This window comes from Phyllopteryx taeniolatus, chromosome 16 (genome assembly GCF_024500385.1).
Source record: "Phyllopteryx taeniolatus isolate TA_2022b chromosome 16, UOR_Ptae_1.2, whole genome shotgun sequence".
Classification (NCBI taxonomy): domain Eukaryota; kingdom Metazoa; phylum Chordata; class Actinopteri; order Syngnathiformes; family Syngnathidae; genus Phyllopteryx; species Phyllopteryx taeniolatus.
The window spans coordinates 1,017,006-1,129,255 of NC_084517.1; the positions used below are offsets into that span (position 1 = coordinate 1,017,006).

The window sequence follows — 112,250 nt, forward strand, 5'->3', positions numbered from 1 at the left end:
GTGAATGTGAGTGTGAATGGTTGTTTGTTTCTATGTGCCCTGCGTTTGGCTGGCTGGCGACCTGTTCAGGGTGTACCCTGCCTCCCGCCCGAAGGTAGTTGGGAGAGGCTCCAGCAGCCCGCGACCCGAGTGAGGAGAAGCAGTGAAGAAAATGGATGGATGGATGGAGAAAAATCCTATATATCAAAACATTTAATTAGCATCTTCAGAAAACGTTGCAAATCATGAAACTTCATCTCGGACACATAACGGTAATGACATTTTGACAATAAAATTTGAAAAATATTCTTCAAGAATACTTTTTTTCTTAGAAAGAATTATGACCTTTCGATGGATAACAACTGCCAATAATTCAAATACTCACATCAGTAAAATTAATTGATTTTCAGAAGGAGATTCAATATACCATGTCTTTACCATTATTGATGGTACCATATGAAAATTACCAAATAGTAACTAACATGTGCGACTATTTAAGCAAGACTATGGTGCGTTTTTGGCAAATAGATGAGATCAGTCCACAGCAGAATTAAAATTATGAAAGACGATATTTTTTACATATCTGTATTATTTAAAATGATATATAGTTTATGTAATAATTGTCAGTCTTTTCTTGCTTCAAAAGATGCTAATTTTTCACGATGATGATGATGATGATTATCCATCCAGCCATCCATTTTCTGAGCTGCTTCTCCTCACGAGGGTCGCGGGCGTGCTGGAGCCTATCCCAGCTATCATCGGGCAGGAGGCGGGGTACACCCTGAACTGGTTGCCAGCCAATCGCAGGACACATACAAACAAACAAGCATTCGCACTCACATTCACACCTACGGGCAATTTAGAGTTGTCAATTAACCTACCATGCATGTTTTTGGGATGTGGGAGGAAACCGGAGTGCCCGGAGAAAAAACATGATGGTGATTATTATTATTATTATTATTATTATTATTATTATTATTGTGTATTGCATGCATTACACCACACATCGAAACGGACCACTGGATAAAAAGGTCATTTGAATGTACTTAATTCGAACATGATTTGTACATGATTAACATTTTTGTTAAACTAACATCAATTGTTTGGGTATTTCCCAGGAAAAGAGGGGAAATTAGGTCAGTGTACCGTTTTTTTAAATCGTGTGCAGTCGAATATTGAGTACTTTTTTTCAGCATGCATCCAGTGGAAATGATGCAGTACAGTACTCCAAATGTAAACAAAGGGCTATCTGCAACATATGTAATAAACGGATTGATGAAAAACGTATGAGCAGCTGAGGGAATTCGGTTTGTTCTCTCTCCACCGGCGGAAGGTTTTTCAAGATTCGTTGCGCTGGCAGAAAAGCTGTTAAATTCCCCACAACCTTAAGATTAAGGTTGTAAATGATTAATAAACATAAGATTTCTCAGTTAGTTTCAATTACTAATTTACCTACTTTAGCCCACAATTCACGTGCATTAAGGACTGATACGCTTTCACTCCAAATACTCCGCGTTATAATTAAACTCACCCAGTGATACTTTCATTTAAATTTTAAACAGAGCAGTTTTTCAACTGGGGGCAGTGAAACAAAAATTGAATATACATTCTTAATTTTAAAACGCAACATGATTTCTCATACAACACCATCTCAACTTCGATAAACATCAAATGATATATTAAAAAAGAATATTAACACATGCAGTGAATGCTTGGCGTCCGACTCCCGACAGATTACACACACGGGGCATTTATGTGAGTGATTATATTTCCATAAAACTGTTTGTCCTACGCTTTGATGGCCTACCATAAAAGGGAATGAATGCGCCACACGGACAAAATATGCTACTGATCATAAAGATCTAACATTAAAACAGTTTTGGTGAACAAAACGTGCAGTATCAATCACTTTTGATATTAAATAAAGACAAATTCTTCAACCCGAATAGAATTGCCTGTACAAGTGATGGGCAACATGTTTTTATGTGGCAATGAATGGACAACTCCTCACACATTACACTAACCGAATACATTTTTCCCTTTCCCCGTTCTAACGTTATGGTAAATTCTGACTAAACTATACAGCCTGTGGTTGCGCATAGGGGAACATTCTCAAGAGTTTTGAAAGGGATTCACTGACGTCTTCACATTCACAAGTCTCCCTTTAGCGCTTATTTATTGAACACAAAAAAATGATTGCAAAGAAGACAACAATCCTGTCTGCTGTTATTACTACACTACATGAATTATTATTATTATTATTATTATTTTGTAAAGGTGAAATTTCCCACCACAGTTCAGGAACGTTTTAAAGCTGCATTGCATGGAGCTGCAAGCATGTCGCGCCTTTTCCTGTTTTGATTCTCACCACTGAAGCATTCATCACTGGACTAATATTGTAACTACGGGCTCCTCGGATGAATCCGGTCTTTGCTTGATCAATATTAAAAGCCGTGAAACGTGTGGTGTCCGGACAATTAGTAAACACAAGCCACACAACCGAGAACCCTGGCAATAGACACAAAGGGCTAACACATTGCTTGAAGGCACTGCAGTTTACACAGGCTTGTGAAACGGGCGCGGAAACGTAAGTGAGCTTGTATACTGCTTTTTTTCTTTTTTTTTTTTTTTTTTCTTTTTTTTTTACCAACAGTGATGAATCATAGCCGCTGGGGCAACAGGGGAAAATGCTGTGTTTAGCTTTTATTATTATTTTTTGTGTGACTATAGTGAACATACTGTAAAATTATGGTGGTCATTTGCAATATTTTACCAAACCAAATAATATCAAAACAAAGTGTTTGCAGAAAGACTCACAATAAAGGTAGTGTGCCATCGTTCCTATAAATTAAAAAAGTACTTAATTTTCGGTTGCACATGATTAAACTGTGGTAACCTGAAGTAATGTCCCCTGTTTTCCTCAAAAATGATCAATTGATATACGTTCTTTCAACACATTTTAATCATGTGCAACCGATGCTCGAATTAAATAGATTGAAATGACTTTATTCAATGTGTTTGATAGAACGATTCAGTTCGGTTACAGCTCCGACGCTCCCCTTGACTTTTTCCACACAGAAAATGCACACATTGTGTGTGTGCTAAAACTGACCTAAAAGGGAACCTCATTTCTTTTTTTCTCTCTCCCTGTCGTCCTTCTCTCTCATGCAGGCAGCATGGCCCCCGTGTAGCTGAATAATTCAGAAAACCACAAGTAAGTCGTAAAATGGAAAATGCAGTAAAGGTTTAACCCAGGTCAGAGCCGCATGTCTAAAGAAAGTCTTTGAAGGTTGCTAATACACTAAAAAAAGCACTTAATATTCGATTGCATATGATTAAAATGTGGTAAACTGACGTAATAGTCCCCTCTTTTACACGAAAACAATCAAATAATATGTTACTTTAACACATTTTAATACTGTGAAACCGATATACACGTTCAAATTAAATAAATTAAAAGGACTTTTTCGCCAGTGTACTGACACTGAAAAAAGATTTCCTTTGAATTTACTTAACTGGAACTACATGCATCAGTTGCACACGATTAAAATGAGGTAAAATGATGTAATATTTCTAGGAGAAGTGGGGTAAATCTAGTCCGTTTATCCCTTTTTAATCATGTGCAACCGACTTGCATGTTCAAACTAAATATATGCACATGACTTTGTTTTCCAGAGTACTGTACCTCAAACAACTATTTCCCATCTGCTGGAGACGGGACTTTCTGATGAGGTTCACTTCTCCCTTCTCTGGTCTGCTCCCAACACACAAACAGACACACAGACACCCACACAAAGACACACAGACACACACACACACACACACACACACACACACACCCACACCATTCTTTCCATAGACTGCTTCCCTTCTCTGTGTTTGCCCAGCCAGCCCAGAATGGTTGGTGCAATTTAAACCCTGAAGTCATTCACAAGTTTCGGTGCTGGCAATAAAACCATAAACATGTCTATGTGTTCTGCTTTGAACACAGGAAGCCCCAATTACCTTAATTAAATAGTGAATTTCCAAGTTTTGTCCACTGTTTCCCATAAACTCTCAAATATTCTGCTCTCTCCTCCAGAGAAGGAGGTCATAGAGTTGCTCCTATCTACTTTATGAGAATGTTTCGAAACATCGAGAAAGAAAGTTCTCACCTTGCGGCCTCATCCAGGGAAACAGCTGCGTGGGTGAAGGACTCTGGTCGGTTCCCTCCGCGTCCTCGCTGCTGAGTCCCGGTGCGCCTCCCAGTTTACAGTCGCTGTATTGGACTAAATCTGCGTCCTGCGCCCCGAAGAGCGTCTGCCGTTGCAGGGCGTCATATCCATAGAAGTTGCCAGATTCGCCGTGGCACGTCACCGCACAAGGACTCTGCTGGTAGGGATTGCTGGGCAGTGTTGAGGCGCTGTGGTGATAGAAGTCCTGGATCTGAGGAGCGTGCTGGAAGGTGGCACCGGAGCCCGGACCGTACACTACAGTGGGCCGGCTACCGGCGAGGTCCTGCGCGAAGCCACACTCATAGTAATTTGGGCGTAACGAGTCCCCGCTTTTATATTTGGAGAAGAGTGAATTGACGAAATACGAACTCATCTTTCGCTCTTTTGTTTGCGCGTCGTTAGAGTCAGAGTCTAAGTGACCGGCGGCGCTCAGTTATGTTTGTCTGCTTCGGTTGTGTTTTCAGGCTAGAGAAAGAGCACCAGACGGAGAGAGACGGAGGGGAGGGAGAAAGTGAGCGAGAGTCTGTTGTGGTGTTCCCTCTCACGGCCACAACTGACGAGCTGAGCTCGGTGACGACAAGCAGCCAGAGCGGGAGCAGACAATGCCGCCACCACAAAAACAACAATTTTCACACTGATTCCATGAAATATCCAGCGATGGAGAAACCAGAGAAGGGGAAGCGGAGGAGGAAAGGCTGGTGCGCATCACAATTCCGGCGTTAGAGTTGAAAGCTGAAACCCTGTCGTGCTCTCAAACGGCTTTTCTGTGATTTACTCTTCTGCAAATGACTTGTTTCATATTCCCCCCCCCCCTCTCTCTCTCTCTCTCTCTCTCTCTCTCACACACACACACACACACGCTGGTGCGCACACACACGCACACACCCTCAGTCTCTCTCCATCCCCCCTCTCCCTATCTCCCTCTGTAGTGTGTGTGTTTCAGGATAATTTGCATCTATTATCAGCTCTTCGTCCCATTGGCTTCTCCGTGCACAAACAAACATGCACGAGCGTGCGCACACTCGCTGCAGTTCCCCGCTGGCGTCGGCTGACTCGCGTCTAATGCAAAGAGAGCGGGAGGATGGAGAGAAGCAAGAAGAGCGAATGAGGAGAATTGTGTGTGTGTGAATGTGTGCACTAAAAAAAAAAGGCCTTCGAATTTAGTTCATTCAAGTAGGTTGAACATAATTGAATGTGTTAAAATAGCCTATATTATTTGATTAAATTCGACGAAAAGAGGGTGGAATTACGTCAGTTTTGATCATGCGCCACCGACAATTAAGTCATTTGATGTGTGCGCGCGTTCATAAAGGTTTTAACCAATTGCGCACACATATACAATCTGAAACATATAATTGAAGGGAGATGAGCGGTTTTATTCTATGCATTACATCATTAACACCACTCCGTCCCCATTAATTGCCAAACACCTCTTTTCTCTCCCATGTGTCAGCAAGTGTGGCTTTTGCTTTGGAAACAAACGAGCTTCAGGGTCTGGACTTTGCATTCTGATCATTTTATAAATACAATCTTCATATACATGCGGGAAGGGGGGGGGGCTGGGTGGGTAATAAGCTATAGAAACGGCTGTAAACAGTTTAAGCAACTATAACGTCCCATAAAGCTGAGCGGGTAGTGTTTGCTTGTTTACGTCCTCACGTCAGAGAAGCACAAAGTGGGGTTATGAGCGCCCTTTGCGCGAGCGGAGGCCGTAAATGCCCTTAACCGAGCAAGAATACCACGGCTTTGAATGATCGTTTCGTCTTGCAGATGTCGTCCCCCCCTGTCCAGGTGTGAGCCGTGGTCGAAGGGATGCTTCCTAACGAGGGTGACGCTGTGAGATGCTTTTCGTTTCGATCATCTGACTTGATAGCAAGAGTCAAGTGCCCAATATTTAGCGTGGATTAAATTTATGATGGAAGACTTTGAATCGTTCATCAACATCTGAATGTAGTCCTCTTAGAGCATCCGTGTTCCCTACAATGTTCTGTTGATTGTCATTGTGACACTATATTGTGTTCATATCAGTCCAAATGGAAGTTTGAACATATGGATCTATCTACTGCAGATTATATAGCTCTGACGGGAAAAAAAAAAGGTCGCAAACACCCATTTGAAATCAGCGCTGTGTAAATCGCAATAGTATACGCTAGATTTCACAACACTGAAAAAAAATCATTTCAACTGACTTAATTTGAACATGTACAGCGGTTGCACAAAATGTGTTAGATTATTTTTCCGAAGAAAAGCGGGGTGATTAGGTCAGTTTGCCACATTTTTATCATGCGCAGCAAAAAAAAATGAAGTCCGCGGTTACCTCAAAGCATTCGGAGAAAATAGATTTTATGTTCGTTAGTTTGTTTCTTTAATATATTACAATTAAACACAACACATTACAACAAAACATCATAGACAATTTCACCACATTTGCTTTTCAGTTCCTCTCAGTTCCCCATTTATACTTAAAGAAAATATATATATTTTGCAGGGTTCTTTTTTGTGTCATACTAGTATACATGTATCCATGCACACTATTTACCACCCCCGGCTCCTCCTAAAAAAAAGAAGAAAAAAATATGATTTGTGTACATAAATGAAAGAAAGAGTATCGTGTGTTTGAACGTTCACAATAACCAACGTATGAATGTGGGAGGTATGGGTCTTTTCTTAATAATGGTACAAGAGCGCCATCAAGTGGCCGATTAATATTAGAGCCCTAAAGTCGGGTCCGTATCGAGCTTTAGTTCAATTCCACGCATCACGCGAACGACTCTAAAATAAAATAGTTTACTCCGATTGCAGGCGATAAGTAGCAGTGATTTGGGTCTCAAGAGAAAAAAGATGAATCAGTCAATTACATTAATGGTTGCTAATGTAATCAGTTCAATTAAAAGTGTAGTGTGAAGTTTAAATAATAATTAATAAGGTAGTAATCGAACAAATATGTATTATTATTATTATTATTATTAGTAGTAGTATTAGTAGTAGAAGTATTTAACATGCAAAAAGTTTGCCTTAATCCTGCAGATGATGCACTTCTGAAATGACGAGAAAAAGCCAAACTGATGCTTATGAAATACATAATTTAATGCAAGTAAATCCTAAACATTGAGAATGCATATAACTATTTATTTTAGTTTTTTTTGCTCATTATGCATATTAATAAAAATATTATATAATGTCAATATTTTGTTTCAAACACGAATTCATGTATCTTATCAATAATTATGAATTGCATGGATTTGATATAAAATTAGATAATCCATGAAATAAAAAAATATATAAATATCTCTTGCTAAACCTAATAATAACAAGAACAATATTACAATACTAATATTGCGTTATTCAAAGTATTGTTTAAAATTTATTTAGAAGATAGATTTAGCGTGGGAATAATAACAATATTAAGATGACAATCGAATTACATGTTTAAATTGACAATCAGAACTGTGCTTAATTCAAAATATGTCGCATTCGATTACCTTACGCGTGCATGTCTATACGCGTGCGCGCATGAATGCGTGTAGGTGCCAGTCTGTTAAATTATAGGCTGCAAACGGACTGTAAAAAGTAATTGTTACCATTATCTGAAGAGCCTGCAGTTTTCAGCCTTTGGAAATCTACGTCCTTGTCAGACGAGCACAGTGAAATCAGAGAGCACAAGAGCAGCACATAAAATAGCAAAAATACAAACATGTATTGGAAAGCCGACATGGCCTCTGACGTTTCCATGTTTTGCAGCAGCACCAGAATTTGCCCGGGGCCCGTCCTGTCCTCTGGGCCGGAAGGTGAGGGTCGTGTACAGCACAACCAGTGTTTCAGTCTTTCAGGGTTTGCTGTCTTGGCTGTTTTTCTTTGGGGGGTGTGTGAGGGGGGGGGGGGGGATTTTATGACCCGCGGTGTAAGGATGCAACTGTGGTAGACAAAGGGAGGTCGGACAGGAGACACAACACAGCAACTCGTACAGACACAAGCGGCCTGCAAAGATATCCCCACAGAGCCAAACGGCAGCAAAACCATAAAACTCCCAACTGAAAGCACGGGGAGAGGAGGAAGTCGATTCTCTTGCCCACATTCTGCTGCAACCCAAAGTTCAGCACAGAATTGGGCCATCGTTTTTTATTTGTATTTTTTCTAAAACAACAACAGCAACACACTGACTGCTTTACATATGGTTCATTTCATATCATTTGATCAGTAACAGTGAAGACATGGCCCGCGGAATTTCCTTTTGAAAATCAATACATTTTATTGAAAGACTATAGTATTTACCGTTATCTATCAAAAGGTAAATAATTGTTTCTAAGGAAAAATATTGAAAAGTAATATTTTTAAAACTTTAAATACCAAAATGTCTTTACCGTTAGGTGTCCAAAATGAAGTTGAAGATGTTTTCTGAAGATACTAATTCCATGTTTGAATATATAAATATTTTTATCCTATTGCTTGATATGCATTTTCCACAACAGAGTTCAGAGTTTCTTATTTTTGCTTCTTTCACAAACGGTCCTTTTTTTTGTTGTGGTCTTCACCATCAGTGCCGCTGGCGAGATTGTCATTATGTTGTTGCAATGCACCGGAGGGATCTGTGAACTGAAGTGCCAGGATGAGACAACCATTTTGTATTCACACAATAGCAGACAGCAATATAAACAGTGTTTCAGTGATAGGAATGAATATGTAGGAATTTATGAAAGTGTCACAACTATTGCAGGTCTTTACCGGCACACGATTGTATAAAGACAAGAGTGAAATGGCTTTAATGAGTAGTTAGGATCATTTATGCGCTTGTATCCACAATTTGAAGGGCAACACATGTAAATTCTGCAACTCACATGATTTTTATAAAGCTCTTTATGTCTTTACCGTTATGCACTTGTCTATGAAGAGAAGTGTATTTCAGTGGGTGGAATGTGTAGAATCTATATGACATGCTCAAGATTTTTGTTGTCTCCTCCCATCAATCTCATCACGGAAAAATTGATCAAGAAGGGGCTTTGCGTTCCGTCTAATACTTTCAGTTGATGTCTGTCTCCATACTGCCGCCTTCCCCTTTCTCTCGGCGTGTTTGCTTTACAGCCGTTTAGTTCTTAACCTTCAGAAATTTATACGCTATAAACTTTTATTGCCGTCATATCATTTTATTGCGGCACACCGCATTGAATTCCCTTTCTCTCTGCTCTCTTGCTCTTCTCTGCCATCTTCCTGTTTTTACGACAGTCGGCGGCGGCTTCTTCCAACCATCCAATGCTGCATCCCTCATCACCTTCATACCCCCCCCCCCCCCACCCCCCTTTTTCCCTTTTAGACCCCTGGTGCGTGCTGCACTTCCTTCTCCTCTCGTGCTGTTTGTTTCCGTGTTTGAAAATAGGAAGCGTGCAAAACAAGAGAAGAAGGAGGGGGACTAGAAATATGGCAGCGCTTTATGAGTCAGCGGAGATACATTGTAAAAAAACCACCACTAGTTTTTTTTTTAAACGCTTTCAAAAAAAAAAAAAAAACTTCTTTGAGTGTCTCATAGCCGGAATTTCATCTGTCTCAGATGCGTGCACGTGAGTGGGATTCATTTGACTCAAAAGCCCAATGTAGAACTCCGTGCCACTGTTCGTCATCAACAGAGACCTACTGTATGATTTATTAAACTCATAATCTTCTGCACAAGGAATAATCTCGAGATTCTCTTCCACAACTTTCCAAACGTGAAACGTCATGCGGTATTTGCTATACCGGGGCTGACCCTGTTCAGGGTCACGCGGTGAGTTGGAGCCCAGCAGGCGGACAACACACTGGTCGCCAGTCAATCTCAGGGCACATATACACTGGAAAAAAAAGTACTTAATTTTCGATTACACATGATTAAAATGTGGTAAACACATGTCATGTGTTTCCTCTTTTCAGAGGAAATAGCAAATAGCAATTGTTAGTTGAAGACATTTTAGTCATGTGTAACCAATATACATGTTCAAATTAAGTAATTTTATTTTTTCTTGCCCTGAAAAAAAATGTTTTTTTTTTTTGTTGCACATGAATGTGGGAAACTAACATAATTTCCCCCTCTTTTCCTCGAAAACAATATATGTAAGTTTAACACATTTTAATCATATGCAACCGACATGTTTGAATTAAGTAAAATTCAAGACTCACACTTACATACACACCGTCACTGAGTGGGAACTGAGCCCTGGACCGAAGTTAGGCGAGTGTAGCCTACCACTATACCATCAGTGATTAATAACGTATATTTTTTTCAAATCTACTGTCATTGAAATTTTAAAATTTTTATCATTTCAATGAATGGGACCAATACAGGGATAGAATTAGCAAAATCTCAAAACAGTAGTATCTCAATTATAATCGTTGTCCTTGTTATTAGTAGTAGCATTTGTAGTACACAAACAGAGTTCATCATATTGTCTTGTTTGTATTGTGTACATTTAATTATACGATAATATTATAATATAACATGGATATATCATTATTGTCATTGTACACGCACAATTTGAAATAAAAACACAAATACACTGCTGTCTACTTATTATATTAGTACAGTTGTATTCCACATGAATAAGTTTGTTAAGGTCACACTTTTCTTTGCTATGTGGGGGAGCTGGAATATGGGCTCGTAGTGTTTCTGTTTGACGGCATCCGACCCCTTCCTCCGTCCGTCTCACTACAGGTGTAACGTGCAAAGCAGCCAGCAGTGTTTGGTTTACGTAGTCCAGAATGGTGGACTTTTTACAGCCAATATTCTATATTTGTTGGATTATTGATGCTGAAGTGTAAAAAGAGTTTGGGGAGAAGAGGAAGAATTACACACCGCACACATTGGCTATCAGTAGACACACAGAGAGATTGATTTGGATTAATATGAAGACCTGTTAGAATCTCAAAATGATGATAAGCATGCTCCTGATACCAAACATGGTAGACATTACAGAAAAGGCAGCGTGTGCATGTTTGAGAGAAAGGCAGTTTTAGGGATTATATTAATATGGTGACTTCAATAACATATATTGCATCATGTTGTACTGTATGTCTTAAAAATCATAAACAAAACTAGTCCCTTAGTTGATCTGGGACCATGGACTGCTGTCTAGATTTTAGAATCAACAATGTGCGTATGGGTCATTTTCATATAATTTGATCAATAATAGTAAAGACACAATCTAATTGAGCAATTTTTTAAAGTTCCATTTTCAAAAAGTTATTGATGATTTAAAATTTTAGGCATGGTAAAGGCAATCCTTACTGACAAAGGAAATGGTGGTGCAGTATTGAAATATGCTTAATCTATAATGGTCAAGACAAAAGTGCATAACAGTAAAGACAAAAATCGTGTCAGTTGCACAATTTACATGTGTTGCCCTTCAAACTCTGCGGATACAAATGCATAAATGATCCTAACTACTCATTAAACCTATTACACTCTTGTCTTTATACAATTGTAATAACGGTAAAGACATGCAATAGGTCTGACACTTTCACAAATTGTCTGTCTGCTATTGTGTGATTGCAAAATGGCTGCCTCATCCTGGTACTTTAGCTCACAATTATTTGGACCTTCCCTCCCCTTGGATGCCCACAATGTATTTCTTATGCTTCTCGATGTGCTTTTATAACAACAACCTATTAATTCAAAATGGATGTGTATTGTTGTGAGAAGCTGAATTCTCTTAGATTTACTGTGCCATGTGTCAAAGTAAACCACCCACTCACACACACGGTGTGGGGTGAAGCAGCTTGCAGTCACTGTTCTGAGGCTGGAGGGAGGCCTGCAGCTGCAGAGTAAAGGCTTTCTGGATTTAATGAAACCCCAACCCTGCTATAGACCTCAGTGAAGTATCACAATCATCTGCTGTCCTGTGCACAGATGGTTTATGGGATAGCTTTGTTGGGACCGGAGCAAATCCGCTCAAAGGCTGCAGCTTGATTGGTTGAGCCTTACATTGTGGGGTTACATAGAGTCTGTTGTTCACCAACATTGTTATGCAACTTTGCAACACACACACACACACACACACACACACACACTCACACACACACGCATACACACACACAGACGACATGGGTCATTTTCAAATAATTTTACCAATAACGGTAAATTCTTATTTAGCATTTTTTTTAAGCCGACTTGGTTTTGTATGGGTAAATGTCTCCCATGCTTAAAGTCCCATTTTCAAAAAGTTATTGATGATTTAATTAATGGTAGGTTCTACATAGAACCACTAAGAATGGCTGCTAAATAGTACCCAAAAGCGGTTTCCCCAAGCCAAAGAACTGCATTTGGGTAGGCTACGATGCAGTACCTTTATATTTTAAAGTATTGAATTATTCAGAATAATCTATATTTATTTTTATCGAAACTAGCTTTACTGGACTTTGATTAGGGTGTGTTAATTTTTGCAAGACTGGAACAGTTAGAACTATTTCATGTTTTGTGTGTGCCCACTTTGGGGAAAGAAATCACATTTACAATGGCCCATAGTTGTGGAAATATTTTGTAGTAATTAATGTATGCCATAGAAAATATGATTCCGATTAAAATAACAACAATAACAAGATGTTATAACAAGTATGTTGGGCTGTGCACATTTAGGTTGAGCACTATATACAGTTTAAACCAGCGATGTCAAAACATTTGTTCCGAGGGTCGCATACAGAAAAATGGAAGTATGCAAGGGCTACTTTGAAATTCACCACTTTAAATTGATTAAATACGGTAAAATTCATCTACCAAGCAATTTCTATATTGTTTATAATTTGTAGTTATTTAAAAAAAAAACCTTCATTACAGCTTTCTGTTAAAGGTGATAAGGAAAATTTTGAGGTGACCAAATGTAGCCCTGTAACCTACTAGAATAGATACGCCCCTGCATTGTTTTTATGTCTACATTCAGAACCAACACAAGAGCAATCTATACTAAACTGACATTTAGGCATTAAGGATCATTAATTGGACCTTGAGAAGCAGTAAAAAGTGGAGGAAACAAATTTTGTTACTATTTTAGTGGTAAATAGTGCCTAATAGCAGAATAACCTGAGTTGTTTTCTATTTACTGCCACACCATCAATACAAAAAATACATATGTACTTGCTAAAAATAGTGTTTTCTTTATTTTTGTGTAGAATCTCAGTCATCCAGGTCATGGTAATCTGCAAAGGTTGAATCAAGGCAACTGGACTCTGCTGAATTTGTTGCTAAAATGGGCCATAGTTTGGACACCGCTGGTTTAAACAAACGTTTTTTTGTGTCCTGCCTGTCGACATTAGAGAGCTGGAGCCTTTAGGCTTCTTTATACTCGCGCATGCGGTGACGTCACTGCGGCTATCCCGCGCGCCTTTATACTCAAGTGCAAACCACATGCGCTGTTTTGAAAATGTGCTGCAGTTCTCCTCCAAGTTGGGGGGTGTCGCTATGGCTGGTATTGGCTAGGATACCACAGGGTGGAGTTTCCTCTGCATTTTATGGCCAATTCTGGTAGCCGTTTTTACTTTCCAGAAGAAGGAACAAAGCAACAACAATGGCGACTGTGGAACAGTGCCTGCTAGAACAAATGGACCGAGATGATCAGATGATGCGTTTAATTATATTGCAAAATCGATCAAGAAGACGTGCCATGTGTGCATCAAGTGTCGTATAGGGGCCGCACAGAGTCCGCACGGCCCAATGCGTCGGTCACGTAATGCAATGCGCGAGTGCGCGAGTATAAAGAGGCCGTTTCCCAGCTGACTTTGGGAAAATTTAAAGTCTTCAATTAACATAAGAAGCATGTTTTTATGGGATGTGGGAAGAAACAGCAAGCACAGGAAGCAAACCCATCTCTTGACTGATAGGCAGACGATCCCACTGTAGTCCAATGTGCTGCCCATATAAAATCATTTATATTCATTCATTCATCCATTTTCCATACTGCTTATCCTCACTAGGGTCACGGGCATGCGGGAGCTTATATTAGATCACTCTGGGTGAGAGGCGGGGAACACCCTGAACTGGTCGCCAGCCAATCACACCACTCGCACTCACATTCACACCTATGGGTAATTTAGAATCTTCAGTCAACCTACCATGCATGTTTTTGAGACGTGGGAGGGAACCAGAGTACCCGGAGAAAACCCACGCAGACACCAGGAGAAAATGCAAACTCCACACAGGCGAGGCCGGATTTGAACCTGGGTCCTCAGAAGTGTGAGGCAGACGTGCTAACCAGTCGTTCACCGTGCCTCCATGGCATTCAATTTTAATCATTTTACCAGCACTTGATGATGACACAAGATGATTTACAAGACTTAACAGAATCGAAAATGTATACTCATGCGCTTCCTCAAATAAAAAGTCACTATTTTTATATAAAATCTGAATTCCCCCCAAAATTAAATGTACATTTTTATTAACTTCATTGTTTTAATCCCTCAAGGAGAACATCTCTCCACACAGCACACGCTACACTAAGAATAAGAATAAGAATAAGAATAAGAATAAGAATATTCGCCCAGATTCATTGCAATACCTGCAATAATTTGGCAATGTGCAAGAAACTCACTGCTTGGGCCTTATCATTGCAAGTGATGAGGTCTTCCAAATTCAGTAGCCAAGATAGAGACAACCTCAGTCCTTCCACAAGCTCCCAGTGGAAGGGTGACGATGCCTCGAATGAATGCACCGATAATCTGCGTGTGGGGGTTGCTGCGTTTATGACAGTCTTTTCGTGTTGCAGCCAAACAGACGCCCCTCTCCTTTAAACTCTAGTGTGCAACCGAGGAGACATATTTTAAACACATGCTGGTTCATCCTCTCCTTCCCTCTTACTTGCGGTCGTTTACAGCCACGTCTTTCCACTCCCCCTCATTTCTTCCCACAGATAAGATACCAAATAAAACCTGATGAGGAATAGAAAATGGAGCAGCATTATTTTCATTGGCTGTTTCAATTTGCAACCAAGCAATTGTACGGTTTCTGAAATGTATATTTATAGCAACCCCCGGTTGTTAATAAACCTCACACTCAATCCATTCCCATTTCTTTTCAGCTACTGTATATTAAATTAGCTGTGTGCAAAGCAATCAAAGGAAACACTGCCGTAATTAAGTCTCTTCTTTAATAGAAATTCAGCATTAGAGAAACAAGTGACAACACTGAAAAAAGGAAAGACGATGACATTCATGAAGGGACTTGAAAACTAACTCCAAATTAAGCGGGACACTTGTCAACCGTAGATTACATTTGCCCCATTTAAAACTATAATGGCGAAATCCATATTTATCAAAAAGTGTAAACGTTGTCCTTCAATCATAACAGTTTAAATATGACTCATTGTTAAAGGGGAGAAAATAATTGAAAGTATACTTTATATTAAATAAATGTTTTATGTCAGTCAAACCGTCTTCTCAGTGTCCAAATTTCAATCACATCATGCAGAAGCATGACTGACTAGAGAACAGATAGTTTAGATTAAAAAAAAACAAAGAAAAAAGAAAAAAGAAAAAATCAATCTGACAATTTGAAGAGGAAATTAGGATTCGGTTTCTCAAGAGGACAAATTTAGACAATTTGACTCATTCTCAAAAAGAGAAGTTACTCACGTTATGTACAATAAATTAGAACAATCACATTCTTAAACAGTTTTAATATGGTAAATCTTTTGCAAGCATTTTCCTGTCGAATTTTCGCCACTTACAAAGAGTTGACGAGATATAAGAGCGATTTGAAGCATGCATAAACAACATAAACATTTAAACCTGAAATAGGATGTGACGCTGTGCATCAAGTGTCTGTATCGAGCGCTTGTCTTTGTAAAGACTTGTAATGGACAAGAGCCTTGTCTTCAACGCTGCAATGTCTTGTTTATGGTCCGCCCGTAAAACTGCCACCGAATGCCATTTAAATACGATGACACTTCAAATATCATAAAACAAGATGACCTTCTAACGTGGCCTTTTTCATCAGCTCTCAGATCAATAAAACTGGTGTAGATTTAGTTGAATGATGTTGACTTATACAGCCCCAAACATGACATTATCAGAAAAATAACATTGATAAGGCGATTGATAAATATACTTTAAAAGTATTGGCCCTTTCTTCAGTCTGATGTTGCATTTTGAAATTACTTGCATAGCAGATGTAACATATTTAGTGTATAAAAATAGAGCGCCTTTATTAAAATGCAACAGTGACATTGAATAAAGATTATTTCATTTATTTCAATGTGTGGTTCGCTTGTACTACAATGTGAAATCAGCATCTCCTTTTAAAGACAGGCCCCAAACATAACAGCCCTTGTATGTGGCCTGGGCAAACCAAAGACTGACACATTACCTCTGTGGCTCACAACAACGAGATTTTTTTAAATCTACATTTTCCAACAAATGAAACATCAATAATTTATAATTTATGTAAATGAGTGCCTGCCACAGCGACTCAAGAACGGGTCGATAAGATTACATTTGCAACAGCTTTTTAGCTGTCCATTTGTAAGATGATACAACACAAAATCTGTTCATTGCAAAGACTAAACTGAGAGTATGTATCAACGTGTGCCAACTGGTCCATTCTAATGGAATTATTAGAAAAAGAATAAGCCCATGCAAAAGATAAACACTCGCGTTAGTGAGTGTCATAGTCTGCATGTGTGTTATTGATGACCACGTGAAACCCTGGTTTCAGCACCTCATGCGCCTTGATGCGAGTGACACGACAGTAAATACTAAAAGTGCATGGACGTGTCATATTCTGTCCAAATCCAGATCTCTTTCCATGAGGATATACTGTACCCGTCAATTTTGAAGAAGATAATGATTCAAAATTTTCACAAGCTTTGCAGACTTGATATTCTGTAAGGCATAGCTAACAAAAATGATCATTGGTGGAAATGAAACAGAAAGGAATCAGCAGTCATGTTTTCTTATTTCCTTTGAGGTTGCGGGTCATGTTACACTCTAAAAACACTTGGGTTATTTCATTAAGCCAGTTCCTGGGTTGTTTGTGTTGGGTCGAATTTTTGGGTTATTTTTCTTGGAGTAACCAAATTGTTGGGAGAAATTAACCATTTATTGGGTAATACCGGCTAATCCTGTATGTTAACCCAATTCCTGGGTTATTTTGAGTAGGTCATATTGCTTGGGTTAAGTTTCAGAGAGTCAGCAAATTGATAGGTCGAATTAACCCATTGTTGAGTTTTTGAGTTACCTAATTGGATATTATCACGCATGCGCAACGCTGAAAAAGTTGTATGGTGGGCGACCATGACACACGTACACAGCACATACTGTCATACTGTTGTACAGCAGTCCAGTCGACAAAATAATTTTTCAATTTTAGGATTTATTTGGAAGCCATTTTTAAAATTGGTTGAGTCTAAATGGATGAAGTGCTTTAAAACTGTAATTGTCAGTGAAGGACCATTTCACCTCTTTTCAACAGATCTGTGTTCAATATTCTTTTTTTTCAGTAACCCTACATTGTAGTCAGTAAACTGTAACTAAACTTTTGGTAGTATACAGTATATTAAAGGATAATTTCACCACCTGTAAAATTTGGTCTGTACTGCAATGTCAGGTTATTTTAATTTATCCAATTTGGGTTTCTCATTTAAACCAAGACGTTGGGCCAAATGAATAACCCCGGTCAAAGTGACCGAAGTAGTAGTTGGTCGCTTTTTCCCCCAGTAATTGGGTTAAAATTCAACCAAATTGGGTTGTTTTTCACCCAACTGTTATTAGAGTGTACTAATCATACAACGTTGACTCTGCGTTCTCTTTAAGTGTGAGCGTGGACCAAGTCCGTCTGTACGGTAGTTTAAGTGCATGCACACGCTTGTGCAAATTATGTTAATCCTTGGGTTGATCCTTGCTCTGTTTCTTCATTTTCATCCTCCTGTTTTGGAACCAGATCTTCACCTGTCTCTCGGTCAGGTTAAGTGCTCTGGCCACTTCATGACGCCGGTCGCGCGTCAGGTACATGTTGAACAGGAATTCCTTCTCTAGCTCCAGCGTCTGATATTTGGTATACGGGCACCTCTTCTTCCTGGAGGAGCGCGCGTGTAACCAGTTGGCGGAGGGGTCGTCTGGAGGAATAACATGTATGCAAGGAATACAAGTCATTAGACTTATTCTGCATGTGTGCATTGAAAGAAAGCAGAAAGCTATCTTATCACCTTTAAGATAAAACAACAACAACATTGTTTTCCTCTACAACACATCATATTTACAATTGATTACTATTGTGTCAATGGGGCCACATTTCTGACAGAAGCATATCAGTGGCTGTTTTATTTGACACCACTAGAGGACCACTGCATTCAAACTGGAGCTTGAATGAAACACATAAGTCCCCGTGCTTTTTAATGCCTTCCTTTAGGTCTCTCACCCATTGCTTGATATTTGCAAGACACCAATTGTCTTTGTAGTGTAAAAGGAATTCTGAATTCAAACAAAGCAAGCAGAAAATTAAATCAACTATGTGCAGTGGTATAGAGCCATTGATAGCAGTCTTAAATCATACTTAAAGTGATATTTGTCTTTTATACACAAATGATAATGCAGACTGTGTTATTAGGGGCGTGTAGATTTCTGAAAATATTCCATATATTTTGGAAGCACACAGTTTCCAGTTAATACTGATATTAAACATATTCTGTGCCTAGTCAAAATAAAAATGCATCATACTTCATTTGCGATTGATAGATGACAATGTTAGATAATAATAATAATAATAATAATAATAATGGCGGCATGGTCGACAACTGGTTAGCACATCTGCCTCACAGTTCACATGTTCTCCCTGTGCCTGCGTGAGTCTTCTCTGAGTACTTCTGTTTCCTCCCACATCCCAAAACATCCATGGTAGGTTAATTGAAGACTCTAAATTGCCTGTAGGAGTGACTGTGAGTGCGAATGGTTGTTAGTTTATATGTGCCCTGCGATTGGCTGGTGACCAGTCCAGGCAATTATCCCTATAAAACATATATGTCAAACTCACGCCCTGGGGCCAAATTTGGCCCACAATGTAATTATATTTGGCCCGCAAGACCATATCAAATGTGTATTAGAGATGGCCCGCCAGTATATAGCACATGCGCCACTAATATTACAAATCCCAGAATGCTTTGCTAGTGTGTTGGCCCATCCCACCGGCGAGTGCCCCTTCCTTTTCTGTTGCAGTCGTTAGCAACTATGCTACCAGTCTCCTCGAGCAAATTTACACTTCCCCTTCCCAAAAATGTCCAAACAAAAGATGGAAAACGGTTAACTTACAAGACAGGTGGGAGGCAGAATGTCTGTTCACTAATGTAATAGACAGACTTGTTTGTCGTGTGCGGAGCAACGTGGCTGTAAATAAGAATATAACATAATTGAATTGCCCTTTATCAACTCCTAGGCAGGGACTGTTAATAGTTTGAAGTTTGGATTTTTATTGAAGAACATTCTCATTTTTTTGTGTTGTTTTGTTGTTGCCCTTTGAAAAAAGATTTACACCAAAAAGAAATGTAGCTGGAGATAGATAAATAGAAGCTGCAGAGACAGAATAATTTATGTTATCTATTTAAATACAAAAAAGAAATACCACTGATGTCGTCTATCGCAAATTTGATTTCTCGTGTTTATAATATTAAAGTTTGTTTATTCCAGATTCTGTATTTAAGCAAAATTGTATTTTTTTTGTCACATGATAAACTTTAACGCTACATTTCTGGAGAGAAGGGAAACATGCACATCGCAGTGATTTTTCATTAAATATTGAGTTTGGCCCGTGATGTTGTCCCACTGTGAATTTGAGTTTGACACCCCTGCTCTATAATAACTATGTGGTGGAAGATTAGTCAAGTAAATTAAAGTATTAGAGAATTTTGAAGGATCGATTCCTTACTGGCAAGATGCGTGTGGAAACAGCAAGGAAAAGAAAAAGAAATTATTGGTCAACTACACAACCTAACAGGAGAAGAGTGTATGGATTAAAAATGTTTTTAACAAATCAACATGCAATTTCATCACACTGTAGCGAAACATCTCAGAGAAGCCTCCTATCTCTGCTACTCTAAACCTTTCGGCAACAGTTAGTGGCCACAATCAGTTAATACGTCTGTAATACGGTGCGTAATCAATTTCCTCCGACATGGCGAAAACGTAAGTTATTGATTTTTTCTCGGGGAAAATAATGCCTGGTAGGGAGGTGACCAGAAGATAGATAACGAGACTGGGGGTGTGCAGTACTTGTGTCGCTCTGTAAAGTGTGTGCTTTCAGCCGTGTATAATCACTTCTAGAACAATCCATTACTGTGTAAACTGTGCCACAACTGTGGCTGTCACCCAGGATGACAGAACGGTCTTGAGAATGGTGTAGTTCTGAGGATGAGAGGACAGGAAATCTTTTGACAGGCAGACAGAGAGAATATGATGCTCTATTTGTGTCTTGAGGTTCTTGTAGCTAGTAAAGCCTATGTCCAGCTGAGATGGGGCATGGACGGACACATACAGTAGATAGAAGGACCGATACCGATCCCATAAACCAGCCTGTTATAGCCTGTGGCTGTGCAACATGAACAATTCAATTGCTGACCAATGTCTCTTTATCTGCATGTCTCCACCATGATGGATGCAGCTTGCATGGAAACAGTGACCAGATCGCATTAACATTGCATCCTATCTCTCGCCTCTTTTTCCCTCCACTTGCAATTTCACCCTAATAGTTCGAGAAACTGACCCCTCATATATCCCAAGGCATGTTATTACATTTCTCTGTCGTATTTTATCATGCTCCCTCTCCACCCCAACCCTTGTACATTTCACCCAACCACCAACGGCAGCACGCCAATTAATAGGGTTGGTCACCCTTTTATAACTTAATAAACTTCAGAGATAATAATTTTCCCAGCTCTGCCGGCAACAGTAACAGCAGCACAAAGATTGAAGTGGAATATTGGAGTTTATTCTTGATGGTTGCCCAGCACCAGTAAGATGAAAATAATCTGTTGCAAATTGTCAATTTAATTAGAGTGGTGTATTGAAAGGTAGCTCTTTGCTTATGGTCTGTTCTACTCATATAGTGTCCATTTTGAGAAGTGCTATACCTTTGGGGAAATCACCAAACCTAGAACGTTTCTATATAACACCGATGCTATGTTAAATCGGAACATTCTGCAGTCTCTCTCATGAGCCTACATCAACACAGTTGTGGAGTCATAATTTCAGTACACGTACATACAGTATATATATATCCATCCATTTTCTGTACCGCTTTATCCTCACAAGGTTCGCGGGCGTGTTGGAGCCTATCCCAGCTACCTTCGGGCGACAGGCAGGGTACACCCTGAACCGGTCGCCAGCCAATCGCAGGGCACATATAAACAAACAACCATTCGCACACACATTCACACCTACGGGCAATTTAGAGTCTTCAATCAACCTACCATGCATGTTTTTGGGATGCGGGGGGGTAACCGGAGTCCCCGGAGAAAACCCACGCAGACACGGGGAGAACATGCAAACTCCACACAGGCGGGGCCGGGATTGGAACTCCGGTCTTCAGAACTGTGTCGTTATATATTTATATATATGTATATATTTGTGTGTGTGTGTGTGTGTGTGTGTGTGTGTGTGTGTGTGCTCCAATTACCACCATAATGACCCACATTAAAATATAGTAGCGTAGCAGGTCTAAGTGTTCAACAAAATGAGACAGACGTTTTATTCCTAAAAAGAATATCTAATAATGTACGGCACTGTGCATTATTCGGTTTGAACATCACCACTGTGTTTAAATATAAAAATGTGAAAAACTGTACTTAAATAATGATTTATTTAAAATGCAAGGCACATAATGGTTGAATAAAAATTTTACTTAAAGGGGACATATTTTGTCAGACCAACTTTTTCTAGTATTTGGGATGTAATATTGTCTCTATGGTTCCTCAGTAATTAAAAACATCCCTGCATTCCTGAGTTCCAGACGCTTTTCTGACAAGAGGCCTGAAATCAGGTAATTGGAATTTATCGATCTTAGCTACGTCACTCCGCCTTCTTTTTCTTTTTTCTTTTTCAGAGCTAGCACTGTTAACATAACAAACGTGCGCTCTGACAAGTAGCTCTTCTACAGGGAAGCAACCAATCAGAGGAAAGGGGGTGGTCTTAGCCAAATATGGACAAAGCGCATACAAAACTGGGTCAAACAGAAGTAGCTGTCAGAGGTGCCTTTTCTGGACAAAACTAAGGTGTTTTTTTATTTTTTATTTTTTTATTTTTTAATGAAATTGACACTTATATGCTAGGGCCATGGTAGTCACTCTTTGAATGTCTAAATAGCCAAAATATGGGACCTTTAAATTTATCTGGGCGGCACGGTGGAGGACTGGTTAGAGCATCAGCCTCACAGTTCTGAGGACCCGGGTTCAATACCCGGCCCCGCCTGTGTGGAGTTTGCATGTTCTCCCTGTGCCTGCGTGGGTTTTCTTCGGGCACTCCGGTTTCCTCCCACATCCCCAAAACATGCATGAATTGGAGACTCTAAATTGCCCGTAGGTGTGAATGTGAGTGCGAATGCTTGTTTGTTTGTATGTGCCCTGCGATTGGCTGGCAACCAGTTCAGGGTGTACCCCGGCTCCTGCCCAATGATGGCTGGGATAGGCTCCAGCACACCCGCGACCCTAGTGAGGAGAAGTGGCTCGGAAAATGGATGGATGGATGGATAAATCTATCTGTAAAAACAAGCAGTTCTTAAAGGTTAAATGTAAATCAGTTTAACTTAAAAGTTAAATACATCCATCCTTCCAACCATTCGCACGCACATTCACACCTACGGGCAATTTAGAGTCCCCAATTAATGCATGTTTTTGAGATGTGGGAGAAAACTGGAGTGCCCGGAGAAAACAAGTTAAATACAACTGAAAGTAATTAGGCTGAGAATCTTTCATGTACGACTAGAGGGAGTGGACGAACCCCTAGTGTTACTCGTACCAAACTGAGAATCATTATTCTGGACTGATTATAAAATTATCAGATAAAAAAGAGTGACCAAACAAAACTTTACTGCTGTGATTAGACTGCACAATTGAGGGGCTGCAACGTAGTTCATTGCACACCATTGGTAACCACAAAACCTTAGAGGTTATTAGGTCATTATGGTATTATTTTTAACTTGTTTGTGTGGGAATGTTGGCATCCTTGTGGACAAGTGGCAGCGCATTTGCTTTAATTTATATTTTACTTTATGTAGAGCTCTTTGTGTAGCGCTTACAAATGAAGTTTGATGGACTGATTGATTGATGTAGACGTTAAAAAAAACACATCTGACCAAAGATGCACTTGTTACACATTTAAATTTCTTAACATTACAAAGGACTAAAACTATAATGTTCACAACAGTATGTATATCAATTATGTTTACTTTTGAATGCAGCCAAGCAATCCAGCTGGTGGCAATTGCTACTTACACGAGAGTAGTAGTGACTTTCTTATGATGCAAAAAGACAGATAATAAGCATCCTCTCCAAAATGTCAAACCATTCCACAGACCAGGGCAAAATAGCCACAAGTTGACCATATAGCTAGGCAGGATAGTTTGGGATGAATGTGGATGATTATATGGATATGAGCAACAGTACTTCTACATGCACATATACAGTATATCTACTGTACATATATAGAGAACTGTTATGAACATTTATATAAAAGTTAAAACTTGCACACAAAAAAATACAACATAACTGACATGCCCTTTGACACTGCGGAATGGGATGGTTAAGACGCTGCAGGACCCATACAGTGTATCATTCCAGGGGATAGGTCTTGATCCACCAATAATAATTACATTTTGTAGAATAATGCAGACTCTGTATCGGTCTATTGTGGAAAGAAGGAGCCGAGCCGAAAGGCAAAGCTCTCGATCTACGTTGCTAAGAAGAAAAAAACGGGCCTCAGTGTCAGAGCGGCTGCTCCTCGTTTGAGAGGAGTCAGATGACGTGGCTCAGGCATCTGGTTAGGTTGCCTCCTGGACACTTCCCTGGTGAGGTGTTCCCCAGAGATGACCCAGGACACGTTGTAGGAACTACGTTTCTCCGCTGGCCTGGAAACGTCTCGGGATGCCCCGGAAGAGCTGGATGAAGTGGCTGAGGAGAGCCAAGTCTGGGCCTCCCTGCTAAAGCGGCTGACCCCATGACGCGACCTTGGATAAGCGGAAGAAAATGGATGGCTGGGTGGATGGATGGATGGATGGATGGATGGATCATATGGATCAAATGGATGCTTGAAAATCATTTGGCCTTGAAGAAGTATAAAAAATAATCCATGACCTGACTGATCAACTTCCCAATATTCATCCATCCAATATTCAACCCTACCGCTTGTCCTCATTTGAGTCACGGGTGAGCTGGAGCCTACCCAAACTGACTTTGGACGAGAGGTTGTCAGTCAGTTGCAGGACACAAACAAGCATGGCCAATTGAAAAATAATATGTAGTTATACAATGTAGTTGGTTGCAATTACAAGTTACCCTGTTGAAAATATAATTGTAATTTCAATTACTTTCTCAAATTAATATAATTAATTACATGTGATTAAATTTTGGTGGCACGGTGCACAACTGGTTAGAGCATCTGCCTCACAGTTCTGAGGATCGGGGTTCAAATCCCAGCCCCACCTGTGTGGAGTTTGCATGTTCTCCCCGTGCCTGCATTGGTTTTCTCCGGGCACTCGAGTTTCCTCCCACATCCCAAAAACATGCAAACTGCACACAGGCGGGGCTGGGATTTGGACCCCGGTCCTCAGAACTGTGAGGCAGATGTGCTAACCAGTCGTCTTCCGTGCCACCATGTAAATACAGTATATAATAAAAAAAAATTGTGTGTGTTTGTTATATACATAAATATATACACATATTGTATATGTATATATATATATATATATATATATATATATATATATATATATATGCATGTTCTCCCTGTGCCAAGGTTGGTTTTCTCCGGGCACTCCGGTTTCTTCCCACATCCCAAAAACATCCATCGTAGGTTAATTAGAAACTCTAAATTGCCCGTAGGTATGAATGTGAGCGTGAACCGGTTCAAGGTGTACCCCGTCTCCCGCCCGAAGATAGCTGGGGAAGGCCCCAGCAGCCCACGACCCTAGTGAGGAGAAGCGGGGAAGAAAATGGATGGATGGATGGATGGATGGATGGATGGATGGATGGATGTTAAAAGATATAACCAAGAGTCCAATCTTTTCAAAATCTCAAACTAATAGCCTGCATCACAAACTGGTGCTTTGAGGTAATATTTGGAAAAATATGCCATGTTTGATACGACAGCAGAATGTCACGTGACCAGAGAGAGCCAAGTAGAAGCAACGGCTTTAGAAGGAGGAAGTGATTTGAAAAATAATATGAGCTTTTGCGACTATTATTCAAGTGTAACTAAAATTGTAATCATGGAAATTTACAAAAGCCACTTGCACATTTCCTCCCAGTAATGCAATGAATTACAACTACGTACATTTTCCAATTAAAATATTTAATCTTGTTGCATATAATTAGTTACTCCCCAACACTGACTACTACTACTACTGCTACTGCTACTATACTATACTACTGCTGCTACAATAACAACAACAATAACAACAAATTATAATATAACACTAACAATCGTTATAATACTAATCATAGTCATAATAATGGAAATATTTGAAAAAAAAAATTCGAACATTGACATTTTAAAGTTTTAAGGTTTCCATGGGCATTTCATTTTTTGCAATAATAGGCTGATTTTTTTTACAAAGTAAAATGCATATTTAAGATAAAAATAGTTTGTGATAAAGGAAAAAATATTGAGATTCTGTACAAACAGGATGAAGCTAAAAGACTATTTTGCGTTTTACCTGCTGTCTGTTCATTTCCTATGCCTACATTGTCAATGTCAGGTGACTTTGACGCAGGTACAGAACCTGGGTCAAGTTATGATGTATTAGGTTTAGTTTAAAAAAATATAATAATAATAATAATAATAATAATAATAATAATAATAATAAATATATCCAGGCTCCTAGTAATAATAATAATAATTTAAAAAATACCTTTAATTTACTTTTTTTCCCAAGAACTATGTAATGTTCCAGGGAGAGAATAAGAGAGAAGCAGAAAGACAGACAAGACACACACACAGACACATAAAACAGCGATAGAGCGAGCGATCGAATAATTCATTTGTAAGAATAATACATTTTAAATTTATCGTAGATTCTAGTTTGAGAAGTTTGGGCTCTCTGCGGGTGGATAATGTTGCACCTAATCATCACATGTAATGTTTTGTCGTGATTCTATAGGATAGAAGAAGTCCGTTCCACGCGACCAACTCCTGTAGCCATGAGCTGTGGGTAGCTGTAAACCTAAAGAGCACAAAGTGGCTTTGGCTCTTTGTTCTTGTTTTACAGCAGGATTAAAAGCATTTACAATCTCTCCCCCCAAACCCCGTGTGTCTTTCTACAAAGTGCTATTTCCTGCACTAATAACTTACTTTGATCTAGGCCCCCTTTGTCTTCGCTCCCTTCGCAAGAGTCGTTGTTTTCTCCGAAACCCGCACCGGGGATGGCGGCCGGTGGTGCCGTGGATCTGGACTCCAGGATGTATGTGGTGCTCTCCAGCTGCATTTTGGGTGGGGTTTCCACGCCTAGGTGGCTGATCTGGGGCTCCAGTTTGACATGGCCGCTCTGACCCTGCTGGCCCGGTAAGCCGTCGGAGCCTCGCGGTGCGGATTCCAGCCATGTGCGGAGGTAGCGATTGTCCGTGGAAGGGACGTGTTGCGTCTGTAGGTATGGGTGAAAGACCGTCGGAAGACCGCTCGCGCCATGGTGGTGCGGACTGAAGGGACTCCAGGGTGATGAGAAGACCGGAGGCTTTGGCTGGAAGCTGCAGGATGGATACGAGTCGGGGATCGGATGCTCCGACGGTGCTGCGGAGCCGGGCTGTCTTCCCCCCGCTACAGCAGCAGAGCTTGAGCCGGAATATTGGACGCTGGGAAAATGAGCTGGGGTCGGGAGTTCACCGCTGTCTTGACTTATGATGGAGTCCACGTAATAGTTGCTCAGAGTCCCAGAAATAGACATTCTCGGACATTATCTGTGAAACACGACGAGTTCACTAAATGGAGAACAAGGAGATAGACATTCGGAGATTTCTCTCTCCCTTCTTCTCCTCATCTGCCCTTTGCTACTTCGCCTCTCTCGTTGCCTCCCCCCCCCCCCCTTCTCTGCATCTCTCGCTCCCCCCCCCCTTTTTTTTCTAAGCAAGTTGCTCTCCAGTGAAACAAGTGTTGCAGCTTTCATTCTCAGAGAAACTGATTGGCCGATTCCGACAAAGGGTTAAAGCTTCCGTGGAGCGTAAATCAACCCCTCTCACACCCCCCTCGAATACATTGGGTTCTCGATGCCCACATAGATTTTCACGTTTATATCATGTAATATATAAAATATTTTGCCAGTTCGTCTTCAATATTTAGGTAAAATTAAGACTTTTTCACTGAGTACACTGAAAAAAGTCATATGAATTTACTTAGTTTGAACATGTGGGTTGTACATAAAATAAGTTAAACAAACATATTTTATTTGATTATTTTCGAGGGCAAGACAGGAAAATTACATCAGTTTACCACATTTTAATTACGTGCAACCGAAAATTAAGTACTTTTTTTTCCAGGATGACGGCGGATAATTGCGCAGTTGTTGTTTTTAAAAATCTACGGCCAATGTGTTTATTCATGATTTATTTAATTCATATCCAAATCAAAACAAATGCACTCACAGCATGCTCGAAATCAATCTCATTTGACATCAGAGTGGACTCGGAAGCATACAAGTTTTTTTCAAAACGACTTTTTTTACTACCCATGCACGGCAAAATACACGTATAAAAAGCATTTAAATTTCGGTTGCACGTCATTAAAATATGGTAAACTAACATAATTTCCTCTTCTTTTCCTTAAAAAATCTAATAATATACGTTAGATTAACTCATGTACAACCGATGAAAATGTTCGAATTAAGAAAATTCAAATATATATTTTTCTCCGTGATAGTTGTTTATCACCTTCTGCATTTCAAAAAATAAAAAATAAAAATTCCCGGACATTGTTTTATTGGCATATTAACAGTCATTTTTGTTAACGAGCACCATTAAACCAGGCCACGTGGTCATGCCCTTGCCTTTGCCGGCAACCCACTTCTTCAACTTTTTTTTTTTTTTTTTTTTTAAACCATAATAAAATTCATGGCGACTGCTTAAGGTTTTATAGTGCTGATATATGACTTGCACTAGTGCAGACTGTAAACACTAGTACTGGGATTGTTGCAGCCTTATTTCTGCTCGGGAAAAGGGCACATCTCACTCAGCGGTCAGGCTGCTACGTGTTAACACCTCTTGGGTGGGGGATCTCCGTGGAAGTCTTCGGGATATCATTTTTTTCCGTGGAAGGGAATAAAAGGCCCACGAACTCACGCTGACTGTCCGATTCAAGGGATACAATCTTTTTTTTTCTTTTTGGTGATGGTGCTGGTGCGGGGCAATAACATCGGACCAGTGGGCCCACTTGATTCTGGACTTGCTGCTGACCTCTTATCAAAGGAGAATGTTAAGTCTTGGTATTTTCTCAAATGATCGGTCTTGAATTATTGATCTTAACAGGCTGCTAATCTGTGCGGTAAATCTAATGTTGGCTTTCATTTACATCTGACGCCCTTAAATGTGAGCTCCGCATATCTCGTTGGACCATCGTGGTTATTTATTATGTATAAGGCTGAGGGTACTTTCAGATCTGCCGAGGGGAGATGATGGGAATGGAAGAGGGCACGCATGGCTTTGAGGAGGAGGAGTGGACATTGAACCCAACATGGCGCCCGAGTTAAACGTGAGTTGCGCTTCTGATTCCAAGCGTTTAGCTTTGATATTGAATTCGTTCCATGCATCTATCCTTCAGATTTAGTAGTCCCGTTTCCACCTCAAGTTGATACCTTCCGTTGGTAGGCAAGCTCAAAAGATATTCGAAGAAATTTACACTTTTGCCCTTGATATGTGGTAGGCTATGCATCTTGTCCATATGAGCGAGGAAGAATGGGTTTTGCGAGCTTAAGTCAACGAGGGGGGACAAGGGGGGGGGGGGGGGGGGGGGGGGGACACGTAGGTCAAAAATATACGAAATAATGACACATTTGTTTGCTGCAGTCTCCCAAAGAAAATTTTCTTTTTCGGGTCGACATTTAAATATGAGTGGCATCCTCCAAACCACATATAGGCCGGGCTGCGAATTCAAAATCTTACGAAACTAGGCGGTGGTGTATGGGGATTGAGTCAAGATATTTCTACTCCTGCTCCCTTGGTTACCTCGCATGTTTGATGAAAATATTTGACAATTAACAAAAGTAACTATATTATGTTTTCATATAATTATTTGTTTAAAAAAAAGAAAGGATGCATAATTAACACCCTTTTTTCTAAAGTTACTACGAAAAGTGATGTAATGTTCTGCAACCATTTTACATTTTCAGTCTGGCTAATAGGACTTCATGCTGGTAGTTTATAGGACACATAAACACACACACGCACGCACGCACGCACGCAAGTACGCGCGCACGTTGAGAGATGAAGAGAATGAGAGAAAGCGAAAGAGAGTAATCAGATAACTTATTAAAATACGATAGCAGGATGTTACTATTTTACGGTTTTAAAATCTCAATATCAGCTTATTAAAATTAAGACAACTGTGTTAAAATAGTCACATTTGAGTATTATCATGAATATTTGAATGTGACACGAACACTGTCACACAAGGGTCGCGGGAGTGCTGGAGCCTATCCCAGCTATCTTCGGGAAGGAGGCGGTTAACTGAAATAATTATCCCAATTTTCGTCCGCTTTTTATTTTAATTATGCGCGTGGCCGAATCTTTACAGTAGAATTAGTAGCTGAATCCATGGCTTAAGAACAAAGACGAAATTGAAAATATCAGGTAGGAAAAAGAAATAACCACCGTCAATTTATATTTGGGCCTTTTAAAACAACGGAGGTGATCGTGGTTTTTATTTCAACTTTGGAAAGTATTTTGAGAGTTGAGAGGAAATATATTTCGTTTTCGTAAGACCTGTAAAAAACACAGATTGGTCAAATATGCATGATTCCCTCAAATGTCTCCTTTAATGAAAATAGATGTCACAAGGACCCCCGTAAAAACAAACAAACAAAAAAACCAAACAAACAAATATAACCCTCAGATTCCCGACCCGCTCAAATGTCATCATAATTTTTCGGAGGTTTCACGTTTAACTTAAATGCTTTTCTCAAGCGGTACAATTGTATACTGTCGCGGTTTTGGTGTTTGGCATTATGACAATTATAATTATAAATAAGACATATTAACATACATAATAAGACATATTAAATGTGAACATGATGTAAAAAGGTAGCCTACAATATATTGTCATGTTGACAGAATAATTTCCAGGTCCCACTTTGTTAGGGCTAAAACACTATATACTAATAAATGTAATAGGCCTACTTATAGCATTGTTTCTCTGCAGCAAAATGTCCCTGTTTGTATCTGCCTTTATAGTTATCAACCTTGTCAAAAACAAGGCCCAAAGGCCAGAACTGGCCCGCCGCATCATTTTATGTGGCCGGCTACAGTTTATCATGTGCGTCTACTTCGCGTTTCTTCCCAAAAATGTGTACCAAAACTTTCAAACTGCCTAAACTTGTAAAAACGAGGTATTGCAAGCACTCTTTGTCACCAAATTGAAAAACCGAACAAACTATTTTCCTTGACTTCTGATTTCAAAACTAGCTCATTAGTTTGTTGTGTATATGTAATACTATGATTCAATGATTATATATTTACATGGTTTGCAGTCATAACGGCCATGTGAGGGGAAACCCTAACAACAATGACCTGCAGGAAAAATTAGTATATATCACACCCGCTTTGTTTGTATGTACAAATATTGAAGTGCTGATGAATAGTAAACCTATAATTTTATAATACGATGTTAATAAATAAATACATTAATTAATTAACTATCCATCCATCCATCCATTTTCTGAGCTGCTTCTCCTCACTAGGGTCGCGGGCGTGCTGGAGCCTATCCCAGCTGTCATCGGGCAGGAGGCGGGGTACACCCTGAACTGGTTGCCAGCCAATCGCAGGGCACATACAAACAAACAACCATTCACACTCACACCTACGGGCAATTTAGAGTCTCCAATGCATGCATGTTTTTGGGATGTGGGAGGAAACCGGAGTGCCCGGAGAAAACCCACGCAGGCACGGGGAGAACATGCAAACTCCACACAGGCGGGGCCGGGGATTGAACCCCACACCTCAGAACTGTGAGGCTGACGCTCTAACCAGTCGGCCACCGTGCCGCCTAATTAATTAACTATGTAAATGTAATTGATTATCATTACAAGTTACCATGTTCGAAATGTAATAGTATTGTAACTCTTTCAATTAGTTTGTCAAAGTAATACAACTAATTAAATTTGGATTACTTTTCTTCATCCATTTCCCATTGACCATTTCATTTTGAATTAATGCATCAACAGTACCCTTGGATGTTTCTTCGGGAAAAAAAGTGGAATAAAATCAAAGAAACTTTTTAAAAATCTCAGACAAACTAAAAGATTGCACCACAAGATGGCGCTTCAATGTCATACTTGGAAAAACTATGTCATGTTTGAGACGATGGTAGAATGGCACATATCACAAGCATCGGCTTTAGAAGGAGGAAGTGATATGAAAAAAAAATTGAGCTTTTGCGGCTATTTCTCAAACGTAACTAAAATTGTAATCATGGAAACTTCCAAAAGAAACTATATTTTAATTTCACATTTTCTTCCAGTAATGTAATGGATTACAATTACATACATCTTGTAATTCATCCATCCATCCATCCATTTTCTCCCACTTCGGGTCACGGGGGCAGCAACTTAAACAGGGAAGACTATACTTCCCTCTCCACAGCCACTTCGTCCCGCACTCTTCCTGGTGCCAAGGTGTTCCCAGGGCAGCCGGGAGATTTAGAGCCAATCCCAATTCTATCCCTTCCCCTTCGTCTTACCCCTTCCCCTTAGCCCTTCATTTGGAGGGACAAGATGAAGGGGTAACTAGCCTTATGAATTAGGACGACATGTCAACACTCCTTACCTCCTGCTGGCTGTATCGTAGGCAGATGCGACAATTGTTTACATTTCCAAGACGCCATCTTGTGTCAAATGAATGTAAATAAAATGTGTCTGTTTGACTGGTGACTAGTATTTTAAAATTGGTTAGAATAAATATTTCCTACCACATGACAAGTTGCATATATTTCTATATTTCATTTTTATCTACTCGAGAAAAATATTTTTGAGAGGAAAATATTTTGACAAACTGACTTTATGGCCTAATGTCGGCCAATAAATAACACCAACGAAAACCATCACAAAACACATATGGAGACATTTGTAAACACACACACAAAAGAGAAAATACCTCAACCAGAATAGAATAGGGCGGCACGATGACCGACTGGTTAGCACATCTGCCTCACAGCTCTGAGGGGTTCAAATCCCAGCCCCGCCTGTGTGGAGTTTGCATGTTTTCCGCGTGCTTGCGTGAGTTTTTTCCGGGTACTCCGGTTTCCACCCACATCCCAAACACATGCGTGGTAGGTTGACTAAAGACTCTAAATTGCCCGTAAGTGTGAATGTGAGCACAAATGGTTGTTTGTTTCTATGTGCCCTGCGATTGGCTGGCGACCAGTTCAGGATGTACTCTGCCTCTCGCCCGAAGATAGCTGGGATAGGCTCCAGCACGCCCTAGTGAGGATAAGCGGGACAGAAAATGGATGGATGGAAGAATAGAGTACAAAAAAAAACTTCATTGTCACTGGAACAATGATTATCAGTTAGGCAACTCATAATTTACGGTGTGGAGGTAAAACAGAAGCATGCAATTATCAAAAAGACACTTATTTACAGAACATACAGTTATTGACACTTGGGAGAATTTCCATATTATGAAATAATGTTAATAGTGTGATTATTTACTTCTAAGTATTGCAGATTTTTTTATTTGCAAAATTTAAAATATGTATATAGGAAATGTATCAAACAAATAAAAATATAGTTCATATATATGAAACAGAAATAATATAATTTACCACTACTAAACAGTATCTAGATTTTAACTGGAAAGCTGTAAAATATATATATATATATTTTTCAGTCTCATGCCGTTTTTGTTCATATTTTTCAAAAAGGAATTTTATAATTGCATTTTGTTACGGTGGTCATTTTGGCACTGGGCTTTTATTTCAGGAGGTTTGTGTGCTGTTGTAGAAAACGGTTGTATTGTAAGCAAGTGGGGGTGGAGTCCTATACCCCTCGCTTTCAAGTGAGCTCCCCGACCACACTTGGTTTCAAAGGCTTTACAGCATTTAGCCCTTTCCATAGGAATTGGGATACCCTTTCATTTACGCCCAAGCGCAAAACCAAGGGCTAAAATGAAGGGGAAGGGCTAAGGGGTAGAATTGGGATTGGCCCATATTCTCTAGAGTGTCCTGGGTCATCCTCAGGGCCTCCTCCCGGTGGGAAAATGCCCTGAACACCTCACCAGGGAGGCATCCAGGGGCCATATGCCTAAACCAGCTCATTTGGCTCCTCTCAATGCGGAGGAGCAGCGGCTCGACTGCCTTGGATTACCAAGCTTCTCACCCTATCTCTGAGGGAGACCCCGGACACCCTGCGGAGGAAACTAATTTCGGCCACTTGTATCTGCGATCTTGTTCTTTCGGTCACGACCCACAGCTCGTGACCATAAGGACTTGATAAGTAGCTTGCATTTGTTGAGGTATGGTCATGGGGATTGACAAGATGTACACACGTTGTTAGGATTCTCTCATAGTTTCTAGGCCGGACACGCTCCACTGCAACATGATTGGCTCCTGTGTCGAGGGAAGGGCAGGCTCCGCTGATGTAATGATATGACCATCCCAAACGTGTATCACATTTGTACAAAATAAAAACAACAAAGTTTTTTATGGTTAGGTTTAGGGCCAGGGTTGGGGTTTATGATGATCGGCTTTAATGTCATAATTTGCCGATCCGATCAATGACGTCGGCGGTGTGGGACAGACAACTCGTCTGAGACAGACAACACGTAATGCCCGAATCAGATACAAGACAAATTTGCTCTTTCACGATTGCACTATGTCAGACTACTACAATAAAATCTTATATTCCGATACCACCGCATCCCGTTTTTTTACGATCATTGGGCTTTATCTTGTCAAATGCGACCGGATACACTCGTTACCGTGGCGACGACAACAAGAGTGGATCGCGCCGACTGTATTATAAGGACAAAATGGGGAAAAACGTGTGTTGGTGGTCACCGGTGCTCAGGACAGGAGATGACGTTCGTTTAAGGCTTGCTCGAGGTATGTTCACGCACCTTTAATATGATACGGCTCATAAGCAAGCAACAAAACGTTATGTAGCCTAGCAACCTAGTAAACATGCCGCCGTTCTGTCGAATCATGCTCTAAAGTTTCAGTGTGGGTGAAGTAATTGAATTACAATAAAGTAATTTAATTACAGTAAGTTAGCACCCATTATTTCTGTCATGTTGTAATGTTGGTTTGATCTGACTGATTAGAATAAACGATCTGACTAGACCAGTGATTTTCCACATATTATGGAGCCAAGGAACATATTTTACAATTGAAAAATCTCACAGCACACCAACAAAAAAAAATGTCAAAAAAGTGGATACATTAATTGTGTGAATGCTCAAGAATTCACACATATGTTATTCTACCTTTATTTTTATCTTTTTTCTTTTTATTATTCTGCCGCGTTTTTTTGAAGGGCTTCTCCTTCGCCATTTTATATCCGATTCACTCTGTTCCAACTTCGACATGTTCGAAAAATTCACACGACACGTGCTATTACTCATCTAAGACGCAAACCTTTTCAGATTACCCACAATTCCACATTTTACACCCAAAAAATTCCCATTCATTCCAATGACACTTTCAACAAAATACTTTAACATCATTCTCTTTCACTTTTAAAACATTCAGCTCATTCAGAAATTCTTCAACACATATTCCCGTATTCCCCACATTCCCATATTACCCACATTCTACATTCTTCACCCACATATTACTATTTTAACACCCAAACTCTTCCCCATTCCACTCTATTCTGCCTTGTTCCCCCCTGCTTCCACATTTGTTCACCAATTCAAACCATTCCACTTACAACATGTTTTCCACATTCCCCATATTCCCCACATTCCCACACTACCGACATTCTACACTGTGCATCACTGAAATACTCGCATTTTAGCCACAATAAGACAAATTCTACATTTTTATACAGTTTCCTTATTTCTCAACCAATTTGCACCATTCCAACTTCTACATGTTCAGATCATTCAGCTCATTCAAACCAACCTGTGAACACCCATTCCTGAAATTTCACAAAATTTAAAAATAGAAGCCAGAAATTACTAATTTTTTACAAATTTTGCCATAATGTCCTTATTTCTCAACCGATTCCCACCGTTCCAACTTCTACGTGTTCAGCTAATTCAAGCGCATGATTGCAATCATTGCAGCATCATGCAATTTCTCCAGGAATTGCACCTTCTAGTTATTGTATGTACTTCCTGCCATTTAATAGAAGACCATTCATTTGTTCTGTCTGTCACTATGCCTCACTGGCATTAATAGATGAACAAAGATACATTATTTATTGTAAATATAATTTTTTTAGCAATTAATTACACAAGTATATACAGCAAAGGAACAGGTCATTTAAATAGACACATTGCTCCATGTTGTGATCAGATCGGTGATCGGTTATCATTTTTTTAAACACGCTGATCGGTGATTGGTGATCGGCCCCAAAAATCCTGATCGTGAAAAGCCTATTAATATTAAGATGTAAAAAGAACAATACGCTGCACACATTATTTTACAATCATTATTTTACTTCCAGATGAAGATAGCTTAATAAAAGGTGATTTACAATATATTTTTTAAACATTGTTACATGTAAAAATAAGGTAATCATTATAAAACATAACAAAAAAACATTTTAATTCTGCACATGCCTACGGTTTGACTAGAGTCTAAAAGTAACATGGTTTAATTTAAATGGATTTTAGTGGAGGACTGAATCAAATAATTGACACAGACAGCAATGTTGTTAACTTTGGTAAAATGCATTTAATTGCATTTCAATACAAAACAATAGAAAAACAAATGAAAAATATCCCGAGGCAAAATATTAATTCATTAAATCGATGTATCAATTCATATTCCTAAAATCCTACTGGGTCGATCAGTGCTCAGCAAGGTAGTCTTCCAAACAAAAATATATCGATTGAAATTATTTTTAAAAATGTAACTAATCAATTGTATCGATACTAGGAAATAACGCATTGGATTTACGCACGGAACAGTTTACATGAAGGTGTGTATTTGTTGTATTTCCAAGAAACATGGCTGTAATTCCTTTTACCTCGCTGTATTTTTCAGTTACCACACGACTATGAGGGGCCATTAGGGACATTATTCAGGATTAGCTCTCACACTTACTATTCAAATTCTTTCACACACACACAAACTACTGAAAGGCTCTCATAAGAACTACTCAAACACTCTCACAAACACGAGTCTTGCTCTCATTAACGCTTCTCAAATGCTCTCATATACACGACTCTTGCTCTCATTAACACTACTCAAATGCTCTGATTAACACTAATCAAACGCTCTCATCAACACTACTCAAATGCTCTCATACACACGAGTCTTACTCTCATACTTACTCAAATCCTCTATCTATTTATCCATCCATCCATCCATCTATCTATCTATCTATCTATCTATCTATCTATCTATCTATCTATCTATCTATCTATCTATCTATCTATCTATCTATCTATCTATCTATCTATCTATCTATCCATCCATCCATCCATCCATCCATCCATCCATCCATCCATCCATCTATCCATCTATCTATCTATCTATCTATCTATCTTAAAATAGATCTCCCAATATTTTTTTTGTCGTATACTTGTTGATTACTGTGTTAGAATAACGCTTTTATTCATTGATGTAAAATGGCTGCTTTTAATGTGTAAGTGCTGTAGGATAGGACGTAATGGTTGGCCCATCACAAGCCGTGATGTGATTGACGTGCTCGCGTGAACGCATTTGAGTAGTGTTAATGAGAGCAAGACTCGTGCGTATGAGAGCATTTGAGTAGTGTTAATGACAGCATTTGAGTAGTGTTAATGAAAGCAAGACTCATGAGTGTGAGAGTGTTTGAGTACTGTTAATGAGAGCATTTGATTAGTGTTAAGGAGAGCAAGACTCATGTGTATGAGAGCATTTGAGTAGTGATAATGAGAGCAAGACTTGTGCGTATGAGAGCATTTGAGTAGTGTTAATGAGAGCATTTGATTAGTGTTATTGAGAGCATTTGTGGAGTGTTAATGAGAGCAAGACTCGTGTGTATGACAGCATTTGAGTAGTGTTAATGAGAGCAAGACTCGTGCGTGTGAGAGTGTTTGAGTAGTGTTAGTGTGAGCATTTAAGTACTTTTAATGAGAGAAAGACTCGTGTGTATGAGAGCATTTGAGTAGTGTTAATGAGAGCAAGACTTGTGTGTATGAGAGTGTTTGAGTCGTGTTAACGAGAGCATTTGAGTCGTGTCAATGAGAGCAAGACTCTTGAGTATGAGAGCATTTGAGTAGTGGTAATGAGAGCAAGACTCGTGGGTAAGAGAGCATTTGAGTAGTGTTAATGAGAGCATTTGAGTACTTTTAATGAGAGCAAGACTCGTGCGTATGAGAGCATTTGAGTAGTGTTAATGAGAGCAAGACACGTGTGTATGAGAACATTTGAGTAGTGTTAATGAGAGTATTTGAGTAGTGTCAATGAGAGCATTTGCGTTGTGTTAATGGTAGCAAGACTCGTGCGAATCAGAGCATTTGAGTAGTTTTTGTGAGTGTGAAAGCATTGAATAGTAAGTGTGAGAGCCAATCCTGAATAATGTCCCTAACGGCCCCTCATTAGTTAGCATTGTCAAGGCTACTTTCTTCTTCCTTTTGATTTCTGTGCCACATATCTCGTCACTCCTTTCCATAGTGGTTGGACGAGACACCACAGTACGTGTGTGTGTGCGTGCGTATGTGTGTGCTTGCGCGCGCATGTGTGTGTGTGTGTGTTGCTTTCTAAGCACATTTATTGATGTTTAAGATGCCTGTCTGGTGGATGGCAGATGAGAAGAAGGCCAGTGAGGAATTATCAATAAGGATGGTGTGTGTGACTCGCGGCACTCAACCGTGCACGTTGAAGCTTTTAAAGCTGGTTAGCTCAGCTAAGCTCGCTAGCCGCAAACAGAGAAGGGATGCGTTTCAACACATCGTTCAGGAGCTAGTGGAAAGTGTTGTGAATGTGATTATCGTGTCAAAATATGTACAGTAGAAATGCTGAGAGCGTATCTGAATGCGCAACCAAGCGCGGCTGTCGAATAAATATTTGTAGCTTTTGAAAAAAACAATAACAAGCGTACAAGGAGGGAATGAGCGACAACGTCAACGACTGGATGCTGTTTCCAAGGCTCACGATTGTGCGACAAAGAGCAGGTATGTTGATTTATTTATTGCACAATGTATTATAAAAACTATTCCAAAAATATTTTCGTGAAAACCTCACAGTGCTTCCTTTCGAGCCATTAGTATTTGACTGTATAAAACAGGGATTCTCAAACTTTGGGTCCAGCTTGGGATTCTTTACAGTGGAGTAATTGTTGAAGTACACCCTCATAATTTTAATGGCAATTAAACATATCTTTTATCTTTTCGATGAAAAAACTGGCCGAACAAGTAAAACCATAGATGAAATAATGTAAATATCGCTAAGTTGCTGTTTTCCCCCTTTGTTTTATTGCAAAGCAACACAAGTAAATCAAAACTTTGTATTTTATTTTACATCCATCCATCCATTTTCTACCGCTTATCCGAGGTAGCAGTAGCTTAAACAGGGACGCCCAGACTTCCCTCTCCCCAGCCACTTCATCCAGCTCTTCCGGGGGGATCCTGAGGCATTCCCAGGCCAGCCGAGAGACGTAGTCTATCCAGCGTGTCCTGGGTTGTCCCGGGTTCTCCTCCCGGTGGGATGTGCCTGGAACACCTCAACAGGGAGGCGTCCGGGAGGCATCCTAATCAGATGCCCCAGCTACCTCATCTGGCTCCTCTCAATGTGGAGGAGTAGCGGCTCTACTCTTAGCTCCTAGGAAACGCCTTCTCCAAGTCCATAAAACACATGTAGACTGGTTGGGCTAACTCCCATGCACCCTCAAGGACCGTGCCGAGTGTAGAACTGATCCACTCTTCCACTGCCAGGACGAAAGCCACAATGCTCCTCCTGAATCTGCGATTCGACTTCCCGACGGACCCTTCTCTCCAGCACCCTGAATAGACCTTACCAGGGAGGCTGTGTGATCACCCTGTAGTTGGAACACCCTCCGGTCCCCGTTCTTAAAAAGGTGGCCCACCAACCCAGTCTGCCATTCCAGAGGCACTGTCCCCGAAATCCACGCGATGCTGCAGAGGCGTGTCAACCAGGACAGCCCCACAACATCCAGAGCCTTTAGGAATCTCATCCACCTCCAGGGCCTTGCCACTGAGGAGTTTTTTAACCACTTCGGTGACCTAAACCCCAGAGATATGAGAGCCCGCCTCAGAGAACACAGACTCTGCTTCCTCATGGGAAGGCGTGTTGGTGGAATTGAGGAGGTCTTCAAAGTATTCTCCCCACCGACTTACAACGTTCCGAGTCGAGGTGACCAGCGCCCCATCCCCACTATACATAGTGTGGATGGTGCACTGCTTCCCCCTCCTGAGACGCCAGATGGCGGACCAGAATTTCCTCAAAGCCGTCCGGAAGTCTTTCTCCATCGCCTCACCGAACTCCTCCCATGCCCGAGTTTTTGCTTCAGCGACCACCAAAGCTGCATTCCGCTTGGGCAGCCGGTACCCATAAGCTGCCTCAGGAGTCCCACAGGCCAAAAAGGCCCAATAGGACTCCTTCTTCAGCTTGACGGTATCCCTCACCGCTGGTGTTCACCAATGGGTTCGGGGATTGCCACCACGACAGGCACCGACCACCTTAGGGCCACAGCTCCGGTCGGAGGCGCGGAACATGGTCCACTCGGACTCAATGTCCCCCGCCTTTCCCGGAACATGATAAACCATAATTACATTTTACCTGATTCCCTTATAAGAAATAACAGGAATCTAGGAAATTTCACATGTACTGTCCAGTATGCAGGTATTTGTTTCACAGTCACACTGGAGTAATTTTTGTCGAAAAAGTTACTGAATCATTTTGGATCGTAGCGTTCTAAATGAACCAATGTCTTCCTTGAATCAAATTGGTAATAACGAATAATGATACAAATCGAATTCTCACTAAAATGAATCGTTACACCCCGAATATATACAGTGCTGTGAAAAAGTATTGGCCCCCTTCTCAAATTCTTATTTTTTTGCATATTTCCCCACTCTAATCTTTAAGATCATCAAACAAATGTAAATATCAGACAAACACAATCCAAGTCAACATAAAGTCTTCTTCTTTTCCTTTCGGCTTGTCCCGTTAGGGGTCGCCACAGCACGTCATCCTTTTCCATGTAAGCCTATCTCCTGCATCCTCCTCTCGAACACCAACTGCCATCATGTCTTCCCTCACGACATCCAACAACCTTCTCTTTGGTCTTCCTCTAGCTCGCTTGCCTGGCAGCTCCATCTTCATCATCCTTCTACCAATATACTCACTATTTCTCCTCTAGACGTGTCCAAACCATCGAAGTCTGCTCTCTCTAACTTTGTCTCCAAAACATCGAACCTTGGCTGTCCCTCTGATGAGCTCATTTCTAATTTTATCCAACCTGGTCACTCCGAGAGCGAACCTCAACATCTTCATTTCCGCCACCTCCAGCTCTGCTTCCTGTTGTCTCTTCAGTGCCACTGTCTCTAATCCATACATCATGGCTGGCCTCACCACTGTTTTATAAACTTTGCCCTTCATCCTAGCAGAGACTCTTCTGTCACAGAACACACCTGACACCTTCCTCCACCCATTCCAACCTGCTTGGACCCGTTTCTTCACTTCCTGACCACACTCACCATTGCTCTGGGTGGTTGACCCCAAGTATTTAAAGTCCTCCACCCTTGCTATCTCTTCTCCCTGTAGCCTCACTCTTTCCCCACCACCCCTCTCATTCATGCGCATATATTCTGTCTTACTTCGGCTAATCTTCATTCCTCTTCTTTCCAGTTCATGCCTCCATCTTTCTAACTGTTCCTCCAGCTGCTCCCTGCTTTCACTGCAGATCACAAAGTCATCTGCAAACATCATGGTCCACGGGGATTCCAGTCTAACCTCATCTGTCAGCCTATCCATCACCACTGCAAAAAGGAAGGGGCTCAGGGCTGATCCCTGATGCAGTCTCACCTCCACCTTAAATTCGTCTGTGACACCTACAGCACATCTCACCGCTGTTCTGCTGCCCTCGTACATGTCCTGTATTATTCTAACATACTTCTCTGCCACTCCTTACTTGGCATGCAGTGCCACAGTTCCTCTCTGGGTACTCTGTCATACGCTTTCTCTAGATCTACAAAGACACAATGTAGCTCCTTCTGACCTTCTCTGTACTTTTACATCAACATCCTCAAGGCAAATAATGCATCTGTGGTACTCATTCTAACTATGAAACCATACTGTTGCTCGCAAATACTCACTTCTGTCTTGAGTCTAGCCTCCACTACTCTTTCCCATAACGTCATTGTGTGGTTCATCAACTTTATTCCTCTATAGTTACCACAGTTCTGGACATCACCCTTGTTCTTAAAAATGGGCACCAGCACACTTTTCCTCCTTTCCTCAGGCATCTTCTCACGCGGTAGAATTCTATTGAACAAGCTGGTCAAAAACTCCACAGCCACCTCTCCTAGATGCTTCCATACCTCCACAGGAATGTCATCAGGACCAACTGCCTTTCCATTTTTCATCCTCTTTAATGCCTTTCTAACTTCCCCCTTACTAATTATTGCCACTTCCTGGTCCACCACACTTGCCTCTTCTACTCTCCATTCTCTCTCATTTTCTTCATTCATCAACTCCTCGAAGTATTCTTTCCATCTAGCTAGCACACTGTTGGCACCAGTCAACATATTTCCATCTCTATCCTTAATCACCCTAACCTGCATGACATCCTTCCCATCTCTATCCCTCTGTCTGGCCAGCCTGTATAAATCCTTTTCTCCTTCTTTAGTGTCCAACCTGCCATACATGTCATCATATGCCTCTTGTTTAGCCTTTGCCACCTCTACCTTTGCCCTGTGTCGCATCTCAATGTATTCCTTTCGGCTCTCCTCGGTCCTCTCAGTTTCCCACTTCTTCTTAGCTAACCTTTTTCCTTGTATGATTTCCTGTACTGTGGGGTTCCACCACCAAGTCTCCTTATCTCCTTTCCTGCCAGAAGATACACCAAGTACTCTCCTGCCTGCCTCTCTGATCACCTTGGCTGCAGTGGTCCAGTCACCAGTCAACATAAAGTGCAGTTTTTGAACAGTGATTTTATTCTGTAGGTAAAGAAATATTTAAAGTTAACTGGCCCTGGGTGAAAAAGTAATGGCCCCTTAAACCTATTAACTGGTTGGGCTGCCCTCAGAAGCAATAACTGAAATGAAGCATTTTCTATATTTTCAGTCCTTCATATTTCTCTATGAATCTTTCACATCTTTGTGAGATATTTTGGCTCACTCGTCCTTGCAGATTTTTTAAAATTCAGCAACACTGGAGGGTTTTCAAGCATTTAACACCCTTTTTAAAATCATGCCACAGGATTTCAATCAGATTAATTTTCAGAGTTTGACTAGACCACACTAAAACTTTATTATTATTATTTTTAAGAATATTTTTTAATCCATTAAAAAGTTGACTTGCTGGTGTGTTTTGGATCATCGTCCTGCTGCAGGACCCAAGTGTACTCCAGCTTGAGGTCACAAACTGATGGCCAAAAATTCTCCATCAGGATTTTCTGGTAAAGAGCATAATTCATGGTTCCATGAATCACAGCAAGTCGTCCAGTTACTGAAGGAGCAGACTACCACCCCCATGTTTGACAGTTGGCATGATGTTCTCTTTCTAAAATACTGTGTTACATTTATGCTCGCTGCTACGGGCAGACACCTTCCAAAAATTTCAATTTTCGTCTCGTCAGTCCATAGAATAGTCTCCCAAAAGTCTTTGGAATCATTCAGAGTTTTTTTTAAATTAAATTTAAGTAAGACGACCCTTTGTTCTTTTTGGTCAGCAGTGGTTTTGGCCTTGAAACTCTGCCATGGATGCCATTTTTGCCCTGTCTCTTCCTTTTTGTTGAGTCATGAATACTGACCTTAATTGAGGCAAGTTAGACCTGTAGTTCATTAGATGTTGTCCTGTGTTCCTTTGTGTCCTCCTGGATGAGTCGTTGCTGTGCTGTAATTTTTGTAGGCTGGCCAATACTGGAAAGGCGCACCACTGTTCCATGTTTTCTCCATTTGAGGATAATGGCTCTCACTGTGGTTCGCTGAAATTCTAAAGCTTTAGAAATGACTTTATTACCATTTCCGTACTGATAGATGTCAATTACTTTATTTCTCTCTTGAATTGCTCGAATTGCTTCAGATCATGCCATTGTAGTGTATATTGGTTTGGATAAAAATGGAATTAATTTAGGAGAAAAGAATAAGATGGAAGCGATGCTGGCCATGATTTTAAGTTTAAGCATGAAAATAAAATTATTTTATCACGAAAAGGGGCACCACGTCTCTTTTTAGATGTGTAAAACTTCAGGACAAAGTGACGAAAGACCTCTATGTCTCGTAATCTGAAGGTTGCTACAGGAATTAGATGAGTTCTCGATAACCAGAGGTCTTTTGTCGAACCCAAACACACACAAATGATACATCCATTTTCCGGGCCGCTTCTCCTCACTAGGGTCGCGGGCGTGCTGGAGCCTATCTCAGCTATCATCGGGCAGGAGGCGGGGTACACCCCGAACTGGTTGCCTGCCAATCGCAGGGTACATACAAACAAACAACCATTCTCACTCACAGTCACACCTACGGGCAATTTAGAGTCTCCAAATGATATAGATAGTGAATTTTTCGATAAAATGTAATGAGATCTAATAGGAAAATCTACAGGGGAACAATGCAGGGAAAAGCAAAACAAAGGACAGACAAACATTGGTAGAAGGAGGCTGAACTTGTGCTGTGAGGGTGGAGAGAGCCTGCGTGGTGACAATGCATAGAGCTGAGGATTCCTATTCTCGTTAATTTAAACCCAAACATGCACCAATCTGAACTTTTGTAGACCGCAAATTGGACTTACGTGTGTGGAACAAAATTTACGCAGGCTGGTCGATCTCCTGAATGTTTGGCCAGTCCGGTCCACAAGGGGAACAGGTGGATTTGGCGGAAAAAGGAGGAAGGAAAAAAGAAAAAGCTAAGTTGACTGGGGCTTTATGCCCCTGGCAGCGTCACCCATGGCAAACAGGTCCTAGGTGAGGGACCAGACAAAGCATGGCTCAAAGACCTGTTATGATGACAACAAACAATGGACTCAGTTTTCCCTTGCCCGGACGCAGGTCACCGGGGCCCCCCTCTGGAGCCAAAGTGAGGTGGCGCTCGAAGGCGAGCGCCTGGTGGTCGGACCTGCACCCATGGCGCTCGGCCGGGCACAGCCCGAAAGGGTAACGTGGGTACCCCTTCCCATGGGCTCACCACCTGTTGGAGGGGCCATAGGGGTCGGGTGCAGTGCGAGCTGGGCGGTGGCCGAAAGCGATCCGATCCCCGGCTACAGAACGCTCTAGGGACGTGGAATGTCACCTTTCTGGCAGGGAAGGAGCGCAAGCTGGTGTGTGAGGTTGAGAAGTTCTGACTAGATATAGTCGGACTCACCTCCACACACAGCTTGGGCTCTGGTACCAGTCTTCTTGAGAGAGGTTGGACTCTCTTCCACTCTGGAGTTGCCCACTGTGAGAGGCGCCAAGCACGTGAGGGTATACTTATTGCCCCCCGGCCCGGCGCCTGTACGTTGGGGTTCACCCCGGTGGACGAGAGGGTAGCCTTCCTCCGCCTTCGGGTGGGGGGACGGGTCCATACTGATGTTTGTGCCTATGCACCAAACAGCACTTCAGAGTACCCACCCTTTTTGGAGTCCTTGGAGGGGGTGCTGCAGTGTACTCCCGCTGGGGACTCAATCGTTCTGCTGGGGGCTTCAACGCTCATGTGGGCAATGACAGTGAGACCTGGAAGGGCGTAATTGGGAGGAACGGCCCCCCTGATCAAAACCCGAGCGGTGTTCTGTTATTGGACTTCTGTGCTCATCACGGATTGTCCATAACGAACACCCTGTTTTGGTGTCCATACATGCACTTGGCACCAGGACACTCTAGGTCGCAGTTCTTTGTGGTCATGTCCTCAGACTTGCGGCCGCATGTCTTGAACACTCGTGTGAAGAGAGGGGCGGAGCTGTCAACTGATCACCACCTGGTAGTGAGTTGGCTCCGATAGTGGGGAAGATGCCGGTCCGACGTGGCAGGACCAAACGTATTCTGTGGGTCTGCTGGGAACGTCTTGCAGAATCCCTGGTCAGAAGGAGTTTCAACTCCCACCTCCGACAGAACTTTGCTCACGTTCCGGGGGAGGCAGGGGACATCGAGTCCGAGTGGACCACGTTTCGCACCGCCATTGCTGAGGCAGCCGACCGGAGCTGTGGTCGTAAGGTGGTCGGTGCGGCAATCCCCGAGCGAGGGATGCCGTCAAGCTGAAGGAGTCTTATCGGCCTTTTTGGCCTGTGGGACTCCTGAGGCAGCTGATGGGTACCGGCTGGCCAAGCAGAATGCAGCTTTGGTGGTCACTGATCCAAAAACCCGGGTATGGGAGGGGTTCGGTGAGGCCTTGGAGAAAGACTTCCGGACGGCTTTGAGGAAATTCTGGTCCACCATCCGGCGTCTCACGAGGGGGAAGCAGTGCACCGCCAACACTGTGTATAGTGGGGATGGGGCGCTGCTGACCTCGACTCGGGACGTTGTGACTCGGTGGGGAGAATAATTCGAAGACCTCCTCAATTCCACCGACACACCTTCCCATGAGGAAGCAGAGTCTGGGTTCTCTGAGGCGGGCTCTCCTATCTCTTGGGTTGAGGTCACCGAGGTGTTTACAAAGCTCCTCGGTGGCAAGGCCCCAGGGGTAGATGAGATTCCCGCAGAGTACCTAAAGGCTCGGAATGCTGTGGGGCTTTCCTTGTTGACACACCTCTGCAAAATCGCGTGGACATCGGGGACAGTGCTTCTGGATTGGCAGACTGGGGTGGTGGTCCCCTTTTTAAGAAGGGTGTGTTCCAACTACAGGGGGATCACACCCCTCAGCCTCCCTGGTAAGGTCTATTCAGGGGTGCTGGAGAGGAGGGTCCGTCGGCAAGTCGATTCTCAGATCCAGGAGGAGCAATGTGGTTTTCGTCCTGGCTGTGGAACAGCTCTACACCCTCGGCAGGGTCCTCGAGGGTGCATGGGAGTTCGCCAATCCAGTCTACATGTGTTTTGTGGACTTGGAGAAGGCGTTTGACCATGTCCCTCAGGGAGTCCTGTGGGGGAGTATGGGGTATCGAACCCCCAGATACGGGCTGTTCGACCGGAGTCAGAGTTTGGTCCGCATATCCGGCAGTAACTCGGGCTCATTCCCGGTGAGGGTTGGACTCCGCCAAGGCTGCCCTTTGTCACCAATTCTGTTCATAACTTTTATGGACAGAATTTCAAGGCGCAGCCGAGGCGTAGAGGGGGTCCGGTTTGGTGGCCTCAGTATTGCATCTCTGCTTTTTGCAGATGATGTGGTTCTGTTGGCTTCATCAAGCCGTGATCTCCATCTCTCACTGGAGCAGTTCGCATCTGAGTGTGAAGCGGCTGGGATGAGAATCGGCACCTCCAAATCTGAGACCATGGTCCTCAATTGGAAAAGGGTGGCGTGCCCTTTCCGGGTCGGGGATGAAATCCTGCCCCAAGTGGAGGAGTTCAAGTATCTTGGGGTCTTGTTCATGAGTGAGGAAAGACTGGAACGGGAGATTGACAGGCGGATAGGTGCAGCGTCTGCAGTGATGCCGACTTTGTATCGGTCCGTTGTGGTAAAGAAGGAGCTAAGCCGAAAGACAAAGCTCTCAATTTACCGGTTGATCTACGTTCCTACCCTCACATATGGTCAGGAGCTGTGGGTCGTGACGGAAAGAACAAGATCCCGGATACAAGCGGCCGAAATGAGTTTCCGCCGCAGGGTGTCCGGGCTCTCCCTTAGAGATAGGGTGAGAAGCTCGGTCATCCGGGAGGATCGCAGAGTATAGCTGCTGCTCCTCCGCACTGAGAGGAGCCAGATGAGGTGGCTGGGGCATCTGATTCGGATGCATCCCAGACACCACCCCGGTGAGGTGCTCCGAGCACGTCCCACCAGGAGGAGACTCTGGGGACGACCTAGGACACACTGGAGAGACTACGTCTTTCGGCTGGGCTGGGAACGACTCGGTATCCCCCCAGAAGAGCTGGATGAAGTGGCTAGGGAGAGGAAAGTCTGGGCGTCCCTGCTAAAGCTACTGCCCCCGCGACCCGACCTCGCATATGAGGTAGAAAAGGGATGGATGGATGGAGTGTACATTTCAACATTCGACATACGTTGTCTGCTTCAATTTACGTTGCCGAATTCAACATTCAGTTGCAAATTCAACATTCAGTGTATTTTTCCTAAAAATGTCACTTCCAGGGTGCGTTCCATTTGAACTCTGATTTCCCACTCAGAAAGTCTAAGATTTCTTACCACCCCTGAGTGGCTTTCAAAGATGGCTTCCACGAGTGTAAACAATAGTAGAAGCTCCTTTAATAATACATTTCTCATCACTTCTGAATAGTTTTTGTCACACTAAATCGGCCGTATACATAGTATTGTGCAACGTATATATATTATTGCTGTAGTACAAAATACCTTTTTCATTATCCGAGCTACCAATACAGCCCGTGCTAACAACGACTAACATCAGCCAGGTGGCTTCGTGCTAGACATGCTGTTTTCATTTATGTTTTCGCGACCTGTTTATGTGGAGAATGTTTCAAAGTAAAATACTGTGTAGCAGTGAATGGCCTCTGGACTAGGGATGCACATTCTGAATATTGTTTTTATTGATCAATTGTTTATAAACAACCATAGCATATCCTTCTGGATATAACATAATTTTTTATTCCAAAAATATTTGTGATATAAAAAAAATACTGAGGGAAATAACTGTAATGTATACATGCAATGTATAATGTATGTAATGTATACATCCATTGAAGGCTAAGGGTGGAAGGTCGCCAAGTGCTTGTCGGGATGCCGTGTTCTGGTGCGTGCCCTTTGGGTTGGGGGGCTGTGGGCTTGGAGCAGGGGTTCAGGTTGGGGCTTGTCCTTATGGACCATTTAGCGTGGTGGGCCAGTCCCGGGTACCCCTCCCTCCCCCGATTCAGGTTCCGTGCAGTTCTCGGTTCCGTTTCTTGCGGGGGGCTGGGTCGGGGAGGATTGCGTGGTTTGGATTGGGGGTGTCCGGCTTATGGGCGTCCACTTTCTTGGGGGCCCGCGGCTTGGACTGGGGTGGGCATTTGGCTCGGGCTGGGGACTAGTGTGTGTGGGGTGGCCCCATCGACTTGGTACTCATTGGTTGGTGTTATTAATTAATCATTATTAATCAGTTTATTTGAAAGGGGACAATGCAATTTCATAAAACACATGAAGTACACATGGTTAAAAAAGCCAGAATTAGCCAGAAGGCTAGTTTTCATCTGTAGTCCCCTGGCCATGATGTAAAAAAGCAATAAAATACATCTACAAGACAATATAATACAGGATACATAATCAAAGACTTACTATACTATTAAGAGAGAATAAAACCACAAATCATTTGATCATAACAAAAAACATCATAACATACTTGTCTTTTAGTGTTGGCAGCTATAGGTGTTAACTCGCCACATTTTCAGTTTTTTTGTGAAGGCCTTGTATGTTGTAAGCAGTTTAACCTCCTCAGATACTGAATTCCACTCACCAGCGCTCCTCACTGACTAGGCTGACTTACTGAAAGTGCTCCTGTGCAGAGGAATGAGACAGTCACACTCAGAGCTATTTCTTTGGCTGATGAACTCAGCCAGAGGAGCTGGAGCCAAATCATGCAGTACTTTATAAATTAAATTTAAATCTGCAAATATGTGAAGACTGTCCCAGTTTAAAATACTGTATTTTTTTAAAATTGCACAGTGATGATAGTGCCTTGTTTTTTTTATCCATCACTTTAATTACTTGTTTGTACAAAACTTCCAATGGTTTTTTTGCATTCTGACCAGCCTGGGACCAACTGGTAATGCAATAGTTAAAGTGACTAAGAGTCATTGAATGCAAGTACATTTTTGCAGTTTCAGTTGACATTTAATTTTGAATTGCACGAAAATTTGCGAGGTTTAATTTGATGTTTTTACACAATTTGTCAATATGGGCTTTAAAGGAAAGCTGTGAATCTATTATTAACCCAAGATATTTGTATTGGCTGACAATTTGCATTTTTTCTCCATTAACAAGTATGTCGGGGTCAGGTGATACTCTATTTGTTTTAGTGAAATACATGCCTACAGTTTTAGAAACGTTTAGCTGTAGACAGCACTCCTGCAACCAAGTTGTGACAATGGACATTGTATTAGTGAGTTTAGCAGCAACAGTATCTTTGGAGCGACCATGAACAAAGAAAACCGTGTCGTCTGCATACATTACGCACTCAACTTCAGAACAAACAGTGGGCAAATCGTTGATATGAAGACTAAATACAAGGGGGCCTAATATTGATCCCTGAGGGACTCCAGAGGTTAGCCTAAGAGACTCAGATCTGCAGTTGTTAACTGATACAGATTGTGTTCGGTCATGCAGATATGATTCAATCCAGCTCACAGCTTTGCGAGAGAAGTTAAATTTTGAGAACTTGGTAAGAAGAACAGAGTGATTTACTGTATCGAAAGCCTTCCTGAGGTCCAAGAACACCGCCCCTACAACACCACCCTTGTCGAGAGAAGACTTTATTTTCTCAATGAAGAGGCATGTAGCCATTTCAGTGGAATGCTTGGATCTGAAACCAAACTGCATGGCGTGGAGAGAGGGGGAGCTGCTGTTTAAATAATGGACAATCTGCTCTGACACTAATTTTTCTGCAATTTTGGAAATGGCTGGAAGAATGCTTATAGGTCGGTAGTTATTCAGAGAAGTTGAGTCACTGGATTTAAAGACAAGGGTAACAATAGCAGATTTTCAGGCCTTTGGAAAGTGACCAGATGAAATTGAAAGATTAATGATTGAGGCAATAGGAGTAGCAAGAGTTGAACCTAGATCTTTGAGCATGTTCGTGTTCATTCCAAAAACATCATTTGCCTTAGATGGTTTGAGTGAATGAATTAAATCGATAACTTTGGTCTCAGTAATATTTGTAATAGTAAAGAACTACGTTGCAGACAATGCAGGGTATTCCTTCCTTTGTTTTACTGCAAACTTAGCAGAGATTTCTGACACAGATTCAATGAAGTAGTTGTTAAAAGCATCAGCCATCACTTGAGGTTCGTACAGGATGTTTCCATTTAATTGAATTTGGATTAGTTTTGTTTTTTTATTTTGTGTATCACCCAATAGTTTTTTTTTTATATAATTCCAGGTTATTTCAGAATTTCCCTTTGCACTATTCAAAGCAGTAATGAAAAAGTCAGCTTTAGATTTTCTTATTTCTTTCACTACCCTATTTCTCAGTGAAAAAAGTGGTGTCTATTGTATCCTGATTTGACCGACAACTTCAAGGAATGATCTCGTTCTTTCATCAGTTTCAGAATAAATGTGTTTAACCAAGGAAGGCCATTCTTTCTAGCTTTTAGTTTAATTATCCGTGTAAATTGAATAATATTTTTTTGTATTTTGTTGGCAAATTTAGAACAATCCTCATCTAAATTCTTGCCAGCGAGTTATACATCCCAGTTTACTTCTTAGATAGAATCTTGGAAATTGTGTTGTTCATGTTTTGATATCCTATAGGATTCAGTGGTGGCCAAGGGTTTGAAGCGCTTTTTCTTAAATTTTCTTGTGACCATTATAAGATTGTGATCAGACAATCCTGTGAGCATATTGTATGGCTTCAAGATCCTTTATGGCCTATTAGTAAAAGCTAGATCAATCTGAGTGCGGGTGGAGTTTGTAATTCTCGCAGGGCCATTAATTACCTGAGTCATCTCCATATCATTCATAACCCTTTTCGATTTTTTCCTAAATTTGTTAACTTCCCAATTAACATTTAGGTCACCCATATTATCACCTCTTTTGCAAGATTGAGTTGTTTCAGTAAAATTTCCAGCTTTTCATAAAAATCTGCATTTGATGAGGGAGGCCGATAAATAACTACAAGAATAAAATACATTTGCTGTGACAAAGAAACAGTTAGTCCAAGAAATTCTAATCCATTCTCATCTGTAACATGTATTTCATTACAATTAAAAGTGTCCTTGGCATAAATCATAACACCTCCTCCCTTAGAACCCTGTCTGTCTTTTCTAAACATTTTATAACCAGGTACAGATAGTATTGCGGAGGGCGAAGATTCATGGAGCCATGTCTCAGATAGGCAGAGGAAGTCAATATTTGAGTCAGTGAGAAGGTGATTGACCTGATCACTTTTCGTTAAAATGCTTCGTATATTAAAGTGTGCATAAAGAATGACTTTTGGTTTATGTGTTGAGTCCCATATTAATTTAGAGTTATTAACGGTTTGGAACACCCTGCATTTCCGGTGCTTTAGTATTGCGGGGTTTGGCAGCCCCCTGTTTCTTTTATTGGCAATGTTTGCATATAGCTTTATGCTCCCAGCTTCCGCATCAGCCAGAGCAGTGGTGGAGGCCCAGCTAGCAGAGGTGTTAGCCCCGCTAGCAGAGGTGGAAGCCCAGCTAGCAGTGGTGGAGGCCCAGCTGGCAGAGGTGGAGGCCCAGCCGGCAGAGGTGGAAGCCCAGCCAGCGGTGGTGGAGTCCCAGCCAGCAGTGGTGGAGGCCAAGCCAACAGTGGCGGAGGCCCAGCCAGCAGAGGCGGAAGCCCAGCCAGCAGAGGCGGAAGCCCAGCTAGCAGTGGCGGAGGCCCAGCCAGCAGTGGTGGAGGCACAGATAGCAGAGGTGGAGGCACAGCTAGCAGAGGTGTAGGCACAGCTAGCAGAGGCAGAAGCCCAGCTAGCAGAGGTGGAGGCCCAGCCAGCAGAGGCGGAGGCCCAGCCAGCAGAGGCAGAAGCCCAGCTAGCAGTGGTGGAGGCCCAGCTAGCAGTGGTGGAGGCCCAGCTAGCAGAGGTGAAGGCCCAGCTAGCAGTGGTGGAGGCCCAGCCGGCAATGGTGGAGGCCCAGCTAGCAGTGGTAGAAGCCCAGCTAGCAGAGGTGGAGGCCAAGCCAGCAGAGGCGGAGACCCAGCCAGCAGTGGTGGAGGCCCAGCTAGCAGAGGTGGAGGCCCAGCTAGCAGTGGTGGAGGCCCAGCCGGCAATGGTGGAGGCCCAGCTAGCAGTGGTGGAGGCCTGGCCAGCAGTGGTGGAAGCCCAGCTAGCAGAGGTGGAGGCCTAGCTAGCAGAGGTGGAGGCCCAACCAGCAGAGGTGGAGGCCCAACCAGCAGAGGTGGAGGCCCAGCCGGTAGAGGTGGAGGCCTAGCTAGCCATGATGTTAGCTGATCTAGCAGTGGTGTTAGCCCGGGTGCTCGAGGTAAAGGCCCAGTTGGCAGTGATGTTGGCCCAGGTAGCAGAGGTGGAGACCCAGCTAGCACTGGCCCAGGGTTTAGTTCAACATCACCAGACAAAAGAAGTATCAGCAAGAGATTAAAAACACCCAGGAGTGGTTTGCCTGTGACAGCCTGTTCCTGGTGGCCTGTCATGGCCATAGTCCAGTACCCTTGTGAATAGCATGTGCTGACTCCATCTGGCTAGATACAAGTTTATAGTGTCCCTTTTTCTTGGACATGTTGAATTTAGCAGAAGATAGAGGTTATCCAAACAGAAAAGGAATACGTTGATAGCATAATCCAAGGTCCGATTTGATCTTTGGATGACTTTTTAAGCAAACACACAGGAACCTGCCAAACTGTGTGTCTGCACCCCGGCAGTTTCGGCTGCGGTTGGATGTAACGTTGTTGGGGTGGTTATTTGGGGTTGTTACATCACGTCGGGTGGTTTGCATGTGCGGGTTTTGGCTTGGTTTCCTGTTTTGGGCTTGTGGCTTTTTGTTTTGGGGTGTGTGCGCCGGAGCTCAGCATATTGGCATGGGGGGGTGGCATTGCAAAAAAAAAAAAAAAAAAAAAACAATTATTTACTCATTTATTTTTATGTATTTATTTTATATTATTTTAATTTATTTTATTTTTCTTTAGATGGAACCAGGTGCTGTGGGGCGCTGCCTCCTTTCAGTTTGCCACGTAGGCTGTCTCGGTGTTGGCATGGATGTGTTCTGTGGTTTCACTAGCCTGGTTGGCTGGGAGTTGGCTTCACTGGGGCTCGGGGCGCATTGGGCACTGCGCGTTGTGGGGGCATCCTTTGCGCGGTATGGTTTTGTTCCGGGTGTTGTGCTGGGGCGAGTGGTCATTGATTTTGGCAGGGTTGGGGCGCGGTTTTGTTTGCCTCCGCCGCTGTTGGGCGCAGGCGCGTCTTCTTGCACGCTCTTCTTCGTTGGTTATCGCATGTTCTTCATTGTTTCTCGCCGCTTCTTCTTCTTCGGGGTGGGTGGGCTGTGGGCGTCGGGGTTGGGGGATGGGGTTTTTAGTTTTGGTCGGTTCTGGGGTGGCCAGGACGTCGGTCCCGGTTACGGTCGTTTCTCGATGCCCAGGCCTACTCATGACGGCCGCTTAGTTATGACCGTTTTTTTGTTTTCTTTGTTCTGGTGTGGTGGCTGGCTCCTGCGCTGGGCCCTGTTGGTGTCTGGGGTCCCCATGCTGTCCAGGGGGTGGGGGGGGCGGTGGCGGCATTGGTCTCGCTTGTCGGGCATGGTGGGCGGTGGTCTGGTGCCCTTGCCCTTCCCCCTTGGGGCTGGTCGTGGCGCTTTGGTCAGGCTTGGGACCTCCATGGGTCCTGGGTGGTCGGTGGCGTCCCCTCGGTTGGGTACCCTCGTGGACGGGCTCGCTGACTCAATTATTTAAAGTAAATATGAAGGGCAAGGTGAAACACATTTAATTTTATTTTAATGGGATTCAAATTAAACTGTCAAGCATTCAGAAAAGCATTATCATTAAACAAAACATAACCATAAAGAAATTAATGATGGTTGTTGTTCAGTCATCCATCCATCCATCCATTTTCTGAGCCGCTTCTCCTCACTAGGGTCGCGGGCGTGCTGGAGCCTATCCCAGCTGTCATCGGGCAGGAGGCGGGGTACACCCTGAACTGGTTGCAGGGCACACACAAACAAACAACCATTCGCACTCACAGTCACACCTACAGGCAATTTAGAGCCACCAATTAATGCATGTTTTTGGGATGTGGGAGGAAACCGGAGTGCCCGGAGAAAACCCACGCAGGCACGGGGAGAACATGCGAACTCCACACAGGCGGGGCCGGGGATTGAACCCGGGTCCACAGAACTGTGAGGCTGACGCTCTAACCAGTCGGACACCGTGCCCAGTCATATTAAAAAGTAATAATAAATAACAATATTTCACAAATTCTGCCAGGGTATGTAAACTTATGAGCACACCTGTACATACAGTATATGCAGTCATACGTACCCCTGCCATATTGGAATGAAAGTGTAGGCTACACCATTTTCATAACCTCTAGGTGGCAGCATATTAGAATGAAAGTGTACATCTTTCTCATAACCTCTAGGTGGCGGTGACATTGGAATGAATGTACAGCTTTTTCATAAACTTGAGATGGCGGCATACATTTATAAAATGTGAAAGCTTTTTCATTTACCCTATATCTATGTAAAATGCGCACTATTGACTTTTGACAATTTTTTGGGGGGGAAAATGCACATTATACATGAGAAATTACGGTACATACAGTAATTCATGTATCCACTTATTGTGACATTTTGGTTTGTTGGTGTTCCGTGAGATTTTTCAATTATAAAATATGTTCCTTGGCTCCATAAAGGTTGGAAATCACTGCTCTAGTCAGATCATGTATTCTAATCAGTCAGGTCAAACCAACATTACATGACAGAAATAATGGGTGCTAATTTACTGTAATTAAATTACTTTCTTTTTAATTAAATTACTTCACCCACACCGAAACTTTAGAGCATGATTCGACAGAACGGCGGCATGTTTACGTCCAACCATTCGTCGTACCACAAGCTTATTAGGCTACATACCGTTTTGTTGCCTGCTTGCGAGCCATATCGTATTACTAGTACGTGCACATACCTCAAGCAAGCCTTAAACGAACGTCCTCTCCTGTCCTGAGCACCAGTGATCACCAACACATGTTTTTCCCCATTTTGTCCTAATAATACAAAGTTGTCGTCGCCACGGTAACGAGTGTATCCGGTCGCATTTGAGTTGACAAGATAAAGCCCATTGATCGTAAAAATGATCGTTAAAAAAAATTATCGTAAAAAACGGGATGTGATGGTATCGGAATAAGATCTTGGATTTAATTGAAAAGAAAAAAAGATTGATTACCACAAACAAAACAAAAACAACTATACCTATATAATATACAAGCAGTACAAATGTATTTATTGTCCCACCTAATCGTGATTTACATTTATATTGATACTACTACCTCCTCATATTTGGTAATGATACTTTGTGTTTTTAAACTGATTGATGTTTATACATTGTTTCAGCTCCACACTAATCTGTTCTCTAGTCTCACTCTATTATTTGAAAAGCAGAATTTATTATTGTGGTTCTTCATTTTTGACAAACTTTGGCTTATTTCTGAATTCATACTCCCTCTTTTTTCTTGAAACATTTTCAGGATGAAGTGCAAGTGGAGGTGCCTACGAGATCTGCAGAACAACCAGATTGATGCAATAGTGACGATCATAATGCCGGCCTGTTTTCTCCAAAACATGTGCATCGGTGCTTCAGAGATATGTCAGGAACACCCAAATGGATGCCCAAGACAGGTAGATGAAAATTAGTAGAGGACACACTACAGATGTCACGAGGCCATACTATGAAATTATCCTGTTCTTTCTTAAAATGTTCATATTGTAATAATGCCCTGTTTGTCATTCCTTTTTTGTGCCAATAAATGTGTTTATTGTTTTTATTGCTTGTTTTTCTTATTTACTGCAATGACTCCAAGTAAAAATATAATACAGTTTAATAAAATATTTAAAAAATCAGAACAAAGATGCAAATGGGGCAAAATAGGTTTCTCTCAGTTATAAAGTAGTGAAAGGTGTAAACATAAAATGCAAACTATAAGAAACCTGTCATCAATTAACTCTTACAGTTGATCAACAGTGGGTACAGAAAGTTTTCAAACCCTCTTAAATTTTTCACTCTTTTGTTATATTGCAGCCATTTTCTAAAATCATTTAAGTTCATTTTTTTCCTCAATGTACACACAGGACCCCACATTGACAGAGAAGAACAGAATTGTTTAACTTTTTGCAGATTTATTAAAAAAGAAAAACTGAAATATCACACAGACCCTTTGCTCAGTATTTAGTAGAACCACCCTTTTGAGCTCATACAACCATGAGTCTTTTTGGGAATGATGCAACAAGTTTTTCACACCTGGATTTCACACCTTCTTACAGATCCTCTCCAGTTCTGTCAGGTTGGATGGTGAATGTTGGTGGACAGCCATTTTCAGGTCTCTCCAGAGATGCTCAATTGAGTTTAAATTAGGGCTCTGGCTGGGCCATTCAAGAAAAGTCACGGAGTTCTTCTGAAGCCACTCCTTCGTTATTTTTTTTGTTTTTTTTTTGTTTACTGCTTATCCTCACTAGGGTCGTGGGTGTGCTGGAGCCTATCCCAGCTATCTTCGGGTGAGAGGCGGGGTACACCCTGAACTGGTCGCCAGCCAATCGCAGGGCACATATAAACAAACAACCATTCACAGTCACACCTACGGGCAATTTAGAGTCTTCAATCAACCTACCATACATGTTTTTGGGAGGTGTGAGGAAACCAGAGTACCTGGAGAAAACCCTCGCATGCACAGGGAGAACATCCAAACTCCACACTGTGAGGCAGATGTGCTAACCAGTCATTCACCGTGCCTCTTGGAGGCCTTCAGGTGTTTTTGTAGCAAACTCCATGCGGGCTTTCATGTGTCTTGCACTGAGGAGAGGCTTCCGTCGGGCCACTCTGCCATAAAGCCCCGAGTGGTGGAGGACTGCAATAGTTTACTTTCTAGAACTTACTCCCATCTCCCGACTGCATTTCTGGAGCTCAGCCACATTGATCTTTGGGTTCTTCTTTACCTTTCTCAACAAGGCTCCTCTCTTCCAATTGCTCAGTTTGGCCGGACGGCCAGCTCTCTGAAGGGTTCTGGTCATCCCAAACGTCTTCCATTTAAGGATTATGGAGGCCACTGTGCTCTTCGGAACCCTAAGTGCAGCAGAATTGTTTTTGTAACCTTGGCCAGATCTGTGCCTTGCCACAATTCTGTCTCTGAGCTCTTCAGGCAGTTCCCTTGACTTCATGATTCTCATTTGCTCTGACATGCACTGTGAGCTGTAAGGTCAGAAGGACATGTGGGTGGCTTTCCTAATCAAGTCCAATCAGTATAATCAAACACAGCTGGACTCCAATGAAGGTGCAGAACCATCTTAAGGATGATCAGAAGAAATGGACAGTACCCGAGTTAAATATGAGTGTCACAGCAAAGGGTCTGAATACTTATGGCTGTGTGATATTTCATTTTTTTTCTATTAATAAATCTGCAAAAATTTCAACAATTCCATATTTTTTCTGTCAATATGGGGTGCTGTGTGTACATTAATGAGGAAAAAAACAAACTTAAATGATTTTAGCAAATGGCTGCAATATAACAGAGTGAAAAATTTAAGATGGTCTGAATACATTACGTTCCCACTGCATCAGGGCCTCAAACACTTACTGGGCGACTTCAGTTAACCCAGCAACTCTTTGTGGAGCCTCTGACTGGCATCCTCGGGTTCACGGAGGAATTGGAGGGCGTCATCATTTTCCCGCCAATGCTTATGAGGCCTTGTGGGTGTTGCTGCCGTCTGGGTGCTGGAGAAAGAGGCAGGGGAACACCTGAAGATCCAAGCTTTCTTGGTCTTCTTACTTTCACCCTCACTGATGTGCCAACCACAGGAAAGACAACATCATGATGTCCTCAGATAAAAAAGAAACAGCCTCTCGTCCCTATTATAGCCTTCATTTGCAGGCATGGCAGGAGATGAAAGGCTGAGGGTGCAGGCAGCATTCTCCTCCAAACTCTTGACAATAAATATGAATAATTGGCTATCGAACATTGTAATATAGACATACATTTTGTAACTTTTATTATTTATTTCTAACCTGTTGTGATGTGACTGTCCTCAGCCAGTCCTCGTAGCTGCATTGTGTGTTCTCTAGAACAGTGGTCCCAAACCACCGGTCCGCGGACTGGTACCGGGCTGTGAGGCAGTTGTTACCAGGCCACAGAGAAAGAATGACCAATTTATATAATTGCTGTAAAATTGCAATTCATGTGTCAATGTGTTTTATTTTGAAAATTGACCGGATCTTCTCTGCCGCAACAGCTGCGTGTCTCAATTGACACGTCATGACTGCACAGAATGCTTCCGTTTCCGGTCCGAGCGGGCTGGGTAACTGCGGCAGAGCCCAAAGAAGAAAATCATTTCATAAACTAATTCAGCTCATTATGTTAACTGAAAAGATTTGTTCTTTTGAACGAAACGTTCGTGAACGAAACAACACTATATCAGGAGTCCTACTTAAAATACGGGTTTATCGCAACAGTTAACTCTCACACACCAATTCCGCTCTGATACAGACACAGTCGCAGGTTGCTGCTCGACACAAGCAGAACGGAGTTCAAAGTCTACTCTCACAGGCAGAACGGAGTTCAAAGTCTACTCTCATTGAGGAGCCACGGAACTGCAGTCTGGTCTGGCTGCCTACAACAACTCCGACCCCCACTCCTGCATCGCACCCACAGTGGACGCGCCACGAACGGCGAAGGAGGAAGCAGAAGCGAGGTAAGCGTGTGTGTGTGTGTGTGTGTGTGTGTGTGTGTGTGTGCATGTATGCGTGCATGTATATATATATATATATATATATATATATATATATATATATATATATATATATGTAAAATGCAGCCCTATGGGGGGCACAAGCCAGTGCAAACTTTTGGCCGGTCCCAAGCCCAGATAAATGCGGAGGGTTGCGTCATGAAGGGCATCCGGCTTAAAACTTTGCCAAACATATATGTGCGTTCATCCAAAGAATTCCATTCCGGATCGGTCGTGCCCCGGGTCAACAACGTCCGCCACCGGCACCGCCAACCTGCCGGGCGCCGGTGGAAACTCAGCTACTGTGGGTCGAAGTCCAACAAGAACAAGAGGTGGAAAGCGGGTTCTTCGGCAGAAAGAGAAGAGGAAAGCACAGAGCCTAGAACTGAATGTGGGGACTTTGAATGTTGAGACTATGACAGGAAAATTTCTGGAGTTCGTTGACATGATGATTAGGAGAAAGGTTGATATACTGTGTGTCCAGGAGACCAGGGGGAAAGGCAGTAAGGCTAGAAGTTTAGGGGCAGGGTTTAAATTATTTTACCATGGTGTAGATGGGAAGAGAAATGGAGTCAGGGTTATTTTAAAAGAAGAGTTGGCTAAGAATGTCTTGGAGGTGAAAAGAGTATCAGATCGAGTGATGAGGCTGAAACTTGAAATTGAGGGTGTTATGTATAATGTGATTAGTGGCTATGCCCCACAGGTAGGATGTGACCTAGAGGTGAAAGAGAAATTCTGAAAGGAGCTAGACGAAGTAGTTCTGAGCATCCCAGACAGAGAGAGAGTCGTGATTGTAATGTACATGTTGGTGAAGGACATAGGGGTGATGAAGAAGTGATGGGTAAGTACGGCATCCAGGAAAGGGAGGCACTTGGAAGGACAGATGGTGGTAGACTTTTAAAAAAGGATACAAATGGCTGTAGTGAACACTTTTTTCCAGAAGAGGGAGGAACATAGGGTGACCTACAAGAGCAGAGGTAGAAGCACGCAGGTGGATTACATCCTGTGCAGACGATGTAATCTGAAGGAGGTTACCGACTGTAAGGTAGTGGTAGGGGAGAGTGTGGCTCGACAGCATAGGATGTTGGTGTGTAAGATGACTGGTGGTGGGGAGGAAGATTAGGAAGACGAAGGCAGAGCAGAGAACCATGTGGTGGAAGCTGAGAGAGGACGAGTGTTGTGCAGCTTTTCGGGAAGGGGTGAGAAAGGCTCTCGATGGACAGGAGGAGCTTCCAGAAGACTTGACCACTGCAGCCAAGGTGATCAGAGAGGCAGGCAGGAGAGTACTTTGTGTATCTTCTGGCCGGAAAGGAGAGAAGGAGACTTGGTGGTGTAACCTCTCAATACAGGAAATCATACAAGGAAAAAGGTTAGCTAAGAAGAAGTGGGAAACTGAGGGACCGAGGAGGGGTGAAAGGAATACATTGAGATGTGACATAGGGCAAAGGTAGAGGTGGCAAAGGCCAAACAAGAGGCATATGATGACATGTATGCCAGGTTGGACACGAAAGAACAAGAAAAGGATCTATACAGGTTGGCCAGACAAAGGGATAGAGATGAGAAGGATGTGCAGCAGGTTCGGGTGATTAAGGATAGAGATGGAAATATGTTGACTGGTGCCCAGTAGTGTGCGAGATAGATGGAAAGGATACTTCGAGGAGTTGATGAATGAGGAAAATGAGAGTGAATGGAGAGTAGAAGAGGCAAGTGTGGTGGACCAAGTGGCAATGATTAGTAAGGGTCAAGTTAGAAAGGCATTAAAGAGGATGAAAAATGGCAGTTGGTCCTGATGACATTCCGTTGGAGGTATGGATGCATCTAGGAGAGGTGGCTGTGGAGTTGTTGACCAGCTTGTTCAATAGAATTCTAACGCGTGAGAAGATGCCTGAGGAAAGGAGGAAAAGTGTGCTGGTGCCCATTTTTAAGAACAAGGGTGATGTCCAGAACTGTGGTAACTATAGAGGAATAAAGTTGATGAACCACACAATGACGTTATGGGAAAGAGTAGTGGAGGCTAGACTCAAGACAGAAGTGAGTATTTGCGAGCAACAGTATGGTTTCATAGTTAGAATGAGTACCACAGATGCATTATTTGCCTTGAGGATGTTGATGTAAAAGTACAAAGAAGGTCAGAAGGAGCTACATTGTGTCTTTGTAGATCTAGAGAAAGCGTATGACAGAGTACCCAGAGAGGAACTGTGGCACTGCATGCGGAAGTAAGGAGTGGCAGAGAAGTATGTTAGAATAATACAGGACATGTACGAGGGCAGAAGAACAGTGGTGAGGTGTGCTGCAGGTGTGACAGACGAATTTAAGGTGGAGGTGGGACTGCATCAGGGATCAACCCTGAGCCCCTTCCTGTTTGCAGTGGTGATGGATAGGCTGACAAATGAGGTTAGACTGGAATTCCCGTGGACCATAATGCTTACAGATTATATTGTGATCTTCAGTGAAAGCAGGGAGCAGGTGGAGGAACAGTTAGAAAGATGGAGGCATCCACTGGAAAGCAGAGGAATGAAGATTAGCCGAAGTAAAACAGAATATATGTACATGAATGAGAGGGGTGGTGGGGGAAGAGTGAGGCTACAGGGAGAAGAGATAGCAAGGGTGGAGGACGTTAAATACTTGGGGTCAACTGTACAGAGCAATGGTGAGTGTGGTGAGGAAGTGAAGAAACGGGTCCAAAGCAGGTTGGAACGGGTGGAGGAAGGTGTCAGGTGTGTTATGTGACAGACGTGTCTCTGCTAGGATGAAGGGCAAAGTTTATAAAACAGTGGTGAGGCCACCCATGATGTACCGATTAGAGACAGTGGCACTGAAGAGACAACAGGAAGCAGAGCTGGAGGTGGCAGAAATGAAGATGTTGTGGTTCGCTCTCGGAGTGACCTGGTTGGATAAAATTTGAAATAAGCTCATCGGAGGGACAGCCAAGTTTTGATGTTTTGGAGACAAAGTTAGAGAGAGCAGACTTCGATGGTTTGGACACGTCCAGAGGAGAAATAGTGAGTATATTGGTAGAAGGATGATGAGGTTGGAGCTGCCAGGCAAGAGAGCTAGAGGAAGACCAAAGAGAAGGTTGATGGATGTCATGAGGGAAGACATGAGGGCAGTTGATGTTCGAGAGGAGGATGCAGGAGATAGACTTACATGGAAAAGGATGACGCGCTGTGGCGACCCCTAAAGGGACAAGCCAAAAGGAAAAGAAGAAGACACGACCCCATTTCCAATGAAGTTGGGATGTTGTGTTAAACATGAATAAAAACAGAATACAATGATTTGCAAATCATGTTCAACCTATATTTAATTGAAAACACTGCAAAGAGAAGATATTTAATGTTCAAACTGATAAACTTTATTGTTTTAGCAAATAATCCTTAACTTGGAATTTATGGCTGGAACACAAAAGACTGCGAAAGTTGAGGAATGCTCATCAAACACCTGTTTGGAACATTCCACAGGTGAACAGGCTAATTGGGAACAGGTGGGTGCCATGATTGGGTATAAAAGGAGTTTCCCTGAATTGCTCAGTCATTCACAGGCAAAGATGGAAGAGTTTCAGGACAATTTTCCTCAACGTACAATTGCAAGGAATTTAGGGATTTCATAATCTACGGTCCATAATATCATCAAAAGGTTCAGAGAATCTGGAGAAATCACTGCAAGTAAGCGGCAAGGCCGAAAACCAACATTGAATGCCCGTGACCTCAGGTGGCACTGCTTCAAAAACTTCAGAAAACCAATGTCAGTAAATACTGTTCGGCGCTACATCCGTAAGTGCAACTTGATACTCTACTATGCAAAGCAAAAGCCATTTATCAACAACACCCAGAAATGCCGCCGGTTTCTCTGGGCCCAGCTCATCTAAGATGGACTGATGCAAAGTGGAAAGGTGTTCTGTGGTCCGACGAGTCCACATTTCAAATTGTTTTTGGAAATTGTGGACAATTGTGTCCTCCGGGCCAAAAAGGGAAAGAACCATCCGGACTGTTATGGACGCAAAGTTTTTCATGGACACCCCTGGTTATTTCAGCAAGACAATAACAAACCACATTCTGCACGTGTTACAACATGTCTTCGTAGTAAAAGAGTTCGGGTACTAGACTGGCCTCCCTGCAGTCCAGACCTGTCTCCCATTGAAAATGCGTGGCGCAATATGAAGCGTGAAATATGACAACGGAGACCCCTGACTGTTGAACAGCTGAAGCTGTACATCAAGCAAGAATGGAAAAGAATTCCACCTAAAAGGCTTCAACAATTAGTGTCCTCAGTTCCCAAACGTTTATTGAATGTTGTTAAAAGAAAAGGTGATGTAACACAGTGGTAAACATGACCCTGGAACGTGTTGCAGCCATAAAATTCCAAGTTAATGATTATTTGCTAAGAACAATAAAGTTTATCAGTTTGAACATTAAATATCTTCTCTTTGTAGTGTATTCAATTAAATATAGGTCGAACATGATTTGCAAATCATTTTATTCTGTTTTTATTTATGTTTAACACAACGTCCCAACTTCATTGGAATTGGGGTTGTATGTAGACTCTCACTATTGTTCTGCTGTGGTTCTCATCCCTAGTCCCCTTGTCCACTCTGTCCCCGTCTGTCCCCTAAAACCCTTTTCTGTCCGGCTGAATCTTCAGTAAACATCAGATTAATTAAAAATAATAATAATAATTAAGCAGAGGGAGTATTCCAAACTCCTCTGATACACAGCAAAAGTGCTCCAGCATAAAGGCATACAGATCCACCATTCTGCAAGGCCATGCAGCTGAACAGGAGAGTTTAAAAAAAAAAAGAATTGAGACATTCTTTCGGGTTGTAGATGCTGCAGGTGTGTTGATGGAAGCTCTGAAAACCTCACCTCCCCGGAACTTTCAGCTGTCAATCAAATCAGAAGAAGAATCAGAATCAAGAATCATCATCTTTTATTGTCATGAACATGCATGCATGTACACAAAATTTGCTCTCTGCATTTAACCCATCACAGAGAACACATACACGTTAGTGGAACACACTGGAGCAGGGGGTAGCTGAAGCGCCCGGGGAGCATTTCTGGGTATCAGTGTCTTGCTCAAGGACACCACAGCCATGAGTCTGGGGGATGTTGGTGGGTGGTCCAGTCAGGGTCTTGAACCTAGGTCCCCCACGGTGGCAGGCGATGATCTTAACCATTGGGCCACGGCTGCCCAAATCTGTTCCTTCCCTCACAGCTCCTAACCCGGAAGGGCAGAAATCCCCCAATCTCACTCACGGGCTACAGAGAAGCAGCCACTTAGCCCGCATCATGACCATAAGCCGCGCCGCCAGGACAATTTTACCTACTTTGAATTTCAGCAGGACAACACACATCTGTGGCCGCCGAAGGGTGCGCCATAAGCGGCCACAGCCACGCGACGCGCACCAGTCCTCGTGGATGAATGTTTTTCCTTCCTGCTCCTCGCCCCACAATATGCAGCCGACAACTGTGAGGTTAACAGCCGTTACGATGTTGTGCCGCACTTCCGGCAGCTTCTCTAACTGTTGTCGGGCTAGCAATGGGCTGCGGCGGTTCCCATCCATTTTGTCACTGCCTCGCAACGCAATGCGCGTGCTGCCAGATGGCAAGACACTGTCGCGCAAATAACACAAAACATATGACACTTCAGGGAAGATGTATTTTATCGAGTTGTAGGCATTGTTTGATGCCCAATTGTATGCTATACTGGTAGTAATGGGTTAAAGGTTATCATGAATGAGGAATTGGCAATTCCGCCAAATGGCCACTGCATGGAATAACGGCTCTTGGTGTTTAAATAGCGGGGGAGGGCCTCATGCTAGAAAGTCTACGCCCCAGCTCGCTGTCGTCATTGGGCTAGTTTTAAGGCCTGTTGCAAAAATCTGGCCAACTGAGACGATGAAAAATAATGATAAGCTATATTTCAATAATTCAGAATTAAGTAGTTCTGTCTTTACACATTTTCAGCACTTAACTTCAAACATATTGAATGTATTTAGAAACAAAATACGACTACGAGTTAGTTCAACTTTAAGTCCATCCAAATTGAGCCACGAGTACCTGAAATTTATCATCATCATTTGAGTTTTACATACAGTGCCGTGAAAAAGTATTGTCCCCCTTCTCAAATTCTTATATTTTTGCACAATTTTCCTATATTAATGTTTAAGATTATCGAACAAATGTAAATATCAGACAAATTATAACCCAAGTGAACTTAAAATGCTGTTTTAAAGAATTTCATTTATTAAGGGAAAAAAACTATTCAGTTACCTGGCCCTGTGTGAAAAAGTAATTACACCCCTTGTTAAAAAATCATGAATTAATTGTGGTTAATCACAACCTTTGGTTAATTTTCACTAAACCCCGATTATCTTAAAACCTGTTTAATCAAGAACTCACTTAAGCAGAACCTGTTGAACAAAATCAAGCCAGACAAAAGATCTAAAAAAGATGCAACAAAATGACACGATCCAAACAAATTCAAGAACAGTCAAGAAATAAACTAATTGACATCAGTCAGTCTGGAAAGGGTTACAAAGCCATTTCTAATGCTTTAGGATTGTAGTGAATCATAGAGCCATTAACCTCAAATGGAGAAATTATGGAACAGTGGTGAACCTTCCCAGGAGTGGCCGGCCTATGAAGATTACCCCAACAGAACAGCAATGTCTCATCTAGGAGGCCACAAAGGAACTCACGACAACTTCTTAATAACTGCAGGCCTCCCTTGCCTCAGTTAAGGTCAGTGTTCATGATACAACAATAAGGAAGAGACTGGGCAAAAATGGCTTCCTTGGCAGAATTCCAAGGCGAAAAATATTGCTGACTGAAAAGAAAATCAAGGCTCGTCTTACTTTTGCAAAAAAAGAAAAAACAACAACAACAAAAAACATCTGAATGATTCCCAAGACTTTTGGGAGAATATTATATGGACTGACGAGATAAAAGTTGAGATTTTTTGAAGGCGTGTGTCTCGTTACATTTGGGGTAAATGTAGCACAGTATTTCAGAAAAATAACATCCTACCAACAGTCAAACATGGTGGTGGTAGTGTGATATGATTGATGGAGCCATGAATTTTGCTCTATAACAGGAAATCCTGAAGCCATAAGGTTGGTGACCTCAAGCAGAAGCACACTTGGGTTCAGGATAATGAACACACCAGCAAGTCAACTTCTGAATGGCTTAAAAACATTAAAAATGAAGGCTTTTGAGTGGCCTAGTCCAAGTCCAGACTTGAATCCGATTGAAATGCAGTGGAATGACCTTAAATAGGCCGTTCATGCTCGAAAACCCTAAATTTTTGCTGAATTCAAACCATTCTGCAAGGAAAAGTGGGCAAAAATATTTCCACAGAGATGTGAAAGACTCATTGCCAGGTATAGAAAACGTTTGATTTCAGTTGTTGCTGTTGAGGATGGACCAACCAGCCATTAGTTTTTCACACAGGGCCAGGTAACTGAGTAGTTGGTTTTCTCCTTAATAAATGAAATCATCATTTTAAAAACAGCATTTTACAGTTCACCTGGGTTATATTTGTCTATTTAGGTTTGTTTGGTAATCTGAAATATTAAAGTGGGGAAACTGTGCAAGAATGTAAGAAGTTGAGATACTTTTTTCACGGCACTGTAGGTATTTTTGAATCTTCACAAAGAATGAACTAAAAAGAGCAGCTAATCATTAAACAGCCACGATACAAAATTGGGATGTGAACTAAAAATGTGAACTAATGCATCTTTGTCCACATTTTGGTCATGCCACGTGTTAAAAATACATGTTTTTCTCTTCTGTATTCACCTCCTCAAGTCAAGACACCACTCATCTGTATCCTCTTCCTTGTGATCTTGTGATCATCATTTCATCATTACTAGAATGATTTGTGCTGAGAGCTGTGCTGCATTCCTTTAGAAGATAATAAATATGTTCCTCCAAATATATCAAGGCTTGTGCTACTTGGCCTGCAGCCATGCATTCAGACACTGAGGAACATATGGTTTTAATTTGAGCACAACTGTGAAATATGGCTGGAGTTAGCCTTTACGGAGCCTGCAGTCAATTTTCCATCTTAAAGAAAGAAAACGCGATGTTTGGAGATGGTGATGGGATGAGGACTTCCGCTGCTCTTCCATCCTTACTCTATATTTGCCCCCACCCCTACACACACACCTTCCCCAAACCCCACTATACAAACATACACGATTCATAAAATGCAAAGATACATAATGTGATTGGGGGAAGACCACCACAATTGTCTGGTCTATTTACCTGCTGGTTTAGAGTGGTTCAGCTATGGGATGTGGTCAAGTTGAGAATAATGCAGGAGCATAACTCATAAATACCACAACGCTAGCTGCACCCAGGTGTGCACAAGATGACGTTGTATCCGCACAGCTAAACAAGTAGTACTTCAATGGATGAGCCAGACAAAGTGTTGTAATAATTGCTACTCATTTGGGTACTCACAGCTGCAAAAGATTAGAAGGGGTTAGAATTCACATTTTTTAATCCCACAAGAAAGGGATTAGTGTGGCAGCAATGATAGGAAAATGGTCCTGCTGTACATTTTGTCTCTCTGAGTTATTGTATACTCACAGTTACCAATTTACCCATTTCTATTGTAGTTTATATCAGAGCTACACTCCTCTGTCTCATTTAGAAAGAGACAAATAAGGCGGGACAAGGTGAGTTGTTGTCTGCTACTCAGCTCTCTCTTTATCCTTCTATGTCGCTCATTGATTGGATGTGGTACTCCATTCACTTTTATAATGTTTATTAACACAGTATAACTAAAAGTGCAGACAGACAAAATAAAAGTGTCATGAACGGAACAGAGGATAGGACCCAAAAATGCACGACTCCAAAACAAATTGACAGTTTCCAAAAAGAGAGGTTTAATAGACGGGCATAGGTCGGTACACAGGCAGGCAATCCAAAAGAGGCAACAGTATCCAAAAACATGAGGCAAAGAGACAAGGTCGATAATCGGAACAGGGTCAGGTCTTACTGTGAATCTATGACGTGGAAACAAGGAATGCTGGAACGCGACGACAAGGTACAACGAACTGGCAACGAGAGGAAATGAGACACGAGGTTATATACAAGGGGTAATTAGGGTGAACGAGGCACAGGTGATGAAGATGCTCACATGAGCAGGTGTGTGTGAAACAGGGGGGAAGACAAAACCCGGAACACACACACATATGACAGTACCCCCCCCTTAACGGCCGGCCCCAGACGGCCCTGGGGCCCCTGGATGCGCAACGTGGAAGTCCCGAATGAGCGAATCATCCACGATAAACGCAGACGGTACCCAGGAACGCTCCTCAGGCCCATAGCCCTCCCAGTCCACCAGATATTGAAACCCCCTGCCCCTCCGACGAGATGACAACAGCCGCTTCACAGAGAAGACAGGGCCCCCATCCACAAACCGGGGGGGAGGAGGGGGCCTGGAAGGCGGGACCAGAGGGGACTCCCGGGCTGGCTTGAGTAGGCTGACGTGAAAAGTAGGGTGGACCCGCATAGACCTTGGGAGCCTCAGCTTCACGGTGACAGGGTTGATTATTTTTGTGATGGGGAAGGGCCCAACGAACCTGGGAGCGAGCTTCTTGGACTCCACCCGGAGTGGAATATGTTTGGTCGAAAGCCAAACTCGCTGACCCACTTTGTAGTTCGGGGCCGGTGTCCTCCGACGGTCAGCAGCGGCTTTGTAGGACCGTCCCTGGCGCAGCAGCATCTGGCGGGCTCGCTCCCAGGTCCTCCTGCAGCGTCTCACCAAGGTTAATGCCGCTGGAACTGTGGATTCTGGGGCTATGGCAGGAAACAGAGATGGTTGGTAACCATGCACAACGTGAAAAGGCGATAGACCAGTGGATGCAGAGGGGAGGGAATTGTGGGAGAATTCGACCCAAACCAGTTTCTGAGACCAGGATCGCGGCTCCTGTGAAGCGAGACATCGGAGCCCCGTCTCCAGGTCCTGGTTCAGCCTCTCGGTTTGGCCGTTGGTTTCAGGATGAAACCCGGATGACAGACTGACGGTAGCACCTATGAGTTTACAAAACTCCTTCCAAAATTGCGAAATGAATTGGGGACCCCTATCAGACACCACATTCTTGGGGAAACCATGGAACTTAAAAACCTGATTAATCATTAGCTCGGCAGTGTCTTTAGCTGAGGGGAGTTTTGGAAGTGCAATGAAGTGCGCCATCTTAGAGAACCTGTCAACAACTGTAAGAATGGTGGTATTGCCTTTAGAGGCCGGTAATCCTGTAACAAAGTCTACGGAAATGTCTGACCAAGGACGTTGTGGTATTGGCAGGGGTCGCAACTCCCCAGAAGGACGTTGATGAGAGGCCTTGTTAGCAGCACATACCTGGCAAGCATTGACGTAATCGCTAACATCCCTCCTAACATTAGGCCACCAAAAGCGCTGTTCGACCACCGATAGCGTCTTGGCAATGCCTGGGTGACATACCGTTCGGTTCGTGTGAGCCCAGTGGATGACTTTTCCCCTTAAGGTCGGAACCACATAAAGCCTGTTCTCGGGGCAATCTTCAGGGCTAGGAGTGTCTTTCAGAGCCCCTTCAACCGCAGTCTCAATGTCCCAAACAAAAGCGGAAATGAAGCATGACTTAGGCAAAATAGTCTTAGGGTCGGACAAAGAACTCTCCTCGGAGAAAATGCGTGACAAAGCATCTGGCTTACCATTTTTAGAACCCGGTCGGTATGATAACGTAAAATTAAATCTAGAGAAGAAAAGAGCCCATCTAGCCTGCCTCGCATTTAATCTTTTGGCAGTTTTAATATATTCAAGGTTCTTGTGATCTGTCCATACTAAAAACGGAGTATGTGCCCCCTCTAGCCAGTGCCTCCACTCCATCAAAGCCACCTTGACTGCCAACAGTTCACGGTCGCCAATGTCATAATTTTTTTCAGCTGGGGTCAATTTTTTGGAGAGAAACGCACAAGGATGTAACTTCTCATCCTTGAGAGACTTCTGGGAGAGCACTGCTCCTATTCCGGCATCAGACGCATCGACTTCTACCACAAACTGCTGTTTGAGATCTGGCAAAGTAAGGATGGGAGCGGAGGTAAAGCTCGACTTAAGTCTTTGAAAAGCTGCATGACAAAGCGGGTTCCATACAAAAGGTTTGTGTGGCGAGGTAAGATCATGCAAAGGAGAGGCTATAGAACTGAAATTCCTGATGAATTTCCTGTAGAAGTTTGCGAACCCCAAGAACCTTTGTACATCTTTGCGTGACGTGGGAGTAGGCCAATTAATAACGGCATCGACTTTGCAAGGGTCCATCTTGACTTCACCTTGAGCCAGGACGAAACCCAGAAAAGAAACGGACGCCTGGTGGAACTCACATTTCTCAGCCTTGACATAGAGTTGATTCTGCAGTAACTGCTGCAAAACAGAGCGGACATGAATAATGTGAGTCTCCTCATCCGGGGAGAATATCAGAATATCATCTAAATAAACAAAAACATAAACATTCAACATGTCGCGCAGGACATCATTGACAAGGTTCTGGAAAACAGCTGGAGCGTTAGTAAGCCCAAAAGGCATTACCAAATATTCATAATGTCCCGTTGGTGTGTTAAATGCTGTTTTCCATTCATCCCCCTCCCTTATCCTGACTAGATGATATGCATTTCTTAAGTCCAGTTTTGTGAAAATCTTGGCTCCCTCCAGGAACTCAAAGGCGGTGGAGATGAGAGGAAGAGGGTACCTGTTTTTTACCGTGATCTCATTGAGACCCCGGTAATCGATACAGGGTCGCAGGGTCTTGTCTTTCTTGTCCACGAAGAAAAATCCTGCTCCCGCAGGGGATGAAGATGGGCGAATGATCCCAGCTGCCAGTGATTCTTCTACGTATTCCTTCATGGCCTTGTGTTCCGGCCCTGAAAGAGAGAACAACCTCCCTCGTGGGGGTGTGGTTCCAGGCAGCAAGTCAATAGCACAGTCATAAGGTCTGTGGGGTGGAAGGGATTTGGCCTTGGACTTGGAAAAAACATCTTTAATATCCTGATAACAGGTGGGCACTTGAGATAAATCAGGAGAGCCTAGTGTCACTTTAGGAAGAACCCGTGTAGGGTCTTCCTTAATGAAATTCAGACTCACCTCTCCCGTGCCCTGGCTACCGGCACCGGCAACTTTGACGTGACAGTTTCTCACGGAATGACCCAACTGACCGCAGTAGAAGCACCGCCCTTCCCTCAGCCGGCGTTGACGTTCCTCAGAGGAGAGACGGAACCTGCCCCGTTGCATGGGCTCATCCGTGGTGACGCTAGCCAGTGGATTGAGACTGGCAGCAGGGAATCTGCCTTGGTTTGGCTTGTCACCGAGGCTCGTCCTCCAAGTGCGCGGTGAAGCATCCTTCCGCCGATCTCCTTCCAGCTCGCGATCCAAAAGCCTTCTGTCGATCTTGAGGGCGAGAGCGATGAGAGTGTCCAAGTCGGGTGGCAGGTCTAGCGGGACTAAATGATCCTTGACGGCGGGGGATAGTCCTTGAAAAAAGGCATCAAGTAGCGCCGGATTATTCCAATGAGTCTCAGCTGCTAGAATGCGAAACTCAATCGCGTAATCTGACACCCTGCGCTTGCCTTGTTGTAAGGTGACAAGGGAGCGAGCTGCCTCACGATCAGGAGTGGAAAATTGAAAAATTTGCTCCATAGTCTTGACGAAAAAAGCCCATGAATGACACGCGGCGGAATTGCGGCTCCATTCAGCAGTAGCCCACGCCTCCGCACGACCAGTCAGGTGGGAAATGACGAATGCGATCTTTGCCCGCTCGGTGGGGAAGGCGGCTCCCTGCAGTTCAAAGTGGAGTTCGCACTGCGTGATGAACGGCTTAATGTTCCCAGATTCTCCAGAGAACCTCTCCGGTCGAGAGAGCTGTGGGCAGACAGCAGCGGAGGTGGCAGGTGGCTGCATGGTGAGTACTTCACATGGAAGTACCGTGGCGGTACTGGGTGTGGTGCCAACTGGTTCCTTCTCTTGAAAAAATTTCATAAGAAGTTCAAACTGCGAGGCCACCTGTCTCATCATATTGTCCTGATAACTTGACAGTCCCTCTAGATGAAGGTGGAGGGCGGCAATCTGCTCATCCTGCTTCGCGAGGCGTTGACCCTGCGCTTGAAGGGCTTTGCGCACCGGGTCTGAGTCTGCTGGGTCCATGTTCTGGCCAGTTCGTTCTGTCATGAACGGAACAGAGGATAGGACCCAAAAATGCACGACTCCAAAACAAATTGACAGTTTCCAAAAAGAGAGGTTTAATAGACGGGCATAGGTCGGTACACAGGCAGGCAATCCAAAAGAGGCAACAGTATCCAAAAACATGAGGCAAAGAGACAAGGTCGATAATCGGAACAGGGTCAGGTCTTACTGTGAATCTATGACGTGGAAACAAGGAATGCTGGAACGCGACGACAAGGTACAACGAACTGGCAACGAGAGGAAATGAGACACGAGGTTATATACAAGGGGTAATTAGGGTGAACGAGGCACAGGTGATGAAGATGCTCACATGAGCAGGTGTGTGTGAAACAGGGGGGAAGACAAAACCCGGAACACACACACATATGACAAAAAGACAGCATCACATATTAAATCATTGGAAAAATAGCATTGCTTTCTACTGATGCCTGTACTGATAAAAAATACATAGCGTACTGAAGACTAGTGTGCTTCATCTCCCAGAGGCAATCTTCGCAGTCAAGAAATATGGTGAAGCAAACGCCACGAAGAATGCTGTGAATAAAACTGAATGTGGGTACTTTGAATGTTGGGACTATGACAGGAAAACTTTACCATGGTGTAGAAGGGAAGAGAAATAGAGTAGGGGTTATTTTAAAGGAAGAGTTAGCTAAGAATGTCTTGGACGTGAAAAGAGTATCAGATCGAGTGATGAGGCTGAAACTTGAAATTGAGGGTGTTATGAATAATATCATTAGTGGGTATGGCCCACAACAAGGATGTAACCTCGAGGTGAAAGACAAATTCTGTAAGGAGCTAGTCAAAGTAGTTCTGAGGATGCCCGACAGAGAGAGAGAGAGAGTCGTGATGTGTGTAGATTGTAATAGACTTTGGTGAAGGAAACGGGTGATGAAGAAGGAATTGGTAAATTCGGAATCCAGGAAGGAACTTGGATGGACAGATGGTGGTACACTTTGTAAAATGGATGGAAATGGATGTGGTGAAAAAAAAATAATAATAATCCAGCATCAACCAGCATGGATTTTTTGCTGGTGTAAACTGGTTAATGCTGGTTTGTGCTGGTCAGATGCTGGTGTTACTGCTAGACCAGCATGGGATGCTCGTGGACCAGCATGGAATGTTGGTGGACCAGCATGGATTTCTGATTTGAATGATAGTGGAACAGTATGGGATGCTGGTCAAGCAGATTTACCACCACAGTTGTTCCCATGTTACTGAATGGGTCCACATTGCCATCATAGTCAACCAATTGGTTCAGCTTAATGGTTTGAGAGTTTGATGTCTTGAGGCAATCCTTACCATAAGAGCACACCTCACAGGTACGACTGCTCTCCAGGGAAGGGGCATAGCACCAAATCCTGAACCCCGATACTCTTGAAGAGTTGCCCCACCTCACCTAAAACTCACCTCCACTGCGCCCTATACACACACTGTAGTCTATCCCTTACTTGTTTTATTATGTTTTGTAACTTGTGTTTTAAGTTTGAGCTCACAATATTGTATATCAAAAGGCTGGCCCAGTGGCATGCAAAGACTGGGGTGAACGGTGCAGTGGCCTCAGGCATCCATCTAAACGGGTTGGGGTGGGCATTGATGTAACCCCCGCCCACCACCGCTGACATTTATTTTTTAAGGGGGAAAATCTTCCATCTGTGCTGTTGAACGTAACCTCTGTGAAACAATAATTAAAAAATGTTATATTGATGTAATTCACCAATCCCTCACTTCATTCGCTCCGCCACAGCTAACACAACACCATCCTGTATGCTAGCTGCTTACTGATGGAGCAATGCTCCTCCATCTGTCTGGACCTTTTTACATGATGGTGGGCAGGGGCAGTTTCTGATTTGAATGATACGGGCCGCCGCCCATGGCGGCATTCTGTTGGGGGTGGCCAATTTGCCAGAAAAATGCATCCAAACTAATAAGGAGAAGCTTTGTCATGCAACAAGACAATGACCCAAAACACACTGCTAACACAACATAAGACTTCATCAGTGGGGGGGGAGTGGAAGGTCTTAGACTGACCAAGTCAATTGCCAGACCTTAACCCAATAGAACATGCATTTTACCTCCTGAAGAGGAAAGTGAAGGGAGAAACCCCCAGAAACAAACAAGAATGTAAAGAGGCTGCAGTAAAGGCCTGCAAAAGTATTTCAAATGAAGAATGGAACCGTTTGGTGAAGTCAATGGGTCGCAGGCTTGATACAGTTATTGCAAGTAAGGGTTATGCCACCAACTATTAAATGTTATTGACTTTAAGTTAATTTAATCATGTCTGTTTCAATACTTTAGCTCACTAGGAAAGTGGGTGGGTTCTCTGTCCTGAGTTGTTTTAACACATCTAGATGTAAATACCATGAAATGAAAGTTGGAATTCTGAACTTTTGTCTCATATTCATCTTTTGATTTGAAACCCAAATGTCTTCAGTATACAAGAAAAAAAAGGAATTGACATTGCTGTTCCAATAATTTTGGAGGGGACGTATATGAAAAAAATCTTCAAAACTTTACAAAAGTACAAGGCCTCCTCCGTGTTTGAGGCCCCACTACAACATTCCAATAACGCCCCCCCCCCCCCGCCCCTTTCCCCTCCGGTAAGTGGCGGAAATGCGCCAAACTCGAGTTTGCCAACCAGCAATCAAACTCAAGAAGGAGAATTCAAATGTTTCCGGTGGTAAACTGCCAGCTGCGCACCCAAGTCGACCACAGCTTTTCATGGATTCACACGGTAAGCCACTTTATTTAAATACATGGCCGTTTTTTCTCCTATTAAAAATATTTCTAATTAGGTTAACTGAAATCACTTGCTGTTGTGAAAAGCTAACGTTTTTTGTCATACAAAAGATTGCTACAGTCTACTGGAGTTAGTCTGCTAGCTTGTTTCCTCTGTGCTGTTAATATGGGCAGCTCTTTTTTTGGGGGGGGGGGGGGGGGGGGAGAACGTTGTTTGGATGCATGTCTGTTTTTTCTGTTTTTTTTCCTCTTCCTGACTCTTTTACTCCGGAGCAGTTTATAATCCAGAAAATACAGTACTATACTCGATAAACTGTATTTTCCAGACTAGAAGTCACACTTTTTCACTGATCCTGCAACTTATAGTCAGGTGTGACTTGTGATTATTATTATTACTTTTTTTTTAAATCCTCTTCATTATGCGTTTTTTTGACTGGAGTGATTTATGCTCACGAGTGGTCTGGAAAATACAGTACATGTATTTGGGAATTTGCACTTGTGTGTTAATGCCATCTATGTGTCTCAGATGACTCCATGCCCAGAAGCTTTCAAGGCTTGGCAGCAGAAGACATCTTGGACAAGCCCGACAACGTTTGTGTGTTGCCTATAGCTGTTTGATTTATAATTTTTCCCCCTTGATTTTTCGTTTTTAGGGTCATATCTATTTTTTATATAAATATAATTTTTTTTTTTTTTTTTCCCCTTTTTTCCCCCACCTCAGCGCCTTCTGTAGCAGTGTAGCTTGCTGATGCACACTCTGGCAGAGCAGTCCCGTAGCAATGTCCACTGGACAGAATCCCTGTTTTACTCATGCTATTTCTTGGGGTGGTACTCAATCACAAAAAATAATCAAATTAATTAAAGGCTTTGTAATTAATTAATATCAATTAATCACATTTCACTGCGATTGGCTGGCAACCACATTTTACTTCGATTGCCTCTCGCCAAGAGGTAGCTGGGATAGGCTCCTACTCGCCCGCGACCCTAGTGAGGATAAGTGGTATGGAAAATGAATGAATGAATGAATCGTTGAACAATATTTGTCCTAAAAACCCACATGGTTTCTTTAGATGGAAGTTAGGCTTTACAACGATCAGGATTTTTGAGGCCGATCACCGATCAACAAGTTTAAAAAAACGATAACCGATCACGATCCGATCACAAGATGGAGCAATGTGTCTATTTAAATGACCTGTTCATTTGCTGTATATACTTGTGTATTTAATTGCTCAAAAAATTATATTTACAATGAATAATGTATCTTTCTTCATCTATTTATGCCAGTGAGGCATAGTGACAGAACAAATGAATGATCTTCTATTAGATGGCGGAAGTACATACAGTAATTAATGTATCCACTTTTTGTGACATTTTTGGTTGTTGGTGTGCCGTGAGATTTTTCAATTGTAAATTATGTTCCTTGGCTCCATAAAGGTTGGAAATCTCTGCTCTAGTCAGATCGTGTATTCTAATCACTCAGGTCAAACCAACATTACAACATGACATAAATAATGGGTGCTAACTTACTGTAATTAAATTACATTATTGTAATTAAATTACTGCACATGCACCAAAACTTTAGAGCATGATTCAACAGAACGCCTGCATGTTCGTTTACAACCGTTAGTGCAAGCACTTAGCTTGCTAGGCTCCATAACGTTTTGTTGCCAGCTTGCGAGTATTAAAAGTATGTGAACATACCTCAAGCAAGCCTTAAACGAACTTCTTCTCCCGAGCACCAGTGACTACCAACACACGTTTCCCCCCATTTTGTTCTTACAAACATACAGCGTGATCCATTATTGTTGTCGTCGCCATGGTAACGAGTGTATCTGGTCGACAAGACAAGATGAAGCCCAGTGATCGTAAAAAACAGGATGCGGTGGTATCCAAATGCAAGATTTTATTGCATTCCATTTTTGTAGCCAAGCTCTGACATGTTTATCAGTGTAATCGGTGTACCGGGAAATTGTGCACTGACAAAGGTTCAATGTTGTTTGGAACACAAAATGCAATTAAAATTGTATTTTTTTTAACAAACCTTTTTTATTATTATTAATTGTGATCAATGGGTTGAAGTCCCACCCCTAGTTATTTCTCTTTATCGGTTTATCGATTAATTATCAGTGCAATAATTATTAACAATAACATTTAAAATGGGGCGGCACGGTGGGCGACTGGTTAGAGAGTCTGCCTCACAGTTCTTAGGACCAGGGCTCAATCCCCCGCCCCGCCTGTGTGGCGTTTGCATGTTCTCCCCGTGCCTGCGTGGGTTTTCTCCGGGCACTCCGGTTTCCTCCCACATCCCAAAAAAAACATGCATGGTAGGTTAATTGACGACTCTAAATTGCCCGTTGGTGTGAATGTTAGTGCGAATGGTTGTTTGTTTGTATGTGCAGCATGTTACAATGGAATTGTAAGTTAACTGTTTAAGAAGTTAATGACAAGAGGGAAGAAGCTGCTAGTTTTAATTTGCATAGTTCAACAGCGCCGACCTGAGGGAAGGAGCTGGAAGAGGTGGTGACCAGGATGTGGAGGGTCCAAAACGATTTTGCATGCTCTTGTCTTAGTTCTGGCAGCGTGCAAGTCCTCAAGGGTTGGTAGGGTGGTACCGATAATAATTTAAGCAGTTTTAATTGTCCGTTGCAGTTGGAGTTTGTCCTTTTTTGTGGCAGCAACAAACCAGACTGTGATGGATGAACACAGGACTGGTTCGATGACTGATTTGTAGAACTGCCTCAACAGCTCCTGTGAGAGTCCGTGCTTCCTCAGAAGCCGCAGGAAGTACATGCTCTGCTGGGCCTTTTTTCAGATGGAGTTGATGTTGGTCTCCCACTTCAGGTCCTGAGAGACTGTAATTCCCAGGAACTTAGTCTCAACAGTTGACACAGATGGACAGCGTGAGGGGCAGCTGTGGCAAAGGATGCCTCCATAACATTACTGAAGTGCGCATGCATGCACACATGGTCTGAACCAGTTTGAACTCGACCGAACGCACCTTCTACTGAACCTCAGCCATGTGATAGTAGTCCGTCGACAATTTCTGTACTGAAACCCCCCCAAGAAAACTTGACCAAACCTGGACAGTTGGATGTGAACTGAATTGTCAAGGTTTTTTTGTTTTTTTTCCCCACAGTGTTTGATGAGGCCAATGACTGTCGTGTCATCTGCAAAATTTGGCAGCTGGGTGCGTTGAGGGGCAGTTGTTCATGTAGAGAGAGAAAAGCAGCGGAGAGAGGAAACATCCTTGGGGCGCCCCGGTGCTGGTGGCCCGTGTAGATGAGGTGGTGTACCCCAGCCTCACCTGCTGTGTCCTGCCCGTCAGGAAGCTGTAAATCCACTGGCAGATGGCAGGTGTGACGATGAGCTGGAGAAACTTGGAGGAGAGGAGAAGTACAATGATGGAGAAGTACAAAGAAGGTCAGAAGGAGCTACATTGTGTCTTGCAGATCTAGAGAAAGCCTATGACAGAGTACCTAGAGAGGAACTGTGGTACTGCATGCGGACGTCAGGAGTGGCAGAGAAGTATGTTATAATAGTACACGGACATGTAGAGTATGAGGGCAGCAGAACAGCCATAGATGGACGCAACGTCAATGCCCTACATTCAACATGGCCGCCACGTAGGCATGGTAGGTACTACTTTTGGAATTGGATCTAGTCATATTGTATATCTGTGACCTGGAAATACAGTACGTCAGTCCCATTTTCTGTCTGCATTGCGACACAGTGTCAGTAAAAAACAACGGTCCATTTGGAACTAACAGACTTTGTCAATGGCAGTTTAAGTGAGAAATGTAAACGATTTTTGGACGCATTGTTCAGTCCTGAAGGTCCATTTTATCCGATATCCGTTATATCGGTTTCCGTTTAATTGAGCTTCCACTGTATATACAGTATGTATCTGTCGAATCGTTTCCAGCAGCAACTAGCTTATATATTGGATTGGGTGGAAACAAACTATTAAGAATCAGAATCAGTATCAGAATCATCTTTATTTGCCAAGTATGTCCAAAAAAACACACAAGGAATTTGTCTCCAGTAGTTGGAGCCGCTCTAGTACGACAACAGACAGTCAATTTACAGAGAACACTTTTGAGACATAAAGACATTGACAAAAAAAAAAAAAGTCACTGAGCAATAAAGGGTTGCTGGTAAAGCCGGTAAATTTTTTTTTTTTTTTTTTTTGACAATTGTGCAAAAGATGCAGAGTCCTCTAGTACTTAGAGCAGTTCAAATGATTAATATTAATATTAGTCTAGAACTAATACAGATTCTGATTCTGATACCAGGATTCTTCTTTTCCTTTCAGCTTGTCACATTTGGGTTCGCCACAGCGTGTCATCCTTTTCCATGTAAGCCTATCTCCTGCATCCTCCTATCGCACACCAACTGCCATCATGTCTTCCCTCACTACGTCTATAAACCTTCTCTTTGGTCTTCTTTTAGCTCTCTTGCCTGGCAGCTCCATCTTCATAATCCTTCTACCAATATACTCACTCTCTCTCTCCTCTGGACATGTCCAAACCATTAAAGTCTGCTCTCTCTCTAACTTTGTCTCCAACACATCTAACCTTGGCTGTCCCTCTGATGAGCTCATTTCTAATTTTATCCAACCTGGTCACTCCTAGAGAGAACCTCAACATCTTTATTTCTACCACCTAGAGCTCTGCTTCCTGTTGTCTCTTCAGTGCCACTGTCTCTAATCCGTACATCATGGCTGGCCTCACCACTGTCTTATGAACTTTGCTCTTCATCCTTGCAGAGACTCTTCTGTCACATAACACACCTGACACCTTCCTCCACCCGTTCCAACCTGCTTGGACTCGTTTCTTCACTTCCTTACCACACTCACCATTGCTCTGGACTGTTGACCCCAAGTATTTAAAGTCCTCCACCCTCGCTATGTCTTCTCCCTGTAGCCTCACTCTTCCCCCACCACAACTCTCATTCATGTACATATATTCTGTTTTACTTCGGCTAATCTTCATTCCTCTGCTTTCCAGTGCATGCCTCCACCTTTCTAACTGTTCCTCCAACTGCTCCCTGCTTTCACTGCAGATCACAATGTCATCTGTGAACAACATGGTCCACAAGGACTCGTCTAACTTCATCTGTCAGCCTATCCATCACCACTGCAAACAGGAAGGGGATCAGTGCTGATCACTGATGCAGTCTGTCACACCTACAGCACCTGTTCTGCTGCCCTCATACGTCCTGTACTATTCTAAAATACTTCTCTGCTTTTCCAACTCCAGACTTTCACAGTACAGCAGTTCCACTCTGGGTACTCTGTCATAGGCTTTCTCTAGATCTACAAAGACACAATGCAGCTCCTTCTGACCTTCTCTGTACTTCTCCATCAACACCCTCAAGGCAAACAATTAATATGTGGTGCTCTTTCTTTCTCATACTGTTGCTCAGAAATACTCACATCTGTCCTGAATTTAGCCTCCACTACTCTTTCCCATAACTTCATTGTGTGGCTCATCAACTTTATTCCTCTGTAGTTCCCATAGCTCTGCACATCACCCTTGTTCTTAAAAATGGGCACCAGCACACACACTTTTCCTCCATTCCTCAGGCATCTTTTCACCCGCTAGAAATTGAATCTCAGATTCAGTAGGAGCAGTGTGGTTTTTGTCCTGGCCGTGGAACAGTGGACCAGCTCTACACCCTCGGCAGGATCCTCGAAGGTGCATGGGAGTTTGCCCAACCAGTCTACATGTGTTTTGTGGACTTGAAGAAGGCGTTCGACCGTGTCCCTCGGGGAGTCCTGTGGGGGATGCTTGGTGAGTAAAGGGTGCCGAACCCCCTGATACTGGCTGTTCGGTCCCTGTACGACCTATGTCAGAGTTTGGTCCACATTGCCATCGGACTCGTTTCCGTTGAGGTTTGGACTCCACCAAGGCTGCCTTTTGTCACTGATTCTGTTCATAACTTTTATGGATAGAAATTCTAGCCACAGCCGAGGCATAGAGGGTGTCCTGTTTGGTGGCCTCAGTATTGCATCTCTGCTTTTTGCAGATGATGTGGTTCTGTTGGCTCTGTCATTAAGCAGTGATCTCCGACTCTCACTGGAGCGGTTCGCAGCTGAATGTGAAGTGGCTGGGATGAGAATCAGCACCTCCAAATCTGAGACCATGGTCCTCAGTCGGAAAAGGGTGGAGTGCCTTCTCCAAGTCGGGGATGAGCTCCTGCCCCAAGTGTAGGAGTTCAATTATTTTGCGGTCTTGTTCACGAGTGAGGAAAGAATGGAACGGGAGTTCAACAGGCGCATGGGTGCAACATCTGCAGTGATGCGGACTTTGTATCTGTCCGTTGTGGTGAGGAAGGAGTTAAGAAGAAAGGCACTCACCTATGGACACGAGCTGTGGGCCGTGACCAAAATAACAAGATCCCGGATACAAGCGGCCGAAATGAGTTTCCTCCGCAGGGTGTATGGGTCCTCCCTTACAGATAGGGTAAGAAGCTCGGTCATCCTTGTGGGGCTCAGAGTAGAGCCGTTGCACCTTTATTCAATTGAGAGGATCCAGATGAGGTAGCTCGGGCATCTGTTTAGGATGCCTCCTGGACGCCTCCCTGGTGAGGTGTCCCGGGCACATCCCATCGGGAAAAGACCCCGGGGACATCCCAGGACACACTGGAGAGACTACGTCTTGCCTGGGAACGCCTCGGGATTGCCTCGGACCCGACCTCAGATACGCTGAAGAAAATGGATGCATATATATATATATATATATATATATATATATATACGTATATATACGTATATACGTATATACGTATATACGTATATATATACGTAACAATGTATATGTGTAGATATACATATATATATACCTATACGTAACAATGTATGTGTATATATATATATATATATATATACACAACACCAATTCCAATTAAGTTGGGACGTTGTGTTAAACAAATAAAAACAGAATACAATGATTTGCAAATCATTTTCAACCTATATTTAATGGAATACACTACAAAGACAAGATATTTAATGTTCAAACTGATAAACTTTATTGTTTTTAGCAAATAATCATTAACTTTTAAAAATGTTATGGCTGCAGCACGTTCCAAAAAAGCTGGGATAGGGTCATGTTTACCACTGTGCTACGTCAACTTTTCTTTTAACAACATTCAATAAAGTTTGGGAACTGAGGACACTAATTGTTGAAGATTTGTAGGTGGAATTCTTTCCCATTCTTGCTTGATTTACAGCTTCAGCTGTTCAACAGTCCGGGGTCTCCGTTGTCGTATTTTACGCTTCATAATCCGCCACAGATTTTCAATGGGAGGCAGGTCTGGACTGCAGGCCAGTCTAGTACCCGCACTCTTTTACTATGAAGCCACGCTGTTGTAACACGTGCAGAATGTGGTTTGGTATTGTCCTGCTGAAATAAGCAGGGGCGTCCGTGAAAAAGACGTTGCTTGGATGGCAGCATATGTTTCTCCAAAACCTGTATGTATCTTTCAGCATTAATGGTGCCTTCACAGATGTGTAAGTTACTCATGCCATTGGCACTAACACAGCCACATACCATCACCGATGCTGGCTTTTGAACTTTGCATCCATAACAGTCCGGATGGTTCTTTTCCTCTTTGGCCCGGAGGACACGACGTCCACAATTTCCCAAACTATTTGAAATATGGACTCGTCTGATCACAGAACACTTTTCCACTTTGCAATAGTCCATCTTAGATGACCTCGGGCCCAGAGAAGCCGGCGGCGTTTCTAGGTGTTGTTGATAAATGGCTTTTGCTTTGCATAGTAGCGTTTCAAGTTGCACTTACGGATGTAGCGCCAAACTGTATTTACTGACATTGGTTTTCTAAAGTGTTCCTGAGCTCATGTGGTGATATCCTTTACACATTGATGTCGGTTTTTGATGCAGTGCCGCCTGAGGGATCGAAGGTCATGGGCATTCAATGTTGGTTTTCGGCCTTGCCGCTTACATACAGTGATTTCTCCAGATTCTCTGAACCTTTTGATGATATTATGGACCGTAGATGATGAAATCCCTAAATTCCTTGCAATTGTACGTTAAGGAACATTGTCCTTTAACTGTTCGACTATTTTCTCATGCACTTGTTCACAAAGAGGTGAACCTCGCCCCGTCTTTGTTTGTGAATGACTGAGCAATTCAGGGAAGCTTCTTTTATACAATATCATGGCACCCACCTCTTCCCAATTAGCCTGTTTACCTGTGTGATGTTCCAAACAAATGTTTGAAGAGCATTCCTCAACTTTATCAGTCTTTTTTGCCACCTGTCCCAGCTTTTTTGGAACGTGTTGCAGCCATAAAATTCAAAGTTAATGATTATTTGCTAAAAACAATAATGTTTATCGGTTTGAACGTTAAATATCTTTGAAATGTATTCAAGTAAATATAGGTTGAACATGTTTTGCAAATCATTGTATTCTGTTTTTATTTGTTTAACACAATGTCCCAACTTCATTGGAATTGGGGTTGTATTTAAACACAAGTAACATTACAACAGCTATTTGTAGATTGGGGCATTGGAAGGGGGGGGGGGGGGGGGGACATCCGGTGAGGACAGAACCAGATAAGAGAGAACAGAAAACAAGGACAAGATGTGGGGAAATGAGGAAGGCAGTGCAACTGTGGAGTGGTGCAACCAACAATAGAGGTTCCATCCAAATCTGATTCAAAATAAAAGTCCACTGAAATTGGTATATTTAACTGTCATGAACACGGATTTCAAAAATTATTTAAAAAAAATCTATGAGATATCGCAACACCAGTCCAGTTCTGGGGGACACTACCCCACCCCAGGTATCCAACAAAAGTGGTCCCACCCAAGTCTGATGTCCAACCATCCATCCATCCATTTTCTACTGCTTATCCGAGGTCGGGTCGCTGGGGCAGTAGCTTTAGCAGGGACGCCCAGACCTCCCTCTCCCCAGGCACTTCATCCATCCTCCCAGATGGCTGAGCTTCTAACCTTATCTCAAAGGGAGAGCCTGGACACCCTGCGGAGGAAACTCATTTCGGCTGCTTGTCCTGGATCTTGTGCTTTCGGTCACGACCCACAGCTCGTGACCATAGGTGAGGGTAGGAACGTATCGACCGGTAAATCTACCACAACGGATCGATACAAAGTCCGCATCACAGCAGACACTGCACCGATCCGCCTGTCAATCTCCCGTTCCATTCTTCCCTCACTCATGAACAAGACCACAAGATACTTGAACTCCTCCACTTGGGGAAGGATCTCATCCCCGACCTGGAGGGGGCATGCCACCCTTTTCCGACTGAGGACCATGGTCTCAGATTTGGAGGTGTTGGTTCTCATCCCAGCCGCTTCACACTCGGCTGTGAACTGCTCCAGTGACAGTTGGAGGTCACGGCTTGATGAAGCCAATAGATCCCCATCATCAGCAAAAAGCAGAACGAGTCCAACTTACTGCCGGATATGCGGACCAAACTCTGACTCTGGTCGTACAGGGACCGAACAGCCCGTATCAGGGGGTTCGGTACCCCATACTCCCGAAGCACCCCCAAAGGACCCCCCGAGGGACACGGTCGACCGCCTTCTCCAAGTCCACAAAACATATGTAGACTGGTTGGGCGAACTCCCATGAACCCTCGAGGACCCTGCCCAGGGCTGGTCCACTGTTCCACGGCCAGCACGAAAAATAACACTTAAATCAAGACAGGTTGTTAGTGAAATGCTATTCTGCTCCCTCTAAACCAGGGGTTCTTAACCTTGTCGAAGGGACGGAACCCCGCAAGTTTCATATGGAGTGCACGGAATCCTTGAAAATCCTTGAAAAATAAAACAATGTTTATTTGAAATTAAAAACAGGTATATATTTTATTGTCTGTATAGATTCTTAGTCATCCAGGTCATTCGCAAAATGAAACATGCATCAGTTGCACACAAAATCCCTGTGTTAAAAGAACAAAACTAACAAAACATGAATTTCACACAAAAAACAAACAGAAAATTCAATTCAATGAAAATTTACTGTAAGTGAATGTGAATCACTAGGTCGCAGGTCGATGATCGACTTTGTGGTCATGTCATCGGACTTGCGGCCGCATGTCTTGGACACTCGGGTGAAGAGAGGGGCGGAGCTGCCAACTGATCACCACCTGGTGGTGAGTGTGCTCCAATGGTGGGGGAAGATACCGGTCCGACGTGGCAGGCCCAAACGTATTGTGAGGGTCTGCTGGGAACGTCTGACAGAATCCCCTGTCAAAAGGAGTTTCAACTCCCACCTCCGACAGAACTTTGCTCATGTTCTCGGGGAGGAGGGGGACATCGAGTCCGAGTGGACCATGTTCCGTGCCTCCATTGCTGAGGCGGCCGACCGGAGCTGTTGCCATAAGGTGGTCGGTGCCTGTCGTGGCGGCAATCGCCGAACCCATTGGTGGACACCAATGGTGAGGGATGCCGTCAAGCTGAAGGAGTCCTATCAGGCTTTTTTGGCCGGCGGGACTGCTGAGGCAGCTGATGGGTACCGGCTGGCCATGCGAAATGCAGCTTTGGTGGTTGCTGAAGCAAAAACTCGGGTATGGGAGGAGTTCGGTGAGGCCATGGAGAAAGACTTCTGGACGGCTTCGAGGAAATTCTGGTCCACCATCCTGCGTCTCAGGAGGGGGAAGCAGTGCCCATCAACACTGTGTATAGTAGGGATGTGGCGCTGCTGACCTCGACTCAGGACGTTGTGAGCCGGTGGGGAGAATACTTCTAAGACCTCCTCAATTCCACCGACACGCCTTCCCATGAGGAAGCATAGTGTGGGTTCTCTGAGGCGGGCTCTCCTATCTCTGGGGTTGAGGTCACCGAGGTGGTTAAAAAGCTCCCCGGTGGCAAGGCCCCAGGGGTGGATGAGATTCGCCCGGAGTTCCTCAAGGCTCTGGATGTTGTGGGGCTGTCCTGGTTGACACGCCTCTGCAACATCGCGTGGACATCGGGGACAGTGCTTCTGGATTGGCAGACTGGGGTGGTGGTCCCCCTTTTTAAGAAGGGGGACCGGAGGGTGTGTTCCAACTACAGGGGATCACACCCCTCAGCCTCCCTGGTAAGGTCTATTCAGGGGTGCTGGAGAGGAGGGTCCGTCGGGAAGTCGAATCTCAGATTCAGGAGGAGCAATGTGGTTTTCGTCCTGGCCGTGGAACAGTGGACCAGCTCTACACCCTCGGCAGGGTCCTCGAGGGTGCATGGGAGTTCGCCCAACCAGTCTACATGTGTTTTGTGGACTTGGAGAAGGCGTTCGACAGTGTCCCTCGGGGAGTCCTGTGGAGAGTGCTTCGGGAGTATGGGGTACCGAACCCCTTGATACGGACTGTTTGGTCCCTGTACGACCAGAGTCAGAGTTTGGTCCGCATATCCGGCAGTAAGTCGGACTCGTTCACGGTGAGGGTGGGACTACGCCAAGGCTGTCCTTTGTCACCGATTCTGTTCATAACTTTTATGGACAGAATTTCAAGGCACAGCCGAGGCGTAGAGGGGGTCCGGTTTGGTAGCCTCAGTATTGCATCTCTGCTTTTTGCAGATAATGTGGTTCTGTGGGCTTCATCACGCCGTGACCTCCAACTCTCACTGGAGCAGTTTGCAGCTTAGTGTGAAGCGGCTGGGATGAGAATCACCACTTCCAAATCTGAGACCATGGTCCACAGTCGGATAAGAGTGGTGTGCCCTCTCCAGGTCGGGGATGAGATCCTGCCTCAAGTGGAGGAGTTCAAGTATTTTGGGGTCTTGTTCATGAGTGAGGGAAGAATGGAACAGGAGATCAACAGGCGGATCGGTGCAGCGTCTGCAGTGATGCGGACTTTGTATCGGTCCGTTGTGTTCAAGAAGGAGCTAAGCCGAAAGGCGAAGCTCTCAATTTACCGGTCAATATACGTTCCTACTCTCACCGATGGTCACGAGCTGTGGGTCAGATCCCGGATACAAGCGGCCGAAATGAGTTTCCTCTGCAGGGTGTCCGGGTTCTCCCTTAGAGATAGGGTGAGAAGCCCGGTCATCCAGGAGGATCTCAGAGTAGTCGCTGCTCCTCCACATCGAGAGGAGCCAGATGAGGTGGCTGGGGCATCTGATTCGGATGCCTCCCGGACGCCTCCCTGGTGACGTATTCCGGGCATGTCCCACCGGGAGGAGACCCCGGGGACGATCCAGGACACGCTGGAGAGATTACGCTGTTTTTTTATTATTGGATGCGCTGTCTGACGGCACAGCAATGCTACTCAACTCAACTGTATCATTGAAATGTTGTTAAATAAAGATAGTTTAAAAAAGAACAAAGCATTTCAACTCGAGGCACAGCACCAGAATGGTAAACGGCAATTTTTAGCCTCCCTTGCGTTTTGAACGGCATGAACAATGCATTCAAAATGCAGTGTAAAAGGGCTTTTACGGATAAAGCACACACGCACACGCGATGTGTGTCGAAACCCCAACGACTGCCTCACCCGCCTGTGTAGAGTTTACATGTTTTTCCTGTGAATGAGTGGGTTTTCTCCGGGCACTCCGGTTTCCCCCCACTTCCCAAAAACATGCATGGTAAATTAATTGAAGACTCTAAATTGCCCATAGGTGTGAATGTGAGTTCGACTGGTTGTTTGTTTATATGTGCCCTCCAATTGGCTGGCGACCAGTTCAGGGTGTACCCCGCCTCCTGCCCGAAGATAGCTAGGATAGGCTCCATCAGCCCGCGATCCTCGTGAGGATAAGCGGGAAAGAAAATGGATGGATGGATGGATTAAAAATTACTACATATTGTTACTACATATTGTTAAACACTAAGTAATCCAAATCAAAACCTTACAAATTTATCAAAACATTAAAAATTACTCCATGTTGTTAAACACTAAGTAATCATAATCAAAACATAAAAAATTGAATCATAATATTAAGTTACTACATATTGCTAAACACTCAGTAATCAAAATCAAAATATTAAAAATTAAACATTAAAATTTCATCAAAATGATATAACAGTATAATATGTATTAACAAAACAAACCAAAAGTCATCCAGAATTTCACACCTCAGGTTTAAGAAAATCCTTCATAAGCGGGTTGTAAGTCAGTCATGCAACAAAGTTAAACTGAAGAATATGAATCACAGTCAACATTTGAGTTGTCAATGTCATCCAAGCAGTCGGATTGAGGGAAAAGGTGTCATGGGTGTGTGTTCCGGTTTTTGTCCTTTGTTTTGTTTCATACATACCTGCTCCTGAGAGCATCTTCATCACCTGTGCCTCGTTCACCCTAATTACCCCTTGCATTTTACCTCGTGTCTCACTCTTTCTCGTCGCCAGTTTGTTGGATTGCCTGCCTGTGTACCGACCTCTGCCCATATATTGAACCTCTCTTTTTTAAACTGTCCATTTGTTTTGGAGTAGTGCACTTTTGGGTCCTATCCTCTGTTCCGTTCATGACAATCGCAAAGGGTAGTGATGTTTTTAATGCCACTGGCTATGAAGCTTGTATCATTGTCAGAAATGTATGTGCAACAGGTTTGGTTTGGTCAAGAGAGTACAAACACCGCCCTGAGAAGCCAATAGAAGATCAAGTGTCATGCGGTTTTGGAGGGCTATTTCACGAATTGCATTCATTTCCACACGTGAAGCCTCAAGATTGGTCAGGGTAGTGTTACCAAAACTAGAAAAATGATAACTTAGAGTTTGATATCGTAACATCAATTTGCCCACCCCAAATTGAGGAAATAGTAAGTATAATATCTTAGTACCTGTACTCCAAACCTTGTGACCTTGTGGGGTCATCTGTGCCCCAAACTGGATCGTGTTCTTTAAATTGGGCCTATCCGCGATGACGGGAACGAGATGTCGTAGAGATAATGTATGAGTGGTCTGTCAAAGCAATAGTGGCCAATCAGGAATGATTCTAGTGTGGACAAAGTCAGTTCACACCCTCAAAAGGCAACCTGCCCAACCGGTCAGGTGCTGACATATAGGAAAGACAGGTAGTATTAGAAAGACTTTGGGAATTGTTCAGAGAGGAATTAGACACAAAGGTTGTGCATGCTACAGATATAGATTGGCAATAAGATTTTGGTACCTTCCCAACATACACACGCTGGCCAAATAGGGTCTTCTTCATTGCAAAACAGTCGAATTTAACTCCGGGGCGAATGTGAACTGGGCCAAACAAAGGCACCCTACCTGAATCATTAGTGGGTTTAAAACCATCAAAATTTTGGGTCACATTGATGTAGGGGAGATGAGAACCTGTTTCAGCAAAGATGGTTTGTTTAAGGTATTGTGGACTGACAAGAAAAAGTAATGATGCATTAGGATGTGGGTAAGGCACAACGTGGGTTTGCAGCAGCATGCAGCATGAAAGAATATACATACAGTTAGAACGATTTTGAGAATGTGTTTAATGAAGGGCATACAGGAGCCAAACATTCATGGAGGTGAAATTAGCAGAAGTTGTGGCAATCCTATGTAACCAAAGAAGTTCGTCATAGTTGTCACGTCTCATAAGGTACAAAATTGTGTCAACTGTCAAAGTGGGAGCATCAATGCAGAATTTAATCACAATAACTATGGCAATTACTGCCAAACCACCAAGGAGACCCCCGGAAGATGACATCATCTTCTTTTCTTTTGTTGAGTTACGCAGTTGCGCGCATGTCTGTATGTGTGGTGTGCGCGTCAGTTCAGACAGATTGGTCGTTGCTCGGCTTTTATGACCTATCTTCTGCTGCTCTATGACCTATCTGTCATGTGTGTGTGTTCCGGGTTTTGTCTTCCCCCCTGTTTCACACACACCTGCTCCTGTGAGCATCTTCACCACCTGTGCCTCGTTCACCCTAATTACCTATTGTATTTAACCTCGTGTCTCATTCCCTCTCATTGCCAGTTCATTGTACCTTGTCGTCGCGTTCCAGCATTCCTTGTTTCCACGTCACAGACTCACAGTAAGACTTGACCCTGTTCTGATTATCGACCTTGCCTCTTTGACTCATGTTTTTGGATACTGTTGCCTTTCTTGGATTGCCTTCCTGTGTACCGACCTATGCCCGTCTATTAAACCTCTCTTTTTGGAAACTGTCCATTTGTTTTGGAGTCGTGCATTTTTGGGTCCTATCCTCTGTTCCGTTCATTACAGAACGAACTGGCCATAACATGGACCCAGCAGACTCAGACCCGGTGCGCAAAGCCCTTCAAGCGCAGGGTCAACGCCTCTCGAAGCAGGATGAGCAGATTGCTGCCCTCCACCTTCATCTAGAGGGACTGTCAAGGCATCAGGACAATATGATGAGACAGGTGGCCTCGCAGTTTGAACTTCTTATGAAAATTACTCAAGAGAAGGAACCAGTTGGCACCACACCCAATACCGCCACGGTATTTCCATGTGAAGCAGTCACCATGCAGCCACCTGCCACCTCCGCTGCTGTCTGCCCACAGCTCTCTCGACCGGAGAGGTTCTCTGGAAATTCTGGGAACATTAAGCCGTACATCACGCAGTGCGAACTCCACTTTGAGCTGCAGGCAGCTGCCTTCCCCACCGAGCGGGCAAAAATCGCTTTCGTCATTTCCCACCTGAGGAGGCGTGGGCTACTGCTGAATGGAGCCGCAATTCCGCTGCGTGTCATTCATGGGCTTTTTTTGTAAAGACAATGGAGCAAATGTTTCAATTTTCCACTCCTGATCGTGAGGCAGCTCGCTCCCTTGTCACCTTACAACAAGGCAAGCGCAGGGTGTCAGATTACACGATTGAGTTTCGCATTCTAGCAGCTGAGAGTCATTGGAATTATCGGGCGCTACTCGATGCCTTTTTTCAAGGACTATCCCCCGCCGTCAAGGATCATTTAGTCCCGCTAGACCTGCCGACCGAGTTTGACACTCTCATCACTCTCGCCGTAAAAATCGAAAAGAGGCTTTTGGATTGCGAGCTGGATGGAGATCGGCGGAGAGCTGCGTCACCGCGCACTTGGAGGACGAGCCTCGGTGACCAGCCAAACCAAGGCAGATCCCCTGGTTCCGGTCTCAACTCACTGGCTAGCGTCCCCACGGATGAACCCATGCAACTGGGCAGGTTCCGTCTCTCCCCTGAGGAACGTCAACGCCGGCTGAGGGAAGGGCGGTGCTTCTACTGCGGTCAGTTGGGTCATTTCGTGAGCAACTGTCACGTCAAAGCTGCCAGTGCCGGTAGCAAGGGCACGGGAGAGGTGAGTCTGAATTTCATTAAGGAAGACCCTACACGGGTTCTTCCTAAAGTGACACTATCCTCTCCTGATCAAGAAATTCATACACCTGTATTAATTGACTCTGGTTCTGACGCAAACTTACTCAACTCCATCCTTGTTAGACGTATGCACCTTAGAACCTTTGAAATAAAACGCCACCGCAACACCTATCCTGCAGACAGCAGTTTTATGGGCAAGATCACTCACCGGACCCAAACACTCACATTGACATTTCCTGATTCTCACTCGGAACGCATTTGTTTTCATGTTTTTGACGCCATGAATCATAACCTTCTCTTAGGGAACCCATGGTTAAAATTACATAACCCCCACATTGACTGGTCCTCTGAGCAGGTTATGTCATGGGGCAGCAATTGCGCCCGGAACTGTTTCAAGCCGCCATGTGATGTTCAGGGCTATGTTTCTAAGGACAATCCACAGACCCCATCTGGGGATCCTGATTTATCTCATGTGCCCACCTGTTACCAGGATATTAAAGACGTTTTTTCCAAGTCCAAGGCCAAATCCCTTCCACCCCACAGACCTTATGACTGTGCTGCTGACTTGCTGCCTGGAACCACACCCCCACGAGGGAGGTTGTTCTCTCTTTCAGGGCCGGAACACAAGGCCATGAAGGAGTACGTGGAAGAATCACTGGCAGCCGGGATCATTTGCCCATCTTCATCCCCTGCGGGAGCAGGATTTTTCTTTGTGGACAAGAAAGACAAGACCCTGCGACCCTGTATCGATTACCGGGGTCTCAACGAGATCATGGTAAAAAACAGGTACCCTCTTCCTCTCATCTCCACCGCCTTTGAGTTCCTGGAAGGAGCCAAGATTTTCACCAAACTGGACTTAAGAAATGCATATGATCTAGTCAGGATAAGGGAGGGGGATGAATGGAAAACAGCATTCAACACACCAACGGGACATTATGAATATTTGGTAATGCCTTTTGGGCTTACTAACGCTCCAGCTGTTTTCCAAAACCTTGTCAATGATGTCCTGCGTGACATGTTGAATGTTTATGTTTTTGTTTATTTGGATTACATTTTGATATTCTCCCCGGATGAGGAGACTCACATTATTCATGTCCGCTCTGTTTTGCAGCAGTTACTGCTGAATCAACTATATGTCAAGGCTGAGAAGTGTGAGTTCCACAAGGCGTCCGTTTCTTTTCTGGGTTTCGTCCTGGCTCAAGGTGAAGTCAAAATGGACCCTTGCAAAGTCGATGCAGTTATTAATTGGCCTACTCCCACGTCACGCAAAGATGTACAAAGGTTCTTAGGGTTCGCAAACTTCTTCAGAAAATTCATCAGAAATTTCAGTTCTATAGCCTCTCCTTTGCATGATCTTACCTCGCCACACAAACCTTTTGTATGGAACCCGCTTTGTCAGGCAGCTTTTCAAAAACTTAAGTCGAGCTTTACCTCCGCTCCCATCCTTACTTTGCCAGATCTCAAACAGCAGTTTGTGGTAGAAGTCGATGCATCTGATGCCGGAATAGGAGCAGTGCTCTCCCAGAAATCTCTCAAGGATGATAAATTACATCCTTGTGCTTTTCTCTCCAAAAAACTGACCCCAGCTGAGAAAAATTATGACATTGGTGACCGTGAACTGCTGGCAGTCAAGGTGGCTTTGATGGAGAGGAGGCACTGGCTAGAGGGGGCACAGACTCCGTTTTTAGTATGGACAGATCACAAGAACCTTGAGTATATTAAAACTGCTAAAAGATTAAATGCGAGGCAGGCTCGATGGGCTCTGTTCTTCACTAGATTTAATTTCACGTTATCCTACCGACCTGGTTCTAAAAATGGTAAGCCAGATGCTTTGTCACGTATTTTCTCCGAAGAGAATTCTTTGTCCGACCCTAAGACTATTTTGCCCAAGTCATGTTTCATTTCCGCGTTTGTTTGGGACATTGAAACTGCGGTTAAAGGGGCTCTGAAAAACACTCCTCGCCCTGAAGATTGCCCTGAAAACAGGCTTTATGTGGTTCCGACCTTAAGGGGAAGAGTCATCCACTGCCATCCATTAACCTTGGTGAGACGCTGCAGGAGGACCTGGGAGCGAGCCCACCAGATGCTGCTGCACCAGGGACGGTCCTACAAAGCCGCTGCTGACCGTCGGAGGACACCGGCCCAGAACTACAAAGTTGGTCAGCGAGTTTGGCTCTCGACCAAACATATTCCACTCCGGGTGGAGTCCAAGAAGCTCGCTCCCAGGTTCGTTGGGCCCTTCCCCATCACAAAGATCATCAACCCTGTCACCGTGAAGCTGAGGCTCCCAAGGTCGATGCGGGTCCACCCTGCTTTTCACGTCAGCCTACTCAAGCCAGCCCGGGAATCACCTCTGGTCCCGCCTTCCAGGCCCCCTCCTCCCCCCCGGTTTGTGGATGGGGGCCCTGTCTTCTCTGTGGGGGAGGGGGTTTCAATATCTGGTGGACTGGGAGGGCTATGGGCCTGAGGAACGTTCATGGGTACCGTCTGCGTTTATCATGGATGATTCGCTCATTCGGGACTTCCATGTTGCGCATCCAGGGGCCCCAGGGCCGTCTGGGGCCGGCCGTTAAGGGGGGGGGGGGGGTACTGTCATGTGTGTGTGTTCCGGGTTTTGTCTTCCCCCCTGTTTCACACACACCTGCTCCTGTGAGCATCTTCACCACCTGTGCCTCGTTCACCCTAATTACCTATTGTATTTAACCTCGTGTCTCATTCCCTCTCATTGCCAGTTCGTTGTACCTTGTCGTCGCGTTCCAGCATTCCTTGTTTCCACGTCACAGACTCACAGTAAGACTTGACCCTGTTCCGATTATCGACCTTGCCTCTTTGTCACATGTTTTTGGATACTGTTGCCTTTCTTGGATTGCCTGCCTGTGTACCGACCTATGCCCGTCTATTAAACCTCTCTTTTTGGAAACTGTCCATTTGTTTTGGAGTCGTGCATTTTTGGGTCCTATCCTCTGTTCCGTTCATGACACTATCAATGTCCAATCAGTTACTCGCACTGATTGTAGCTAAAAGTGTATGCTAAAAGTGAATCCTCTTTCTTAGAGGTGGTTACTTAGCCTCATTAGGCCGAGCGTCATAGAATGTAAGGGAAATGGAGGAGTCGGGACCGTAGGAGGCGCTGGGACCTTCTTGCAGTGTGACGCATGAACCCACGTAGCTCTTTCACCCACCTTCACTGCAGTGTTGGTTACGAGGAGGACTTGGAAAGGCCCCAACCAGCGCTGATGTCTCCACGTTTTCCGCTGTAAGTTTTCAATCAGCACAAAGTCACCGGGTTTGATGTCATGAAGGGGTCCATCGGCCGCCCTTGGCAGTGGTGAATGAACATGTTTCCTGACATCAGAGAGCAGGTTTGTCTAAGACGTGCAATAGCTGGTCTTGTCCTTGCAAAGGTGTGTGTCCATTGGCAAGCCTGGAGGATGCAGTCCAACATTCGGAGGGCCTGCAAGGACCATCTCAAAAGGGGACAAATTGTGCCTAGGACGCACGCGCATCCTCATATACATCAACACGATTAGTAGACCCTTAATCCAATTAAATTTTGTGTCTTTACAACATTTACTTAATTTAGCTTTTAGAATCCCATTTTCTTTTTCTATTGCACTGGCAGACTGGGGATGGTAACTATAATATGTTTTGAGGTCAAATTGTAGCCTGTCCGAAAGCTGTGTCATAACTTTACTTACAAAGTGCGTGCCATTGTCAGAATAATCTGGGAATAATCTCAGTCAATAATGCTTTTGCCACCGTAGATCCAGATACATGTTTTGCTGGAAATACTTCAATCCATTTTGAAAACATGTCTACCATAACTAGACAGTATTTCTTGCCTTCACAGGGTGTTAATTCTATGAATTCCATCATTACATGTTGGAATGCTTGTGTAGGCGGTGGGTGCGCTGCCTGTTGGGTGAGTGGACGTGGTCTACCAGAATTGAAAAGAGCACATGTGAGGCAGGGTTGACAAAAGTTGGCTGCAAAAGTGGAAAACCCTTTCATGAACCATTATTTTTTGCACTGCAGAAACCATCCCCCCTTTTGAAACATGGTCTAATCCGTGTGTCATTTTAGCGTAACAAAAGAATAGATGCCGAGGGAGACAAGGCCCATTCATACGCCGTCATCAAAAGTTGCCCCGCACTCTCGCCACAAAGTGCGCTCAGCGGAAGTAGACAGTGAGTGAAGCTCAGCGAGAGTAAGGGAGGGGGGTGAGTGAGAAGTGGAAAGGGGTAGAGGAGAGGGAAAAGGAGAGGTGGAATGATGGAGGAGGTAGGCGCGATGCAGCTTGGCGGTGGCATCTGCACGTGCATTCCCTTGAGAGACAGGGTCAGACATGTTGGTGTGTGGCGTACATTTGCAGACCGCAATGGCAGAAGGTAGAAGAATGGCATCAAGAAGAGCTGCAACCTTGTTGTGGTGAAGAATAGGGTTGCCATCAGATTTCAAAAATTTGCGGTGGCGCCAAAGTCTTGGACCAGCATGACGGGTGTCTGTGTAGATTGAACAGATTTTCCTTCTGCTAAACGACAAGCCTCTGTGAGCGTTGCTCCTGCAAGATAGAATTTACACAGTCGGGAACATACAACGTGAGTGGGGTGTACCACACATAGTCATGTGTAGCAAGTACAGCCTGTTCACAGGCTGCCACCGCGTGGAGCCATGCAGGAAGGCCCCGAACCACCGGATCAAGTTGACGAGAGAAATACCCCACTGGGCGGAGACGGTCGCCATGGCGCTGAAGTAACACAGATGTCATGTTGCCATGGCGTTCTTCTACAAACTGAACAAAGGGCTTGGTTGAATCTGGAAGCCCATGAGTGGGGGAGGACTGCAAAGCACACTTCAGATGTTCAAAGGCAGTGGTAGCCTCAGGCGTCCAGTTAACGTGTGATGAGGTAGTGAGTGACTTGTCCAGGGTGAAAGAGCGCACAGCAGAGTGAGTCAGTGAGTCACATTGTGTTCATCACTATAGTGAAGTCACATTCGCAGCATAGATGGTAAATGGAGATGCTGGGGTTTGAACCCAGGAACTCATACATGCAAAGCACGTGCTCTACCAATGAGCTACATCCCCATACAGCAGAGTCATAATCAGAATATTTCGGGATGAAATGTCTACAATGAGAGCAATAAATGTCCACATTCCTAAAAAAGTCAATACCTGTTTCTTTGTGAGTAGTTTGGGTGTGTCAACAATAGCCTGCACTTGGGCTGGAGAAAGTGTTTTCCCCTGAGGAGTGAGGATGTGTCCCAAAAACTTAACCCTTTGAGACACAAACTGCCATTTTGACAAATATGCTTTGTTACCATCCAATGCAAGGTGTTTTAATAAAGCGATCGTATTAGTCTCACATTGTTCTTTGATGGGTGCGCCAATCAACAAGTCATCGACATACTGTAATATAGCTGTGCTGTGTGAGTGTCAAAGGTTCAAGACTGCGGGCGAGTGCCTCACAAAAGAGGGTGGGGCTGCACGTCAGCTCCTGGCATAAGCGTGTCCATGTTATTCCCGTCAAATGTAAAAGCGGACCAAAATTGTGACTCTTTGTGAACCGGTACTGAAAAATAAAAAAAGCATTCCAGAGGTCAAAAACCGACAATCATTTTGTGTCAAGTGGAATTTGGCCCACAATAGTGTATGGATTTGGCACGCGAGGAGGTGGAGCTTTTATCGCAGCATTAACAGCTTGCAAATCTTGAACAAAGTGCCACTCAGTTAGTTGGATGACCATGAGGTCGAATTTTTTTCACCGGAAATATTGCAGTTTGAATTGGTGAATAGTCACATCGTGCAATTATTACAGCTTTGAGCAACACTTCAAAAACTGTCAGAATACTGTCAACAGCGTCTGCATATTACTCCAATTCTAAAGTCTTTACAGTGGCTTCCAGTCAGCTTTAGAATAGATTTTAAAGTTCTGCTACTGGTCTATAAATCACTAAACGGTTTAGGTCCTGAAAACATGAAAGAAATGCTAATGGAATATAAACCCAGTACGGATCTGAGATTGACAGACTCAGGTCAAATAGTGGAGCACAGAGTCCAAAGCAAACATGGTGAAGCAGCATTTAGCTATTATACTGCACACAAATGGAATAACTTGCCAACAGAAGTGACGTTAGCCCCAAATGTGAATGTTTTTAAGTTCAGGTTAAAAACTCTTCTTTTTTCTCATGCTTCTTAGAGCATTTCCACTTTTAAATGATATTTCTTGCACTCTACGCCATTTAAATGTTCTCTTTTTTCTCTTTGTTATAAATGTTTATAAGCTGTTTTTTTTCTTTGTTTTTAAATGCTTTTACCTTGTGTATGAAATGCGCTATATAAATAAATTTGCTTTGCTTTGTTTTGCAGCGATAGCATCGTACACAGCCAAATCAATTTGGATTATCGAATCATAACTAAATTTAATTCATCAAAGCTAAATAAATGAATTTGTTGAATTAGTCAAAACTTCAAATTTAGTTAACAAGCTGATTCATTTCACTCCACGTAAGTGCCCCTGCAATTGTTTTAAATCAAAGATCAAATTGCCAACCCTCACGCAGCAATTTTCATTTGATCAAATTAATTTTGGGCACAAAATTTTACGTCAGCAATTTTGTTCTATTCGATTACTGCTTCTATGTACATTCTTAAACACTTTTCAAGTTACGTGATGAACCTTGAGACTATAGTTTGCGAACGCTATTTAATTGTTTAACAATGAATTACCCCCCTTATTTTGTGTCTCTATTCCAAATTAGACGCACCGCTTAAACAAGCTTAAATCATCAGCAATCTAGTGGCGTGCAACGTCCAGCTAGTGCACACGCAACGCAATTATGGCAGAACTTGTAATAAGTCTCAGTCATTAGGACAATCTAGACACGTTAACACAGCTTGTAAGTAAATTTACTAAAGATCTCGTCCTGGGTTATGCAGAATCAGTCAAAGATGCTAACCTCGGAGTCCTCAATAGCAACATGGCACAACTTAGGAGTGACGTTGAGCACAAAACTTTAAAAGATAAAAATCTCACTCGAATGCTCGGTTGCATAGCTGTAAACTTAGTGTCACAGTTGAAATGAAGCGATAGGAAGGATAACCAAATGAAACTCAAACTAGAAGCAGAACAGCAACAACAAATAAACTTAACAACACAGCGAACACAGTCCAACACTCGTTTAAACCTTGCACAAGCCCGCCGAGTGGATGTTGAGGCTCAGCTTGAGGATGCAAAGTGCAATGTGCACCTTACCCCCAGTGCCGGCGCTGGTCAATAGACGCTCTCCACTCACAGTGCCGCACTGGACTGTGAAAATTAGCGGAAACAAGCTCTTGCTTCGTTCACAAAAACTAACCAGACACAGGAAACACTGTTGCAAACCGCCGCATCCGAAATTTCGCAACTCAAAAGCAATCTGTCAGAGTTGACTGATCATCCCTTAGAAGTCAGATTAAGCCAAGCCAAAGCGGCAAACAAGCACACAGAGTGGTTCCTTGCGTAGCGCCACTGATGATATCAGCCAGCTCAAACATACTGTGGAGATGCTCAAAGAGGAACGCTCTGAAAGCGAGTACTCATGTAAACTCATGTCACAATTGACAGCACTAGAATCTGACATGCGCCTCCTCAAAAGCTAAAGCTAGAACAGGACCCCGAAATAACACTGGTTCGACGGGAATTACAGGCAACCCGCTCATTAATGGTCAACCAGCAACAACACTTCCTATAGCAAACACTGCCTGATGAAATCAGTGAGCGCACACCTGTCAGTCTGTCTCCCAGATTCGACGCAGCAGTCCCAGTGCTTGATCCAGACCTCCCTGGGATACTGTCACAGGCCAGCCCCCCTCTGTCCCTGGCACAACCGCCACGACAGTCCTCTGCCCCAAGTGTAGCCCGCCTCAACGACTCCCCTGCGTCTGTCGTTTTTCCGGGCATCTCTGCAGGTATAAACTTAAAAGACTTAGAATTGTGTGCAGTAGACCGAGGTTCGAACCTAAACCAAACGGGTCACACGACACAGCCACGTACCTTAGAGACCTCGAATTTCAACTTAAACGATTCCCTTCTGCTACTACTGACGACAGATTGTACCTTATTAAAGTTATGTTGAGCCGAGAAGTATGTAGCTTAATTGAACGACAACCAGCTCCTGTACTGGCCGATTACCCGGTTCTCTGCCAGGCATTGTCTCAAGAATTTGATGATCCAGAGGCCGCAATCAGCTTATCTGCAGCCCTCACAGTTAAACAGGGGAGACTTGAGACACCACAAGCTTACTACTGCCGTTTACGCAAAGCATATTTCTGGTTTCTCAATGAACCGAACATGGAAGAAGACATATATTTTAAAACGCTTTCTGTTGAAAACATGCACCCAAATGTTAAACACCATTTGGGAGTGGCGGTATGCCCTCGCACGTTGTCCAGCTCACATCTGCGAGACCTAGCCGCTAAAGGCTTCGCTAAGCATAAAAAGACCAACACGTAGCTGTCACAATATTTTTGGTTAGAGCTACCAAAATAATGACGCGTGCCTAAACTTTTAACACTTCAGATAAAAACAGACTCCCGACCCTGTTCACTCGAACGCGACAAGCCCAAAAGGCATGCATCCTCCTTCTCAATCCCACAAGGGGCCGTTAACGGAGAATTTGGTACTGCTGCACATGCTATTCTTGAGATCATCCGCAGCTTGGCAAATAATATGAAGCAAGACCCACGACAGCCTGAGCCCTTGCTTGGAGGCGACGCCCCCGAGCCTGGCCAGACTGCTGTGATAGTCTGTTCTGACCCCGACGTCTCCGTGCATTCGCCTGATTCTCCAAACGGCGAAGACAAGCATCCCATCCAACAGACTGTGGGCATGCACATAACCGACCACTGTGATGACCAGGTACCACACGTTACTAAAATCTAAATTAGCAGACCAAAACCCAGTTCAACAATTAGACCTTGACAGTCTCCGACCATGTCCTGTGGCTCACTGAATGACTCCAGCGACCTGTCAAACAAAAAAGACAAGCAGCCATTTCGGCGCCTTATAGGTGAGCTCACCGTTAATGACACGTCAGGGAAATTTTACTTGACAACCACAATTGAACATACGTTCCAATATGACAAACTCGTGGATACTGCAGCAGACATCACAGTCATGTCCAAGGACGTGTTTGACTTACTGCATGACAAATTACAGCAGGAGGGTTGGACACTCAACCTCCAACACTGCGAAATGACAATTCGCCCCTTTGCCCTAGTGAACACCCAATTAGACTCGCTCGTGCGGTTACATTAGACAATAGGTCCACATTCCATAAGTCATCCTGTGTTCATGTCACCTGTCAAGTCAGTACCTTTGCTCATTGGACAAGATCTGGTAAGCCATTTCATGCCATTTATTGACTATACTAGATGCGAGATTTATGCACAGGTCCGGAGACCCCTGCGAAGACCAGAGCACACTAGAGAAACCACGAAGTGCTACACTCTGAGCCTCCTGGATGCACCGCCTCTACCAAAACTGCAGCCAGATGACATCTTGACAAAAGTGGGGTGCACACCGGTAATGCTGACGATGTCCACCAGTGGTCGCTCTCGTGACACTGGCCATTCTTTCAGGCTTTTGAGACCACAGGACTCCTTGGTGAGAAGCAAAATTGCGCCCTCTGAGACGCATATTGTGGGCCCTGTCCCTAATCATTGGGCCACCTATTCAGCTGTCACGCTAACCTTGATTGTGTCTTTCCTGCTTAGCTGGCCGTCACTCTCGGTGTCTGCTAAGTCGTTGTGCTTTTTTCGTGACTTTTACACATGCATTGCTTCAAAAGCACAGGACGTGGGCTTTGTCTCTTCTCAGAGACCTCAGACTTCCCGTGCACTTCCTCTCTACGCCTTGCAAAGCGCACCTCAGTGCCATTTTCAACACTCCGCCCACCCTTTCGTTTCCCAGGCCACGCCTTGAACCCGACTCTTCTGTTGCACCTGCAATGACCATTTGGGATGTGCATTTTATTCTGCGTTTTCCGTGATGTCGATAGTGACACTCTTTTAATTTTTCCTTCCTGTGCGCTGCGCAAGCTTTACTGTGGTTTCTCCTTGACTTCGCACCTGCTCATTTGCATTATCGTGGACTTTTGTTATTGCGCCACCATGAAGCGCACGTCACAGCCGCTCGTTGCCTCACGTAGCAAAAGGGGGGTCACACAAGCATCCACCCACAATGCACCATGCACGAAACGAAGGATGGTCAACACAGTGAAACCGGACCGGTCAAGCAGGTACAACCTCCGTGCCAGCATCCTCGCTAAACAAAGTCCACCAACGCAGATGCTCAACCAAGACACCGGTGAAACCGAACGCACTGCTGCGCCGCAAACCGATAACATAACGACCGAAATACAGCGTATCCGCAGTGCCCCCACCAGTGACGCTAGTCACCTTACTACTATCAACACACGACTTCAGGAATTGCAGTCCAAAATCCCGACCACACGACAACACATGGCTGAAAAAGTAACCAATTCCGGGTCGCAAAGAAACACGCTAAAACTAGCCATTTTAGTTCTTGATGCTTGTAACCAAAATAGACAGGCCACAACCACGCTGTTGTCTGTGCTCCTAACGGTTTATGCTCACACACAGATTCCTAACATGTTGACAAACGACAGGCTATATGAAATTGCTCGCCTTCGAGACAACTTAGCCGGAGATAAAATTCTCCCACATTTGGGACCCCTTTGCTTAATTAAAATTATTCGGTCTACGGGCCTGACAGGACCCACCTCACGTTTTGCCTTACAATCTCCACAGCTCTGCATGTCAATATTGAGTTCCGAGGAAAAGCCTTCCTTGTCTCTCGCTCAATCAGCGACGCCTTCAAAGATGCCGCTTCACTTTGTAGAGGACATGCTCCCGCAACCTTAGGTGCCACAGTGACTCCCCAACAGTGACTCCTCGCTTCCACTTTTACTTACACATATTAAGGATGTCACTTGGTACCACCTGCCGTCTGGCAATTACGACAGCCAAATTGTGATTTCAAAATTTTGCAAACAGCACAAATTTGAATTTGACCCCAAAATGCTTGAACAAATTAAATTTGGAGGAACTCAGGCAATTGACATGACCAACGCTAAGACACCAGAGCCCCTTTTTGCACATTCATGCTCTGCTACAGACCTTAACTTAGTGGCCCTAACCATCTTCGATCACTACATGACTTTCAGCATAGCCTACATGCTCTCCCGATAGACCCAGAAGCTGCGGCACTGCCTCGAACATCACTCCAACGCTTGCCTGAGGTCTTCCGTAGGAAAGGAATGGCTGAACCCGACATTGACCTAGCTCAAACTGTGCAGGAGCTCCCCCCCTGACCGAACTGTTTCCCGGACCTCCTCGCTTCCTCTTTTACTTAGGCTCTTCTTTTGGTTTACTACTTGAGTAGGTTTCACACCGAATAGTATATATATATATATATATATATATATATATATATATATATATATATATATATATATATATATATATATATATATATATATATATATCCATGCATTTTCTTATCCACACTACGGTCGCGGGCTTCTGGAACCTATCCCTGCTATCTTCGGGCGGGAGGCGGGGTACATCCTGAACCAGTCGCCAGTCAATCGCAGGGCACAAACAAACAACCATTCACACTCACATTCACATTCACACACACACACATATATATTCGTTTTTTATTCTTTTTTAATTTTTTTAATTTTGTATTTATTTTTTTTACTTTTAGACTCCCTATGTTTCTCTATGAAGGAGCTGGACTGAATTTGTTTTTTTTCCTCCTCCCTTTTTTTCCGATTACTGGAGAATGCTACAAAGACTCTTCATTAATGTTCGCGTTAGCTCTTTCAACTTTGCAATCTCTTGACCTCACAACATAGGTACACCTACATTGACATCTATATTCACATATAGACACACACCTTGAGTAAGAAGTTGTTATGGACAACTGTGATAGCCGTAAAGGGGGGTGGTATGCACTAATGTTGTACTCTGGTGACTGCATTGCTGTATGTACCTGCCAACCTGTGCCACCTTCTAAGGAGACGTCGCTTAGACCCTCCGCCGAGCTGGATCGAGATGACGAAAGGGGGATTTGTAGAGGGCATGCGCCTACAAACTGAGGTTCCACAGTGACTCCCCCACAACTTGATAAGCTGCATTCTTCCAAGCTGCCCTGCTATGAGACGGCCACTAAAAGGACGCCTGGCGTATGTCAACTGGACCTTAACCCAATTAGCAGCCTCCCGTCAAATCTTGATTCCCGTCTTCAAAAGACTCCTTTCCTTCTCTTGAAGATAGCAACCAAAGGTTTGGGGGACCCTCTCTCCGAGAAGACCAAGCTGGGACAGATCAACAACGGAACGCAAATACAGCAATGAACTATTTGCTTAATACTCAAACATGCACAAAGGACGCCGCCAAGCGCCCAATAGGAACAATTGCTGGGACACAGGCACCAAACATTGGCATGTGAGAGTTACTGCAAGGTGGACTGAGTGGTTTCGGTTAACTAAAGATAAAATGTCTGTTGTGATATTTCACGAACTCTGCAGAAATATTCCAAATGTATGCCTTGGTGTCTGTGTCAGTGTTTCAACTTCACAGGTGCAGCTGCGAGATTTTGAGCACTGTTTGTCTTGATTTGAAGCCAAACAGCACGAAGTGTCGCATCTAACCATCATCCATCCATCCATTTTCTGAGCCGCTTCTCCTCACTAGGGTCGCGGGCGTGCTGGAGCCTATCCCAGCTGTCATCGGGCAGGAGGCGGGGTACACCTTGAACTGGTTGCCAGCCAATCGCAGGGCACATAAAAACAAACAACCATCCGCACTCACATTCACACCTACGGGCAATTTAGAGTCTCCAATTAATGCATGTTTTTGTGATGTGGGAGGAAACCGGAGTGCCTGGAGAAAACCCATGCAGGCACGGGGAGAACATGCAAACTCCACACAGGCGGGGCCGGGGATAGAAACCGGGTCCTCATAACTGTGAGGCTGACGCTCTAACCAGTCGGCCACCGTGCCGCCGCATTTAACCATAAGCAGTTTATTTGCCAAGACTAAAGTTTAAACAATCATTCCTATAGGCTTGATCTATGAGTAAGAGTACAAAATTGTTTGATATTAAGATATGATATTTACACCATTTTTATGGCAAAATTTGAAGACTAAATTTGAGTCGATGTTTGTAGTTTTCTCTGGTTTCCTCCGTCCTCTTGCACACACCTCCTGGCTATTTAACCTCTGACTCCCTCCTCTTCTACCTCTCTCGTGTCTTGCCCCCTTGTGTCCTGCTTCTTTGCTGTTCCTGCTGGCAAATTTTTCCAGCCACCGAAGGGGAGGCTTCGGCCAACACTCTCCCCTTTTCTTTTCTTTTGTCCACCGGTCTCTTAGTGTGCGAACGCCCGCCGCAGCCAAGCCGGCGCCGCTTTTGTTTGACAAAGCCGGATGCGGCTTCGATCGCTTTCCCTAGCCACGATCAGTTGGCGGAGCCTCAGCAAGCAAATACCGGCATCCCATACCGGTCACGCACGCAGCTGAGAGCAGGAGCTGGGCCCGCTACCAGTTCAATCGGCAGGAAGGTTTCAGGCGGACCCCGAGGGGACAACAATTTTTCTTCTTCTGCCTATTTTGTTTTTATTTTATTTCTCTGCATCAATGTTCTTCTTCAACTAAACCTGCTTCATTTTCCTCCTGGGTTGTCTGGAGAAAGACCATCCCCACCGACCAACTGATCTACCGTCGTGAGTCCAGCACAAGTCTTGCTACAAAGTACAATATTAGTGCCAAATAATTTTGGGGAAATTACTAGCTTCACACAAAATCCCAATTTTGCATTCTCTCTCTCTCTCTCTCTCTCTCTCTCTCTCTCTCTCTCTCTCAGCCTCTCTCTCTCTCTCTCTCTCTGTCTCTCTCTTTCGTTCGGACTGAACGCATTAAACGCTCACATTTTCAACTTTAGTCCAGCAACACACGGTCCTATCTTCCCTTGTCGTTACCCTTAGTGTTATTTTCTTCCTGTAGTTAGACTCTGTGTGATTCCCTATAGATCCCATGTAGATGTAATTAAATATTCTATCAAATTCCACTCCTTGTTGTATTTTGTGTGTGTGACTTTAATAATGAAGCCTCTCTAATCAAGGCCACATATTTCATAAAATGTAGCAACCTTCCGATTATGAGACTGATAAAAGGTTTGTCGTCGCTTTTCCGAAATTTTTAAAACATTTTATACATCCTTTTTTAGACAAAATTAGTTTGATTTTAACGTTTTCCATCCATCCATCCATTTTCGTAGCCGCTTCTCCCCACAAGGGTCGCGGGCGTGCTGGAGCCTATCACAGCTATCGTCGGGCAGGAGGCGGGGTACACCCTGAACTGGTTGCCAGCCAATCGCAGGGCGCATACAAACAAACAACCATTCACACTCACATTCAAACCTATGGGCAATTTAGAGTTGTCAATTAACCTACCATCCATGTTATTGGGATGTGGGAGGAAACCGGAGTGCCCAGAGAAAACCCACGCAGGCATGGGGAGAACATGCAAACTCTACACAGGCGGGGCCGAGGATTGAACACCGGTCCTCAGAACTGTGAGGCAGACGCTCTCACCAGGCGTCCACCGTGCCGCCTGATTTTAATGTTAAAAACAGTAATCTGATGAACCCGGAAGTGAACGCAAGTGTTCAACTTCGACAAATGTATTTCTTAAATAAATCATTTTTTATCCAAACGCCAATATACGCTAATGTCTCTCTCTCTCTCTATATATATATATACACACACACACACACACATACACACACACACACACATATATATATATATATATATATATATATATATATATATATATATATATATATATATATATATATATATATATATATATATATATATATATACCTGGAGGTGGGGCTCGAAGGCGAGCGCCTGGTGGCCCCTTCCCATGGCCTCACCACCTGTGGGAGGGGCCATAGGGGTCGGGTGCAATGCGAGCTGGGCGGTAGCCGAAGGCGGGGACCTTGGCGATCCGATCCCCGGCTACAGAAGCTGACTCTAGGGACGTGAAATGCAGGGAAAGAGCCCGAGCTGGTGTGTGAGGTCAAGAAGTTCCGACTAGATATAGTCGGACTCGCCTCCACGCACAGTTTGAGCTCTGGTACCAGTCCTCTCGAGAGGGGTTGGACTCTCTTCCACTCTGGAGTTGCCCACGGTGAGAGGCGCCGAGCAGGTGTGGGTATACTTATTGCTCCCCGGCTCGGCGACTGTACGTTGGGGTTCACCCCGGTGGACGAGAGGGTAGCCTCCCTCCGCCTTCGGGTGGGGGGACGGGTCCTGACTGTTGTTTGTGCCTATGCACCAAACACCAGTTCAGAGTGCCCACCCTTTTTGGAGTCCTTGGAGGGAGTGCTGGAGAGCGCTCCCGCTGGGGACTCCATCGTTCTGGTGGGGGACTTCAATGCTCACGTGGGCAATGACAGTGAGACCTGGAAGGGCATGATTGGGAGGAACGGCCCCCCCAGATCAGAACCCAAGCGTGTTCTGTTATTGGACTTCTGTGCTCGTCACGGATTGTCCATAACGAACACCATGTTCAAGCATAAGTGTGTCCACACGTGCACTTTCACCAGGACACCCGATGTCGCAGTTCGATGATCGACTTTGTGGTCGTGTCATCGGACTTGCGGCCGCATGTCTTGGACATTCGGGTAAAGAGAGGGGCGGAGCTGTCAACTGATCACACCCTGGTGGTGAGTTGGCTCCGATGGTGTGGGAAGATGCCGGTCCGACGTGGCAGGCCCAAACGTATTGTGAGGGTCTGCTGGGAACGTCTGGCAGAATGCCCTGTCAGAAGGAGTTTCAACTCCCACCTCCGACAGAACTTTGCTCATGTTCCGGGGGAGGCGGGGGACATCGAGTCCGAGTGGACCATGTTCCGCGCCTCCATTGCTGAGGCGGCCGACCGGAGTTGTGGCCCTAAGGTGGTCGGTGTCTGTCGTGGCGGCAATCCCCGAACCCGTTGGTGGACACCAATGGTGAGGGATGCCGTCAAGCTGAAGAAGGAGTCCTATTGGGCCTTTTTGGCCTGTGGGACTCCTGCGGCAGCTGACGGGTACCGGCTGGCCAAGCGGAATGCAGCTTTGGTGGTCGCTGAAGCAAAAACTCGGGCATGGGAGGAGTTCGGTGAGGCCATGGAGAAAGACTTCCGGACGGCTTCGAGGAAATTCTGGTCCACCATCCGACGTCTCAGGAGGGGAAAGCAGTGCACCATCAACACTGTGTATAGTGGGGATGGGGCACTGCTGACCTTGACTCGGGACGTTGTGAGCCGGTGGGGAGAATACTTCAAAGACATCCTCAATTCCACCGACACGCCTTCCCATGATGGAGCAGAGTCTGGGTTCTCTGAGGTGGGCTCTCCTATGTCTGGGGTTGAGGTCACCGAGGTGGTTAAAATGCTCCTCGGTGGCAGGGCCCCGGGGGTGGATGAGATTCGCCCGGAGTTCCTCAAGGCTCTGGATGTTGTAGGGCTGTCCTGGTTGACACACCTCTGCAACATCGCGTGGACATCGGGGACAGTGCCTCTGGATTGGCAGACTGGGGTGGTGGTACCCCTTTTTAAGAAGGGGGACCGGAGGGTGTGTTCCAACTACAGGGGGATCAGACTCCTCAGCCTCCCTGGTAAGGTCTATTCAGGGGTGCTGGAGAGGAGGGTCCGTCGGGAAGTTGAATCCCAGAACAGTGGACCGGCTCTACACCCTTGGCAGGGTCCTCGAGGGTGCATGGGAGTTCGCTCAACCAGTCTACATGTGTTTTGTGGACTTGGAGAAGGCGTTCAACCGTGTCCCTTGCGTGGTCCTGTGGGGGGTGCTTTGGGAGTATGGGGTACCGAACCCCCTGATATGGGCTGTTCGGTCCCTGTACGACCGGAGTCAGAGTTTGGCAGTAAGTCGGACTCGTTTCCGGTGAGGTTTGGACTCCGCCAAGGCTGCCCTTTGTCACCGATTCTGTTCATAACCTTTATGGACAGAATTTATTGGCGCAGCCGAGGCGTAGAGGGGGTCCGGTTTGGTGGCCTCAGTATTGCATCTCTGCTTTTTGCAGATGATGTGGTTCTGTTGGCTTCATCAAGCCGTGACCTCCAACTCTCACTGGAGGAGTTCGCAGCCGAGTGTGAAGCGGCTGGGATGAGAATCAGCACCTCCAAATCTAAGACCATGGTCCTCAGTCGGAAAAGGGTGGCATGCCCTCTCCAGGTCGGGGATGAGATCCTGCCCCAAGTGGAGGAGTTCAAGTATCTTGGGGTCTTGTTCACGAGTGAGGGAAGAATGGAACGGGAGATCGACAGGCGGATCGGTGCAGAGTCTGCAGTGATGCAGACTTTGTATCGATCCGTTGTGGTAAAGAAGGAGCTAAGCCGAAAGGCGAAGCTCTCGATTTACCGGTCGATCTATGTTCCTACCCTCACCTCTGGTCACGAGCTGTGGGTCGTGACCGAAAGAACGAGATCCCGGATACAAGCGGCCGAAATGAGTTTCCTCCGCAGGGTGTGCGGGCTCTCCCTTAGAGATAGGGTGAGAAGCTCGGTTATCCGGGAGGATCTAAGAGTAGAGCCGTTGCTCCTTCACATCGAGAGGAGCCAGATGAGGTGGCTTGGGCATCTGATTCGGATGCCTCCCCGACACCTCCCCGGTGAGGTGTTCCGGGCACGTCCCACCGGGAGGAGACCCCGGGGACGACCCAGGACACGCTGGAGAGACTACGTCTCTCGGCTGGCCTGGGAACGCCTCGGGATCCCCCCGGAAGAGATGGATGAAGTGGCTGGGGAAAGGGAAGTCTGGGCGCCCCTGCTAAAGCTACTGCCCCTGCGACCCGACCTCGGATAAGCGGTAAGAGATGGATGGATGGATATATATATTTATATATATATATATATATATATATATATATATATATATATATATATATCCTGGCGGCACGGTGGGCGACTGGACCCGGGTTCAATCCCCGGCCCCGCCTGTGTGGAGTTTGCATGTTCTCCCCGTGCCTGCGTGGGTTTTCTCCGGGCACTCCGGTTTCCTCCCACATCCCAAAGACATGCATTAATTGGAGACTCTAAATTGCCCGTAGGCATGACTGTGAGTGCGAATGGTTGTTTGTTTCTATGTGCCCTGTGATTGGCTGGCAACCAGTTCAGGGTGTACCCCGCCTCCTGCCCGATGACAGCTGGGATAGGCTCCAGCACGTCCGCGACCCTAGTGAGGAGAAGCGGCTCAGAAAATGGATGGATGGATGAATACACACACACACACACACACACACACACACACACACGCACACACATATATATATGTGCATGTTCTCCCCGTGCCTGCGTGGGTTTCCTCGGGCACGCCGGTTTCCTCCCACATACCAAAAACATGCGTGGTACGTTGATTGAAGACTCTAAATTGCTTATAGGTGTGGCTGTGAGTGTGAATGATTGTTTGTTTAAAAATGTGGCATGGGCGACCAGTTCAGGGTGCACCCCGCCTCTCGCCCGAAGATAGCTGGGATAGGTTCCAGCACGCCCCCGCCCTAGTGAGGATAAGTGGTACGGAAAATGGATGGATGGATATATATGTAGGGTTACCGAAAGGGTAACTTGGGTCCCCCATCCCATGGGCTCACCACCTGTGGGAGGGGCCATAGGGGTTTGGTGCAGTGTGAGCTGGGCCGTGGTTACCGATCCCCGGCTCCAGAAGCTGGCTCTTGGGACGTGGAATGTCACCTCTCTGGCAGGGAAGGAGCCCGAGCTGGTGTGTGAGGTTGAGAATTTCAGACTAGATATAGACGGGCTCGCCCCCACACACGGCTTGGGCTCTGGTACCAGTCATCTTGAGAGGGGTTGGAGTCTATTCACTCTGGAGTTGCCCACGGTGAGAGGCGCTGAGCAGCTGTGGGTATACTTATTGCCCCCTGGCTCGGCGCCTGTACGTTGGGGTTCACCCCAGTGGACGAGAGGCTAGCCTCCACCCACCTTCGGGTGGGGGGCCGGTCCTGACTGTTATTTGTGCCTATGCATCAAACAGCAGTTCAGAGTACCACCCTTTTTGGAATCCTTAGAGGGGGTGCTGGGCACTCCATTGTTCTGCTGGGGGACTTCAATGCTTACGTGAGCAATGACAGTGAGACCTGGAAGGCATGATTGGGAGGAACAGCCCCCCCAATCAGAACCCGAGTGGTGTTCTGTTCCTGGACTTTCTTTGCTTACCATGGATTGTCCATAATGAACACCATGTTCAAGCATAAGGGTGTCCACACTTGCACTTGGCACCAGGACACCCTCGGTCACCGTTGGATGAATGACTTTGTGGTCGTGTCATCGGACTTGCGGCCGCATGTCTTGGACACTTGGGGGAAGAGAGGGGGGGAGCTGTCAACTGATAACCACCTGGTGGTGTGTTGGCTCCGATGGTGGGGGAAGATGCCGGTCCGACGTGGCAGTCACAAACGTATTGTGAGGTTCTGCTGGGAACGTCTGGCAGAATCCCCTGTCAGAAGGAGTTTCAACTCCCATCTCTGGCAGAACTTCACCCACGTCCTGGGGGAGGCGGCGTCTCAGAAGAGGGAAGCAGTACACCATCAACACTGTGTATAGTGGGGATGGGGCGCTGCTGACCTCGACTCGGGAAGTTTTGAGTCGCTGGGGAGAATATTTCGAAGACCTCCTCAATTCCACCGACACGCCTTCCCATGAAGAAGCAGAGTCTGGGGTATCTGAAGCGTGCTCTCCTATCTCTGGGGTTGAGGTCACCGAGGTGGTTAAAAAGCTCCTCAGTGGCAAGGCCCCGGGGGAATGAGATTCGCCCGGAGTTCCTAAAGCCTCTGAATGTTGTAGGGCTGTCCTGGTTTACACGCCTTTGCAACATCGCATGGACATCGGGGACAATGCCTCTGGATTGGCAGACTGGGGGTGGTCCCCCTTTTTAAGAAGCGATCTGACCTTGGATAATGGATGGATGGGCTCTAGCAGCCCACGACCCTCGTGAGGATAAGCGGTAAAGAAAATGGATGAATTGATGGATATGGGTGTGTGTGCGTGTGTGTGTGTGTGTGTGTGCGTGTGTGTGTGTGTGTGTGTGTGTGTGTGTATACGTCTATGGTATGAGGGGCCGTTAGGGACATTATTCAGGATTAGCTCTCACACTTACTCTTCAAATGCTTTCACACACACACTAACTACTGAAAGGCTCTCTTAAGGACTACTCAAACACTCGCAAAAGTCTTGGTCTCATTAACACTACTCAAATGCTCTCATTAACAATACTCAAATGCTCTCATTTACACGAGTCAAATGCTCTCATTTACACTACTCAAATGCTCTCATTTACACTACTCAAATGCTCTCATACGCACGAGTGTTGCTCTCATTAACACAACTCAAATCCTGTCATACGCACACGTCTTGCTCTCATCAACACTACTTAAATGCTCTCATACACACGCGTCTTGCTCTCA

At 44.2% G+C, this 112,250-nt stretch overlaps 2 protein-coding genes, 1 long non-coding RNA gene and 1 other non-coding gene across 5 annotated transcripts in view; 1 reads left to right on the top strand and 3 right to left on the bottom strand.

Moving 5' to 3' along the window:
• Nucleotides 1-4,984, bottom strand: part of LOC133466422 (homeobox protein Hox-B8a) — a 7,117-nt gene extending 2,133 nt beyond the window's left edge. Inside the window, exon 1 of the mRNA XM_061750119.1 lies at nucleotides 4,134-4,984. Coding sequence (XP_061606103.1) covers nucleotides 4,134-4,566 — 433 coding nt within the window. The 5' untranslated portion in view covers nucleotides 4,567-4,984. The remainder of the gene's footprint in view (nucleotides 1-4,133) is intronic.
• Nucleotides 4,985-15,272: 10,288 nt separating this feature from the next.
• On the bottom strand, nucleotides 15,273-27,426 carry hoxb9a (homeobox B9a). Of its 2 annotated transcripts, none has more exons than XM_061750276.1 (2): nucleotides 26,688-27,426; nucleotides 15,273-18,253 (listed from the first exon to the last, which is right to left on the bottom strand). In XM_061750276.1, the coding sequence occupies exons 1-2, from the start codon at nucleotides 27,274-27,276 to the stop codon at nucleotides 18,018-18,020; spliced, it is 825 nt and encodes a 274-aa protein (XP_061606260.1). In that variant the 5' UTR covers nucleotides 27,277-27,426; the 3' UTR covers nucleotides 15,273-18,017. The 2 variants fall into 2 exon arrangements, with proteins under 2 accessions (XP_061606260.1, XP_061606262.1); XM_061750278.1 differs by lacking the exon at nucleotides 15,273-18,253 and adding an exon at nucleotides 23,585-24,345.
• A 1,016-nt stretch (nucleotides 27,427-28,442) lies between these two features.
• On the top strand, nucleotides 28,443-69,349 carry LOC133466424 (uncharacterized). The gene is made up of 4 exons (XR_009784934.1): nucleotides 28,443-29,072; nucleotides 56,301-56,451; nucleotides 59,307-59,511; nucleotides 64,756-69,349. It is a non-coding gene; the product is annotated as an uncharacterized LOC133466424 (long non-coding RNA).
• Nucleotides 69,350-96,711: 27,362 nt separating this feature from the next.
• trnaa-ugc (transfer RNA alanine (anticodon UGC)) lies at nucleotides 96,712-96,783 on the bottom strand. Its single transcript has one exon. It is a non-coding gene; the product is annotated as a tRNA-Ala (tRNA).
• Nucleotides 96,784-112,250: the final 15,467 nt, after the last annotated feature.

Bases quoted from the DNA above. Each gene is read 5' to 3' on its own strand.
- hoxb9a (XM_061750276.1), bottom strand. From the start codon at position 27,276: ATGTCTATTTCTGGGACTCTGAGCAACTATTACGTGGACTCCATCATA. The intron at 18,254-26,687 runs GTAAGTTATTAG...TTATTCCTCCAG, and splicing joins CAAAGGGGGCCTAGATCAAA to ACGACCCCTCCGCCAACTGG.